The sequence below is a fragment of the Rattus norvegicus genome, chromosome 3 (assembly GCF_036323735.1).
Source record: "Rattus norvegicus strain BN/NHsdMcwi chromosome 3, GRCr8, whole genome shotgun sequence".
Classification (NCBI taxonomy): Eukaryota; Metazoa; Chordata; class Mammalia; order Rodentia; family Muridae; genus Rattus; species Rattus norvegicus.
The window spans coordinates 126,077,717-126,189,792 of record NC_086021.1 but is presented as its reverse complement, the minus strand read 5'-3'; the positions used below and the strand labels follow the sequence as shown (position 1 = coordinate 126,189,792).

At 50.3% G+C, this 112,076-nt stretch overlaps 4 protein-coding genes and 2 long non-coding RNA genes across 16 annotated transcripts; 3 read left to right on the top strand and 3 right to left on the bottom strand.

The window, feature by feature from the left end:
- Window positions 1-4,598: 4,598 nt before the first annotated feature.
- Inafm2 (InaF motif containing 2) lies at window positions 4,599-7,669 on the bottom strand. Its single transcript, XM_017592194.3, has one exon. It carries the CDS (start codon window positions 7,276-7,278, stop codon window positions 6,823-6,825), a length of 456 nt encoding a protein of 151 aa, XP_017447683.2. The 5' UTR covers window positions 7,279-7,669; the 3' UTR covers window positions 4,599-6,822.
- Window positions 7,670-21,375: 13,706 nt separating this feature from the next.
- On the bottom strand, window positions 21,376-31,474 carry LOC102548045 (uncharacterized). Of its 2 annotated transcripts, none has more exons than XR_591624.4 (3): window positions 31,159-31,474; window positions 26,498-26,623; window positions 21,376-26,023 (listed from the first exon to the last, which is right to left on the bottom strand). It is a non-coding gene; the product is annotated as an uncharacterized LOC102548045 (long non-coding RNA). The 2 variants fall into 2 exon arrangements; XR_591623.4 differs by having other exon boundaries at window positions 21,376-23,167.
- Window positions 31,475-31,489: 15 nt separating this feature from the next.
- On the top strand, window positions 31,490-54,868 carry Plcb2 (phospholipase C, beta 2). Of its 8 annotated transcripts, none has more exons than XM_063284733.1 (32): window positions 31,490-31,753; window positions 34,712-34,789; window positions 35,364-35,432; window positions 35,987-36,127; window positions 36,259-36,338; window positions 36,446-36,499; window positions 36,599-36,674; window positions 39,840-39,940; window positions 40,092-40,258; window positions 40,350-40,496; window positions 40,635-40,792; window positions 41,000-41,082; window positions 41,339-41,423; window positions 42,122-42,284; window positions 42,350-42,474; window positions 42,558-42,654; window positions 44,082-44,166; window positions 44,277-44,401; window positions 44,939-45,093; window positions 45,623-45,787; window positions 46,250-46,349; window positions 47,005-47,109; window positions 47,245-47,339; window positions 47,450-47,537; window positions 47,895-47,939; window positions 48,061-48,271; window positions 48,352-48,514; window positions 48,712-48,788; window positions 48,878-48,973; window positions 49,426-49,483; window positions 50,022-50,108; window positions 50,500-54,868. In XM_063284733.1, exons 1-32 carry the CDS (start codon window positions 31,670-31,672, stop codon window positions 50,701-50,703), a joined length of 3,567 nt encoding a protein of 1,188 aa, XP_063140803.1. In that variant the 5' UTR covers window positions 31,490-31,669; the 3' UTR covers window positions 50,704-54,868. The 8 variants fall into 8 exon arrangements, 5 of the variants coding, with proteins under 5 accessions (XP_063140803.1, XP_038961925.1, NP_445930.1 ...); NM_053478.2 differs by having other exon boundaries at window positions 31,572-31,753; window positions 47,465-47,537; window positions 50,500-51,057; XM_063284734.1 differs by lacking the exon at window positions 31,490-31,753 and adding an exon at window positions 33,318-33,347.
- A 1,033-nt stretch (window positions 54,869-55,901) lies between these two features.
- On the top strand, window positions 55,902-60,724 carry Ankrd63 (ankyrin repeat domain 63). The gene has a single exon (NM_001399655.1). The coding sequence runs from the start codon at window positions 56,419-56,421 to the stop codon at window positions 57,589-57,591; it is 1,173 nt and encodes a 390-aa protein (NP_001386584.1). The 5' UTR covers window positions 55,902-56,418; the 3' UTR covers window positions 57,592-60,724.
- A 748-nt stretch (window positions 60,725-61,472) lies between these two features.
- Pak6 (p21 (RAC1) activated kinase 6) lies at window positions 61,473-97,217 on the bottom strand. Of its 2 annotated transcripts, NM_001106498.1 has the most exons (11): window positions 96,776-97,217; window positions 95,883-95,965; window positions 81,893-81,998; window positions 70,325-70,533; window positions 68,914-69,567; window positions 65,786-66,283; window positions 65,515-65,648; window positions 65,098-65,224; window positions 64,878-65,003; window positions 64,178-64,312; window positions 62,899-63,113 (listed from the first exon to the last, which is right to left on the bottom strand). In NM_001106498.1, the coding sequence occupies exons 4-11, from the start codon at window positions 70,526-70,528 to the stop codon at window positions 62,946-62,948; spliced, it is 2,046 nt and encodes a 681-aa protein (NP_001099968.1). In that variant the 5' UTR covers window positions 70,529-70,533; window positions 81,893-81,998; window positions 95,883-95,965; window positions 96,776-97,217; the 3' UTR covers window positions 62,899-62,945. The 2 variants fall into 2 exon arrangements, with proteins under 2 accessions (XP_038960475.1, NP_001099968.1); XM_039104547.2 differs by lacking the exons at window positions 95,883-95,965; window positions 96,776-97,217 and adding an exon at window positions 82,418-84,357 and having other exon boundaries at window positions 61,473-63,113.
- Window positions 97,218-102,348: 5,131 nt separating this feature from the next.
- Window positions 102,349-110,494, top strand: LOC120101639 (uncharacterized). 2 transcript variants are annotated; one of them, XR_005502385.2, is made up of 4 exons: window positions 102,349-102,545; window positions 107,783-107,882; window positions 108,113-108,206; window positions 109,347-110,494. It is a non-coding gene; the product is annotated as an uncharacterized LOC120101639 (long non-coding RNA). The 2 variants fall into 2 exon arrangements; XR_005502384.2 differs by having other exon boundaries at window positions 102,352-102,545; window positions 108,113-110,494.
- Window positions 110,495-112,076: the final 1,582 nt, after the last annotated feature.

Here is a 112,076-nt window from a genome sequence, read left to right as displayed (position 1 = left end):
CACAGCTGACCTTAGCTGACAGGACGCTTCTTCCCTTCTGTTTAAAACAGAAACAGTCTCACAAATCCACAGCATGGCTTTTGTCCCACTGCTTTCCCCTAGAAGCCACCCCCACCCCAGGGAGCTTCCTCTGTGTCTCCCAGAATGAAGTTCTGTCAAATGAGCAAATGACCGAGTTCCTTCTGGCCAGCCTTAGCTGTTTAAAACAAGGTACAAGTTTGGAAGGTGTGACCACTAGTGAACTCCAGACCTGAATCCAAGGTCAGAGACAAGAATTACAGGAAGAGATGGCACTGGTCCTTAAAAACACCAAGAAATGGCAACATTTTCCCTTATGACCGAGGATGGGGCCAGCGGGGCTTGCCAAGAGGATAGAGATAAACAAAGTCACTACCACTTCGCACTGTCATTTATCAGTGGCCACAGAGCCCCACCAGCATCTCCTTCTGAGTCAGAAGCCTTTTCTGGGCTACAGAGTTAGGACAGATGGGTGGCTGTAGCTGCCTCACGGAGGCAGAACTGGAGGCTGGGAAAGGTGAAGAGGAGAGAGCCAGCAGATAGCCCAGGCTGTGGCTGCTTTCTCTCAAGTCTGCTGCACCTACGTCACGGCTCTCATTAAGCATCCACTTGACGCCAGGGAGGTGAAATAACGCAGACCTGGCACCAGAAAGAACAAATGTGGCACTCGCTGCTCCTTTTAAGGACTGGCTGGAGAAGCAGCAGGCCCCAGGGCAGGAGGTGAGGCAAACACACCAGCACCTTTGAGGCAGAGGGAGGAGGCTCTCAAGCCTACCTCCATCTTAACAAGCTCTCCAGGGCGCACTGTCAAAAACAATGGACAGTGCAGGCTTTTTCCTTTTTCTTACAAACTCTGGAGACAGTGTTTTCTCTCCTCTGCACAGGGCAAATGGCTCTACTGAAGCAAGGGGGCCAAAAGTCGCCACGATAACAGAGATTCCCCAAACTACAGAAGCTAGAGGCAAAGGCAGGGCCAGCGGCTCTCCAACGTCAGTGTGCATTAGAATCCCCTGGAACGCTGATTTTTTTGGTTTTGTGAGACGGGGGTCACTGGCCATGCTGGAACTCACTCCATAGACCAGGCTGACAGCAAACTTTGAGATCTATCTGCCTCTGTCTGCATTAAAAGTGACACCACCACCACACAGCTGGAAAGCTGATTTAAAACAGAAGGCCTGCCTCCACTTCCTGAGCCAGCTGCCCAGCTGGTCTGGGATGTGGCCCACAGTGTCACAGTTCTCCCAATTTCCCAGGTGATGCTGATGCTGTCGGACGGGAGTTAGCGTCCTGTTTACTGGCTTTCCCTTCACATTTCTTTCCATGCATCATTTCCCCCCAAAGGGATGCACATGCCCTTGAGGATATATTACCTCATGTGTATGCACAGTCCCTTTATTCCCAAGGTCTTAAAGCCCTTTCACATCCACTACCTCGTTGGCTCTCATGACATGCCATTTGGTCGGCAGAACAGGAGGCTGAGCCTTTATCAATGCTACGGACGAGGTGTCATGTTTCTTACCTCCCTGTTCAGGATTCCTTCTGAGAATATCCTGCCTCCACATCTAGGTCCTGATCATGCATGAGCCAACTGTGGCTCGGAGATGGGCGCCTGTAACTTTTTTTTTTTTTTTTTTTGGTTCTTTTTTTTTTCGGAGCTGGGAACCAAACCCAGGGCCTTGCGCTTCCTAGGCAAGTGCTCTACCACTGAGCTAAATCCCCAACCCCGCCTGTAACTTTTTTAAATATAGAATTTATTCTGTATAGGTATGGTGGTTTTGCCTATGTGGACATTGGTGCACCACGTTTATGACTGGTGTCTGCAGAGGCCGTAAGAGAAGGAGGACTCCTTGGTCATCAGCCACCATGTGGGTGCTGGGTATTGAACTTGGGTCTCTGGAAGAGCAGCAAGGGCCCTTAACCGATGAATCATCTCTGCAGCCCTGCTTCTGTAACGTGGCACTGCCCCGCAGGCACCTAAGGGGACAGGTGGCCTCTAGGACACAAATAGGAAAAGCTCGGAATGGCTATGAGCACTTAGGGAGCAGAAGAAGAGATATTTAAAAAGAAACCATTTCTGATTAACACGATTGCTTTTTTTTTTTTTTTTGGACAAGTTTCTTTTGAGTTTTGAAGTCCACTTGGCTCAATAAATACCAAATTAATGGTAATGGTTTGTGGAAAATATTCCTAAGGATATTAAACAGAATCTTACTGCTGGTATAAAATCTGATGGCTGAAATTAGGGAAATGGGGCTGTTTAGGCAATCGAGAGAGCATGACAGCCACGGGCAAAGTGTGTGGTGGCTTTCTGGTCCCCTTCTTGTAGCTTAACCAAGGCTTCCAGAACTGACTAGAACCGCAAGAACTGGTCGGTGAAGGAGCTTCTGACTGACCAGGTGACTCGAGTGTGAGAGGGAGCACTGGAAGCCCTGTTTGTTGTGACTGTGGACTTCTTAACAGAGTCAGGGTGTGTGGCAGAGGCAGGCTTTGTTTATTTTTTTTTGATGAGCCATTGGAAGGAACAAAAAATCGTAACACAGGCTCTCTGCAGCAGAAAACCACAGGCTATGTTTGTGAGGGAAACAGATGTGACCAAGAGACCGTCAACAGTGCAGCTATTTTTGTAGCTCTGCATTAGTGCTGGGGCAGACAGGACAATGAATGGGTCGAAAGCCTATACTGCACCCACATGATGACAGCCATGGCTCCCAGACAAAGCCAGAGGGCCAAAGCCAGGCCTGTCAACATGGACAGAAGGAACCATTCCGCCGGGTCAGTGTGGCTATCGTTTGAATGAGAGTATGGGCTATGTCCCATGCGGGTTCTGAGTGGGCCGTGACAGGGACACCATGATGGCATGCCAATTACTTCCAGTGTGTTGATCGTCAGACTCTGAGGGCCCAGTGTGTTGTGCCAGGCATCGAGTTGGCGTTGGTCATGAGAAATGAGCAAAGCGACTGTACTCCTTTCCTCCCCAGAGGGAGGCCAATTAAACAGTACAGCTGTGGCCCTTTTGTTGTTGAACTGCAATTGCAGAAATACCTCCATTTTCTGCAGACAGGAAAGGGAGGGCAGTTATTACCCTTTTAAATAGCTGCAGTGGCCCTAAAGCCACCAACCTTTCAGCCTCCTTACAGCAGCAAGTAGGAACAAGTCCATGTTCTGCCTTCAGCATTTCAAACCAGGATATAAATACTTGACTACAGAACACACCAGCGTAGAATTCCCCAGTGAACACTGGAAAACAAGGTAGACGCAAAAGCTCCCAACCGTGGTACTGTACTGTGTAGAAATATACAGCTGTCAGAGGGGAAATAGCGCTTCAGAGAAACAATTCTTTGTACCTGATCATCCACGGAGGAGAGAGGAAGATACAAGCTTAACCAAAGGGCTTCTGGACCCAGTACCTTCAAAACTTCATCTTTTTTTTTTTTTTAAACTCAGGCTGCTAAATCGTGAATGGTGGTAACACTCAGTATAAGCAAACACCAAGGGATCGTCCCAGTGCAGTGCAGTTAGAGGGAGATACGAACCCACTTCGTACAGACCTTCCAGGCTTAAAAGCACAAACAGTTTTTTTCCTTCCCAGCATCTGCAAAGAACGCTGTTGCAAGCTGGTTCCCATCCCATCGGGCCCTGTTCTCATCAGCCAGCAGGCTCTCCGTGTACCGACTGCTGGCTTTGGCCAGTGGGGTAAGCTATGTGCAGCTGTAGAAGCCACATGTCCCCATCTGCAGAAAGGAGGGGCTGTGCCCAAAAGCCAACAAACTCTCTCTCTCCTGCTCTGCTGTACCAAGCCCTCTCACAGAAAGCCTTTGTGTAGGCAGAGGAGGGAAATAAAGGAAGGCGGACCTTTTCCTTGCCTCGCTGCCGACTACAAGGTGAAGTAAAAGCACAGTGGCTACCCACTAACTGCTCTGGAGAAGTGCAGGCCACAGGGGGCTCCACCAACACTGGCTTCTCTTTCGGATTTGTACTGAGCTCCATTGTCTGGTAATGAGCTGAGTGCAATTTCGTACCATGTATTTTTGCAGCATAACGAATCCCTTATATTTATACTTTTCACCCACAGATCTTTTTTGTTTGCTTTAAGGGTAGGAAAAAACCCTTACCTTTAAAGCAACCTACAGTCTCAGCAGCTTGGCTCCAGGGGTGACAGGCTCTGATCAGGCAGTGCATATGCAAGGCTTTGTCTTTCCCAGTGTCAGTACCTCCTGAGTTAGCAAAAGGCCAAAGGTTTAGGGTGAGAATGTGATGCCAGCAGGCAACCATATCTTCACCTCAGACAGCTAAATGCTTGTGACTAACACAGTATTCACACTCACTAGTCCTTTAGCTAAGTATCCACTTAAGGATCCTGTAGAGTAGAACTTTTTGTGGCAAAAGCTGGCACCCTTTTCTGACCAGTGGCTCCCTGATTAAGATGGACCCTGCTACCCTCTCTGATGTCCAGTCGCAGGCACTGAGAACAGCAAGGCAATTGCCTTTTCCTTGCAAACCTATCCATCACAGTTTCCGCACCTGAGACCACCTCTGCTCCTCCTCCACCGAGTCAGTGAGAAATGATCCATTACACAGACTTAGGCAGAGTTCTTAGAATGTATTTTTGTTCACCTGAAAAATAAAACTTTTAAAAAATATACAGGACTTTTAAAGTACAGGTATATCTTGAATGGCTGAATTATAAATAATGTCTCTGGTCATGTTCACAGCTAGGGCTGGAGAAAATGTCCCAATTCCAGTGAAGGCTTATAGAGTCAGGAGGCCAGCTGGACCACAAGTGGTCTTGCTGAACTCTTTGATCCAAAGTGGATTTAAACAGTCCATAAAGCAGGGTCAGGAGGGGAAGAGGAATGGACTCCCAGACACTCTCCCACGAGTCCAGAGGATTCTTGGAATAAGAGATCAATTTACAAATTATTAAAATATAGGACTAAAAATTCACACCATGAATATAAATGACAGGCTATTATTGAAGATACAAAGTGGCATTTTATGTTTCTTCCCCCCAGTCTCTCATCAAAAATTTAAAAAGTCCCCATGGGCTTCCTAATGACTTAAGTCCTCATCAGCTGTGAAGAAATCTCCAAGCCCAGACACCTTGGGGTGTTGGCAGCCTGCTGGGAGGCTGCCAGCTTAGTTGCTATTTTCTTGCCCAGGACAGGACATGGCTTAAATCAAGACTGTTGTCCTGTAAACCTGAATCAGAGCTAACTACAAGGTAGGCCAGAAAAGTGGATAGACAGTTTCAGGACTAAGGTGGGCAAGGTTCCTGTTTTGTTTCTTTTTTAAATAGCTTATTTCCCAAAAAGGAAACACTAGGGGGTTTGATCTCTGTCACTACCCACACTCTATTGCCTAAAAGCAAGTGGCAGGAGGGAATGGAATCTAAACAAAGAATAATTCCTGCTGCCCTGGAGCTGTGTGTTTCTGTGTGTGTGTGTGTCACCACCTCTAGAAAATTGTTGGCTGCATTTAAGTGGAAGCTTATAAGGAATGAGAAAGACAAGCTGCCAATTCAACCTTCCCATAGCCGGTCTCTTTACTCGCTATCTAAGCACACTCCTGAGCCTGAAGTCTACCTTCTGCTCTTTCTTACCCAATAAAGCAACTCAGAACCACATCAAAGCTCTGGTTTTGCAACTGATTTGTTCCTAACAGCAAGCTGCTGTGTTGGGCTCAGAAAATAGGAAATGCAAAAATGAGTAAGACAAGATCTAGAAGAGCAAGAAATTAAATAAGACAAGATCTGGAACCGATAAGATAGTTGAGGAGTCGGGAAAGGAATGGGAGAAAACACTTGCCAATCAGTATACTTAAAAAGGCTTGCTCTTCCTAAAGGAGTTCTGTGAGGGGAAGGGACCAATCTAAACACAGCAGCCTTACTCTTTCTCTCCATTGCCCCTGGCACGGATCCAGAGATTCAAGCTACAACAGGAAGCCACTTTGGTGGGAGCACTAGGATGGGAACCGGAGGGGGATCAGCACAGTCCCCACTCTCCCTAAACAGTTTCTATTGCTAAGGTTTTTCCACTGTCATGGTAGCAGTCTAAGAATGATTATACTCTTGTGTAAGAACGTCAGAAACTTATCTTTCTGAAACAGGAGGAGAACAGGTGAAAGAGTGGGTGATGGAAAAGAAAAATAAAAGCTGTGTTTGTGCCCTCAGGCTAAGTGCAATTTGAAGGCCAGCAAATAGCCCTTGCTGGACCCCACCATTCAGTAGCTACACAGGGTGTGGGGAGATACATAGTCCTATGTGATTATAGCGTCTAGTGCATATGTCAACAACTATATACAGGGATCTATAAATTAAACGCATGTCTGGCCACTGCAACTAGGTTGACGTACCTGAGCTCCGCTACTTTTGGTGCTCTCTTCTTCGGGAGAGCCTCAGCTTACTAAAAAAGAGCCCCTACACAATTCCCTACCTTCCCCTGAGTCTTGGGGAGGGGGCGCCCGAGTCACCCCCTGCGTTTAGGAAACACCAGAGCTAGCAGCGCAGAAAGGTTGGGTGCTAGGCTCTCCCCACCATCCCCCCAGTTCCCCTTATGGCTCAGGGCCCTCGGCGCTGCACGGTGCTGGGAAGATCAAACCCGGAGTCCCCGGCGAATCGTGGTCCCTTGGCTGAAGATCCGGTTGTGCATTACCGGCTCCCGAGGCAAGCTGGCTATCGTTGAGGTGTGTGGGGGCGTACGCTCGCGTTGGGGTCACTCCGGCGGGCTCCGGAGCCGGTCCTGCTGCAAAGTCCCGCTTGGGGGGTTGGGGGACGATGATTCCCGACCGTCCCCAACACGGAGAGATTCAACGACTCCGGGACTCTTCGGCCGCTTCCTCTTCGTCTTCGTCCGGCCCCCGCGGCCGCTGGAGTGGCCCGGCCAGGGGGCTGTCTACAGCAGGCTCCGGGGGCGCCGGCCTCGCCGCCTGCAGCGGGGGCGCGTCGCGTGGCGCCTCGCGGCGGGACGACCTGGTGGTGTTGGGCCCGGCCGCCCCCGAAGTCCCAGACGGGCCGGTGGTGTTGGAGCCGCTGGGGGGCGGGCCGACGGCTCCCCCCGAGGTCCCGGCGCCCACCGGCTGCCAGATGAGACTGTAGTAGACGGCCAGTACGATGGCGGCCAGCGACACGGAGAGCACGTAGGCGAACACCGTGGCTAGCCGGACCCACTTCTTGTTGGTCTTGGCCGCCATCTTCGCCTTCTTGTCCCCGGTGTAGGTGGCCGGCTTGCCCCGCTCGGCCGGGGCCGCGTCGCGCTCCTTCATGGGGGGGCCCCGGCCTTTGCCCCGGTGCTCCACGGCCCCGGCTGGAGGGGGCCTGGCGGCCTGCGAGGACTGGGCAGGGGGCGTCTCGGCGCCCTGGCTTCCCGGCGGCCCCGCGCTCCGCCGCTGCTCCTCACGCCGCCCGCCCGCAGCCCGCCACCGCGTCGCTACCGCCGCCGGGGCCTGGGCCTGTCACCGCCGCCAGCGCCGCCGCCGCCGTCGGCCCGCCAGCTGCTTCCCGGCCGCCGCCACAGCCACAGCCGCCCGACTCCGCGTCCCCATCCGCTGCCGCCGCCTGCCCGGCCGCCGGCCGCCTGGTCTCCAGTGGCCGCGCGGACCGCGCGCTCGGCTCCAGCCCGGCTCCCCCGCCGGGCGCGCCGGTGCAGGGGGCGGGGCCGCGCGCTGCCGGGGGGCTGCCCCTTAAAAGGGCGATGTAGGGGCCCGGAAGTGCAGAGCTGGGAGGCGGCTGCGGCGAGGCGTCATGGGCCCCGTGGGGGACGCCCAGTTAAGAGAGAGTTAAGGGAGGCTGGGCCTTAAAGGGGCGACAGGCGCTTCTTTAAAGGGGGAAAGGCACTTTGAGGGAGGGAGTGCAGAATGGGGAGGTGGCAGGGAGGGGCAGGCTCCTTGGAGAGCTGTCAACTCCGGCGTCTCCTCACATGGCCCCAGACTAGGAGGTAGTAGGTGGGAGAACTAAACAGGCCCACGTACACCAGGTCTCCGAAGTGTGGCTAACACTAAGCTGGTGCTCTCGCGTAGGAGAGGATAATGTCCCAGACCCCTTCACCCCAGAGCCTGGTTTGGGTCTGGAAACCTGGCGCTCTCACACCGAAACCGCGGTCTGTCGCGCTTCTTCTATTGGGCTAGATTCTAAGACCACTCGAATCTTGCCTGATTGGGTCTTCTTAGGACCCCCGAGTCAGGCTACGGCGAGCCTCAGGGGCAGACCCAAAGGTTGAGTTTCTTCCTAGACTCGCCTGCCACCTTAATCTCAAATCCCACAACAGGTCTCAGGTCCTACTTTCTGGTCTTCTGACTGGATTTGAATTGTACCCTAGGGGCTGCACTGAACTGGTGAAGGACATCTCCCAGCGTTTTCATTCATTGAGCCTCTTCAGTCCTAGGATCTAGAGAATTGTCTTTTCCCATTGAGGCTTGTTCCTAGTGGGCTTCAGACTTTGTTTACTCTTAGGGCTCTTTGGATGCCAGCAACCCCTCCGTACCACCTTTTCTATGCCTTCACCCTCTTCTCCTTTGCTTCTTTCCTCCCTGATTTCTCTTTGTAATTCACTGGCGATTGATTTCTGGGTCCCTCCTGCTTGTGTTCCCAAAGCAGCCTGGATATCTCAGCGGATGTGCCCTGTGTGGGAGAGAGGACTGTTGTTCCTGATGTAGTTGGGGTGGGGTGTGGCCTCTGCAAGGGCCTGGCTGGCTTCTACCCCTGTCCTCCAACCCCCAAGCAGGACTCCCTCTGCCCGGTCCACTTCTCCCTTTCCAGGAGCCTTTGACTTGCCTTTCCTTATAAGCCCTTCCCCAAATTTTCCATCCCTAAGCACAGAAGCAGCTACAGAATGCAGTGTGCTAGTGGGCTGCTGGAACCACATTTCTAATCCGGTGCGGGTTGGACGCTCAGGTGGGGCTGCGCCTCTAGCAATGGCCCACCCAATGCTATTTCAAGGGAATCCGTGACTTTTTAATTTCTGAGAAATTACAAGGACATTGGGAGTTTAGTGTTTATTGGCTCCTGTGGATTGATAGGCCATGTGTGTCTATGTGCGTATGTATGAGACACACACACACACACACACACACACATACACACACACACACACACACACGCGGTGGGGTACTGTTTCCAGGGCAGCCAGAGCAGGTCTTGAAGGTGGCCTGTAGCATTAAAGTTCCAAGAATTGCTATCAAATCTTGCTTTCTCTTTTCTCAGTTGTTCTCCGACCTTCCTGGCAGAGTTGATCATAGCACCATCCCAAGGTAAAGATCTTACAACTTAAGATCTCATATAAGAAACACCCGGAGCCCCTTTGACTCCCTTTCTGGAATGCACTCCATATTGCCTCTTCATATTTCTGCTGCAAATTACACTTCCTTTTTCTTGCTTGCTTCCCAGCAGAGTTGGAAAACAACGTGTCACTCCTTTTTTATTCTAAACAATGATGTACTTGAAGCCCTTATTCAATTCCTCTCCCTATTCTTCCCCAAATGAAACAGTGCCAGATTCTTTAACCTGTCGTCAATAAGCACTATTTATTATCTGGATTTACATAGTGTCTTTTACCCCTGGAACTCAAAATGCTTTCAGATATAATTGAGCCTGATCTCCCTGGTGCCTGAGCCATTAAGAAACCATTAGCGTATTCCTGTTGCCGGCAACTAAATGGCCCCCTAGTGGCCTTAAAGTGAATATGCTTTTCTAAGTGCCTCTCTCCCACCAAGGTTAGGCAGGAACTCAAGAATCAAGGCAAGTTTGGGGACAGAATGGATCCAAAAGGCCATCTTTGGTGAACCCTCAACCACCCTAGGGCCTCTTGTGCAACACTCCTGCGGGGCGCTGTGCCGCGTCAACTAAATGACTGTCTCTGCGACGAGCCTCGTTGTCTGATCCCCGAAGAAACCCTTTTGGCCTCTGGAAAAGTTTGAAGCAGTCAAAGCAGCAGCACAGCCTGTAGTCTCAGTATGTGCCAGGCACTACATCTACAGTCATAATTGTCTGCCATATATCAGGTCGTTAATATCTATCTCCGTCCGTTTTGTAAGAAGAAACTGCTTCAAAAGGGTTAAGGTGCTTATCTCAGGTCACTTGACTAGACTTCAGTTAACACCCAAGTCTCACTGACTCCAGGACTTAGATGCTTGATTCTGGCTCTACTCTGCTTGGAAGCACAGCCAAACCTTGTCTCTCTAGTGGATTCTGTGTGGCACCAGCCCTATGACCATGGGAGGGAGATGCTGTGCCAGGAGTGTTGGCTATGGATGGCTCCCTGCTGCTACTGTTCCTGGGAACTGTCCCCAGCCAGGGAGGGAAGCTGCCTCTTTCTTTACTGGACCATTAAGGAGAATGAAACGGCAATGAAACCCATCCAGAGATCTGCAGGGCCCTTCTGGGAAAAACAGGAGGCGCCTTGCGTCCTGAAGGAGTTGCAGATGTGGACACCCCGTACTGGCAGAGACAGATGTCCAGTATAGGTTAGTGGGTGGGACGGGCTGAACCAGCCTGTGAAGAAGGATTTAGGATGCTGACAAAGACTTTGGGAGATTGGAGAAACACCAGAATAAAACAGAATACCAGAACTGCCATAGAAGAAGGGTTAAAAAAAACCCCAAGAGTTGGGGTGCTACTGTGGATATTCTATGTGTGCCCAGACTATTTAAGTCTGGCCAGAAGGCTCAGACAAACTTAGGTATCAAATCAGTGAGGGATGGCTGGTGGGAAGGATACCCGTATTGTACCAGGAAGCTTCTCGGTCTGAGCTGTCCTCCGGAGGCCAGCAAGAGTTCCTCCTAGAACTGGCCCCATGAAGTATCAGAAGCCAGTTGTCAAGATTGCTAACATGAGTTAGCATCCAGTGGGGCCAGGCGCTCACAGTGGCCCACTGTGCCTCAACTGTGCCCGAAGTTCTCAAGCACTTTACTTCAGGTTTCCAGAGCTACTCTTCATAGCACAAGCATGTAGTCCTAGCTACCTGAGGGGCTGAGGTAGGGAAACCACTTCATGCTGGGAGTTCAAGACCAATCTCAGCAACATGAGACAGACATGAAAAACATTGAGGTCAACAAAACAATTTTGTAGGACTAGAGAGATGACTTAGCGGTTGAGAGCATTGAATGGTCTGCTTTTCCAGAGGACATGAGTTCAATCCCCAGCACCCACATGGCGCCTCACAACTGTCTGTAACTCTAAGGTCTGACATCCTCACATAGGCATACATATAGGCAAAACACCATTGCACATAAACAAACTTTTTCTTTGTGTGGGTTATAATTATCGATAAATTGACACATTAGAAAGGAGGCAGGAATTTATAAACTATTAATTCGTTAGGACATTTCAGTCCCGTTGCATGTGAATAAAAGACATGTTTTTATGAAAATCAATATATTTCTTTAAAAAAATCTTTTTAAAGTAACTTGGTTACTTTTAAAGTAAGTTAGACTTACCAAGTCTCCAAGATGGATTACAGGTGTCTGTGGTGGGCCTGGAACTTGCTATGTAGATGAGGCCAGGCTTCCATGCACAGGGCTCTGCCTGCCTCTGCCTCCCCGGTGTTGTGATTTAAGGCATGTGTCACTACGCCTGGCCACTTTCACATTTTTACAACTCTCTTGAACGTTGCTTTATAGAAGACAGCTGGAGGCTTACTTTCGCTGGCACTGTGTTCCTTCGGTCAAAATATATAAAGAAAATCTGGCATCATGTAGATATGTGGTTGGAAAATAGAAGAGTATTTTAGTAGTCTTTCGGATCATCGTGGCTATTTTTTGTACTACACCAAATCTCAACAAGTGCTAAGTGGAAGTTGCAATGCAGACTATAAAACGTTATTACTAGCCGGGAGGGGGTGGCAGCGGCGCAGGCCTTCAATCTTAACCCTGAGGAGGTAGAGACAGGCGGCTCTCAGAGTTCAAGATGGGTTAAGTCTACAGAGTGAATTCCAGGACAGCCAGAGCTACAAAGAAAAACCATGTCTCAAAACAAACAAACAAAAACCAAAAACAGAAAAAAGCACAAAAACAACAAACCAAACCAACCAACCAACCAACCAACCAACCAGAAAAAGCCATACCCCATTATTACTCTATCAATGAACTTTCCATACTTCCTTGATTAAAGTCACCGTCTACCTTGCTCTTGGGAAGGCGTTTTTATCTACGTATGATTTTGTAACATCCTGTTTTAGCTATTAGGAAAATATTGACTTAGTGGCATGCATAATTCCAAATATTAATACATTTAGTGGTGCAATATAACAATTGTACTTGGGAATACCAGAAACAGTTTAAGCAAACCCTGGGAAATCAATCAAGTTCATAATATAGCGGACACAGGTTATTCCAAATTCTATTTTTACTTGAGAGGTCAGACTTTTATCATTGGCACCAGATGTCAGTTTTCCTTAAAGTGACAGGGACACCTGGTTCACATTTGAGAAAACGCCTGCCAAGTTGTCAAGCCTGTGTGACAATGGCTTTATGTCGTTATTCTTCAAGTGAGGATAATGTCCCACAGCAAAGGTGGCTGGCTCAGGTCACAGCCCAGTCACTCAAGAGGTTTCCCCAAAGGACAGTCACACTTCTGTGTGCAGTAGAGTGCTTTACAGTCCTCTGCCACTGAGAATGCTGGAAGGAGCTGTGCCTAGGTGTCGTTTGTGATTTAGTATAGTGTAGCACGGTTTTTGCTTGTGAACATGTTCTTCAGTGAACCTGGGGCTTGCTCCCTTTTCTTTCCTTCCTCTCTTAAACTCACAGTCCCCGTGTTGCTGCTTCCTTCACACTACTTGTTTGTACCACTGGTGCAAACGTCAGAGCCATTTAAAAGGCAGAACAGACACCTTAGTATCGTGAAAATAATTTTGACTTTGTGAAGTCTCTGAAAAGGTCTGCAAACTTTTTTTTAAAAGATTTATTTATTTCTTATAGATGAGTACACTGTAGCTGTCTTCAGACACACCAGAAGAGGGCATCAGATCCCATTACAGATGGTTGTGAGCCACCATGTGGTTGCTGGGATTTGAACTCAGGACCTCTGGAAGAGCAGTCAGTGCTCTTAACCACTGAGCCATCCCTCCAGCCCCAGGTCTGCGAAGTTAATATAAGATTGGAAACTTTGAAACTTCCACAGGAAAACACTTCCAGATGTAGGACTAGGCAAAGACCTTCTGAATGGGCCTCCAGGAGCTCCGATAACCAGTCTGAACTGACATCTTGGATCCATTCCATCGCTGAAAGGGCTTCTTCATAGAAAAAGAAACGGATGCCAGTGTGAAGGGACAGTGTGTGTGTATGTGTGTGGGGGTGTTAGTGTGTGTAGGGGTTACCAGCTATATGCATCTGACAGGGGACTAATATCCAGATTATATGCAGAATTCAGAGGCTGGAGTCATAGCTCAATAGTTAAGAGCACTGACTACTTTCCCAGAGGATCCAGTTTCGGTTCCCAGTATCCACATGGCCCCTCACAGCTACCTGTCTCAGGGCTTCTGAGAGCACCAGGCATGCCTGTGGTGCAGAGACACACATGCAGACAAAACACTCATACATTTTTAAATAAGATTTTAAAAAAGAATTTAAAAGGTTAAACACCAAGGTAACAAATAACCCAACCAATAAATGAGTGAATGGACTGAACACTGAGTTCTCAAAAGGAAAAAGTATAAATAGCCAATAAACACATGAAAGGGGGCAGGGAGGGCTGGAGAGATGGCTCAGTGGCTAAGAACATTTGCTCTTGCAGTAGACCTGAGTTTCATCTCCATGGATTTACAGTTGTAACTCCAGTTCCAGGGGATCCAGCATTCTCTTCTAGCCTCTGTGGACATCAGGCACATACACAGTGCACATATAGACACTCAGCCAAACATTCATATACATAAAATAAAAATAAATCTTTAAAGATAAATAAATAATTTAAAAATTATTGAAATATAAAAAATAAAACAATAGGAGAGGGTGTTTATCCTTATCCATCAGGCAAAAGCAAGCCAAATAACACCCTCATTTACCCAGTTAGGATAACCATCATCAAGAAAGAGAATATCAAGCTGGCGTGCTGGTACGCACTTCTAGTCCCAGCACTCAGGAGCAGAGGCAGGTGGATTTCTGTGAGTACCGGGATAGCTAGGGCTACACACAGAGACCCTGTCTTAGAAGAAGAAGAAGAAGAAGAAGAAGAAGAAGAAGAAGAAGAAGAAGAAGAAGAAGAAGAGGAGGAGGAGGAGGAGGAGGAGGAGGAGGAGGAGGAGGAGGAGGAGGAGGAGGAGGAGGAGGAGGAGGAGAAAGAGAAGGAGAAGAAGAAGAAGGAGAAGAAGAAGGAGAAGGAGGAGGAGGAAAGGAAGAAGGGGGAGGGGGGGTGAAAGGAGGAGGAAGTTATGGACCTAACTTGAGATCATAAGCCAAACCTAAAGACCAATTTCACACAAGAACTTGTATTAGGGTTCTCTAAAGGAACAGAACTGATAAAATGGATTGTCTTACAGGATTTGGTCCAGGGAGTCCAAGCAGCAATGGCTGCCTCATGTTGTAGAGGCTGTGAATCTAGTTCAGTCTACAGGCTAGAATCCTTGCAGTCATGATCTGTCTCTGATGGTCTAAAGGAGTCCTGAGGGAGCTGCTGGTATTCAGTCACGTTGAAATGCCGGAGATGCTGGTTCTAAAGTTGGTGAAGGACTGGTGCAGCAGCAGGATAGATGGATTTGCCAGCAAGAGTGAGAGCAAGCAGGCAAGAAGCAGTGCTTCCTTCTCCACGGTCTCTTATGTGGGCTGCCATCAGCAGGTGTGGCCCAGATTTAGAGTGGGTCTTCCTACTCCAAATGATCTGATTTAGAGCATCCCCGAACCACAAGCCCAACAGCTTGGTTTTAGTTAATACCAGATGTAGTCAAGTTAACAACCAAAATTACCCATCACAGGGATCTAGATTTTTAAAAAAGAAAGGAAAGTGGAAGAGGAGGAAGGAGACCAACAGGAGAGGAGAGACGGAGCAAGAGAGGACAATGGAGGCTAAACACCATCAAAGTATAGTAACGACATGTGTGAAAATGTCACCTTAAAATCCATTTTTTGGTACCATCAAAGTATGCTAACAGGGCCATGGTGACGGCTGAGCAGGTAAAGCTGCTGCTACTTGAAGACCTGAGATGATCCCTGGAAGGAGAGGAGAGAACCCAGTCCCACCAGTTACTAATACACACACACACACACACACACACACACACACACACACACACACACACACACACACGTGTGCACACATGCACAAGATAAGCTGTAAAGTGCACTAAAGATGCACTAGTAAGACAAAGTGCGAAAGACAAGAGATCAATGGCAGCTGTGCCAATAAAAAGCTACGTATGTGGCCAGTTTCTAAACCTAATTCTATTTTCATATCTGTTACATTCAAACTACTGTGGAAGTTGGAATAGGAATAGCTCCCATAGGCTCATATACTTGAATACTTGGTCACCAGGGAATGACCCTACTTGAGAAGATTTAGGAAGTGTGGCTTTATTGGAATAGGTTGAAGGAAGGTTTGGGAATGGGCTCTGGGACTTTTAAAGACCAAGTCCAGTGTCTCTCTCTTCCCCATGCTTGTGGATCCGATGTAGAACTCTCAGCTACTTTTTTTTTTTTATTAACTTGAGTATTTCTTATATACATTTCAAGTGTTATTCCCTTTCCCGGTTTCCGGGCAAACATCCCCCTCCCCCCTCCCCTTCCTTATGGGTGTTCCCCTCCCAACCCTCCCCCCATTGCCGCCCTCCCCCCATAGTCTAGTTCACTGGGGGTTCAGTCTTAGCAGGACCCAGGGCTTCCCCTTCCACTGGTGCTCTTACTAGGATATTCATTGCTACCTATGGGGTCAGAGTCCAGGGTCAGTTCATGTATAGTCTTTAGGTAGTGGCTTAGTCCCTGGAAGCTCTGGTTGCTTGACATTGTTGTACTTTTGGGGTCTCGAGCCCCTTCAAGCTCTTCCAGTTCTTTCTCTGATTCCTTCAACGGGGGACCTATTCTCAGTTCAGTGGTTTGCTGCTGGCATTCGCCTCTGTATTTGCTGTATTCTGGCTGTGTCATCTACATCCGGCTCCTGTCGGTCTGCACTTCTTTGCTTCATCCATCTTGTCTAATTGGGTGGCTGTATATGTATGGGCCACATGTGGGGCAGGCTCTGAATGGGTGTTCCTTCAGTCTCCGTTTTAATCTTTGCCTCTCCCTTCCCTGCCAAGGGTATTCTTTTTCCTCATTTAAAGAAGGAGTGAAGCATTCACATTTTGATCATCCGTCTTGAGTTTCGTTTGTTCTAGGCATCTAGGGTAATTCAAGCATTTGGGCTAATAGCCACTTATCAATGAGTGCATACCATGTATGTCTTTCTGTGATTGGGTTAGCTCACTCAGGATGATATTTTCCAGTTCCAACCATTTGCCTACGAATTTCATAAACTCGTTGTTTTTGATAGCTGAGTAATATTCCATTGTGTAGATGTACCACATTTTCTGTATCCATTCCTCTGTTGAAGGGCATCTGGGTTCTTTCCATTTTCTGGCTATTATAAATAAGGCTGCGATGAACATAGTGGAGCACGTGTCTCTTTTATATGTTGAGGCATCTTTTGGGTATATGCCCAAGAGAGGTATAGCTGGATCCTCAGGCAGTTCAATGTCCAATTTTCTGAGGAACCTCCAGACTGATTTCCAGAATGGTTTTACCAGTCTGCAATCCCACCAACAATGGAGGAGTGTTCCTCTTTCTCCACATCCTCGCCAGCATCTGCTGTCACCTGAGTTTTTGATCTTAGCCATTCTCACTGGTGTGAGGTGAAATCTCAGGGTTGTTTTGATTTGCATTTCCCTTATGACTAAAGATGTTGAACATTTCTTTAGGTGTTTCTCAGCCATTCGGCATTCCTCAGCTGTGAATTCTTTGTTTAGCTCTGAACCCCATTTTTTAATAGGGTTATTTGTTTCCCTGCGGTCTAACTTCTTGAGTTCTTTGTATATTTTGGATATAAGGCCTCTATCTGTTGTAGGATTGGTAAAGATCTTTTCCCAATCTGTTGGTTGCCGTTTTGTCCTAACCACAGTGTCCTTTGCCTTACAGAAGCTTTGCAGTTTTATGAGATCCCATTTGTCGATTCTTGATCTTAGAGCATAAGCCATTGGTGTTTTGTTCAGGAAATTTTTTCCAGTGCCCATGTGTTCCAGATGCTTCCCTAGTTTTTCTTCTATTAGTTTGAGTGTGTCTGGTTTGATGTGGAGGTCCTTGATCCACTTGGACTTAAGCTTTGTACAGGGTGATAAGGATGGATCGATCTGCATTCTTCTACATGTTGCCCTCCAGTTGAACCAGCACCATTTGCTGAAAATGCTATCTTTTTTCCATTGGATGGTTTTGGCTCCTTTGTCAAAAATCAAGTGACCATAGGTGTGTGGGTTCATTTCTGGGTCTTCAATTCTATTCCATTGATCTGTCTGTCTCTGTACCAATACCATGCAGTTTTTATCACTATTGCTCTGTAATACTGCTTGAGTTCAGGGATAGTGATTCCCCCTGAAGTCCTTTTATTGTTGAGGATAGCTTTAGCTATCCTGGGTTTTTTGTTATTCCAGATGAATTTTCAAATTGTTCTGTCTAACTCTTTGAAGAATTGGATTGGTATTTTGATGGGGATTGCATTGAATCTGTAGATTGCTTTTCGTAAAATGGCCATTTTTACTATATTAATCCTGCCAATCCATGAGCATGGGAGATCTTTCCATCTTCTGAGGTCTTCTTCAATTTCTTTCCTCAGTGTCTTGAAGTTCTTATTGTACAGATCTTTTACTTGCTTGGTTAAAGTCACACCGAGGTACTTTATATTATTTGGGTCTATTATGAGGGGTGTCATTTCCCTAATTTCTTTCTCGGCTTGTTTCTCTTTTGTATAGAGGAAGGCAACTGATTTATTTGAGTTAATTTTATACCCAGCCACTTTGCTGAAGTTGTTTATCAGCTTTAGTAGTTCTCTGGTGGAACTTTTGGGATCACTTAAATATACTATCATGTCATCTGCAAATAGTGATATTTTGACCTCTTCTTTTCCGATCTGTATCCCCTTGATCTCCTTTTGTTGTCTGATTGCTCTGGCTAGAACTTCAAGAACTATATTGAATAAGTAGGGAGAGAGTGGGCAGCCTTGTCTAGTCCCTGATTTTAGTGGGATTGCTTCAAGTTTCTCTCCATTTAGTTTAATGTTAGCAACTGGTTTGCTGTATATGGCTTGTACTATGTTTAGGTATGGGCCTTGAATTCCTATTCTTTCCAGGACTTTTATCATGAAGGGGTGTTGAATTTTGTCAAATGCTTTCTCAGCATCTAATGAAATGATCATGTGGTTCTGTTCTTTCAGTTTGTTTATATAATGGATCACGTTGATGGTTTTCCGTATATTAAACCATCCCTGCATGCCTGGGATGAAGCCTACTTGATCATGGTGGATGATTGTTTTGATGTGCTCTTGAATTCGGTTTGCCAGAATTTTATTGAGTATTTTTGCGTCGATACTCATAAGGGAAATTGGTCTGAAGTTCTCTTTCTATGTTGTGTCTTTGTGTGGTTTAGGTATAAGAGTAATTGTGGCTTCGTAGAAGGAATTCGTTAGGGCTCCATCTGTTTCAATTTTGTGGAATAGTTTGGATAATATTGGTATGAGGTCTTCTATGAAGGTTTGATAGAATTCTGCACTAAACCCGTCTGGACCTGGGCTCTTTTTGGTTGGGAGACCTTTAATGACTGCTTCTATTTCCTTAGGAGTTATGGGGTTGTTTAACTGGTTTATCTGTTCCTGATTTAACTTCGATACCTGGTATCTGTCTAGGAAATTGTCCATTTCCTGAAGATTTTCAAGTTTTGTTGAATATAGGTTTTTATAGTAAGATCTGATGATTTTTTGAATTTCCTCTGAATCTGTAGTTATGTCTCCCTTTTCATTTCTGATTTTGTTAATTTGGACGCACTCTCTGTGTCCTCTCGTTAGTCTGGCTAAGGGTTTATCTATCTTGTTGATTTTCTCAAAGAACCAACTTTTGGTTCTGTTGATTCTTTCTATGGTCCTTTTTGTTTCTACTTGGTTGATTTCAGCTCTGAGTTTGATTATTTCCTGCCTTCTACTCCTCCTGGGTGTATTTGCTTCTTTTTGTTCTAGAGCTTTTAGGTGTGCTGTCAAGCTGCTGACATATGCTCTTTCCTGTTTCTTTCTGCAGGCACTCAGCGCTATGAGTTTTCCTCTTAGCACAGCTTTCATTGTGTCCCATAAGTTTGGGTATGTTGTACCTTCATTTTCATTAAATTCTAAAAAGTTTTTAATTTCTTTCTTTATTTCTTCCTTGACCAGGTTATCATTGAGTAGAGCATTGTTCAATTTCCACGTATATGTGGGCATTCTTCCCTTATTGTTATTGAAGACCAGTTTTAGGCCGTGGTGGTCCGATAGCACGCATGGGATTATTTCTATCTTTCTGTACCTGTTGAGGCCCGTTTTTTGACCAATTATATGGTCAGTTTTGGAGAAAGTACCATGAGGAGGTGAGAAGAAGGTATATCCTTTTGCTTTAGGATAGAATGTTCTATAAATATCCGTTAAGTCCATTTGGCTTATGACTTCTCTTAGTCTGTCGACATCACTGTTTAATTTCTGTTTCCATGATCTGTCCATTGATGAGAGTGGGGTGTTGAAATCTCCCACTATTATTGTGTGAGGTGCAATGTGTGTTTTGAGCTTTAGTAAGGTTTCTTTTACGTATGTAGGTGCCCTTGTATTTGGGGCATAGATATTTAGGATTGAGAGTTCATCTTGGTGGATTTTTCCTTTGATGAATATGAAGTGTCCTTCCTTATCTTTTTTGATGACTTTTAGTTGGAAATTGATTTTATTTGATATTAGAATGGCTACTCCAGCTTGCTTCTTCTGACCATTTGCTTGGAAAGTTGTTTTCCAGCCTTTCACTCTGAGGTAGTGTTTGTCTTTGTCTCTGAGGTGTGTTTCCTGTAGGCAGCAGAATGCAGGGTCCTCGTTGCGTATCCAGTTTGTTAATCTATGTCTTTTTATTGGGGAGTTGAGGCCATTGATATTGAGAGATATTAAGGAATAGTGGTTATTGCTTCCCGTTATATTCATATTTGGATGTGAGGTTATGTTTGTGTGCTTTCATTCTCTTTGTTTTGTTGCCAAGACGATTAGTTTCTTGCTTCTTCTACGGTATAGCTTGCCTCCTTATGTTGGGCTTTACCATTTATTATCCTTTGTAGTGCTGGATTTGTAGAAAGATATTGTGTAAATTTGGTTTTGTCATGGAATATCTTGGTTTCTCCATCAATGTTAATTGAGAGTTTTGCTGGATACAGTAACCTGGGCTGGCATTTGTGTTCTCTTAGGGTCTGTATGACATCAGTCCAGGATCTTCTGGCCTTCATAGTTTCTGGCGAGAAGTCTGGTGTGATTCTGATAGGTCTGCCTTTATATGTTACTTGACCTTTTTCCCTTACTGCTTTTAATATTCTTTCTTTATTTTGTGCGTTTGGTGTTTTGACAATTATGTGACGGGAGGTGTTTCTTTTCTGGTCCAATCTATTTGGAGTTCTGTAGGCTTCTTGTATGTCTATGGGTATCTCTTTTTTTAGGTTAGGGAAGTTTTCTTCTATGATTTTGTTGAAGATATTTACTGGTCCTTTGAGCTGGGAGTCTTCACTCTCTTCTATACCTATTATCCTTAGGTTTGATCTTCTCATTGAGTCCTGGATTTCCTGTATGTTTTGGACCAGTAGCTTTTTCTGCTTCACATTATCTTTGACAGTTGAGTCAATGATTTCTATGGAATCTTCTGCTCCTGAGATTCTCTCTTCCATCTCTTGTATTCTGTTGATGAAGCTTGTATCTACAGCTCCTTGTCTCTTCTTTTGGTTTTCTATATCCAGGGTTGTTTCCATGTGTTCTTTCTTGATTGCTTCTATTTCCATTTTTAATTCCTTCAACTGTTTGATTGTGTTTTCCTGGAATTCTTTCAGGGATTTTTGTGTCTCCTCTCTATGGGCTTCTACTTGTTTATTTATGTTTTCCTGGAATTCTTTCAGGGATTTTTGTGTCTCCTCTCTATGGGCTTCTACTTGTTTATTTATGTTTTCCTGGAATTCTTTCAGGCATTTTTGCGATTCCTCTCTGTAGGCTTCTACTTGTTCTCTAAGGGAGTTCTTCACGTCTTTCTTGAAGTCCTCCAGCATCATGATCAAAAATGATTTTGAAACTAGATCTTGCTTTTCTGGTGTGTTTGGATATTCCATGTTTGTTTTGATGGGAGAATTGGGCTCCGATGGTGCCATGTAGTCTTGGTTTCTGTTGCTTGGGTTCCTGCGCTTGCCTCTCGCCATCAGATTATCTCTAGTGTTACTTTGTTCTGCTATTTCTGACAGTGGCTAGACTGTCCTATAAGCCTGTGTGTCAGGAGTGCTGTAGACCTGTTTTCCTCTCTTTCAGTCAGTTATGAGGACAGAGTGTTCTGCTTTCGGGCGTGTAGTTTTTCCTCTCTACAGGTCTTCAGCTGTTCCTGTGGGCCTGTGTCTTGAGTTCACCAGGCAGCTTTCTTGCAGTAGAAAAGTTGGTCTTACCTGTGGTCCCGAGGCTCAAGTTCGCTCGTGGGGTGCTGCCCACGGGCTCTCTGCAGCGGCAGCAACCAGGAAGACCTGTGCCGCCCCTTCCGGGAACTTCAGTGCACCAGGGTTCCAGATGGTCTTTGGCTTTTTCCTCTGGCGTCCGAGATGTGTGTGCAGAGAGCAGTCTCTTCTGGTTTCCCAGGCTTGTCTGCCTCTCTGAAGGTTTAGCTCTCCCTCCCACGGGATTTGGGTGCAGAGAGAACTCTCAGCTACTTGTCCAGCACCATGTCTGCTTGCCTGCCGCTATAAAAGTAACTTTTATTTTCCTGAAGTAATTGTCTTCCCCAAGGCCTACTGCATCCATCTGCTAACTTAGGCTTAGTCCTGGAAGCTTCTAGTCTCCTACACTCTTATCTAGGCCTATAATGTTTTCAGCCTCTGAGACTTACTGCTGAGTAAGCTTGCCCTGTCCAGCTCTTTCTGAACTCTGGCTGACTGGTTCAGCTCAGCCGTCGGGGTTCCTCTCCACACTGACTTGACTCAATCTGGCTTCTTTCTTTTGGCCTCTCCTGAATTGCTCTGCTTGGCTTCATACTAACTGACAGTATGTTCTAATCTTCTGGCTCCTTCTCATTCTCTAGCTTGTTCTGTCTTCACCTGTCTCTGTAAAACTTTCCTGGTAAAGCCACCTCCTCCCTCCTTCCTTTCTCTGCACCATTCTCTTAAGTAACATCCCTTTCCTCTGTCTTCTCATGAGAGTTGGGAAGATCCTATTCTGTCAAATCTTCCTCTGATTCGTCAGTTTGTCTGTCCACTCAATCAGACATCACTTTCAAACACAGGCGCTTCCTTCTACAAACTGACTTTACCTTCGTTGTGGGGATTAAATGTGTATACTAGGGCACATCTTATTCCAGCAGAGGGATTAAAGGCGTGTGCTAAAGGTGAACCACACCACAACTAGAAACAGGGTTTTTTTTCCTTCTTCAGTAAATAATACAATCTCAGGGTTCACAGTGTGCTCCCTGTGTTTTACAGAGACAGGTAAAGACAGAACAAGTCAAAGAATGAGAACAGGTCAGCAGATTAGCTATCCTGTGCATGCCACCATGCTCCCATCAGGATAACAATGGACTAAACCACAGAGACTGTGAGCCAGCCCCGATTAAATGCTCCCTCTCTGGAAGATTGTTGTGGTCACGGTGCCTTTCCACAGCAATACAGCACTGACTGAAACATTGGCTTAGAGGTCCCCTTTCCAAGAGGAAGGCTCTCCCAAAGCACTCTGACAATGCTATCATGATTTCCCCACTTCTTCGGAGGTACCCATCACTGTTTGAACACTGAATACTTGAATACTGGGGCAAGCAGGAAAGCTAAATGCTAGACACAGCATCCAAGTAATGCTGCTACCTGACAGGAGATTACATCATCATCACGGCCATCCAGTATAGAGGCCTACCCTGAGTGTCTGTTCAGGCACAGGAGCCGCAGCAAATGCAGATGAAGAGCAAGGAAGTCTAGGGATTGGGGAGGCGTCCATCTGTGGAGACAGGTATGAAATGGGAAAGTGCGTAATGTTAATGTCCGCTCAGAAGAACCCACCACAAAGGAGATATTCAACAACCAAGTAGATAGAATGACCTCCATGTCTGACTCAGCAGTCATATGAACAGCCCTGTTGGCCTAGATGGAGGTTATGTACAGGCTTGTAAGCGATGGTAGGGGTGGTCCACCAGAATGGACTCCCATACTGTTGGCACCAGGATCCGGCTTTACAGTTCACCTCTGAACCCAGCGATGATGGTGACATCACTCATAGTCGATAGGGACCTATGCATCTGTTGCCACGACAATGCCATACACTCCCAGCATCCATTTGGTTTACCTCCCACTTTACCAGCGAGCGGTGATGTCACATCGCAGCCTAAATAAAAGACAGACCCTTTCTGACCTTTGCCCCTTCTTCTCTCTTTTCCCCCTTTGTCTCTGCCGCCCGCCCCCTTTGTTCCCTTCCCTCACTATAAACCTCTCGTGCATGGAGCTGCATTGGCCTGGTGTGGTCTGTCTGGATGGGAGCCACAATGCTGTCACAACACACAGCAAAACAGACTTATCTACTACCTTCCAGAACCAAATGGCCATGAGGTAACAAGTTGATTGTTGCACCTGTTTTGCTCTAGAAGCACTGGTGTGTCACTTGACTCAAACTGGAATGTTTTCTGGATATGGGGTTGGCTTTCCACCTGAAATTCAGATCACTTCTGGGATGCTTAGAAAGCATTCACTTGGGGTTGGGGATTTAGCTCAGTGGTAGAGCGCTTGCCTAGCAAGTGCAAGGCCCTGGGTTCGGTCCCCAGCTCCAAAAAAAAAAAAAAAAAGGAAAAAAAAAAGAAATTATTCACTTGCTGACAAGGGGTCTCACAGAATGGTGCTCTATAGCAAAAGAAGGTGGATGATCACAGAGTCTTCTGGCCTCTTGGACAACTCACTCCTCTGAGGCTACAGATTGCACAGAGCTGAGACAAGAATGGGCCAGCCTCTCTGGAGTGCAGTTAAAGTGCTAAGAAGATGGGCCTCTGCAATCCAGAGGATGTGTACACCCTAATTAATATCTATTATATGCTACCATGGCCCAGCATAAAATCTTAAGAAACCAGAGATGGAAATAAGACTGACGTCATTTACCTACCATTCCCTGTGTTCCTTCAGTTCTAAGTAGGAACCCCCAGGGTTCAGAACTTGGCTTCAGAGTGAGGAAGAGTTCCCCCAAAGGAATAGAATAGCACCCCTATAAAATGTGCTGCTTTCTATCCAGAATCCTTGTAGAAATCAATCAGTAAGCAAGATCAGGAGTCACTTACTGGCAGGTGTAACTGACCCTTGTGCTTTGGAAGAAAGGACTACCATTGTGTGGGGTTGTGGTTTGTTTTGGTTTGGTTATTAGAGATAGGGTTTCTCTCTGTAGCTCTGGCTGCCCTGAACTTGCTCTATAGATCAGGCTGGCCTCGAACTTACAGAGATCAGAGGCATGTGCACCACTTCCAGCAGACTGCCATCATGTAACAGAGTAAGGAAACTGTACTTGGCATCCGGGGGATCCACCGTGCTGCCTCTTGGTATGCCCTTGCCTGATTTTGATGCAAGCTAGGTATATGCATGGTTGGAAAGGTAACCCATCTAGACAGGCAGCAGTCACACTGAAGGTAAAAACTCGAAATGGACAATAGAGGACAGAGATGGGAAAGAAATATCTGTTGTGACACTAAGGTTGACTGTGGTGGTGGGACCATTAGCTCATCCATTTAAATGTTGTAAGTTTCCCAGAGGAAAATGCCAGCACTGTGAAGGAGTTAGTCCTTGTAGAAGGGACTTACTCTGAGAAGGGAGACGCTGCAGGTGGACCCTTGGTCTTGTCTTTAGGACTAAGTTCTCGGGAGTGTTGGCTGCTAGGGGCTGGTGACTGAGTTTCCCCTAGAGACTTCCTTCAGCTGCCAAACAGAACTGCCTTACCCAGCTTCAAGACCCATCTCAAAGGTACAGAACTCTTTATTCAGTAGAGGGTCGCTTCGCACGGACATCCCAGCCCCAGAGCCCCCTGTTTAAGTTACTATTCCATTGCTGTGAAGAGACACCATAACCAAGGCAACTCTTACAAAGGAAATCATTTAATTGGGGACTTTCTTACAGTTTTAGAGGTTTAGTCCATTATCATCATGGTGGGAGCATGGTGCTAGAGCAGTAGCTGAGAGTTTTACTACATGATCCACAGATTGGCAGGAAGAGAGAAGGGGGAGAGAGAGAGAGAGAGAGAGAGAGAGAGAGAGAGAGAGAGAGAGAGAGAGAGAGAGAGAGAGAGAGAGAGAGAGAGAGAGAGAGAGAAACAGGCTTTGAAACCTAAACCCAACTCCAGGGACATACTTCCTCTAACAAGGCCACACCCACTCCAGCAGGGCCACACCCACTCCAACAAGGCCACACCCACTCCAGCAAGGACACACCTACTCCAACAAGGACATACCTCCAGATCCTTCCAAACAGTTCAGCAACTGAGGACTAAGCATGCAAATATACAGACCCATGAGGGCAATCTCATTCAAACCACCACTGTCTATGGAGGCATTCTGGGTTGTGGCCATATCATTGATAATTTCTTTCTCAGTTTTGTCCTGATATACTCCCACTTTAGAAGTGTTTTCTCTGAAAGGAGACCCTCCCCATACACTCCCAGCCCCAAGGTCATCTCTATTTCTGGCATCTGGGACCCAGAGAATAAGAGCCGCCCTTATGCAGGTAGAGCTTCTGGATGCCGGTGCTTTCTCTCCTGCTCCAACAACATGTTGCATGTCTCCTGCACCCTGGCTGATATCTAGCAAATGCTCTCCAGTTCACGCACTCCCTGCAATGAAGCAACGCAGACAGAAATACACAAGTATTATCTCAGATGTGGCCTAATGATACAGAGAGGGAGAATGGGGCACTAGTTCGAGGGCACTGGCTGCTCCTGGTACCAAAGAGTGAAGATCTGAAGACGGTCCAAACTGCCTAACTGCCTTGTCCTCTCCTCACTCTCACTCTGGATCCTGATTCCAAGGGTCTGGGTGCAGCAGGGAACGTGTCTGTTGGCAGGCGGTTCTGATGGAATTGCAAGATGAGGGACTGCGAGGCTCACAGGCATCCCAGCCCAGCAACTCAAGAGTGTCCGCTTTTATTGGCAGCTCTGTCTTTTGACTCAGATGGAGCTGGCTGTCAGCAAAATCCCTGTTTTATTCACACATGAGTCTGCTAAGCCGACACTTCCCCCATCCCGTCCCTGTACAGCCGGTGTCTTGGAGCCAAGCCTGGATCCCTCAATGAAGCCCTTTCATCTTACCTTGTGGGTTTGGGCTGTTGCTCCAGCAGAGAAGGTTGCATTTGGTCCCAATTCTCTCCAAATATTCCCATAATGACTAGCTTCCTGCTAGTCACACAACCAAGAGGCCGTGGTTTCCCTAGGGCCCTAATTTAAAAAAAAAAAAAGCTGGAGGTGGACCAAATTAGGAATAAAGACAGAAGCAATCGATCCCACCTAGGACACTTCATATGTGTGATGCACTGTGCTTCACAGACAGACATCAACTAACTTATTCTCATCGTCCATAGGAAAACAGGCCCCTTTTACAGATATATAAACAGAGGCAGAAAAGCTAAGTGACCATGTCTAAAAAATACATGCTGAGTCAAGTGTCAGGTTTTTTCTGTCATCTGTCCCTCTCACTCCTAAGGTGACCATCTCTCAGAGACAGGGTTGGCCCTCCTGATGGGAGTGGGATTTTTAGAACTAGACGGATTGGGACATGACTAGGCTTATTAGATCACTGAGCTGTCCTTTTGCTGGGACCTGGGACTATCACCTAGGTTCCTTGAGCATAGACCAGATTAAGTTTGATCCAAAATGACACCTCAAAAGGAAACTTACAGCCAGGAGTGGTGGCACACACTTTATCCTAGCACGGAGCAGCCAGAGGCAGGTGGATCTCTGTGAGTTCAGGGCCAACCTGATCTATATAGTGAGTTCCAGGGTGGCCAGGGCCTTACAGCGGAGATATCCTGTCTCAAAACCAAAACCAAAAACATATCTGAGGCTCTTTCTGTTCCTTTCCACGGGGACATTCCAGGTGGTTCTCCTGTATTGCAGAGGGCTGGGCGGGGAGGACAAGCAAACATGTAACTCCTGGGATTCCAGAGAACTTTTAGTTACTCATTTATTTGTTTTTGAGGCAGAATCTTATGTAGCCAAGGCTGCCTTCAAACTTGTGATCCTCCTGCTTCAGTTTCTTGAGTGTTAGGACTACACGCATATGCCATTATTCCTGGCTACAGAGAACTCTCTTTTTATTTAATTTAATATAATTTAATTTTTTTTATTTTAATTTTTGAGTGAGAGCCTCACTCTGTGGCCCAAGCTGGCTACCAATTTGTGGCAATCTCCCTGCCTTGTGAATTCTGGGATTATAGGCAATGAACGGTTCCAGTTTCAGATGAGGCTTGAAGCTTCTTGGTTGCTTTAGTTCCTTGGCACCGTTTCCATCTTTTGCCTCTGCCTCCACTCACACTCAGCCCCCAGCACTGCAGTGGGCAGCTAATGGAGTTGCAGCTGATGCACAGCTGGACAGTGATTGCCCTGGGTCCTCATCCTCATATCTGTCCTATCCGCTGTGGGGGTTGAGCTGAGACACACACGGAAAGCTGTGGTTTGTTAATAATTTGAGCCACAGTGCTGGTATCTGTGTGAGACAGCAGCTTGGAGACAGCCAATTTCAAGACCATAGTTGAAGCATCTCTAATTTGGTTTGCGCTGGGAAGGTGGGTCCAAGCATCATTGTTTGTGTGTGTGTGTGTGTGTGTGTGTGTGTGTGTGTGTGTGTAGCAACTCAGTGAAGACATATGTGGAAAGAATGTGTAAAATTATCCCTTGGTATACATGGGGCATTGGCTTCTGGGTCTCCGTATCCACCAGAATCCAAAGATACCCCTTATATAAGGCGGTATAGCTTTTGCATATCGCCTACCATACCTGCCACATTCTGTAAGTCATATGGAGATTCCCTTATGCCTGATATGCAAATGCCATGTAAATACTTATTATCCTGTATTATATAGAAAATACTGACAAGGAAAACATGTCTGCATATTCAGTTCAGATGCCATTTTTAGCCTCAAAAAAAAAAATCTGTGGTTGGTTGTCGCCACAGATGCAGAAGCCATGGGTTCAGAAGCTAACTCACTGAGAAGGAGTAAGAGGAGAATTGACAGAGATGCCTGTGGTTCCTGCACCGGAGAACCAGAGGCAGAAGGGGGTGTCCTAGGTCAGGCTGTGAGCTTGGGTGGCTGGGACCCAATCTTGGGAGGCAACTGCGGAACATCAGCTCTTTCCCCAAAGCTCCCGCATGTCAAACTCAATGTCACAGATGGCGTATCTACCAGCATCCTCCTAGAGTGGTTGCTTCTGGGTCCACCCCTTTCCCAAGCAAGCTCAGCAACATCCCTATGCTGTAGGATTATCCCCACTATACAGGTGAGAAAGATGAGGTGCAGAAAAGGGTTCGTATCACCAGATAGTCCTCCTTGGTAATTGGTTGGGCTCATAGAGTAGTGTGAGGGAAACAGGCTTCAGAGGATGCAACGATATCTCTCTATCTCAGGAGCAAGGTAGCCGTTGCCCGACCCCAGGCCCCACATACAGTGTGCCTCCCTGTTCCTGAATCCCACTGCATCAAGTAGGAAAATTATCTACCTGGTCCGTAATTCTGCCACCTGAGGATATGAACTTTTCTGGTGAGCAGATGGGAAATCCAGTCACTCCATGGGTCCAGTGCCATGAGTGAGCAGGGGAAGCTGGGACTGGGACCCTCTCCCCCTGCACCCCTGCAGAGACAGCCAGTTAGTAGAAGCCCCTCCCAGTCTGCAGCCCACAGCTCCCACCTGTCAAACTCAGCGCCAAATGACCCAGATCTACCAGGGACCTCCTGGAGTGGCTGATTCCTGAGTCCGCCTCTTTCCCCAGCAGACTCAGCTTTCCAAGGAGCCCAGCAGGGGGCGTTCTTACCCTTCCACTGTCCACCCTGGGGGTTAGATTGGCCGACTGCCAGGAAGCCTTCCAACCAGCAATGCCCAAGAGGCAGTCCAAGGCCAGCTTCCCAAATGTATTCCTGAGACTTCCCTCCTTCAGCCATGGCCACTCTGATATTATTTACATCATGCCCCCCCTCCCCTTTGTCAACTTGATATTTTTAAAACTTAAACTCCAGCGTTCTGGCAATCTTCAGTTTGTTCCCCAAAGAGCTGCCACTAGAGACATGCGCCACCATGCTGGACAATGTGTATGTATTTTTAAAAGAGGAAACCCCTCTTTAGGAAAGGTCTTTCAAATAGTTCGCCACTCTTTTGGCTGGCATCCAGATTTAGCAAAAGAATACTACTGATGTTACAGCCGGAGCCGGTCCAGAAGATGCCATCAATGGGTAAGGTGTAAAGCCTTTCTTCTGTGGGCTTAGGGCCAGAGACTGAAGGAGCAAAGAGTCCAGAAATCTTTGAAGGAGGAACTGAGACATCCCTTCTAGGCTCTCTTCCAGGCCTACGGCTGCAGGCAAGACAGGAAGGAGGAACTTGGATATGGGGACCAGATCCAGATCCGTTGCAGGTGACAGGTGTAGGGCTTTGGGAAGGGGCAGGGATTTCCCTTGCAAAATTCATTCAAACGGAGGTGGAACCTGATCCCAGGGAGACAGCCAGTTGTGCAGGGGCTCCCAGGAGGCTCCTGGGAAGGTCCAAGGATAGAGGGAGGGAGCGGGGAGAGACGTTGAGGGAGGGGTTTGAACCTTCAGTGAAGACCTCCAGTGCACAGCTGCTGTCTCACAGAGGGGAGGCCCTCTGCTGCTAGACTCCACTTGAGTGTTCTTCACGCACAGATCCTGGAGGAGATGGTTCTGAGAGGCAGAAGGAACCCTGCGCTAGCCCCTGTTCGGGGTGTTGCGTCCCTTACGACAGTCCATATCTGTCCCAGAGGTTCAGTTCCAGCCCAGATAGAGCCCAGTCACTTCCTCTTACCTAATGCACTTGGGAGCTTGGGAGCTGTTTCCCTGTGTTTCATTCAGATCTTGCTCTGACTCTGCCCCTTTGGTCTTAGAATTGTTTTTCTGGGGACAATTTCTAAGCTAGCTTCCTCTGAGGAGTTCACTACTTTTATTGCGGGGGAGGGGCTTGTAGCCTAGGCTTGAACTCCTGATGCCTGTCCCTCCACCTTCAAGTGCCACAGCCCTGTAGTTTTTACCTTTTGATTCTCACCAATGCTAACCAATCTGTTCATCTAACCCGTTCTTCCTTGCCACCCCCCCAGCCTCCCCTCCCCCGCACATACACACTCTCCTGTATTGGCTTCTAACTACAGGGGTAGTTCCAGGGCATGGGGAGGGCTTCGTAGTTGTCAGAGGTGGCACAGAGACCCCTAGCGGGACCTACTGCAGAAAGCCAAGGCCTCAGAGGGGAAGGAAATCATGGGTTAAGCTTCTAGCCTCTCCAGCGGGGCTAAGTCATTTGATAAGAGTGCATTAGGTAAGAGGAAGTGACTGGGCTCTATCTGGGCTGGAACTGAACCTCTGGGACAGATATGGACTGTCCCTTCTGCTTCTCAGAACCATCTCCTCCAGGATCTGTGCGTGAAGAACACTCAAGTGGAGTCTAGCAGCAGAGGGCCTCCCCTCTGTGAGGCGGCAGCTGTGCACTGGAGGTCTTCACTGAAGGTTCAAAGACCCAAAGAAGTGTCATGGGTGAGAGGCAGGCATATTGCCTCACCTGGCTCTCATTTTCATGGGGAGGAAGCATTGAGAAAGAGGAGCTGGGTGTTCGAGTAATTTTGCTTATTCAAAACACTCAGTGCCAGCTGTGGCCTGGCCCATCCCTGGCTCCCACCTCTGAGAATGAGCCCACCCTCTGAGGACAGAACCCCTGCTCTCTGGAGGACCGGTTTCCTAAGAGAGCTATTTGTGTTCTCACCTCAGCCCGAGGCTCAGTAACGGCATCTCCCACTGTCCTTCATGATATATCACTTTCGTCCAGCCACTGGGGTAAATCTGAGCAAAGACGACTACCTTTGTGACAGGGATCCTAGTTCCAACACTTCCAAAACTCATAGCCTGCCCCTCCATTCACAGCAGCCCAGAGAGGGAAGCCCAGAGCAGGAAGTGCTGAGGCAGGGGGTGGGGAGGGACTCCCAGGAGGGGAGCCCAGCCCCTTGGGCAGAAACAGCCGTAGCAGCCCCCACTTCGGGTGGGGGCGGAGGCTGATTTACAAGGCAGATCAACTGGGCCTCTGCCTGAAGCTCTGAGTCCTGCTACCGGCTACTGCCACCCTGTAGGCTATAAGAGTACCCCGACTTCCGGACCAGTTCTGGGCGGGTGCCATGTGAGCCCAGCCTAGCTTCCCCTCCAGTTCACCCTCCTTCCTTCTCTCCTCCTGTCCACTGGAGAGGTTTGCCCAACCTCTGCAAAGAGGGACAATTGACATCATGTCTTTGCTCAACCCTGTCCTGTTGCCCCCTAAGGTGAAGGCATATCTGAGCCAAGGGGAGCGCTTCATCAAGTGGGACGATGTGAGTAGGGCTGGGCTCCCCCCGGGGACTGGACGGCGGGGGCAGGGCTGCTTGGGAGCTTTGCAGAACTGGAGGGTTGGTTTAGTCTTCCCAGCACCCAAGCGCCTACGTGGCTTGACCAGGCAGCTGTCACAAGAGTCTAGATAAACAAGTCTGGGGTGAGGATAGGTGCTCCTGGCTGCTGTAGGGAAGCCTCTGTGTTTAGGAATGAAGGGGGTGGGTTGTGTGTGTGGTGGAGGTGGTCAGTATCAGAAAAAGTAATCTCTTTGGACCTGATTCACCCCTTTCAAAACCCCCGAAGATGATAAAGGTTTGTTTCTAGTAACTTCAGTGTTGGTAGGGAAATGCATACCCCTCTCCTCCCTCCTCAGCTGAGATCAGTAAAAGAGATCAGTCAGGTTCCCTTCCCAGCACAGACACCCCAAGTTTGCTCTGGCACAAGGCCTATTAACCAGCCCCACCACCTAGTCCACAGAACAAGATGTATCCTGTCCCAGAGAAGCCATGTTCTCTCTCAAGCTACTACTGTGGGAACAGTCACAAAAGTTGAAAACTGGAGGCTCAAGGTCTGGGGTCTGAGAAGGAACTTACTGACTTCTGCTTCCCTGTGGTGGCTCAACTCAGTTCAGTCTTCTAACCTGCTAACCTGTCTGCAGGGGAGGGGAGACCATTTGTATCCCAACCCAGAGTCTGCTCCATCCTAAGTAGTCTCTGGCCTTTCTGGGCCCTGAACACAGCCACTAACCACAGAATCTTTTCGTCTAAGGAGAATTATGAGGTCTGTCCTTCAGAGGGGGATAGACCCCTTTAAGAGAGCTCTAGACTGGCCTTGGGAAGGCCTGGCGCTTCCAACAGTGCGTATGCAAGGAGGAGAGTCTATGCTAGGTTAAGGCATCTAGCTGTCAAAACTGGGGGAATGAGGCTCTGGATGAAGTGCTTTCTGTCTCCTTAGAAGTGCTTTGGTTGGTGTGGCATGGTGGTGACATGCAGGTGATGTGGCCTTAGAGCCTATGGAAGGAGGGAAATGACTCACAGTGAAAAGTGAAGTGACTCTCTCAGTTCCTCTGGGAAGTGCGTATAACCTGAGGGGGTCATCAGGGATAAGGCTATATAACTAACTCTTTGTCCAACCTGTGTGTCTGGCTGACCAATGCCCTTCCCCAACCCAGAGTACTATGTAGTCCCTGGGCTCTGGCTTGCATGAGCAAGAACGTACCAAGTCTGGTCACAGGACACATGACCAGGTTCTGCTCTCTCAGGTTGCTTTGGGCAGAGTTAGTAGAGTTAGTAGATGACAATGTCACGCTATATTGATAGCTGTGACATAGAGGATATAACCAAATGTGACTCTGTTTAGTCCCCAACAGCCCCCTTCAGAACATACTAAGAGGGGAAAACTCCCCTAGCTACAGAAAGAAAGTCAGCAAGCTACCAGACCTGCCTTCACCCTTGGGAAATAGACCAGTGGTCCCCCACAAAAGCCAGTCCTGTTCCAGAAACAAATTAGAAGTGAAACTCTAACCTTGCTTCAACTTGCAATTTGCCTTTCTCCTTCCAGGACTAGGTGGGGGGCGACTGCGGACTCCCGAGAAAGGTGGGATTCTCAGCTCTTTCTCTTCCAGGGCCTTCTAGTGAGGCACGGGAATGATGAGAGTTCCTTCTTGAATACACGCTGTCAACAGCTGGCTTGGAGTCCCTAAGCCTGACAGAACTTAAGGCTTATTCTTTCTCTGGTGATCTTTTTGATGATTTGGGGGAGATGCTTCTCCACGTATTGGGGCTCACTTGCTTGAAATCTCCCAGTACCTCTATTCAGGGGGTCGCTCACAACTGCGTTTTCAGCTCCTTATTACCAGTCTTTCTCTCTGCAGCCTTGGGCCCTTTTTGCCCATCCCTCACGCATGAGTCTGATCTGGGCACAGCAAATACTCACATTTTGCTGCCCAAGCAACTGTTCAATCAGAGGTAGTCCACCAGGCACCTTCTGGGTTTCATAGGCTCCTGTCTATGCTGAGACTCCTGTCTATGCCAGCACTGACCATCCCTTGGGAGAAAGGATTCAGAGCTCACCACAGAGCTATTCTCCAAAATCAGCTTTCTTACCAAATCTTTCCCCATACTCTAACCACCTCTAATGTGGGAACCGTTCTTGTACCATTTCCTTGGTAGATCCCGTATTTGTTCTGGTGTGTCCACAGCAATAATCATGCATTGTTGGAAACTTCAGTTGTAATACCTTGTTTATATATGCAAAGGCTATTAAAATAAACAATGGCCTATGCGCCATGTGTGGACTAGGGATTTAGATCAGTTTGCTCATTTGTTTATGCATTCATTCAGCAAACTCCAAGGTTAACCACTAAGCACCGAGTTTAAGGTCTGGGTGGTTCACAGCACTCAGGGTTCTTGAGTTCATAGGAGTTTCCCAGGTGTGTTTCTGCATCTGGGAACCCGCTCCTGACCACGCACCCCACTTATTAATACCAGCACACTTCAGAAAAACCCTTTTGAGACGGTTCAGGCTGAAGAGATTTGACTTCTTCACTTTGGAGGTGTGAAAGCCCTGGTGTCTCTTTGGCTCACTTGGATGGCAGGGGCAGCCTGTGCTCATGGTTGAACGGAAGGAATCTGAGGCTCAGGACTGACAGTAGATTGTACAGGGCCTTGGTTGTGCAGATCAGGACTTGGGGCCTCGCTCCCACTGTGCCAAGCTTTCCAGATGGTAGCAAGGAGTCTTGGAGAGATATTCATCCTTTGGTGGAGTCACGACCCCTGAGAACATGAAGAGGCAGAGGCATTGCTGGGGTCCAGAAATCCCACCTCTCTTCCTCAGAGAACGAAGGGGAATGCCTTTTTGTGATTTCTAGGAAGGGGATGGATTCTATCTGAATCCTTGGCCTGGGCCAGGAAAGTTGGCCTGAGACCTTAGAGCAGCTAGCTGACCCCTTCTTTCCCCAGGAAACCTCAATAGCCTCCCCTGTTATCCTTCGGGTGGATCCCAAGGGCTATTACTTATACTGGACACATCAAAGTAAGGTAAGACACTACCCAACATGGCCCTCAACTCCAACTGCTTCAATGAACTCTGCTAGACCCCTGGTGGTACAGGATGGAGACATGGATGCAGGAGATGCAGGGAGTGTAGCTCCTGGGGCCCTCTGGGCAGGGAGGGAAGATGCAGTCACCTCATGACTGCCCAGGGCTCACCTAGTCCTGAGTTAGTATCCCTTGGAGAGAGTGGGCGAAGTTAAGTTGCTGAGCTGAAGGGCAATGATCTCCGATGGCTCCAGCTCATTTCAGAGTTCAGGGCTCAGAGGACAGGCATGGCCACTCAGAGAAACAGAAGGAGGCATGGGCATGGGGTTGGGGGACTCCAGGATAAAAGACAGGCTGCAGGTTGCAGCTCTCATTCCAAGGAAGGGATGAAGTATACTTTTCCCTATGTAGAGAGAAGCAGAAAGTGAGGGGAGGGATCCAGGAAGCTGGGAGCAGTCTTGGCATCTAGAGAAGGCAGCAGCTAGGATGTGAGGGGATAGGGGAAAGCTCTGTCCCTCTGTGTCATTATTCTCCACTTGACCTTCCCCCAACCCCCACTGGGAACTGCTAACAGGAGATGGAATTTCTGGATGTCACGAGCATCCGAGACACTCGCTTTGGGAAGTTTGCCAAGATACCCAAGGTAAGTGCACCCAGAAGCAGCCACGAGTTGCAGAGGGCAAGGAGTGAGTCTCTATTGGGGGTGGGGAGCCCAGATGAGTGGGTTCTGGGCAGCTCAGGCCAAGGTGCTGATCAACTTGCCTGATTCTGAGGCTGGGAATTCCGGCCCCTAAGTACAGCAGACTGTCTGGAAAGTGTCTTCTGCCCCTTGCTCCCCACTTCTTGATAATGATTTGTCTACATTTGCCTAAAACTTGTGAGAAGATTGAAGGTACTGACAGTTGGAAGCAGGACTCCCTGAGTTAGGAGCTAAGAGTCTGTCTTCAACGGATGTTCCCAGATTCCTAGGTCCCACTGCCTTAGCTAAGCTCTTGGCCTCTCCTTGCCAAAGCAGGTGCTGGAGTCGGGGGGTTGGGGGGCTGAGGCCTGTGCTTCCCTGGTTCGTAGGTTCCATGGCCATTCTGCCTCAGTGGCCTGCAGTTCAAGTGGCTGAGGAGAAGATACAGGAAAAGACATGTTGGGCAAGACTGAGGGCATACCTCTGACTCTCCCTGTGTCACTCTTTCTTTCCTACAGAGCCAGAAACTCCGGGAGGTATTCAACATGGACTTTCCAGACAACCACTTCCTGCTGAAAACATTCACAGTGGTATCCGGCCCGGACATGGTGGGCCTCACCTTCCACAATTTTGTCTCTTACAAGGAGAACGTAGGCAAGGTGCCTTGGCAACACCTGGCTAGAGTGCAGACCCTTGGGAGAGCCTGACCTTCTTGAGAGTCAGAGGCCTGGACCCAGGGGCTCAGGTGCATGTGACCAGGAGTTTGACTTCTGGGCTCTGTGTTCTGTAGGATTGGGCTGAGGATGTACTGGCTCTGGCCAAACACCCAATGACAGCCAATGCTTCTCGAAGCACATTCCTAGACAAGATGTAAGTGTCTGTTTCCCCACTCCCTGCCTCCTCCTCCCCTCCCTGCCTGAGCTCAAGGGGCTGGCTTACCAGTCTCCAGACTGATGGGCTACTGACCATCCCTCCAGCCTGGTGAAGCTTAAAATGCAGCTGAGCCCTGAAGGGAAGATCCCTGTGAAGAAGTGAGTCTCTTGAGCTTCCCCTAAGGCCACCCAGCCCCCAAGCCTTCCCTCTTTAGGCCTGACTCCTCTGCTGCCTGGTACCTTTCTCTGCTCCCTCAGTTTTTTCCAGATGTTTCCTGCCGATCGCAAACGTGTAGAAGCTGCCCTCAGTGCCTGTCACCTTGCAAAAGGCAAGGTGAGTGAGTCCTTTTCCACCCCCAGGCAGCTCTGCTAATTCTCATTGCCACCAGAGCAAACATGGCCGGCCTGGGAGAGTGATGGACGAGAGCAGAAATGGCACCGCTATCCCATCAGTAGCTCCCAAAGCCAATCAAACTCTGGTTACTGACACTAGGCATAAAGGTGGGACCAGGGCAAGGGAATGCAGCACAGGACTCAGAGTGGGAAGATTTGCATCCAACAGTGCTGGAGGCCATGCTGGGGAGGACAGCAGCAGCCAGGACAAGTCAACAAGCCTTCCTAGCTGAGTGGGCATAGGAGTTCTATGTTTTCATTGTGGGGGATCAAGATAGGGACATCAGGGACAGGAGGCAGACCATAGGGTCTGACAGCTCCAGGGAAGGACGCTGCAGGGGTGTGGGGAGAGGGGCAGAGCCAAGAGTGGAAGCTGCCAGGGCACAGACTTTGGCTCAATTCAGAAACACATTTTCCACTTCTTTTTAATTAAACAATTAATTTTTAATTACAAATCAGAAGCAGGATCACCCCATGAGATGTATTCTGTGATTTACCAAAAAAAGAGCTTTCTAGGTAGATGCGGCCCAGAGCCAAGATCCAAGCCTGGTTTGGGGGTGGTATTGGATCTCAAGTCATTTCCCACCTTGGCCAGTGCCCTTGTGTAATTACAAGGTCTCACCCCATGAAATGTTTCTCCTGGTAAGAATTTAGGACACCAGAAATGAGCAAAGCTAAGACTCTAAGCAGCCATCCTAATAAACTGCACAAGGAGTTCTCCGTAGCACTGGTGACCCCGAGTGCAGCCACATACACTGGATCCAGGCATGAAGCAGGGAGAAGGTGAACTGGGCTTCTGAGGTGGTCCTCACAGTTCACACTGCCTGCCCGCTGCCTGCCCGCTTCTAGTAACATCCGCCCACTTTCTCTCCTGGGCTCCATCCCTAGCTATGTCCTTATTTGTCTGCTCAAACAGTAAAAACCACTGACCAGCTTCAGAGGCAGAGCTGTGCTAAGGAAGACGTAGCCATGCTCTCCTGTTCAGACCCTTGTCCCCCTACTAAGACTCGAGTTGATCTTCCAGTGTGATCCTGAAGGGCGTTTAACGTTTTGTTTTCTGGAGGAATAAAATGAAAAGCACAGTGTCCTGTACACTGTTGGTCTGATTTCTGTTTCTACTTCTATAAATTCATGTGCTCTGGACTCATACAACCCATGGTCTTTCACGTTGAGCTTTATTCACTCAACATTGTATTTTCCAGATTCATCCATGTGGTAGCATCAGTACTGTGTGTGTGTGTGTGTGTGTGTGTGTGTGTGTGTGTGTGTGTACATATGTATGGAGGATATTATATAGCAGTTATCAAATTCCATGTTGATATTTGGTTTCTCTCCATGTTTTGACTATAATGCTTATACAAGCATTTTGTCATGATTTTGCTGTCAGTCTTCGTGGCTATATATATCCAGGTGGAATTGTTCATATGACTATATGGTAAATCTATGTTCACTCTATGTCATTTTGAGGAGCTGACAAACTGTTCTCCCAAGTGGCTGCCACATTCTACTCTCCCGCCAGCATGCACAAGGGTTCCCGTGCTCCTAAGGCCCATTAACACTGCTACTGTCTGTTGTTTATGTTGTCCTGGCGGGGATGAAATGGTATCTCATCTTGACTTTAGTTTGTATTTGCTTAATAACTAATAAGTTCTTCTCATGTTTTATTGATCATTTCTATATCTCCTTTACAGAAACATCATTCAAATTCATTCTTTCATTTCTTTTGTTTTTTTGTACGCATGTGTGTTTGTGGTTTATGTATGCGTTTGTTCATGTGCGGAGGCTGGAGGTTGATGTCAGGGGTCTTCCTCAATTGCTCTCCATCTTATTTTTGAAAGGTTTATTTGTTTTTTAATTACATGATTGTGTGTGTCTGTGAGTGGTTATGTGCGTATGAGTACAGCTGTCCTCAGGGGCAGAGGCATCAGATCCCCTAGACTGGAATTGCAGGCAGTTGTGAGATGTCTGTTGTGGGTGTTGGGAATTGAACTCAGATCCTCTGCGAGATCAACACTGGCTTGCTCTTAACTGCTGAGCTCTCTCCAGCTTCCATCAGTGTTGGAAGGGCTCTCACAGACCCTGGAGCTCACGTGCGGTGTGCATGACTGGCTATGAGCTTCAGAGATCTTGTCTGTCCATTCCTAACACTGGGACTACAGACACACACCACTGAGACCAGCATTTATGTGGGTGCTGGGGATCTGAACTCAGGTCTTCATGCTTGCACAGTGGGGACTTGAACAACCAAGTCCTCCCTCCAACCTTTGGGATATCTTTTTGTTGTTGAATGAACACTTAATGGATATTTGATTTGTAAATGTTTTATCTTATTCTGTAGATTGTCTATCCTCCATCCCTCGCTTCCTTCCTCTTTCCCTCCATTCTTCCTTAGCTCAGGTTAGCCTTCAGTTTCTTGATGATGTCCTTATAAACATACATTTGTTGTTTGTTGGTTTTTCAAGGCAATATTTCTCTGTGTGATCTTGGCTGCCCTGGAACTCCCTTTGTAGGCCAGGCTGGCCTCAAACTCAGAGATCCACCTGCCTCTGCCTCTCAAGTGCTAGGATTAAAGGTGTGCTCCACCACCACCCAGCAAGCACGCATATTTTAAATTTTGATCAAGTCTGATTTTGTGTGTTTGTTTTTCCCAATTACTTGTGTTTTGTTTGGTGTGTGTGCACGCGTGTTTGCATGCACATGTGCGTTCGTGTATGTGCACTCACTGGGCTTCGTGCATGTCAGGCCCCATCGTATTTCTCCCTCCAGTTCCCTCAGGCTTTGGCTCTCACAGTCCAGGGCTCTACTGTTGGGTACACATTTGTCTACATTCAAACCATTTCTTTAGAATGTTTTCTTTCACTTATGAAGGAAAAAAAAGTAACAGCCCGGGACCCTGTCAGGCAAGCAGCACCCCTGCTTATGACCTTTTGTCCTCTTCATTCTGCTCAAGACAACCTTGAGATTTGTGTGCCCAGTGTGTCTGCTGCCTGTCTGCCTTGAGAAACTCCTCTCTGATCAGTCCCCCTTCCCCAGAGCTGGGTGTAGGTCATGGTGAGTCTTATCTGAGCAGGTGAGATGAAGGATAACAAGGTGATGGTTCTTCCAGAATGATGCTATCAATCCCGAGGACTTCCCAGAATCTGTGTACAAGAGCTTCCTCATGAGCCTCTGTCCTCGGCCAGAAATTGATGAGATCTTCACTTCTTAGTGAGTTCCTTGGGTTGGGCGTGAATTGCTGGTAAGGGCAGTGATTCTTCTACCCATCCTTTTGGGAGTAACAGGGTTGTACAAGAGAAGAGGGTAGTCCAAGCCTCCAGGGCAAAGGACACACACCTGAGCTCTTCTCTCTGGCCTATAGTCATGCTAAAGCCAAACCCTACATGACCAAGGAGCACCTGACCAAATTCATCAATCAGAAGCAACGAGACCCTCGACTCAATTCCTTGCTGTTCCCACCAGCCCGGCCTGAGCAGGTGCAGGCGCTCATTGACAAGTACGAGCCCAGCGGCATCAATGTGCAGAGGGGTAAGGACCAAGGGAACCTGCTTCATGTAGTCCTGTCTGATCTTGGGCGCTGAGTTGCAGCCAGGACTGCTTGTTGTCCACTGTCTCACAGGCCAACTGTCACCAGAGGGCATGGTCTGGTTTCTCTGTGGACCAGAGAACAGTGTCCTGGCCCATGATACTCTGCGGATCCACCAAGACATGACACAGCCTCTGAATCACTACTTCATCAACTCCTCACACAACACCTACCTGACAGGTGGGTCCTGATGCTGAGCTGCACCCTTCACAGATGCTTCTCAACTACTGCTTACCTTGCCAATAGGACAGACTAGAGGTAGTGAGGGGCCTGGCCTGGCTGTGAGTGACATCCTTCTCCTTATCTCCATTGGTTCAGCTGGCCAGTTTTCAGGCCCTTCCTCGGCTGAGATGTACCGCCAGGTGCTGCTATCTGGCTGCCGTTGTGTAGAATTAGATTGTTGGAAAGGAAAGCCCCCCGACGAAGAACCCATCATCACCCACGGCTTCACTATGACCACAGATATCTTGTTCAAGGTGGGTCTTGGGGTGTGGAAGCTGGTTACCGTGGCCATCAGAATGGGCCTGAGGCGTTTTCTGTTAGGGAAGTGAAGCTGAAGGGGAGAAGCATCTGGAATACCTCAAGCTGTTGGGAGGCTATGGTGGCTATCTAGTTTTATGTGTATGCTGAGACTAAATAGTAGGGAGGAACTACCCTCTTTACAGGGTTCCTTTCTCTTTTAGGAAGCAGTCGAAGCCATTGCAGAAAGTGCCTTTAAGACCTCCCCATATCCTGTCATCCTGTCATTTGAAAACCACGTGGACTCGTGTGTATCCTGGCCTATTTGGCACCATTCTCTACCTCTGCCCTAGCCTCTTGCCTGAACTTCCTCCCACCCCCACATATACTGTCCCCAGCCTCTAGGCATTTGTTTGGTCTCCTTAGAACCTCAGCTTCTCCTTCCTCTGTCCCTACCTGCCACTTCCTGGTACTCCTGATCTGGGTTATCAGGGCACTGAAGATGGGAAGAGGTGAGTGCTAGGCAACTAACCCCTACCTGTACTTTTGTCCGCTGCTAACAGACCCCGCCAACAGGCTAAGATGGCCGAGTACTGCCGGACCATGTTTGGAGAGACCTTGCTCACAGAGCCCCTGGAAAACTTTCCTGTGAGTGCTCAGTCTTGTAGGGCATCTGGAACCAGGTTAGCGGGACAAAGAGAGTTGAATGTACTTGATAGATTGTGAGTCTGGGGTCCTGTTATCCACCATGTGTCAGAGAGTATGCTAGAATTAGGGGTCTACCAGTGTCAGAAACTTGGTTGAAGGTTAGGCATGGTGGCACTTACATTTGAGAGGTTGTTGGCAGGAATATTTCAAGCTACATGCCAATCTGAGCTGCACACTGAGACCCTATCTAAAACAAACAAACAAACAAAACAAAACAAAACAAAACAACAAACCCAAACACCACAATTGCTGGCCCAGGCCTCTGACCCTCTTCATGAGGAGACAGAGAAGTGTCCAGGCCAATTACAGCCAGCTATGAGTTGCTATGGGAGGCAGTGCTCGGGTCTTAGAGGATGAAGGAAGGCTTTTTGGAGGGGTGTGATGGATAAGGTGAAGTCTGGAAGATGACAGAGGTTCAGTGAGCTTGTGAAAAAAGCGGTCTAGTCAGAAGGAATGTGGGAAAGAGACATTCTTGCCAAGCAATGGGTAATTTCAGTCAAATGGGAATTCAAGACACAAGGGACAGTGGTTGGAGGTGAGGCAACAACATAGGCCCACACCACAGGGACACACCACAGACACACCTCAGGGACACACCAGAGGGGAAGCAATGGTACCCACCTCTTCCCTGTCTACAGCTGAAACCTGGCATGCCTCTGCCTAGCCCTGAGGACCTCCGGGGCAAGATCCTCATTAAGAATAAGAAGAACCAGTTTTCTGGGCCAGCATCCCCCAACAAGAAGCCTGATGGGGTGTCTGAGGGCGGCTTCCCATCTAGTGTCCCTGTAGAAGAGGACACGGGTGAGTGAGTAACAGGAGTGGGGTGGGGATGGGGGAGAGCCAGGGCTGACAAAACTGTGTGGCAGGGTGGACTGCTGAGGACCGGACTGAGGTGGAGGAGGGAGAGGAGGAGGAGGAGGTGGAAGAAGAGGAAGAGGAGGAGTCAGGAAACCTGGATGAAGAAGAAATTAAGAAGATGCAGTCTGATGAGGTGTGTGTGGACTGGCCGCTGTGTACTCTCTCTGCATGGCCATGTGCTACTGTGCGGTCTCTGTATTCTCCTTTCTCCTCTAGGGCACAGCAGGCTTGGAGGTGACAGCTTATGAGGAAATGTCCAGCCTTGTCAATTACATCCAGCCCACCAAGTTTATCTCCTTCGAGTTCTCTGCACGTATGTACGTTAGTACAGGGTGGTCGGGGAGAGAAGGCAGGCTAGGTTCTCTGCACGTATGTATGTTAGTACAGGGTGGTTGGGGTGAGAGGGCAGGCTGGGTTCAGGAGCAGGCTGTACTGGTTCAAGAGTGGCTTTGTGAGTGGAATGAAAGGAAGGGACCTGCTCCCTCTTGCACGAAGCGCCTTATCTATAAATACCCAGCTTAGGAGTCAGGCAAAGGGCTTGTTTAAGTGGCAGTGGCTCCCAGCATTGGACTAAAGAACTTGGCAGCAAACGGAACGTTCTGGTGTGTGTCAGTGACCGGCAGGTATGACAGGCCACCTCAGCCAGGCCTGTCTGGAGCTTCTGCAGTTTCCTAAGGTTGTGCAGCTCCCAGGACTGAACTCTCTCAAGTGCTGCCCCAAGTCTAGGTGCCTCAGACCTGGGGGAAGAGTTCCTGGGAGAGCATACCTTTAATCCTAGCATTCAGAGCCAGAGGCAGGCTGAGCTTTGTGAATTAGAAGCCATCCTGGTCTGCATAGCAAGTTCCAGGACAGCCAGGACTCTACATAGAGAGGCCCCATCTAAAGAAGGGGATGGGGAGGGAAGAGAGTTTCCATGAGTGGAAGGCAGAGCAATCTCCAGAGGCTCACGTACCTCATCGGATCCTTCCATTTTTGTGTGTCGCCATGACATTTGCCCTGATCTTTTCAAGATGCCCTTAAGTGCATTTCCCACCCTCTGTGCGTCTCCCCAACATGAGCACCTCTCTGAGCATTCTCGTGCAGGTGGATCTCTGTAACACTCACACCCCATATCTGAATTCTCAACCTGGTCTGCTCCCTAGGCACACCCAGGATATGTTTGGAGGGTATGGGGTACTACCCTTACTATACAGCTCCTCTCTGCACTTGCTGACTGCTTGCACATTTCACTCCCTGTAAACATCACTGCCTGGGTAACCGTAAGGTTTCACCAGCCAAGGTCCCCCAGCTGGGTCTTGAAGGAAGGCCTGGGGTCCTGCAAACAGCCTTGGCCAACACTATGCTCAGGTACAGCTATAACAAACAAAATGTGAGCTTTGTGTGTCCCAGGGGCATACATATGGTCTCTTTCAACTACATGCCTCAGCTGTTCTCTCACCAGGTGTGTGTACCACATGTTCCTGATACCCTGGCCTCAGCCTCATATGTCTGCCACACCCTACATGCCTATCCATGGCTATAGCGGTCACTCTTTCCCACCATGATACAGGTTCCCTCCTGCATGCCCACCCTGGTGTCCCTTTACCCCAGCACATTTATAGTCTCAAATCTGGCTCCTCAGATCTCAACAGACTCCTGGGTTGGAAGCACCTCTTTGTGGAGGAAAGTGCCCCCAAAGGAAGGCAGGGCTGAGAGAGGGGCGCCCTGATGTGGACTCCCCTCCCTTTCTCCCTTGCACAGAGAAGAACAGGAGTTACCTTGTCTCTTCCTTCACGGAGCTCAAGGCCTACGAGCTGCTCTCCAAGGCCTCCATGCAGTTTGTGGAGTATCCTTGAGGCTTTGCCAGACAAGGCCCCTGGTGGGATGGGGCTTGTGGGAGGGTCTGGGGTCCTGCTGGTGCAGGTGGCCTTGGCTAGCTCCTATACCCAACAACAGCTATAATAAACGCCAGATGAGCCGCGTGTACCCCAAGGGCACGCGCATGGACTCTTCCAACTACATGCCCCAGATGTTCTGGAATGCCGGATGTCAGATGGTTGCCCTCAATTTCCAGACAATGGGTAAGGGCACTTCCTAAATCATTCCAGACCCCCACCCCCGCCCCAGAACCTTCCTCTGGGCCCTGCCTATCCTATCTTTACTCCTCCCTAGATAAAGTTCTTTGATGCCTACTGGGTGCAGTGTTTGCATAGGTTCTGGGAGCATACCCTGGTGGCGAGAGCACTTTGGGGAGGGGCACATTCCCTCATACCTGTTGAGCTGTTCACATATGGGAACAAACATACGACACAAAGGCTGGCATGGGTTCTGGCTGCTCTGCTTGGATGTCACATCTGTGCCAGCTATCCCAGATCCTCTGTGAATTTGCATCCTGGTCATACCATTACTCCTTGCTGACTCTAGGTTGAAAGGCCCTTCCTGAAAGTCTAGGTACGGCCAAGGGACTGGGATGGGACATGAGAAACTCTCACCTTCATGATCTACCCAAATTCCCCCATTCCTGAGACAAAAAACATAAGGCTGGTGGAAAGTATTGAAAAGAGACTGTGAATGGATCCAGGATACACCATCCTCACTGCATCCTCTTGTCCCCCCAGATCTGCCCATGCAGCAGAACATGGCACTGTTTGAGTTCAACGGGCAGAGTGGCTACCTCCTAAAGCACGAGTTCATGCGCAGGCAGGACAAGCAGTTCAACCCCTTCTCGGTGGACCGCATTGATGTGGTGGTTGCCACTACCCTTTCCATTACGGCAAGGCCCAGGGTTGACAAGTGTCTGGGAGGGCTGGGTTCTTGAGAAGGAAGGCCAAGAAGCCCACCCCTCTACCTCAACCCCCTTTCCTGATATCTTGAAGACTTCAGCCCCAGCCAGTTCCTGCAGTAGCAAGTTGCCTTGGAAACTGCCTCCTCCTCAGCACTGGAGTCTGCCTCTTGGTCCCCATGGAAACCAAGGGGAAGGGCTGAGACTCTAGTGGGGGAGGGGAGAGAAAGAGAGTCTGAGCCATGCTGGTTCTAGACCGGGGGGTGGGGGGGGTAAACAATTGTTGCTCCTTTCTTGTCTGGGTGGCCTGCCTCTCCCAAGTCCTGGAAGCACTCAGGTCCTTAGAGCTTGCCTGTAAATCTTGAGTCACACCGCTGCTATTTGATGGCCAATGCTGAAAGGGGACCTTCACGATACCCACAGTAGATGCTTGGCCTTATGGGGACAGAAGCCCCACAGGCTTAGGAATCAACTGGGGTGGGATATCTAATGTTGGTCTCCCCTGGGTTCTCACCCTTAGGTCATCTCTGGGCAGTTCCTGTCAGAGCGCAGTGTGCGCACCTATGTGGAAGTAGAACTGTTTGGCCTCCCAGGGGACCCCAAGAGGCGCTATCGTACCAAGCTGTCACCTACTGCTAACTCCATCAATCCTGTCTGGAAGGAGGAACCCTTCATTTTTGAGAAGGTGCTAGGGATGGGGCTGGCACTGGTGTCTGTCCCTAGTGCTTGGCCTGTCCCGGTATGCCTTCCTAACGTTCAGAAGTCCCAAACTCATGTTCACTAGGTTTGCTTGTGTGGGGGGGCGGGGTGGGAGAACTCGTACATTAGGATTAGGGATCGAAACATGAACTCTCAGCCCAGAAGCTAGGGGAGGATGGGGTTCTTTATCTCCTTGGACACTGGTTGGCAGCTGCCAAGGGCTGTTCGCATGGGCCCACTGTCCTGGGCTGTACATCTGAGTCCACTTTCCCATGTGAGCCTGGTTCAAACTGGAAGATGCCTGTATGTGTCACAGGGCATTGCTTCTGCCTAACCTTACCAAATCTAGCAGTGCCTGGCAGGGTCTCCTCCTGGCATTGAGTGAGACTTCAGGAGTCAAGGGGAGGGGCCTGTCCACTCCTCAGACTGCTGTCCTAAACTACTGTAGATCTTGGTGCCTGAGCTGGCCTCCCTCAGGATAGCTGTAATGGAAGAAGGCGGCAAATTTATTGGACATCGCATCATCCCCATCAATGCCTTACATTCCGGTAAGGAGTCGGGGGTCTTCACTGCTTGCAGAGAGTCTGAGACCAAGACCAGCATCCTGGCTGGGGGCGGGAATGGCATTCAGGCAGGGTCTCTGAGGTCTCAGCGTCCTCCCTCATGTTATCAGCTGATCTAAGGAGTGGGACAGAAATAGACTTTGTACAGGAACCTGACTGGTGCCCATGATCTTCCGGAGTCAGTGTTACAGATTCCTGAGCAGCTGGCATTTCTGGGCACTTAGAATGTGTGAGAGGAGCTGGAGAGATGGCTCAGCGGGTAGAGACACTCGCTGCTAAGCCTAATGATCCGAGTTTGACCCTAGACACCACATGGTGAAAGAGAGAGAACCAGTTCCCACAAGGTGTCCTCTGACCTCTGCGTGTGCGTTCAAGCACATGCAGAGTAGATGAATTAAAATGTAATAAAAAGGTGTGAAGGGCTTATAACACATTCTCATAATAAACACACACAGCAGATATTTGAGGCATTAACCTAGGGTTAACCTAGCCTGCCCAAAGCCACACGGTAGGGAAGCGCAGCATTAGAGTTATAACCCTGGCCTTTGGCTCTCAGTCAGAAGTCCTAAGGGCTTGTTTGTGCTGTGGTACTGAGCAGGAGTGGGCTCTGGCTTACCATCCACCTCACCATGTTCCACAGGATACCACCATCTGTGCCTGCGCAGTGAGAGCAACATGCCTCTCACCATGCCTGCTCTCTTCGTCTTCCTGGAGATGAAGGACTATGTACCTGACACGTGGGCAGGTAGGACCTGTGCCTGGCCCCAAGCTCTCTGTTCATTAAGCCGATAACTGAAGTGGAGTTAGAGAGGGTGGTAGGTGGATCCTTTTAGACTTTAAACTCCATACACATGCACTGGTCATAACCTGTGCTTCCCAGATCTTACTGTGGCTCTTGCCAACCCCATCAAGTACTTCAGTGCCCATGATAAGAAGTCTGTGAAGCTCAAAGAAGTGACAGGAAGTCTGCCTGAGGTCTGTGTTGCCAGGACCACTGCCAGAACCCTCCACAAACTGTGGAATGAGTGGGGAGGGGCAGAGTCCCCTATTCAGGGAGTGTCCTGTTAGAGCCACCGTTCTAACAGGCCACCCTCATACAGAAGCTCTTCTCTGGGATTCCTGTTGCCAGCCAGTCCAACGGGGCTCCAGTCTCCGCAGGCAATGGGTCAACAGGTAGGTAGTTTTGGGTCCACCTACCTAGTGGATAGCCCTGCACCTCTCCCACCACACCCATAGTCCCCCAAAGACTAACACTTTCATTCGGGAGGGAAGATCTGAATCTGAAGCCTCCACACTAAGAGAGGGGGAGTTGGGGGCTGAGGATTTAGCTCAGTGGTAGAGCGCTTACCTAGGAAGCACAAGGCCCTGGGTTCGGTCCCCAGCTCCGAAAAAAAAAAAAAAAAAAAAAAAAAAAAAAAAAAAAAAAGAACCAAGAGAGGGGGAGTTGCAGAGGGCTTAAACTACAACCCCGCAGGAACCAAACTGAGGTGCCTCCAAGGCACCTGACAGTCCAGCCCTGTGCTCTTACAGCGCCTGGGACCAAGGCCAAGGAGGAAGCTACGAAGGAAGTGGCAGGTAAGGCCTGCTGGGCCATGTGCTCACAGGGCAGGATCTGGAGGGGAGAGCCTGGGACTCTCAGGCCTGCAGCACAGGGAGGATGCTCCGGGTGGCACACACCTTGGCCATGCCTCTGCAGAGCCACAGACCACTAGCTTGGAAGAGCTGCGGGAGCTGAAGGGCGTGGTGAAGCTGCAGCGGAGACATGAGAAGGAGCTTCGAGAGCTGGAGCGGCGTGGAGCCCGGCGCTGGGAGGAGCTGCTGCAGCGTGGCGCTGCACAGCTAGCGGAGCTCCAGGACCCAGCAGCAAGCTGCAAGCTCCGCCCGGGCAAGGGCTCCCGCAAGAAGAGGTAAGGGCTTCGGTGGTGTCCTGTCTTCCCCAAGAGTAGTGGTACCTGGCTCAGGTTCTGTTCCCTCGTGGCTTCCACAGGATCGTGCCCTGTGAGGAGACCATCGTGGTGCCTAGGGAGGTCCTCGAGGGACCGGACCCCCGCGTGCAGGATCTGAAGGACAGGCTGGAGCAGGAGCTGCAGCAGCAAGGCGAGGAGCAGTACCGCTCTGTCCTCAAGCGTAAGGAGCAGCACGTGACCGAGGTGAGGGACACAGCGGCTGCAGCAACCAACTCCACCTCTTCTGCCCAGCCAAGGGCTTCTCACTTAACTCGTCCTTCCTTCCTTCCTTCCTTCCTTCCTTCCTTCCTTCCTTCCTTCCTTCCTTCCTTCCTTCCTTCCTTCCTCCCTCCCTCCCTCCCTCCCTTCCTTCCTTCCTTCCATCCTTCCTTCCTTCCCAGCAAATCGCCAAGATGATGGAGCTGGCCAGAGAGAAACAGGCTGCTGAACTCAAGAGCTTCAAGGAGACCTCGGAAACGTAAAGTTGCCCCTCTTGACTACTTACTTGCCCCTACCTGCGGCCAAAGGCTGCGAACCACAGAATATCTACCCCTTGTCTGTCCGCAGTGACACCAAAGAGATGAAGAAAAAACTGGAGGCCAAAAGGCTGGAGCGGATCCAAGCCATGACCAAAGTCACCACAGACAAGGTGGCCCAGGAGAGGTAAACCCTGCAGGGGAGGGAGCCCCATCTGAGCAGACGGAACTCCAGCTGGACGAGGGTCAACCCTACAACGGCTCCTAACTTGATTCCCATCGATCTGCCTCTGTCTTGGCCCTTTACAAGTTGGTCCCATCACTGTATCTCTCCCTTGAGCAAAACACAGATGCTAACACTGCTTAAGGAGAGAGGAGCAATAGAAGGAAAATGATGCACAGAGAAGGAGATGGAGCCTAGGGGTAGCATCATGTCCCCTTAGATGTCTGCACTCTCCACAGTGCCCACCCGGGATGTTTTCATAAGGAAGTGGACCCAGAGCTCCCCCAAACCCCTTCCCCATCTTCCATGCTGGTCTCTCCGTTCCTTCCTGCTTCAGAGATGGAGCGCTTACTTGTTTTACCCTTAGGGTAATTTATCGACCCTGTCTCTTTATAAAACTCCAATCCTATCAACAGGCTCAAGAGAGAAATTAACAACTCCCACATCCAGGAGGTGGTGCAGGCTGTCAAGCAGGTACGCTGGCTGGTCCTTCCCAGTCATTCTCTCCGTAGGTGTGTGTGGGGATGAGTGTCCTCCCTTGGAGCCCTGATAGCAGGCTGTTCAGAGTGTCCGTGCAGCTAGGAAAGGGAGGAAGTATCCCAAGGGTCTGGCCTGTGGGTGGAGACTGCCAGCCCGAAGGGAACTGCCTGGGGAACATGAGGTCAAGGGAGGATGTGATTGGATGGGGTGGGAGAGGAAGGCTTCCTGAGGCGCCATGGAATGGAAAGAGGAAGGGAAACACTGCTGAGAATAGGCCTAAAGCTCCTTCCCTGGGCATTGCTGACCACAGTAACAGGCCTTCCACCTACTGTGGCCTGACCCTGTGTCAGGCCCTATGACAAGCGCTTCCTGTGGACCAGACATGTGATCCTTCACAATCCTGAGCCAAGTCCGATTACCTCATTTTACACATTGCAAAAGCTGCCCAGAGGTTAAGGAATTTGCTCCAAGTCTCACTGCTGGTATGTTGCTTGTCTCTCTATCTGATTCTCTGTCTCTCACCTGTACCCAGATGACAGAGACCCTGGAGCGTCACCAGGAGAAGCTGGAAGAGAAGCAGACAGCCTGCCTGGAGCAGATCCAGGCAATGGAAAAGCAGGTGAGGTGACCTCTGTCCTGGCCCCAGTGGAGCTAAATGGGCTCTTGGGTGAAAAGGGGTTCAACCCCAGGGGCTCCACGCAAGAGGTCAGGTGTCACCAGTGGGTCAGAGGCAGGTTCTCAGGGTGTCCCAAGGCTCCTTCGAATGAGGCATCTCTACAGATTTGTTTGCTTGATATTTCTCCTAGAAAGTTCTTTGATGAGCCTCATTCTCTCAATTCCTAACCCAGTCCCTGGGAAGTCCTGAATAGAATGGGCACAGTATTAGTATTCTAAAGTCTGGGTGGTGGGGGTGGGGGGTGGGGGAGTGGGGGGCTGGGGGGGTGGGGGGTGGGGGGAGGGCAGGCAAGGCCCCCTCCTGAGCCAGGTAATGGTCCCTGCTGTCCCCACAGTTCCAGGAGAAGGCGCTGGCAGAGTATGAGGCCAAGATGAAGGGCCTGGAGGCTGAAGTAAAGGAGTCAATGCGGGCTTGCTTCAAGGCCTGCTTCCCCACGGAAGCAGAAGAGAAGCCTGAGAGGCCCTGTGAGGCCTCTGAGGAGTCGTGTCCACAGGAGCCACTTGTGAACAAGACAGACACTCAGGAGAGCCGCCTCTGAATGCCAGCATCTCACTCCGACATTTTAGCAAGGATATCCACGCCTTTCTCCTCGGGAGAAAAGGACCTTATTACTCTGGGGCTGTGGGAGCCTGGGGCTGCCTTGGCTGCCGCAGCCCCGCTTCTCAGCCACATAAGGCAGAAATGGGAGACCATTGGGGCAAGAGCCCCATGGAACCCGAGTCTTTTCTAAGCTGGCTTCTTCTGTCGTCCCACCTGTAGTGCCATATACTTATTGAAGGCAAAGGAATATGGACCAAGAGAGAGGAAATTGGGTCCTGGTCTCCCCTCTGCCTTTCCTAACATACATGCAGGGGCTCTCCACTTGGAGCTCCGTTCCCTTTCCTGGATGCTTGGCTTTGCTCCCTGGAACCTTCACTCTGTGGGTGTGGCTCCAGCAGAACCAAGGCCTCTTCCCTTGTTGCATGACTTGAGGCAGTCTTCTAGCTGCATCTTCTAGGGCTGCCTTGAGTACAGTGTTGCCAACTCCTTAAGGCAGAGCCTGGTACTGCCTCAAGGCTCTCTGGGAAGGGCTACTTTCAGAGTGGCAGCAAAGGCCCCTGCCGTAGCCTCCTACCTATGGGGACAGAAGGCTGCACGGGGAAGCTTTCTCAGCTGCCCCTCAACTGATCGAGTATTGGGGGTGTGGGGGCTATGCCTGATGGCAAAGGGTGCTCTCTCTCCAACTCTGAAACTGGCTCACCCTGTTTTCTCCGTCTGCACTTCCTAGCAGCTGTGCCACCAGTTTTCCGTGGGGCTTGAGTTCATCATTTATTTTCTTTTTTTCTTTTTTGGTTCTTTTTTTCGGAGCTGGGGACCGAACCCAGGGCCTTGCGCTTCCTAGGTAAGCGCTCTACCACTGAGCTAAATCCCCAACCCCCATCATTTATTTTCTTTACTGACTTTATCTGGTTTATTTCTTTTTCTCCTTCCTACCAAAGAACCCAAACCAGACTCTCCCACCTTAGCCTGGCTGCTGTTCTCCAGTTAGGAAAAGACAATGGGAAGGTCTTTCCCCTCTGAATGAAGCTGCTTGAATGGTGTGTGGAAAATGGGTCCCTTGGGAGCTGCAGGAAGGGTGAAGGCCCTTCTGGGGCCCTGTCAAGTGGCCCTGCCTCTCTCTGGCTTCCCTGTCTGCTGATACTGATGCCATAACCCTTAAAAGATGATGTTTCGGGGCTGGGGATTTAGCTCAGTGGTAGAGCCCTTACCTAGGAAGCGCAAGGCCCTGGGTTCGGTCCCCAGCTCTGAAAAAAAAGAACCAAAAAAAAAAAAAAAAGATGATGTTTCTCTTCTCTAACCCCCCACAGATGTGCCCCTTCCTTGTGTCCCCTGACCAGGGATAATCCCAGTACAAAAGTGCACCCTACACTCTTGGTAATTCCAAACCTTTGAGTTGTCTGGGCCTCTTCAGGAACACCTAGAGTGACCACACACAGGGACCTGCCCCTGCAATAAACTTTCTGGAGGCATAGCTTGCAGGCCACACCTACAGCTCTGTCTCAAATCCCAAATGGGCTGGCAGGGTGGGGTGATGCTGGGAAGAGGTTGTTTTCTTATCACAGAGTGACAACAGATGCCATTAACTGTGAACACCTGTGCCTTTGGAAACTGAACAGGGATACTTTCCCCCATCCCTCTCAGGGCCTGACCTCAGGGGTTCCTACCTGTCCCTGGCCGCAGAGTAAAGCTAAGACCTTCCATTCACACATCTGAAAGCCTTTGTCAGCCAGTCTCCCTGTCCTAGCCACACTGGATACCATCAGGGTGGGACATCCACACCCCCAGGCAGTGCCCTAACCTCAACCCATTCCCAGAAATCCTATTCTGCTCTGCCTTCTTACCTTCTGTGGAGATGAGAACCCAGACTGAGGGGAACTCACTGAAGCAGGTACATGGGCCTCAGGTAGAGCCAGCAGAGTCCTGGACAATAGCCACAGTCAATACCCACAAACCCACAAGAGAAGCCACCTTCAGTTCTCTTGCCAGGCCAGGATGCAGCCGGGCAAACGGGAAGGAGTTGCAATCCTGCCTCCCGAAGGGTCACTGAGTGGCTTCTCAGGCAGTCTGAATACCTACCTGCTTTCTTTCAGTCTGATGCCCAAAAGGGCTGGTTCTAGGCCCTGGAGATGGGTTAATCTGTGGTCACGGGGGAAGTACAGAGGAAGAATTGATGTCCTCCCCTGGGCCCTGGACACCTGGGTTCCATCCCTGTTGTGCCATAAGGCCAGGTTCCCTCTTGCTCATGATTTGCATCTCCATTTGACATGGAGAAGGGTCCTCACCCCTTAGGAGTCCCATGGTTGACTCAGTACCAGATCCTCTGCTGACTCACCCCACCCCCCCTTGCACACACACACACACCCCTCCCAGCTCCCTGCAGCTCCAAGGCACGTGCCACTAGGCTCAAGCCTGAGGAGCTAGCAAGTGCAATGTGACAGAGTGAGGGGGCTGGTGACACTTGAAGAGGAAAGGAGGGGGCGGGGAGGGGCAGTTACAGACAGACAGACTTGCAAACTGAGGCACCTCTGGGAGGAAGCCCTTTTGCCAGCCTGGGGCCTGCAGGGGGAGAAGCTGGGTAGGTGGGAGGGGAGGAGTGTGAAGTGCCTTCCTGCCCCCTGCCTGCACAGCTCCTTCTCCTGTCAGCTTTCAGCTCCCTAAGCGACAGCTTCTAATTCCGGCTGTTGGAGCCTCTGTGCTCCACAGCGAAGTCTCAGCTTTTTTTTTTTTCTCCCCCCAGCCTTTGCTGTTTCTTTTCTGTTCAGAACACAGTGAGCCCAGGGAAGAAAGTCAGAGCAAAGGCTCTAGGTTCTGAGACCTGGGAGGGAACTCAGCCCAGACCAGAGTGAGGCTCTGAAGAAGACTTGGCCAATTTTTCCCACACACAAATACATTGTTTCCCTCTACCACAGGCAGTAGGGGCACAGGCAAAGCTGAGCTGGTTCAGGGAGGCTCTTGAGAGGAGGGGCTTGGCCAATGAGCTCTTCTGGGGTTTGGGTGCTTTTCTTCTTGGCGGTACACAGCCTAACCTTCCTCTTGATCCCGAAGGAAGAAGAGAAGAAAGCATCTTCTCTCATGGTGCAGACAGAGAAGATGGAGTCCTGAGAAATAAAAGCCTTTCTTCTGCTGAAGAAGGAGGGAGAGCACCCTATTCCTTTCCTTGGGGCGGAGAGTGCTCCCTGGTCCTTTGATGGGATGGACTTTGAGGGCCCTCTAAATGAGGTGGTGCTTTTCCAACACTGGCTCCTGATCCCTTGTGGTGCAGGCTGAGTTTCTCTCTCTGCTTCCTCTTACAGATAGGAATGTGCAGGCCTGGGGTGACACTGCCAGTCCACAACACAGGCTGAGACCTCGCTCCCATGCCAAGAATTGTGTGTGGGGCTAGCTTCACCTACTGTGCACTTAGTAATATGCCTCACAGGACAAAGGGGAGTGTGGGTTCCTGTTGTAGGGTCTAGCTTGAATCCACTCCTAGGCCATCCTGGAGCCTAGGTGTTCCAGAAGACATGGATGCTCTCCCGCACCCCGCCCCCACTGTCCAGCAAGAGCACTCCTCACAGAATCCTCAGGAGTGTCCTGCAAAGCCACCTACTCTTCCCAGACTGAACACCCCCTCAATTTTTCACTGAGCTTCCTTTCTCTTACAGCATAGGACCCCTGAACACAGCCCTTGACCTGTGCCTGTTGGGTGCCTTTGTCCCTGTAACCCTCTGTCTGGACCATCTTCCTTGTTTCTTAGCAGCCAATGTCACTCGTCCTTAAGGACTAATTCTGCTGCCTTCAGAAGACCTCAGTTCCCACTCTTTCCCAGTATTCATCTGTCCTTCCACTGGCTGTCTGAGTTTTGTATTTAGCAAATGTTTTCAGTCCTGGGTCAATTCTCCTTCATTCAGAATTGTTTGTACATCTTCCCTTAACATCGCTGGAAAAACAATGGTAGGGTTCTCATGTAGCCCAGGCTGGCCTCAACCTCACTATGTAGGTGAGGATGATCTTGGAACTTCTGATCCCCCTGCCTCCATCTCTCAAGTGCTGGGGCTGTTAAGTCCTGGTTTCATGCTGGGAATCAAACCAATGGTTTTGTGTATATTGGGCAAATACTCTACCAGCTTCGAAAAGTCCCCAGCCCTTCACTTATTCTACAAATAAATTCCATTCCAACTATTGTCAAGCCCTCTAGACATGGGAGCTTGTGGGACACTCATTGTAAGACTCAGCGAAGGCCTTCAGTATTACTCCTCCTTAGCACCTATGAGTTGTCCAAAGGAAGATGTCCAGTGAGTTTTCCACACATCTGACTGGAAAAAAAAATGGATCCCCGGTTCTTTCTTTAGGGGGTCAGGTAGAGAGCTCTGTGGCCTAGAGATGGTTTTTGTGCTCAAGAGAATCCAGCCTTCTGGGGGAATTCTTGCTTGTGTCTTTTGCCCTTTCCTAGACTTTAGCCCTAGCTCATCCTTGAGGGGACAGTACCTGGGGAGTCCTGATGCCTGCACACTCTCAGATCCTAAGGCACCTGCCCTGGGTCACAGCGGCCAGTGTCTAGTCAGCTTGCTCCACAGCGACCGACCGACCGTGGAGCTGGCACGCGGGCGCGCTGTCAGGTTTGGAGACGTCTGAGATTGGAGAATGCACCCCCGCCCTGCTCTGAGTGAGCGTGTGCGGGAGGCACAATTGTGTGTGACTGTGATTCGCTGCACTTTAGATGGCAGTTATCAGCCAGACTGAGCGCCCTCAGTCCGGAGCACAAATGCCTCATACCCCAAATTACTCCACCTCTGTCTCTGGCCCACCTCAAGTTCGTGCATTGTCCAGTTCTGTCCTCGTGGGGTCCCAGTCCCTTTAACCTAGAACCGATGGTAGGAGCTCCCGCCAGTTTCTAAGCAGCCGACGCTACCGATTCTGGCGGAGGCGGGGGGGCGGGGAAAGAAGACTGAGATTTTAGGATTGGCCCCGCCGGGTGCATGTGGCCCCCGGCGAGCAGCCTCCGCCCCCGCCCCGCAACCGCCGCCGCATTCCCAGGGGAGCGCGGAGGAGGAGCCGCTCCCCAACTTCGTGGCCCACGAAGGGGTGGGGGGTCAGGGGCGGTCTCCCTCGCCCTGTCCGTCTCTGCCCTGAAGGTGCAGCCTGCTTCCAGAGCAGCCATTGCCATGGAGACCCCCGAAGCTATAAAGCCAGGTATCTAGGCGTCGGGTACCTCACGAGCCGCTGAGCCCCCTAAGTAAAAAAGCAAGCCTCCCGGCCCCCGCAAGAGAGGAGGAGGTGGGGAGAGGCTCCGGGAGCTGGAAGAGCAGCGCTCCCCGCCGAGGCTGGAGGCAGGCGCGCCAGGCGGGAGCCACCCGCTCAGCAGGGGAGCAGGGGCTGCCCGGGGTACCGGTGAGTGGCGCTGCTCCAAGCCACGAGGGACCAAGGGGCGTCGGATACAGGGAAGAGGGCCCAAGAGTTGAGGAGGCCGAGCTTGAGCGGGAGTCAGAAGCAACAAATAGCCACCTCCGGGCGGGGGCCAGGGAGGAAAAGCAAGACGTCCCGGGAGCAGCGAGGCAGCGGAGAGGCAGGGAGACCCGAGCGGGAACTGCAGGAGACTCGGCTACAGCCACCTACGCACCGCGCGGGAAGAGCGGTACGGGTGTCCGGGCCGGGGCCTTAGCCCCGTGGGGTGAGGGAACAGGGGCGCCCCCGTGCGGAGCTTTTGGACTTCCCGGGCGCGGCGGCCGGAGCCATGCTCAAGCCCAAGGACCTGTGCCCCCGAGCGGGTACGCGCACCTTCCTTGAGGCCATGCAGGCGGGCAAAGTCCACTTGGCCCGCTTCGTGCTGGACGCGCTGGACCGCAGCATCATCGACTGCCGCGCCGAGCAGGGCCGGACGCCGCTCATGGTGGCCGTGGGGCTGCCGGACCCCGCGATGCGCTCGCGTTTCGTGCGACTGCTGTTGGAGCAGGGTGCGGCCGTGAACCTGCGGGACGAGCGCGGCCGCACTGCACTCAGCCTGGCCTGCGAGCGAGGCCACTTAGACGCCGTGCAGCTGCTGGTGCAGTACAGCGGCGATCCGGAGGCGACGGACTCGGCGGGCAACAGCCCGGTGATGTGGGCGGCGGCGTGCGGCCACGGGGCGGTGCTGGAGTTCTTGGTGCGCTCTTTCCGCCGCCTGGGCTTACGCCTTGACCGCACCAACCGTGCGGGCCTCACCGCTCTGCAGCTCGCTGCCTCCCGCGGCCACGGGACCTGTGTGCAAGCCCTCACCGGGCCTTGGGGTCGGGCAGCCGCTGCGGCAGCGGCCCGGGGCTCCAACTCCGACAGTCCCCCTGGCCACTCTGCCCCGGTGCCCAGCCCAGAGCGTCGACGTCCCAGCCCCCGTCGTCTGCCGCGTCCTCTTTTGGCACGGTTTGCGCGAGCTGCCGGCGGCCACGGTCACGGTCACGGCCATGGCCACGGCCACGGAGGTGAGCTTGCCTCTGCTGGCAAGGGCTCGGGCCGTCATAGGGCACAAGGCAGCGAGAGGCCAGAGTTGGGCCGGAGCATGAGCCTAGCTCTGGGTACCATGACGGAGGAGGAGACAGCACGCCTTAGGGCAGGAGCTCTGATGGTTCGACCAAACTCACCCCAGTCTTCGGGGAGTGGGCGGTGGCGTTCACATGAGGTGCTGGAGGGAGCGCCACTAGCCTTAATGCAAGCCCCGGTCGGCCTTAGTCCTCATCCCGAGGGTGGCCCCGGCTCTGGCCGCCTGGGTTTGCGCCGACGTTCCACAGCCCCAGACATCCCCAGCCTGGTCGGGGAGGCTTCAGGGCCTGAGAGTGGTCCAGAATTAGAGAACAATGCTCTGCCTTTCTCAGTGCCTGGGCCAAAGCCTTGGCAGGCGGGCACAGAGGCTGTGGTACTTCAGGCTCAGCGGTAAGGAGCACGAAGGTCGAGCCCTGTAAAAGTCCACTGTCTCTAGTTACTGAGATATCTCCCTTTGCTCCAAGTCCTTCCTTTCTCTGCAATTTGCTGACCCCCCCTCCCAGTCCCCACTGCTAAAGGGAGACCTCCTGTAGACCTCTACCAGTTGTAGAGATCCCATCTTTTTGTGTGCTCATTGGTATTTCCTATGTAAATCTCCCACCTTCCTCCAACGTGGCTTTCTTGTCCTGGGGAAAAAGGAGGTGTGAACGGCTGCTTCTGTAGGCTTCAGCTTTCTAGCCAGAAAGGTGGACGGTTCAATCCCAATCCCAGCCCTGAGGTTCAGCTGCCTAGTCTCGGTTCCTGCAGGACCCCCTGCCTATTTCTAACTTTCCCTAACACCTTGGCAGCCAGGGTGGCAGTAGAACCGGCTCTGGAGAACAAGGACCCAGGCGACTGTGCCTGCTGATGCTGACCATAATAGTTGACCAACTACCGAAGTCTCCCTTCCCTATAAGGTTGGAGAAAGGGAGGAAACGAGGTAGCCCCATAAGCTTTTTGGACAAGAGTGCTGATTATGAAGCAATCCAGTGGTTAAGGTTTTCTGAGGCAGAAATTCCTCATTCAAGGCAAAGATATTTTGGAACTTAATATCCCCTTTAGGTATTTACTAGCTTTCCCTACTGGGAAATAAACTTCCTTTGACTCTGTCTCAGTCAGACTCAGGATTCAACTTCATTGGCATCGTAGGCTTGCTACTGTAAGCCCCTACTAACTCTTGGCTTCTGGGGCAGCTTGACCCCCAAAAGGATTGCAGTTGAATTTCATCTCTGAGGTTCAATGCTTCCCTCATCTTGGCCCAGCCTTAATTAAATTTCCACTTCGTCCCGGAGGCCTGAAATGGAAAGGACATAGCACCCCACCTCCTCCTTCCTCCCAGCTCCCCCATTCCGCACGTGGGTGCTCCAGGAGGGTGGAACAGCTAGGAAGGACTTGCTTAATTGTATTTCTCCCAACCCTCAAAAGAACTCGTGTTTTGAGCCTTTGTGTATGAAGCAGAAAGCAGCAGGTCTGATCGGAGGCTTAAGAAACTGACAACGTCTCTTTAAATAGCACCTCCGCAAGGGGGATAATTGACTAGAGTGTTTGCAACGTTAAACGGCGGCGGGCGCGGGAGTCGAGAGCCCACACGAACCGCAGGTCCCGGTCTAAATTACATCAAACTCCCGAGAAAGCATAGGAAGGGGCTGCTAAATGTCTCCTGCTTCTTGCTGGGCTGTTAATGGAGGGCAGGGCAGATGATGGATGCTAGATCGAGACCAAGGACCCCTGCCTGGGCTCCACCGCGTGGGATGCAGGCCCAGCCCAGCTTCCAGCTTTTATTACTGGGCAGATTAGTGAGTCAGAGGCAACTGTGGAGAAGTAGTTAGCCCCCCTCCCCGCGAAGTCTTTTGTCCTCTCCCTCTCCGCCCCTGCCCTCCAACACTGTACCGCCCCAGAGAGGGGGCGAAGAAAGGAGTTTGGCAGGTTGTATGCTCTACGACCCCAGTGTCAGTGCTAGCTCCTGGTGGAAGATCTGTACCAGCCAGGTGGGGTAAAAACTCCTGCTTCAAGGCAGAGAAAGTTTTCTGGCCGTAATAGTAACTCGGGTTTTTGTTTGTGAACCCGGAAGAGTGAGCATGTAACCCCGCACTTGCCTGCGATAAAGTCTTTTAAGACGTTGATCCTTGTGGAAGATCATCTTTGTGGAAAGGTTTCTCACCAGTCACTCCGAGGGATCTGCCAAGAGAGAATGCTGGTGCTCAGAAACTGGGTCTGCGGTAGAAGGGTAGGAAGTCGGAAACCAGTTTTTGCCGGGGCCACAGAGCTCGGCAGTTCCTGTTCTTCCTCCCTTGCGTCCGAGGCCGCGCGCCAGCCCACAATTAGGACCGTAATCCTTGCTGCCCCCTGGTGGCACCTCTGCACTCTCCTCGCTGCGCCCTGGGAGCTCAGACTTGGCTTTCATCGGGAGATCATCGATGTGTAACTTCTCCCTCTGTGTGCTTTTTACCCATGAAGCGTGTTCCTCTCGTAAAATGTTAAATCCGGATACTTGAAGTCGCTTCACTTCAATGAAGTGAGGAACAGTGAACAAGGAAAGTCAGCACTGAGTGTAGTAAGAAGTGCTCAGAAGCCCACCAAGAACCCCAAGTCATTTTGCAAGCTAAGGGTACTGTTGGAAGATCTCCTGCTATCTTTAGAACAGCTGGAGCTGCCAACCCTTGTTGCTTCTGAACCTTGACCTGACCATGTGTGTTGTCTTAGGACAGTTGCTATCCATTCTGGGGTGATCTCTCTGCCACCCCACCCCTCCTGGACACACACAGATAGACGTTCCCAGCCTTTGCCCCCCATACCCATACACACACACCTGCCTTTTCTCACCCTGAGGGTCAGAAGTGCAGTATACCACAGTGTCTGAAAAGTCAGAGGAGGTCCGGACTGGGACACCCCAAGTGAGTAGTGCTTTTTCTCTGACCCTTCCTCACTCACATTCCATTTTCAACAATGTTTACTTTTAGTGATGTTTTTAATGGTGTAAGGATACTTTTTTTTTTTTTTGGCTTACAAGCACCCTGAAATCTGGTTCACACATTATGTCCAGGGGTGCTGTCAACCATTCAGTGTCACTGATGTGTACCCTGTGGGAGCGTCACCTTGGTGAGTCTCTGTTGGGTAAATGCTTACTCCTGTCTATTCTGTGGAGTTGCTGGAAGACGGATGGTCGGAAGTGACATTTCTGATACACTGTAGATCTTTCCCATCTCAACTGAGTTGTGGGCCTTGTTGTCTGCCCTTAGCCTCAGCTAAGCCTTAGCAGGCTCTGTATAGAACTCCAGCACACTTTACTCTCTCCAGACCTCCTGTTAGCTCTAGGTATACTGAGGCTGCGGTCCTCCCTGTCCCCTCCCGGTGTAGAAGTGACTTTGCTGCATACTCTGCTTTTCCTATCATTGTCATCATTGTGAAGAGTCGCCCCAGCCACTGGCACTTAGAGCTGGTTGGTTTTGGTATGGTGTAAAGGGCATCGGCACATGCGTGTGGAGCAATGTGCCGAAAAAGACCAGCAGGGGTAGGAGCAGCTAATAAACCCAGTGTTGTTCTGTTTGGAGAACTGGCCTCTCTTTACCTTCCTGCTCACTGCTGCCTCTTGGCTTCCTTTGAAAAGACAGAAGCATACACTTGATTTGGTGGCATGCCCTACCTTCATCAGCCTTGACCATGGCCGTTCTACAGCTAGAGAGTCATAGGGGCTGCTTCCGGGCCGGGACCGGGGCCAGGTCTGGGTATGGCTCCTTGCTCCAAGTTAAGTGGTTTCAGTGAGCATTGTGTTGGGTATAAAGCTCAGAAGAGGAAGATTGGAATCACTGTCAGAGTAAAAGTTAAAAGGCCACTTTTCCCACTCCCCAACCCCAGGGGAGTTTCTGGCTACTTTTCTGCTCTTTTGAAATTTCAGTCTTTCAGTTTTAAGAAATCAACATGGGCTGCTTTCTCATAGGTAGAAATTTCAAGAAACTTTCTATGGGCAGCCTGAAGACCAGCAGAAGGGAGAAACCAAAGTTGAGAGAGGTCAGCCTCTCTGGCCACAGGTTGCCAGAGCCCTCCCATAGCCTCCACCCAGTGGTTCCTCAGAAGGCTCGGGCTAACCAGAGGGCTTCTTTCCCCTTTGCTTCCATCCCTAGGGCCTTCCATTTCTGTCTCCTCCTTCCTCTGCCCTCATTGCAGGTGTCCAAGCCAAAGAAGCTGTGTGTTTTGTGGATTCAAGTAACTACAGAGGAGCCCACCAGGCACCCACTCCAAGGGCATCCAGCTCCAAGAAAGCCTGGCTCCAGTCCCAGAGAATGAAAAACTCAAAGGTTCGAACATTTAGTTTAATTTAAAACAGGCACAAGTGCAAACAAGTCACAAAAATTTCTAGGGAAGGATGCTTTTGTTTTTTAAAACTCTGACCCTTTAAAAAAAAAAGACCTTGCAATTTTCTTTTGCCCTAATGCAGGTCATCAGGGAGCAGAGGAGTCTAAAAAATATTATCTGGATAGGGTCCAGACACTGGAGTTCTTCCTTGGCATTCCCTGTCTCACAACAGCCAGGAAGATGGGAAGGGAGGAAGGTTAGGGAGGCAGGTAAGTATCTGCAGGGCAGCTGGGGCAGCAGGCTCACACAAGGAGGTGCACATCCCTTGGCATGAGGGACCTCCTCCCTGGAGGTGGTTCACCTTTCTGTCCCAGCCCAGGGTTCTGAAGAGGAGGGGTCCCTGATCTGGCTACTGAGAAGTTGCTGACAGGTAAAACAAAGTTTATTCCCTTACTATTCCTGCCTTAGTATGGGAGAAACTCAGAAACTTCGAGGGCCCCCAGCATGTGTTAGACTTGACATACACACACCCCTTCACTGTTTTAGGTAAGAACATGGGACTTGAGAAGCAGAAAGCCAGGTCCAAAGTGGAGCTTGGTAGAAAAGAGGTGGGCAGCTCTTCTGAGGCTCTCTGTGGGTAACTGGAAGGACCTGGGCTTTTGGGGAAAGTTTACACACACACACACACACACACACACACACACACACACACACACACACACACACACAGCAGAGAGAGAGAGAGAGAGAGAGAGAGAGAGAGAGAGAGAGAGAGAGAGAGAGAGAGAATGAGAATGAGAATATGTTCTCTACATCCTGGAAAATGGAACCACATTTACTGCCAATCCCACTCTCTCAGAAGATTCCCCCTTGCTGCTCCCGTGGCCCACACACAGGCGATTCACAGTCCTGTAGAGGCTTTCTAGGGAGAGGCAGTGCCAGGGGACAGACAGGAAACAGGTGCAAGTGGGGCTTCCCGAAGTCAGACCAAAGGAGGAAGAAGGATTTGGGCAGTGAAATCCTTCCCCATGGCCCTCTGGGACTCCAGGGTTTGAAGCTTTAGCTGAGAATAGCAAGTGTCTGTGTGAAGGAGGAGCATGCACCCTCTTGGTGGCCCTGGTCACTGTGGACACTGCCTTTAAAAATCTGCAGCAGCCTGTCAGCTTTGCTGGCTCGGGGCCAGGAGCACCACTCTCCATGTTTCTTAGAAACATCCCTGTGCAAATAACAAAGGGCCAAACCTGCAGAAGGGGTCACTGTCATCCCAAAGGCAACTGGGACTCTGGGGAGTGAGGCTGAGGGGGCAGGTCCGGCCTAGCCCAGTGGGCAAAAGGGCAAGAGGGAAGGGATGGAACTTCACATTCAATCTTTGGAGAGAATACTGAGAGAACATGGCAGATCAGCCCTGCCACTGGAATGGCTGCCCAGCGTCCTTGGCCTGTGGACAGAGGTGGCAGGTGCACCCTGGGCGTGGGCTCAGCAGGTGGAGGTCTGCTTGCGGTAGAGCTGTATCAGAGGCACCAGACACTCGGGCAGCCCCGTCTGCAGCAGAAAGGGGTGATCCAGGAGCTCCTGGGCTGTGGCTCTCTCTTGGGGTTCCCGTACCAGCATTCGTTCCAGGAAGTCTCGCAGCACTGGAGAGACCTGTGGAATAGAACAGTGAGGGGAAGCCGTGGCTTGCAGTCATTTCTCTGTGGTCTGACTGCTGGGGCCCCCCACTATGTCACACCTCATCTTCTCTGCTTTCTTACTTCCTGGTTCCTCCCAGGTTCACTGATCGTCGGAGTATCAGGCAGAAGGAGGCCATTTCACCTGTTCTGAGAGTGGCAGAGCAATGAATGGGATGAGGATGTCTGGAAGTCTGGGTAGCTGGGTTCCGTACAGGGCCCATTCCCCCTGCCTGCTTCTCGGGGTTCTGGGCATTAGGCGCTGCAGCTCTGCGAAAGGGGCATGGAACTGGCATCCGCGATCCAGTTCCTGATCTGCCAGGCTGCCTTGGGATGCTACAGAAGGCTGCCTCCTGGGGCACTTAACTAACGGGTGCTCTTTGAGACCGGCTCATCAGCTTCTCAGGGCAGTCTCCATGGCCCAAGCTGTCTTAGAGCCTATTAGAAACTTGTGCTTCAATCCTCCGGGACATTTTTAGATTTGGCCACCAGGTGGCAGTACCATTAGGTGTCTGTCCTGTGCCTATCCGGCAGCAGGTGGATGGATTTGACAGGGGAGAGTTAATTATAATAAGTGTATATACTGGTTCTGAGGTGCAAACAGTGGCTCAGCTATAGTCGGGAAGTGTCATACAAGAGGAAAAACCCATTGATGTGATGGCACTATGGTATGGGGCCCCAGACAGGTAAGATGGAAGGATTTGTACTCTGGAGACAGCTAGGGCTCCTCATAGGTATAGGTGGGTTCCTGTCAAGAGCCTGCTGAGGAGTGGCTCTCCTGCTGCAGATGCAGGTGGGAACCTGTTGGCATGAACCTGGGAGTTGGTACATACATGTGACTTTGTACCCAGCACAGGTTTTATGGACCAAAAGTATATATACATACATGTATGTGTGTGTGTGTGTGTGTGTGTGTGTGTGTGTGTGTGTGTGTGTGTACCCTTCTGATTCCATGGTACCCACGTCCCTGTCCTCTTGTCTCACAAGAAATGGGCTTGGGGGTATGAGGTTGGGGAGTTCACACCTAACACAGTAACTGACCTTGTAAGAGTTCTTTAGCTTGGGTGGGGGGCTGTCCCGGAGCCTCTTCATGGCTTGCACTGGGGAGTCGCTGAAGTAAGGGGGTTCTCCATCCACCATCTCAATCACCATGATGCCCAGAGACCAGATATCCACCTGCAGGAGAATAGCCCTGACTCTACTGCTGGGGTCTGGCTCTTGGTGGCAGTGTGTTGGACGGAGCATCTTGTTTCCTTCCAGGTGTCCTGGAGAGGCTGCCCCCGACCCCCGACCCCAGTCAGATGCCCTATGCTTAGCCCCCTTTGTCTGAGTGGCCAGGGGTCATAGAAACCACCACCCATGCAGAACACTGGGCACTGTTTCCTTGAACTGAAGAGAGGAGAGTGTGGCAGAGCCTGCCCCATAGTGAAGTCCAGGTGAGGGTAACTCCGTTAAAACAGGGAGGAAGGTTCGGGTGTAGTGGGCCTTTAACCCCAGCATTTAGAAGATGGGGGGAGCAGGCATATTCCTGTGAGTTAAGGCCAGTTTGATCTAAGTAGTGAGTATAGGAAATCCAGGACATATTGAGACCCTGTCTCAAAAAGGAAGCAGGGGACAGATACTGATTAAGTGAGGACCTCAGAACTGGGGTAATTAGTGGTGGAAATATTTAATACGTGCAAGATAGAGGAGTTACATGGTCTTCTAAATCAGGGGGCCTTGGGGTGGAGGGAATAGTTACCTCAGTAGCGTACAGGGATCTGGAGATCACCTCAGGAGCCATCCAGTATGGAGTTCCTACGAGAGACTTTCTCTTGGGGACATCTTTGCTGATCTGAGCACAGAACCCAAAGTCTGAGAGCTTCACCTGGAGTTGGAAAGGAAGTAGGTAGAGACCGGGAAGAGAAGTGACGCCAGAGAGGATGGGGTGGGCAGCTGAGCTGTGAAAAGGGAGGACCTACCCTGCCATCAAGGGTCAGCAGGATGGAATCACTCTTGATGTCTCGGTGGATGACACCCTGGGCGTGCAGGTAAGCCAAGGCCTGAAGCACAGCTTCACACACAGTAGCAATCTGTTCCTCATTGAGTCTGGACAGGGAAGGCAAGCCACCCATGGGAGAGCCATGAGGTCAGGGTGGCTGGGTTGGATAGACAGGAGTCCCAGGCAAAGGGATCTACAACTCCTAGGCTCATACTCTGCAGGCTGTAACCCTGGAGTACACTTTCTCTTGCCCATTTTTCTAAGACCATGGAGTCTCAGTTGCCCCAAATAGGCAGGAGTCTAAAATGATTAGTTCTACTGGCCAGAGGCCACTGATCTCCACATCAAAGCAGTGTTGGGGTGGTCTTCCCTCAGCCCAGCCCTTTCAACTGCCCACCTGACTTGGGAGATGATGTCTGTGAGGGCCCCGCCCTGCAGGAACTCCATCAGCACCCACAGCTCCTCTCCTACCAGGTAACTCTTGTACATCTCCACCACATTGAGGTGCTGGTAGTCACGCATGATCACCACCTGAGGGCAGAGAGAGACTAGAGTACCTGACACAGTATCCCATGGTCAGGCTCCCCTTCCCCCTGCTATGTCGGCCCCACGTGCTGAGCCTCATTGAACACTTTTACTGCCTGGCTGGCATTCCATCAGGTTCCCACCTCATTAAAGAGCAGTTCCCTGCGTTGCTGCTTTCTGAGGTCCATCATCTTGACTGCTACCTGGCGACCTGAATGCTTCTCCCGGGCCAGACACACAATGCCCGTGGAGCCCTCCCCAATCTTCACATAGCTGTCCAGCAGCAGCCGAGGGTCACCCTGGTCCACCACCATCCTGAGCGCAGCTTTGAACTGCTCATGTGTTACGATGCCTGTGTCTTCGCCACCCAGGGCCCCCTTGGCCACTGTGGGGTCCTGGGGCAGGTATAGATTGCTGGTGCTGATCTGGGCATGCCGGGTGCGGGGGGAGCCTGCTGGAGAAGACCGGCCTGGAAGTGGACCAGTGGCTGGGGCTGTGCGGAGGGACTTCTGGGGACTGCTGGTATCTGAGGTGGTCAGAGGACTGAAGGTCCCCGTGGGCTGATCTGAGGGCAAGGACTGGGCCTTGGCTACCAGGTTTGAAGAGGAATCTTTTTGTGGTGGTCGGAAAGCAGAATTGAGCTGTGAAGACAAGGAGAGACAATACCGGGTGAGTTAAAGAACATTTGAGATAAGCTTCCTAGAGGCAGGGTTGGCTGCTGTGGCCTGGTCCCTAGCAGGATCACCCAGGACTTCAGATTAAGTGGGGGAAGCAAACAATGAAGCTGAACCTTACCAGAGCAGCAGATGTGTCCCTAACCTCCCAGGCGACAGGCTCAAGAGCATCTCTTTATACCCACTCTATGGTTCCAGGGAAGACAAAGACAGCAAGTCCCCTGGGTGTCCTCCAGCTGGGTATTTCTTCTTGGTCAATTGACAAGCAACCTCAGGGAGACAAATTTCTCAGAGAGGATGGGTCAGAGACTTCTGGTGTGAGTGGAAGAGGCCCTGGGTAGCTGTGACTGACTCCCAGAACCAAGACAGGGAAGAAGCCATGGCTGCCATGTGTCTTGTGAGGCTGTGTAGCTAGGAGATTAGGCTCTTAGCTGAAGAACCCTTGGAGAAGGAAGTGGGGACCTAGCCTTAGAGCCTCAGTTGTGGGGTGAGGCAGAGGAAAGACTGCCCATCCCCGAAAGCTGGTGAAGCCCTCTCCCATCTGAGTTCAAGTCTTCCTGTGCTGGAGCAAAAGGAGCCCACCCCTCACCACCCCTTTATGGGTCTTGTATCTTTAAAAGGCACATGGAGAGGGACTCTCTAGGGACTACACAGAAGGCTGCCTAGGGTTCCCCTAATCTACCCCAGGGGCTGATGTCTGCACTCACTAGGGTTTGGACATGGCCACAGCACTGAACTCATTCAAGGCAATCTCCTGAAACTACCAGGGCCTGTCTAGGAGTCTGCAAGTACACAGTGATAGCTGCCATGTCTTTAAGAGCCCCAGCCAGAAGAGCGTTTATCTGGAAAGTCGACTTCAAATTAAACTACTCCCCTGAGTCAGAACCATGCTGTCTCTGAGCCCATGACAACCACCAAGTACTTCCACTGTGGGAGTGCCCTGGCATACAGAATGGCCCATGAGGGGCTGGAGAGATGGCTCAGTGGTTAAGAGCACCCGACTACTCTTCCAGAGGTCCTGAGTTCAATTCCCAGCAACCACATGGTGGCTCACAACCATCTGTAAAGAGGTCCGATGCCCTCTTCTGTTGTATCAGAATGGCCCATGAGGGTTCTCAGTACCCATCCAGTGTCACTCATGGGGATGGACATCACGGTGACTGGCAGTTCAAACAAATGATGTCAGTGCCCTGTTCAGCATAGCACCTCTTTCCTTTGGAGCCCTGAAGCTTGCCCAAGCAGACAGAGGGGTCAATTGACCCTCACCTTCCTAGTGCTATGCCCTGCCCAAGTCACAGCCTTGCAGAGACCCCCTAATGTCACAGATATGTGAGGGACAGGAGCATATGAAGCCCAAAGGCCTCCTCAGTGCCTCAGCTGGAAGTGACCTGGAGCACTTGTTGGCTCAGGTCATTCTCCAGTTCAGGTTAGACCACAATCATACCATCACCACAGCAAAGGATCCAGCTTGCTTTCAATGCCCTCCCTGTTCAAGGGGAGGCCCCACCACTGTCAGCAGCTGTTTCTTAGGCGTACGTAGCTTCCCTCAAGCTCATCCTGTCTTTCAGGGGCTAGATGATAACTATCCCATGACTGCAAAACTCCGTAGAGAAGATCTAGGAGGCTGGAAGGCCTGAGACAGGATGACCTGACCTTCCCTGCTTGCTCCTGTGATCCACTGGAGACCCTAGCATTAGCTCACTCTGAGTGGGTCATCTGCCAAATGGGAAATGGCAGTCCTGTCACTGCAGATAGAATGGGCAGGCAGGCAAGGAGGAAAACATACTAATCTGCCTGCCAAGAAATGCCACCCAGACTCCCTCCTCTCTTTGTCTCAGGAAAGAACCCTCGTCTCTGTCCTGCTACTCCAAGTTCTGGTGCAAAGTCAGTCCTCGTGATTCTCATAGCACGCACCCTCTGGAAAGTTGTACCCCTCCAGGGACATTAAGGAATTAAGCACACACTACTGTAGAAGTGAGAACTGAAGCCTGATTCTTCTTTGACCCTTTGGTTTTCTCATGACACCTTGGGGAAGAAAGAACTATGGAGAGAAAGGGAAAAGGAGAAAGAAGAGGCGGTCATTGTAGGCAGTGAGCGATACCCAGAATCTCCTGCAGTTCTCAGGAAGCAGAGGGCTTCAGAACTGTCCCCAAAGAGGGAGGCAGAGAGACCCTGCCCTTTCCAGGTAAGGGCACACATCCCTAGTTGGGCCTTGAGGTTCTGTCCTGAGATTTTGGTTAAAGGTGCTTTTAAAGGAGGGTCTGTCTCTCAGCGTGGACTGCCAGGCCTCAGAGAACAGAAATGTCAGCCACAGTGTCCTCTTCTCTCTACCTGAAATGACTTGAGTTACAGCTTGTGACTAACACATGGAAGCCTTTGGAAGACATGAATTCGGATGGTGAATTCAGGCTCTATCCATTAGCCTAGACCACTCTAGTCGGCCATTTTGTTTTCCCACATTCTTATCCTCATTCAGTGAGTGGGGAGGGCCCCTCTAGGCTTGGGATCTCTAATACTTATTGGCCTACAGATGTCTGCTAGATGTGCTTTCTTGTCCTCCTTAGAGTGACCCCAGGAGGAAGCCCCAGGTCATATACCTTGTTCTGTGGCAGAGGGACCGGCTTGCTGCTGCTTGCAGAGCCTGTGGCGGGAGTGGACAGGAACATGCTGCGGAAGAGCCGGTGCTTGAGGCTGCTTTCCTGGGTCTTAGGGCTGGGGCTGCCTTCTCCACCTGGTCTGCCAATGGCTGAGCCCACCAGGCAAGATTGTGGTCGAGCCTCTTCCGAGCTATGCTTGGTAACCTTCACCCCACGCCTCCCTGTGGCCATAGGGGGTGAGGTACCAGGTGGGGAACTCTGTAGGCAGGCACCCAGCTGCAGGCAGCGTTGGGAGGCACCCTGGAACTCAGCGGGGCCCAGCGACTGTGCCTTGGCAGCCATGCCATTGGGCAGGGCCTGTGGGCTCTGTGGTTCTGGCCATGGCGTTTGCCTGTGACCTGCTGGTGTGCCCCCATTACAGCTGAGGTAGACGCCATGGGGATCAGTGCGCTCAGACTGAGGACTTTGGAGGTACATATCCGGGTCAGCCGCCCACTGATCATCTCCTAGCAGCCCCAGGGACTGTGCCCGCCGCCGGCTGGTGGGGCTGCGTCCACGCAGAGTGTTGGAGCTGATAGCTGACAACTTCTGAATGTCATTGAGCAGCCCGGAGATGTAGCCCTCTGTGGGCACTGAGCTGCCCCGTACTACCGTCTGTAGAGGAAGACAGAAGAGTATGAAGAAACGGCCCCTTCGTGGCAGGGGGTGGCTCAGAGCCTCCCAGGGGACCCTGGGGAGTAATCCCACCCACACACCTCCGCTATCACCATCCATCTGTTAGGATTTGAGATAATCGGCTGTGTTCACAGTGGGTCAGGCCCATGCTGTGCTGTCTGTTTATAAGGAGGCAGGGAGAAGCAGGACAGATGGGTAGGGTAGCCACAGGGTTAGGGTCCAACATGAAAGTGTGTGGCCAGCTGTGCCTAGGGAGCTGGCGAACTCAGAAGAGGCACTTCAGACTCTAGATCTTCCAGTGGTCTTCAGAGCAATGTGTGAGAAAACCAGTTCTGGGGCTTTGCCCCCCACCCTACCTCCCATACTCTATGACAAGTCTCCTGACCTCAACTACCAACCAACTCTTAGATCTCCCCATGTGACTCCTGATCTGTGAGAGCTACCCCTGGTTTGAGGGGTATTTTTTCCAATCCAGGGCCTCACACTGTGGCCAAGGCTAGCCCTCCAACTCCTAGCAATATGACTGCTTCAGCCTGTCAAGCGCTGGGCTTATAATTGAGAGCCCCAACACCCGGCTTAAAATTCTCTCCAGGTGGGAAGACTGATTAGCAGAGAACTGAGACAGGAGACTTGATTCTGATACCCAAGTGAGCCCTCCTGGTGCCTCTGGGGTCTCACAGACTGCTTCCTATGGAGTAGGAGAGACGGAACATGGCTATAAGTCTGTCCCCCTTACCTTCATGGGCTGCAACTGCACCCGTGTGATTCGAGAAGGATCCACCACAGGCTTGGGCCGCCTCAGAGTATCCAGGATGTTCTGCCATTGTGGGGGCAGGCCCACGAACTTGCCTTCCTTGGGGTCAAATGAGGTGTGAACACGGTGCTGGAAGTTCTGTGGGGCTGATATCTCAGGGCGTTTCTTCTTCTTCTTTCGGAACATGGTGCCTGTAAGAGGAGGGTTAGCTGAGCTGGTCCCAGGGATCCTGGGTGGCTCAGTGGGCACTGAGTATCGGGCTCAGTCCTCTGTGTGTCTCTCAACATAACACTCTGTCCCTGAGGCTTCTTTTACTCTCTTCTGGACTCCCTCAGGGAAATGGATGGCTCCCAGCAGAACAGTTATAGAAACAACAAAGATTTCTTAGTCAATCAATCAATCAGTCAGTCAATCAATCAATAGCCAACATAGATTACAAGCCAGAAAAAGAGGTGTCCACCTTATTGCTTGTGCCAAGTTGCCTGCCAAGGAGTGCTTTTATAAAGCCAAAAGCCCTTTGCAAGCATCAATCCACATTGAAAAATTACAAAAAGAGAGCAGGGGGATAGGAAGCCAGCAGACTTGTTGCCTGAAGCTGGCATGGTTAGCCAAATAATTCAAGAAAAGGAAACTCTGACCCAATCTCGCTTAAGAACACACACGTGAGCTGGGCCCTCATGTTATGGATTATATGGCTGTAATCCCAGCTCTTGGGAAGTTGTGGCAGGGGGATTGTTGTGAGTTTGAGGCTAGCTTGAACTATATTGCAAGACCCTATCTAAGCTGCAACATCCCTCCCCGACAAATGACCATAGATGTGAAAGGCCTAGACAAAACTAGTAAACTGAGTCAATGACTTGTTAAAAGTTTCATCACGGTCAACTCTTGTTTGTTGCTGACTGACTAACAGAAAACCTATTAAATCAACATTAGCAAGAAGCCAAACAGCCACTCTGCAGCATTGATGCCCAGGCTGGGTGGATATCATGTGACTTGACAATGCCAACAGGGTCCTTCTCATGAACATGCACTTTGCCTTACTTCTGAAAAGGGCTGAGCCAGGAAGTCAGCCTTGTGTAGGGCCAGAGTAGTTGCCTTATAGGTCATGTTCTCCCCCCAACCCCCTAAAGAAGGTAGAGTCCCGCATAGCCACTTTCTGTGGATTTTAATCTGATCCCAGGACACCTCAAAAAATGTCTCTTGTAGTCAAATCTGCATCCCTCACCTTGCTGATCTGGAGTTAGCATGAGGCTCTGCTGAACCCTGCCAATGGAAATGATGTAGACTTGAAACAGGTAATATGACTAAATCTGAAGGCGGGGGCGGGGGGTGGTGACCTGGAGGGTAGCAGGACTTCCAAAGGGTTGTCCTGGTCTCTCTTAGGGAGTCCCAGGCTTGACTAAACATACTGATAAACCACACTTGAGTGCCTTTGAATATGAAGTAGCTCAAAACACTTCAGAAATGAAACGGACCAATACGTCTTTGACTCTGAACAGGGTCTTACTGTGTTTCCCAGAGGGTTATCCCTCTGCCTCTGCCTCTGGAGTAGCTGGGACTCCAAATGCACTTACAGAGCTCACACTGTTTCTCCTTGTGAAGGTTTGGATTACTCTTCCAATTGAACAGTTGCCGCGCAGGGCCATTGCAGTCTCCAACTGTTCTCATTCTAGAGACGGTAGTTCCCCCATCACTCTGGTAGGTTCTGGAGAGATTGCAGGCAATAGTACCACCAAGAAAAGGTGGAAGGACCACCACTTCCTCGCCAGGAACTTGCCATATGGCGAGTGGAATCCATGGCACACCCCTAGAAGATCAGCAGACTCTAATATTCCCTAGGGGCAGAGTTGTGGCTCCAGAACCCCTGTAGACTGAAGACTTTACATTGAAACGCATCTTGAGTTGCAGAGAGTCTCTGCCCTAAATAGGAGTGACTTGGAACGGTTACCCAAGCAACTCGAGCCTCTGCACTCCTTACCTATCTGTCTAGTGGTGTTTGTGGAAGACAACTCACGAGGTTGGGGTGGGGGGAACAAGCGACAGATTGCTGGTCATTTCTCTAGCTGTGTTCTCTCTCACCTTGTGCCTCTGCTTGGGGTCTTCAGACACTGACACTTGGGTAGATTTGGGTCTGGGAGTGATGCCAACGTTCTTTCCCCTCTCATTTACTTCTCTAGGGGTCATGACTAAAACTCTAGGTTCTGGGCCTCTCTGGACCACTTAGGCCTCTGCCTCTTGCTTTGGTCAGCATGGCCAGTCTCCACAGCCTCTCAAGCAGACCCTCTCCCTGGATTGTTGTTAGCAGGCTCTGTGGGCTAGTTTTATGTTAACTTGACATAAGCTCGAGTTATCTGAAGGGAGGGAACCTTGATTGAGGAAGGGCCTCCATGAGACCTGGTTGTCGGGCATTTTCTTAATGATTGAGAGGAGGACCCAGCTCATCTGTGGGTGGTCCCATCCCTGGGCTGGTGGTCCTGGGTTCTGTAAGAGAGCAGGCTGAGTTTGCAATGAGGAGTAAGTCAGTAAGTAACACTCCTTCATTACCCCTGCATCAGCTTCTGTCCTGACTTCCCTCAGTGATGGACTGCTAGCTGGAATTGTAAGCCGAATTAACCCTTTCCTCCCCAACTTGCTTTTGGTTATGCTGTTTTACCACAGCAATAGAAACCCTAACTAAGACACAGATCCACATGCTTCCTCTGTAACTGGGAAACCTAGAGTATTTACACCCAGAGACACAAAAGAAGTGCCCAAGGCCTTCCCTCAAGAACCCTGATTTCTTCAACTCCTCCATGCCCACCAGGAGATCAGCTCTTGGCTCTTGCACAGGGATTCTAGAGGAGGAAAGGCATCAGCGTCAAGTGGTTATCAGTGGTTCTAATACCTTCCAGACCCACCCTAACAGCTATTCCTTGACAAGCTCTCCCCAGAGGCAGAGATCTGAGAAGAAAGACCATCAGCCAAGGGATCACAGAGGTTAGAGACTAACAGAAGTAGTCAGTGGAGCTTCGGGTAGAGGAGATCAGATCAAGATTTAAGAAATCGGCTGACCATTTAAACAATGGGAAATCTGTAACCTAAAGGAAGGCCACCAGGGCTCATCCAAAACACAGTCAGGCCAACTGTGCTTGGGACAGCATATTTATGAAAGTGGAAAAGTCAGAAGAATCTGCAACCACCAAATTAATTTAGAAAGTTCTTAATTCAAGGTCAACATAAGTAAAAGTTAATTGAATTTCAATATAAAATGAAATAAAGTGGGGTTGGGGATTTAGCTCAGTGGTAGAGCGCTTGCCTAGCAAGCACAAGGCCCTGGGTTCGGTCCTCAGCTCCAGAAAAGAACAAAAACAAAAACAAACAAAATGAAATAAAGTGGTGCATGGTAGCTCGCACCTGTAATGCAGGTGAGAGGATCAGGCATTCAAGGCCAGCATGCATTGTATGAGTTTGAGGCCAGCCTGGGCTAGAGAGCCTGTCTAGGAGGAGGAAGAGGAGGAGGAAGAGGGAGAGGAGGAGGAGGAGGCAGAGGAGGAAGAGGAGGAAGAGGAGGAAGGAGGAGGAGGGAGAGGAGATGGAGGAAGAGAAGGAGGAGGAAGAAGAGGAGGTGGAAGAGGAGGAAGAAGAAGAGGAGGAGGAAGAGGAGGAAGAAGAAGAGGAGGAAGAGGAAGAGGAAGAGGAGGAGGAGGAGGACTGGAAAGATGGCTCAGTGGTTAAGAGTAATTACTGCTCTTACAGAAGACCTGAGCTTGGTTCCCAGCACCCACATGGCAGCTCACAGCAGCCTGGAATTTCAGTTCCAGCTGATCTGACGCCTCTGCAGGCTGATATACAACGCACACACATGCACATGCACAACAAAATAAAGATAAATTTTAAAAGAGAGGAATGAAATGGCACTATTTATCATCTACCATTAAAAATAGCAAACACCCAGGAATAAATGTCTTCATATTGAAAGCCGTAAACCATTATTAGTGATATTAAAGAATGTTCATCTGCTGAGGAGTTCACACTGTGAAGATGTCAGTTACTCCCAAGTCAACCTACAGACTTATTTCAGGCTCAGCATATTTCTTGTGGCAGAAACTGACACACTGATTCTAAAATGTGCAGGGAAACAGAGAACCAGGAATAGCTGCAGCAATCTGAGAGAGCAAAGTTGGAGGACTACACTAAATATATACCGAGGTTTACCATAAAGCTCCCAGAATTAATATACTGTAGAAACAGCACAAGGACCGACAAACAGAGCAATGGGACAGAAGCATGAAGCCAGAAATAGACCCACTCAGATAAGGTCACTTGATTTATGGCAAGGGTGACATTGCAATGTGGTAGCAATGGACGGTCTTTTCTGTAGCTGAAGCAATTAAATGTCTGTGGGCGGGGATGAACCTGAAGAGATGAGCTCTTGGCATACCCTCAAATTAACTGGTGACAAATCATAGTAACCCACATGTGAAAGGGAAACTCATAAAGCTGGTAGCAGGAGTGTGTGTGTGTGTGTGTGTGTGTGTGTGTGTGTGTGTGTGTCCATTCCCCCAATATGTGAAGACTATATTGGGCCCAAGTTTGATGGTTTCTTCTGGAATTTCCGACATGCTGTGTCCCAAACCTGTCTGTGTTCATGGATCCCAAACCAGAGGCAAATTAAAACATCAAGGTTTTCTTTGTTTAAACAGGAATAGGGGATCATTACTTGAAGTTTCACCTCTGCCATTTGTCAGTGCAGTAGGAAGGAAATAGATGAAAATAACTGGTGAGTTTAACTGCTAGGGTAATGGGGGATTTCCTCAGATGCCACCTCCCTAGTCTTCTAAGGAAAACAACCAGTTTTTTAGATAGGGTTCTTAGGACATATGGAGCTTTTCTCTGGCTACATTGTGTCTTTGTGTCTTTTACCCTTTTCCACTCTTGTTCTATCCTTTCAACTCCCTCACACTACATAAGAGAGAAAAAGGAGGGGTTGGGGATTTAGCTCAGTGGTAGAGTGCTTGCCTAGCAAGCACAAGGCCCTGGGTTCGGTCCCCAGCTCCGAAAAAAAGAAAAAAGAAAAAAAAAGAGAGAGAGAAAAAGGGATAAAGAGGAAAAGAGAGAGATCGCTGAATAAAGTCGGGGGTCAGAAAGGGGGCGACGTTATCGTTATTGTTAGACTACTTCCCGCCGATCGGGGGCATCGAATTCCTTGGGGAACGTTTGATCTTTGCTGTCAGGATATCTAATTTCTTCTTGTTGTTTTAGTTTCTTCCTTTTGAACAACTACTTAACAAATCACAACTACAAACAACCAACATCAGCCCACCAAGAACCCACCTATTGGGACCCTAGCATTTATACACTCCCTGTGAAGTCCCCAGAATTCCAAACACCACACAATCTCAGAAACTGTCGCTGGCAAGATCAGGCGCCTTGGAGAGCTCGAGGCAAATCAGTCAGCTGCTGTGCACAATCGGAAGTAGCCCACACCCCACACTTAGGATTAAAACAAAAGCATACTCTTATAATATTTCTGTGGTTTTTAAAGAAACCAGAATTCCAAAATTGTCATTACAGATATAGCCCAGGCTGGCCCTTCCATTGATCCTTCTGCTTCACACTCCCAAGTGCTGGAATTTCAGGAGCGGATCAGCACACCCAGATAAAAACTTTTTTTTTCTTCTTTTTTTCGGAGCTGGGGACTGAACCCAGGGCCTTGCACTTGCTAGGCAAGCGCTCTACCACTGAGCTAAATCCCCAACCCCCCAGATAAAAACTTTTATCTATTTTGTAATGGTTTGGCTTATTTTACATCTGCGTATGGGCATGTGAGTGCAGGTACCAGCAGAGGCCAGAAGTGGGTGTAAGACCCTTCGCAAGTGGAGTTACAGACACTTGTGTGCCACCCAACTGACCTGGGTGCCAGGAGCCAAATTGCTGGAGCAGTTCATGCTCTTAACCACTGAGCCGTCTCTCCAGACCTCACAATATTTTTAAATAGAAGAGTGAGCCAAGGTAGCCAGTGTTGCCCAGGCTCCATGAGTGAGGCAGGACATCCATGTCCTCTGCCGAGGACAGCTGCTTAGTCAAGGCCTCCAGCTTGGCATTTCTAGGGCCTCCTTCTCACATACTTCTGAGAACACAGAGGGCAGTTGCTGCATTTGCCACCATGGCGGGGGGCATTCCATCAAATCAGGCTACACCAGTCTTTAAATGTCACCACTCTATTCATCCAGAGAAGAGCTAGCACCAAAGAGGAGCAAGGCAGGAGTCTCTGCTCAAACCATACTTTTCCTTCTGCCCAGCCTGAGAAAGAGACTGTGGCCTCAGATCTATGTAGAAATGGGCAGACACAAGGTGGCTGGCCTCTCCCCTGTCGGGTTCCAGCTCCAACCCAGAAGTAGGATGCTGACCGAGGATCAGACCTCAGGCTCGGCATGCACTGTGGTTTGAGGTGTGCTTTCAATATTACCTTCCAGCTCTCTGACCCATGACTGGATCAGAGCAGGGTGCCCAGTGCTGGGAAGGCTGACTCCAGCCAATACCAGTTAGAGACGGAGGTTCCTCTGGCAGGGAGCCTATCAGAAAGAATGTAGCAGTCCCTGGCAGAAGCTTTCTGGGTGAAGTGTTACCATACGCAGTGAACCCAGGAGGAGCACTGGTCTGACAGTTCAGGGAGCCACAGGCCTGGGATCACTGAAAGAGGGATCAGAGTCCAAGGAGATTTGAAGATTCAGAAGAATCAGAAAAGGCCAGAGCTGTTGTTGAGTATCTGTTAGACCTTTTCTGAGGGCTAGCAGCTCTGCAAGGGAGTAATCATCTCTCATCATCTAGATGATGAGACTCAGGAGGGCAGAGCCTGCCCCAGATCACAGAAACAGGAAATGTTTGTGTATGTGTGTGGGGTGGGGGTGGGGACTAAACCCAGATCAGATTCTATGAGCCCTGCTCTACGCCTATGCCCACCCATGCATGGTGAGCAGTGTCGTATCTACGCCTACCTACGCATGGTGAACAGTGCCATTCCTATGCCCACCTGTGCAGTGAGCAATGCCTTCCCTGTGCCCACTGATGCACTATGTGCAATGCTGTGTTAACGATCTTCTTCTTGGAAGTCTTCACCAGTAGAAAACAGGGTCTAGCTAATGGCCCAATGAAAACCAATGGAAGTCTAAAGTGGGAGGGACAGGACCTTCTCTCTCCACCTGACCTAGGGCTTGTCTGAGCCCAGGTAAGCAGGGCTATCCTGACTTGTAGGCTGTCCCTTACCGTATATGGAACCAGAACATTTTGTACTCTGTAAGGTGTAGGCGAAATGTTTTTTAAAAGGTTTCACTAGGGACTGGGGATGACTGGGGTCTGGCATATATTAAAAATAAAGCCCCTGGGGTGGCAACCATTGACTTGGCTCACTGGGAAGTGGGCAGGGTTCCATGTTTGATGACATCATTCTATAGGGACAAGGGAAAACAGTTCAAGCATCCACTTGGAAGATGAGTGGGTAGCTCTCAAACTGCTGCTCCTGGAGGAGACAAGACAACACATAGCCAGCTCCTCACAGATCCAGAACAGAGCTATAGAGGGCCAAGACAGACAGAAACCTCACAGCAGAGCCCTTGGGGTATATACATCTGTTGTACTGTGCTATTCTATTTGGGAATCACCTTTGGGTCCAATCTTGAATCAATATCAGGTGTTTGTTCTCCTAACCTGCCACTCCTGCCTTCACCAGGAGTGAGTGTCCAATGTGGTCACCCACCTCACCCTGCCATTCCTGCCTTCACCAGAAGTGAGGGTCCAGTGTGGTTACCCACCTCACCCTGCCACACCTGGCTTTCGATGACTTTAGGTTTCTGCACTTAAAATTCCTTCAGGGAAGGGACCACAGGAGAACAAACGTGAATGGAGAGGGGTGTAAAGCTCCTGGGAAGGGGACTGGAGTAGGTTAGATTAAGTTACTTACACAAGCAAGTTCTGGGATACTGGAAGGAGGCTGGGAGTCCCAGGTCAGTGAAGGACCCCCAGCCCAGGTGACAGTAACATAGCGGGGAGTAATGGCCCAGTTTCCTCACAAGAAGGCTCAGGTCATGCTTCTCGGAGTTCATATCTAGGGCCCTCAGGCTCGGCAGGAATCTTGGAATCTGTGGCCTTGACCTAATCTTTAGGTCCCAGCCTTTGTATCCACTGCTGACAAGAGAAGAAATTCTTTCCCTCTGGGCAGCTTCTTTAGGTACACCAGAAGAGAAGAACAGCCTGTTCTTACGAAGGGGGCAGTTAGAGTGATTTTTAACAAGAATCCCTCAGGTTTGAAGTGCCAAGCTCTAGGTGAGCACCCCGAATTCAAGATCTGTATCTGTTGGTCTGAGAGGAGCTCTCTTTGCTTTCCATCATGGAGGTGAAGAATGAGATGGCCACAAGGACCAAATTACTTGCCCAAGGATAGCAGCAAGGAAAAACCAGGTCTGTTTAGACCTGAGGCAAATTTAGCTACGGTCAATTGTCAGGACCCCAACCCCACCCAAGTGGTGTTTCCACTTGAGGAAGGGCCTTCTTACTTCAAAATCAGACTGCAAGACAGAGGCAACCTTCCTGGATTCTGCAGAGCTTAGAATTTTTTTTTTTTCCGCTATTGAGGCCCCACGTGGCCTATAGAAGGAGGAGGGCCTTGTTCCATGTCATCCCACCCCTCTAGGAGGAATGGCAGTCCTCATCAGCCCCTGATTAGAAATTCCTGGGAACAGAAGACGGTTTCAATTGTCTTGTTGGCCAGGAAGATTTTCTTTAGCCTTTACTCTCTGGGGTTTGCCTAAATATCAAATTATATCATTTACTGTGCACCTGCTTCACTCCCAGCTCTGCACACACATACCATAGTACACAAGACTTCACTTTTGGGAAAGGTAAGCTTGCTTCTTCCAAATAGATGCTGGTTATCCTGCCCCAGAGGAAGAGATGCCCACTCCATGAAGCCTCTGACCTACACTTCTGCTTTTACCCAGATTTCTATCCCCGTGGTGTTCCCAAGAGGAGTCCAGCCGCACTCTGCTTAAATAAGTTCAGCAACAGGGAGCTCCTGTCCCTGCCCCGGGCCTGTCTGGTCCCCTCATTGCTCAGCATCCACAGGGTCCAGGCCTATCTTTTGTTTGTCTGTATATGCCCTGAGAGTCAGAAAAGGTGGCACCCCAGCTTCCTATTTTGATTTCCCAAACCACACTAGGAGGAAGTTTCAGAGTGAGAAGTTAGACTCAAGCTATGGCCCTCTGCTGGCTTTGAAGAGCTCCAAAGGGCCATGGTGCTGAGGTGTAGAAGGCCCCAGAAAGCAGGACACAGGGTAACAGAGTACACCACTCGTGTAACCCAGGGAGAAGAAGTGGGTCTAAATCTTCCTACCATTCCCACACTATAGGCCGCAGAGAGACTCCTAGGGGAGAGATAATGGCTGTTTAAAAGAACACGATGATGAAGCTCATTCAGTAGCTAATGTCAACACTTCTGCTGAAGGAGAGGTTGAAGAGCCAGGCTAGCCAGCTCGGGACAGTCGTTATTGATGTGGGCCTTGTCTGGGCCCAGGTCCAGACTATTCTAACAGTGCTGTGGTCCAGCAGCTGCTCACACTAGCACAGCTCTCTGACCTCTGTGTGCTGTACCTAGAGTCTCGGTCTTGTCCCATCCTGCTTCTGGTGCAAGTGCAAGACAGCACAGGGTTGTCCTGGGCATGAGGTTCTAAGTTGGACAGTGGCTCTAAGAAGGATGAAGGAGGACGTTCCTTCAGGGTGCTCCAGGCCACGGCCCTTCTTACTATCAGATCTCAGTGACTTTCCTGTAGAAGCCCTGGTCTTCGGTACCTTTCCAGAAGAACTTCAGCAGTGATTCCCCAACCACAAGACTGTTTTATATTTCTGTAGCCCTTGCTTTCCAGATCTGTTTTGTCGACCTCCCTGCTTTGTGCTCAGGGAGGTAGGTGAAGCCTGCTTTGTCAGAGTCTCCCTACATAGTCTTGACTGTTCTGGGGCTCACTATGTGGACCAGGCTGGCCTTGAACTCACAGAGCTCTTCCTGCCTCTGCTCCCTAGTTATGAAGCCATCCTGGATGGTTTTGATTCTCGTATTTGTGGTTTGTAAAGCTATCCTGGGCTCTGTGTTACAGATGGAGAAACCAAGGTTCTGAAAAAAGCCGTTCTCCTTGTGGAGATGTGGGATACAAAGTCTCTCTGACTCCAAGCCACTCCACCAGGAGAAGTACGAGAGATGTCAAACAGCCTGCCCTGTCATGCATCTACTTAAGAGTTGAGACGGGGGGGGGGGGGGGGGGGGGGGGGGGGCTGGGGATTTAGCTCAGTGGTAGAGCGCTTGCCTAGGAAGCGTAAGGCCCTGGGTTCGGTCCCCAGCTCCGAAAAAAAGACCAAAAAAAAAAAAAAAAAAAAAAAAGCCAAAGGCTCCTGGTGTCCCAAAAGTACCCCAGGTAACACTATGCTCAGGTCAGGCCATGAACATTCGAGAACGAATGTGAACACACAGATGCTGCTGTTCTTGTCTGTGAAGCTCAGTCTTCTTCTAGATATGGTCCCTTCCCTCCCTCGTGTTAGAGGTGGTGAGTTAGGGCCTCCTATTATTATCCTTCCTTAGTCTCTCTCTCTCTCTCTCTCTCTCTCTCTCTCTCTCTCTCTCTCTCTCTCTCTCTCTCTCTCTCTCTGCCTTGGGTTAATGCCCTCCAAAATATCTTACTGAGTGGACCACATTGTTCTCAAAACTCAAAAGTCCCCAGCTCAAGGTAGCATAAACCCTTCTAGCTGAAGGCTGGTGAGGTACCTTCTTGGGCTGTTGAACATTAACCATTCCAGTTTCACACCTGAGCTGTCCCATGCGGACAGCTCTATCCTTGACACTTGACGCTGAACCCCACTTTACAGACATTGAAACTTTTAGGAGGAAAAACAACTGCTTAATTAATCATCAGCAAAGTGGGGGTCTGAACCCACTGCCATTTGGTTCCCAATGCCTTCCCAGCCCAGCCCAGTTCAATATACGCCGAGCCGTGCAAAATAATCCGACCTGGAACGGGGACCACTCCCCACCTTCACACAGGAAAGAGCCAAAAAGAACTTTAAAAGCATTAGAATATGGCAAAAATGCAGACTACAACTCACATCCCAGGAACTCTGGTGCCTTAGCCCCTGGTGATTCCACAGCAGACCCCACATGGAGAGCTACTCTCAGGGTGTGGAATGAGCTGGAGCCTGTTAGCAGGGCTTCCTGCACCGATTAGCACAAGCCTCGTGCATGCATTCCGTGAACCTGAGCTGTAGGACACTGTCTTGTTCAGCGGGTTATCAAACCTCATGACATCAGAGACTGGGCCCAAGACTGGGCGGGCCATTTGACTCCCTGCTGGCCTACCATGTGCTGGAAGAGGTTGCAAATGACTTATCTGACACACGCTATGGATTGAGAAATCGCACCTCCACCGGGCCACAGCCACTGTCTAACAGTACCTGGAGCAATCAGCCCCCTGCCCTCCCATACCCCTCCCACCTTACCCCTAGGAAGGTCTGGGGCAGGAGGCCCCTCACTCACCTTCTGTGGCCTTCTCGTCTCTCCTTTCTCCCTTCTGCGGTCAGCTCTCTAGAGCATGGAGGTGAGGGAAGATCCCAGGACCTTACAGGGCCAGTCCTCTGCCGACCTAGGGAGAAACACACTGTGATCAATGTAATTAAGTGTCCCCGCGGATTCTGCGACTGGCTGGAGTCCAGGACGTTGGGAACCGCACCCCGCCCGCCTAGCGACTGAGCGAACTCGGGTGCCTGCTGAGCCGCAGAGAGTGGAGCTGAAGAGGGTGGGGGAGGGGGCGCAGCGCCGCTTCGGAGGTCGCCCTTGTCCCCGCGCGCTCGGTCCCGTGCGGCGCTCACGCCGAGGTGTGTCGCCGAGCCCGTGTGCCGGAGCCCAAAGGCCCCTAGGACCTGCCGTGTGCCATCCCCGAACTTCGGGGATTGAGAACCCGGGGCAGGGGCCTCGTGCGCGCGACCAGCCGGTCCCCTAGGGAGTCGTAATCCCCGCTCGGGTCCCGGGATCCCCGGTCCGCCCGGGGCCCCGGGCACCCACCTGCCAAGCGGGAAGCCGCGGAGAGCCCCGAGAGGCCGCGGGAGCCGGGCCCGCCCTCCGCGGGAGGGACCTCGGCGCGGGCACGGCAAGGAGGGGCGGCAGCACGTCGGTGCGACGCCCGCTTCACCTGGCGCGGAGTTGGACTGCAGGGTGTGGCTTCAGGTGGGACGCCGAGAGCGCGGGAGCTCCGGAGAGATCGCGAGGGGCGCTCCCGAATCAACCTAAGGGGAGGCTGCATGCCCACCGCCTTCTCTCCATTAGCTCAGCCCCAATCCCGCCGACCACCGCTTACCAGCGGCGACCTCCCCCACGGCGCCAAGCCAGGACTTGGATTATCTACTAATCGGCTGTTGTGCAATCGGCTCGTTAAATTGCTCGCAAATGCTTGTTTTGGAGCCCCGGGCCCACTCTCCAAGATGTGCCCACTCGCACATCTCTCAGGGCCGGATCCGGAGCCCTGAAATCCCGCATCTTGGCTTGCTTGCCGAGTCTGGACAAGTTCCCCAGCTCTGCGACTGTCCTGGGGTGGCCTCTTTATGCAGGCAGGAGAGCAGGATATAAAGGGATCCCGCTTTCTTTGTCATCCTGGCTTAGTCCTGAGAACTTTATGTGGCTTTAAGATTACAAGAAAGGGACTTTGGGGAGAGCTCGGTTCCAGCAGCCTGGCACGCGGAAACAGAGTGATAAGTTCCTACAGGAGCCTCTACCTGACTTGGAGGAGCAGTGGCCACCTGCCACCTGCCACCTGTGCCTCCTCCCCAAACAAGGAATGGAAAAGACCTTCGCTGTCCTTCCCTTGGGCTCCCGGACAGAACCGTACTTGCTAAGTGCTAAAGGAATTCTGGCTTAGAAATATGTGACATTTGGCACCCAAGGGACTGCTTCCTATGGGGGGCTACGTGTCACAGACATCCCTGTGGACACAGGGATGGACACGGAACAGGACTCCTTCTTTTGCCACCATTGCTGGTATCTCAAACTTCGGCTTTTAAGGGACATCATGCTCGCCTGCTGCTGATGTTTACTCTTTAGCCTCATGGGTGATATTTCTGATTAAGTCATTCGCATTGTGGGCTGGGTAGCTTACCTAGAGTTTATGATATGGCTTCCACTAACCAGCATGAAGGGGATCCATGGGAACTTGCCAGACCCACAAAGGCCTGTGCCCTGTCTGGTTGCCCCTCAGACTCCCATGCCCCCTGCTGTACTGGAGAAGGCCAGACTCAGGTGCAGTGCACTGAAGGGTGGGATAGAAGCTTCCGAGGCTGATCACAGGTTCTAGTCACCCACTCTTGTCTACCATATCTGGTACCCATACATGTGCGGTTTGTGGCTCTTTGCTCCCTACTTTGCCACATCTTTCCTAAGTGGATTCGCTTTCCTTTGGACCTTGTAAGCGAACCCTAACATCTGTGGCCAGCCGGGAAGCTGCCAGAGCCCCTTGCAGTGATACAAATGGCTTCCCCACAGATCTCTGGGGCCAAGGTACTTGTCTGATGCTGGCTGTAGCAAGAAGGTTGTGCAGCGTGGAGGGAAGAACGAGATTGGTTGTTGTGTGTTTGAAATGAACTACAAGCGAAGGCTGGAAAGAAACACAGCGTTGAATGAATCTAGAACCAACACCCTAAATTGCTTTTTACTGATCCACAAGTGTACATGCGAATTACTATCTTTTAATAAAATCCCTTTATATGCCAAGACCATGGCTCTAAGCATTAATTTTGAATTGCTGAACTACAATAAAATAGGAATACTAGAATATTATCAGAAATCAATTGGCATCTAATTTGAATCAAGAATTACATACCCCAGGGGTTGGGGATTTAGCTCAGTGGTAGAGCGCTTGCCTCGCAAGTGCAAGGCCCTGGGTTCGGTCCCCAGCTCCGGAAAAAAAAAAAAAAAGAAAAAAAAAAAAAGAATTACATATCCCAGGGTAGATATCAGCCAAGTCTCCTCCTTTCCTTTCAGGGAGTAAGTTTAGAAAGCCCTAGGTTCCCCCTCCACCCTTAGATGTTGAACTAGGGACTGGGGCCTCAAGAAAGGCAGGGGCTCCCAAGCAAGATGGATGAAGTTAACCAAACCTGCTATCAGTAAGAAAAGTCCCCATGCTCCGTACAGGACCATACTGGGGGGGCATCTCAGTCAAATGGTCTAACACATATCAAGCCGCATTTTTACACTTCCCACTGCCTCTACACAAGTTCAGCCGCACTAGGTTGGATGATGCCCAGTTGGGATGACTAGAATTTGCAGGGTGGATTGAGGGGCTGATTCCCCTGTGTCTCTTTCTCTGCTCCTCTGCTCCATGCCCAGCTCAACCCTGCCTCAGAGGAGAAAGCAGGACCACAGTGTGGAAACTCCTAGCAACAGATGAAAAGTGTTGCCTCCTGTGTACAGGAAGCTCACTCTAGGCCTCTTTTCCCCATTGTGGTGCCAAGGATGTGGGGTACCAGGCATACACTCCTCTGAGGAGACATGGTCTCTGGCATGGGTCTGCTGCTGAGGGAGTTCATGTGTTATTGTCCACGCAACAGGCAGGAGCTTTGGAGAAAGCACTGGTAACACCAGGAAAAAGGGCTCTTGGAATATTGGCCAGTCAGCCAGCCAGCACAATCTTCAAGTGCCTCAGGGTGGCACATGGGGTGGGGTGAGCACTTCCCAGTTCTCTCTCAGTCAGTGGCTGTCAGGCCTGTTGTAACATCTGACCAGGCACAGCTAGGGCTGTGAGCCCAGGTTAGGGCCAAAGAGGAAAGATATGGATCAACTTGTGGTTTAGAAATACAAACACATTATCCTTCCCGGCATAATCCTTTCTGCTCAGGACTTGAAACACTTCCTAGGGACTGGAGCTTGCTAACAAGCTCTCTACGAGTTTCCTATCTCTGGATGCCTCTGCTCCCTAACAGTAGTAATCAGACCTGCCAATTATTGAAGGCTTCCTGGGCGGCGCCCTGAGTGTAGCTCTTAGCATACACTGTCTTATTTAGTCTGCACGATAACCCTGGAAATACAATATTACTATTATTACTTTACAGGTGATGAAACTGAGGCACACCATGGCTAAGAAAGGACTCATAATCCCTTCGTAAAGCAAATGTATGGGTCCTCCCCACCCCACCCCCACACTTAACCTATTCAAATGTTTCGATCAAATCACCAGCGTGAGAAGGTTACTAAAAGGCAGGGTCTTACACCTAAAGGCCCTGTAACTAGCCTAGTGGTTAACCCCAGTCAGCCCTGGGAGGCGTAGGCAGGTGGATCTCTGTGAGGTGGAGGCCAGCCTGGTCTGCATAGCAAGTTCTAAGACAGCCAGGACTACAAAGAGAAACTGTCTCCAAAACCAAACCAAACCAACCAAACAAACAAACACCACCAAGTAACTCCTGGCTCGGAGGGAAACATTCTAAAGAGCAACGCCTCTGCCCTCCCTTCCAGCTATCAGTTTATGAGGTAGTAGACCACAAGGAATTATGATTTTCTGCTTGAATTCCTTTCTAAGGAAAAGGCTAAGCGGAAGCCCTGGTGCCAGCCAGAGCTTGCCTCCCAGGGAGGGACTTCGTACAGATCTGACAGCCCATCCACCCACCTAGCAGGATGTTGCTGAGACAGAAATGGGCTTCTAAAGTGCAGAACCGCACACTGACAATAAGGACCGGTTACTTAGTTACACACTCTTACTGCTCTCTATTCAAAACCAAACCCCTCGGCACTCCTGAAGATGGACTTAGGGGGTCACTGGATCCCTCATCCGTTCCTCTTCCCGGTGTGGCCTTATTGTATACATCTTTTCCCCCCTACTCCCACTCCCCACTGCTCTCTTCTTTAATTGGCACTGTATCAGTGAGGTGGCTGCACCTGGCTTGCTGGGGCTGCAGAGCACAGGCTTCTACCCTAAAACCCTATAACATGGCATGAGTTAGAGTCAGTGCCCTACACAAGAGGCCCCAGAGTAGGCCTATCTCTAGCCCCCTGATGTCATTATGAAAAGACAACCACTAATAAACCAGAAAATGGGTCTTACTGAACATCAAACCTTCCAGCATCTTAACCTTGGACTTCTGAGCTCTCAGAGTCAGGAGGAAGAGCCTTGTATAGAAGGTGTGTGGTCAGTGGATTCTGCACAGCACCCAGTGTTGTAAGCCGGCTGCTGAGTGAAGAAGCCACATGTATATGACACAGGTGAAGGTGCTCAGAAGTCCCTGAGACAAGGACAGTCTGAAAAGGTGGCGGTGGGAAGAGGGAACCTTACACCACTACTCAGGAAGGGTGAGTCCTGTACAGTGGATATGTCTAACCAGAATCTGAAGAGGACAAGGGAGCCTCCATATGTGCAAAGCATAGGTGGTCACTGAACCACTGCAAGGAACCAAGTCCTAGGTTTCACTACTCATGAGTCAACAACGTGCCTGCAGACCCTGCTTCACGCTATCTGTCCATCGCAGACCACAATGGACTTGATGAGTCCCACATTCAGAGACTACTGGGGAGGCAGGCATTGACACTGCACATTGTAGGGGGGAGAAGGGGTCCTATGGAGACTGGGCTCTAAAGGGAACTCTCAGTCCTCTCTTCTAGAATGTTCCACACTTATCTCTTTCTGCTCTGGGATTGGTTCTAACTATTGCCCTTCCTGTGCAACCCATCCATGCATTTGCTGGTGGGACGAGAGCACAGTGCTTAGCTCTAAGGGTCTGGCAGCATTCGTGGGGAGAGCTAACTTTGTCAGACCTTTGGGTCCTCCTGTAGGAGAAGGAAGAGTCTAGCTCTAGAAACCACCAATTCCTGCAGAACCAGAGCTCCTTGCCCTGTCTGGGTGTTCGCCATGACCTCAGCTTCGGTTTCTTGATGTGGATAGTGAGAGAACTTTGCTCCCTTCCCTTGAGAGAATAATGAAATGATGAGGTCTAAGCATTGGGGTGCAGGGGTCCTTAGGACCAGTACCTCCAAACCGAGTGAACACACCTGATGAAAGATCAGGAAGACCACACACACACACACACACACACACACACACACACACACACACACACAGTCACACACCACACATACACATACACACACAGTCACACACCACACATACACACACACAGACACTCACAAACCACACATACACACACACAGACATTCACACACTACACATACACACACACACACAGACATTCACACACCACACATACACACACACAGACATTCACACTCCACACATACACACACAGACATTCACACCCCACACATACACACACACAGACACACACCACACATACATACACACACACACATTCACACACCACACATACACACACACAGACATTCACACCCCACACATACACACAGACACACACCACACATACATACACACACACATTCACACACCACACATACACACACACAGACACTCACACACACACACACTCACACACCACACATACACATACACAGACACTCACAAACCACACATACACACACACAGACAATCACACACCACACATACACACACACACAGACACAGACATTCACACACCACACATACACACACACACACACATTCACACACCACACATACACACACAGACATTCACACCCCACACATACACACACACAGACACACACCACACATACATACACACAGACACACATTCACACACCACACATACACACACACAGACATTCACATACCACACATACACACACACACAGACACTCACAAACCACACATACACACACACATAGACATTTACACACCACACATACACACACACAGACACTCACACACCACACATACACACACACAGACACTCACACACCACACACACACACACACACACACACACACACACACACACACACACAGTGTATCCAAAATACACCTTCCATAAAGATCAGTCAAGCCCATTGAGGTTTGACACAGAGCAGAATCCCAGGATTCTTCCAGAAGATAGACGGCCAACTACTCAACCAATCCATAGAGTAGGTCCATCTACTCTATGGCCCAGGGGGGGGAAAATTAGCTCTGCCTAGCATCCAGTTATTGTTGGGAAAAGTCTAAGGGTGCCCACTTGATGGGACCATCCATCCATTTGCTGATGGGACAAGAACTCAGGCATACTGGGCTTACCCATAACACACTTTCTCTCTCTCTCTCTCTCTCTCTCTCTCTCTCTCTCTCTCTCTCTCCCCCCTCTGTCTTCCCCCCTCTCTCTCCCTCCTTTTTCCCAAATTCTGGCCTTTTCTAGAATGTTCTCCAAACAAGAACTGGCAGTGAGAGTTCAGTTCAACTAGCCAGACCTTCCCAAGGGACCTGGTAACCTGAGAGAAGCCATTCAGGAACACTGGCCTCTCTGCAGACCATGGCACCCTACCCGGGTGTGTGGACTATGAGCTAAGCCATCCCAGGAAGGCCTGGGGAGCAAAGCTATCTCTACAGCAAGGACACTTGCTTTAGAGCCATGATGAATTCATTTAATATCTTCTTGCTACAGTTGCTTTGCAGGCACTACTATTAATGGCCTCCAAAGTTTCCTCCAAAATTTCTTTCAAGTGCTGCTTGCTGTCGCTTCAGCTCACTAGCTGCCATTGCTACAGGCTTAACTAACCGCTGGAAGGCCCCTTGAATAGAACCCCTTCATTATTCTTTCTCTCTGTTGGACCTGCCATTGCTAGCTCAGGTCTGAGGCTGGGGAAGGGCTATGCCTGTAGCCCTTGGGTCTGATTTTCAGGGAGCCACAGATGGTGATGGTATGGGGGTTGGGGAAACTCCTGTGCCTGGACAGATAAGGACCAAAGTTTCGGAGGGTGTATGATGTTACCCTCCCCAAGTACCACCCCCAATTCTTTGAAAATACTTAAGTGTAGTTGGATGGACATCATAGGGTCTGGGCTGTGCGGTGACTGGGAATCTCTGACCTTTAGGTTGATATCTGAAGGCATGGCTTATTTAACTGCCACTTGGCTGGTCTGTGCTTGACTGAACTGTCTGTTCTCCCTGGGTATTTCCTTTTCTGGTCAAAGCTCCTGTTTGCTTACTGGACCATTCCTATGAACACTGACAGGGTGGGTCCTGGTCACACCATTGCCATACCCACACCCTTGCCACAGCGACACCTGCGCCCCTGCTTGGCTGGTGGATGGTGGGGAGGGGTCCCCCGTATTGTTCTTTCATGCTTTATAGAGTCCCGAGTATCTACTTATCCTGCCCCATCTGCTGTGAATCTGGCTCCATTCTTCCCAAGGGCTAACACTTCTACCACCCCTCTCTTCTGGACATTGGGCACACCCTCTCCCAGCAAGTTCTACCCTAAAATCCTCTTGCCTGTCTTAGATCTGCTGACATGGGACCATGCTCTCCTTCCTGGGAACTGACCTCTGATGGTGAGGGCTGCACACTTACATTCCTTCTTCTGGGATAAAAAGATGACTCAGTGGGCCAAGGAATTGCTGTGCAAGCATGAGAGCCTGGATTCAAACACTCTCCCCTGCCAAGACCCACATAAAAGACCAGCTATGGTGCAGCACGGAGTGTATCCCCAGCTCTTGGGGCAAGCAGGAGACAGACCCTCCAGGGCTCACTGGCCAGGCTGTCTAGCTGACATAACAGGCCCCAGGTTCAGTAAGATGCCCTATCTCGAAAGGGGTGCTAGAGAGATGACTCAACACTTGACTTCTTTTGGCATTTCCAGAGGACACAAAGTTCAGTTCCCAGCACCCATATCAGGTGGCCCACAACTGCCTATAAGGACAGTTCCAGAGAACCTACCATCCTCTTCTGGACTGTACACACACATTGGCACCCACATCCATAGATGGCATCTACATCCACAGACACTCACATAGAAAATTTAATCTCTCTCTCTCTCTCTCTCTCTCTCTCTCTCTCTCTCTCTCTCTCAAAAAAAAAAAAGTAGGGTAGAGAAGTAATTGAGGAAGACAATGATGTCAGCCTCTGGCCTGAGCAAATCACCATGTAACACACAGATGGACGGATAGACGGGCAGATAGACACACGATGAGAAAGAGAGAGGAGAATATATACTGGGGGAGAGATAGCCGGAGATCTGCCTCCACACATGCCTTCTCTCCCCTCCCTTCTGCCCAGATTCTCTCATTTCCAGATATCTTATCATTGTCTGCTTCTTGGCCTAAGGCTTTCATCACAGCCTGCGATACTTCCTGGGACACAACAGAACTTGAGTCAGTCCATTTACAGATTAGTTAGCTCTGTTTATTGGCCAGTGGCCTAGTGCAGTGCCCAGGAATGATATCTGTCCTTGGGGAATACTTGGTTAATAAACACAGGCCAGACTGAAGCCTTGTGCTGAGCAGAATGCAGGGTGAGATGGCCAGCGCAGGCCCTGTTACAACATGCACAGGTGGCAGAGGAACCTGTCCAGCCTCCCACTGTCAGGCCAAGCCACCTCTCTCAAAACCATCAAGCTACCAGCTATACTCGCCTACTGTTGGTCAAGGGAGGCAGGGCTTCTACTTAGCGGAGTGACCTCAGGACCCCCCATTTTCTCTCTGGGCTGGTTTTCCTCTATACGTTAATGAGAGTTGGATTAAACATGGTCAGAAAACCCCTCCTCTGTCTTGAAGGTGCTGCAACATCTAAGAGGGCCAGCTCCCTTCTGGATAGCCCACTTGTACTTTGGCTGAATGGTCCCCTAGCTCCTCCCCGCTCAGTTCCTTCTTGTCCAATTCCACATGATGCCTTTGAAGCTGGAAAAAAGAAACGAAGCTGGAGAAGCTCCAGGCCAGAAAACCAAACTACAGAACCAGTACTCCCAGTTGTAACTCTGCTGATGCCTGAGCTTCTGGGAGTCCGGGTGCCATGTAGGCAGCCTTGAGCAAGGTGACTGGTTTGTTGCTATTTGCCCTGGGGGAAAGTAGCCTGGGTCCCTGCTGCACTGAGATCAGAGGCCAGAACACAGCTAACTTGAGGTTTCTGCCCATACTTTTCTGAGCACTCAGGGAAGCCTTTCCAAGCTTTGGGTATCCTGAAGTGAGAAGGAAGGACTCAGCCATGATGCTCCCTCCTTAGCCAAAGGCCTAGGGCCCTAGAATCCAGACAAAAATGCTGACCCAATCAGAGCATCCTCAGTACAGTGCTGCCCAAATCATGAGCAGAATGAGTGCCCCAGAGAAGTCCCAATTGTCCAAAAACGGTCCTCAGTGTCCCTCTGTCAATGCTTGGGCCTCTGCACTGTAACACCATACTGAGCTTTTATACACATTACTGACCAATGTGAGTGTTGCTTTGCTGGGGTTCAGGTCCTGTGACCTCTTGTCCGGAAAGAAAATTTCTCCCAGGGAACTTGTCTTGTTCTGGGTTTGCCTTGATTCTAGGTGAAATCAGAGAGGGCAGTGGCGGCAGTGATGGTGGTAGTGGTGGTGTTGGTGGTGGTGATGGTGGTGGTAGTGGTGGTAGTGGTGTTGGTGGTGGTGATGGTGGTGGTGGTGGTGGTGGTGGTGGTGGTGATGGTGGTGGTGGTGGTGGTGGTGATGGTGGTGGTGGTGGTGGTGGTGGTAGTGGTGTTGGTGGGGTGGTGGTGGTGGTGGTGGTGGTGGTGGTGGTGGTGGTTAACTTTTCTAAATTACTAGGACAGAAAACCACTTGGTAGGAAAAGTTTTAAAAGTGTCTGGGATTTCATCAGTGGTCCTCTCTACATGCAGCCTTTTCTTTTCTTTTCTTTTTCTTTTTTTTTTTTTTTTTTTCCGGAGCTGGGGACTGAACCCAGGACCTTGCGCTTGCTAGGTAAGCATGCTACCACTGAGCTAAATCCCCAACTACATGCAGCCTTTGTACGTCAGATGGGCATAGTGAGATCATGGCTCGTCAGGAACTGCAGCCTCCACTGTGAGAAAGGTGTCAGGCCCTCAGAGGAGTGGTACCAAGCAACACTTCACCTCCCCATCCCTTGCATGGGTACAGCGTACTCCAGATCCCTCAGGACCCTGAATGCTGGACCTCAGAAGGAACTGTTTTCCATGGCCTGGGGATCTTTAAAGAACCTGGGCACACAATTTGCTCGATGGGGCAAACGGATCTGATGTCGCTGTTCTCCCTGGCTTTCTTGGGGGTGGAGCTGTCAACGTTATATCTTCACTTCTCTCAGGAGAGGGTCTTCCACAGTCACCCAGCGAACCTTTCCTGCGTCCCCTAAATAAGATGGGCACCTTCTTTCCAGCACCTTTCTCCTCTGATGGTCTCAGCAGTTTCCAAAGCATCCTAGCCACCCCCTCAAAAGCCCTAGCTCACAGGTACTAATTACCCTTGTGGGTTGGGAGAGGAAACTGAGGTGGAGAGACATCATTAGAAGCATCAACGCAGGCCTGACACACACTCCTGCCTCTGTCGGTCGGTGACATGTCCCAGGTCTGGGACTTATTCCTGAGCATGCTTTGCCTGGACCTAGAGATAGGAGCTGCTTCCACATAGAGTTCCCTCATAACATGGGGACTTTGTGGGGGTGGGGTACCTTTCTATGAAGTTCTAATTTAGGGCTTGCTTGAATTCATAAATTATTTGGACTGGATGAATCATGGGTGACAACTTCAGAAATGAGACGGATCAAAGGCATAAGGAGAAGCCATCCAGTTATAACCTGGCCCCGTGGCTCAGCCTTGACCCCAAGCTCAGCCTCTCTCTCCATCCCTTTACTCTGTGCAGACTTCCCGAGGCGCAGAGATCTGTCCCGTTTATCTTTCCCACCCCCTCTTCCAGCCATCTGGATTTGGTACTTAGTAACCAGGCGATCACTAGCTACCAGCCAGCAAGCAAGAACAAGCACTGTCTGGATCTCACGACCTGCCAGGTAACACGGTCTGCTGGCAACTTAACCCCCAGTGCAACAGGGCTGAGAGGTATTTGGGTCACCAGGGTGTCACCCTCATGAGTGGATTGCTGTCCTTACACAGCGTAGATCAGAGTGGGTGCAGCTCTTTTGCCTTTCTGCCTTGTAACATCTCAGTCAGCACAGAGGCTTTACTAAATGTGAGCCTTTTGGCCTTGGACTCCCTGGCTTCTGAAACTGAGGTACAAATAAAGCTCCTTGGGGTGTAAATTAGGTAGCAGTACATTATTGCAGGATATTTGATCACATCGTGAACCCCAAGATCATGGACCAGAAAAAACTTGCGTTATAGCTCAGCCCTAGCACACACCTTTAATCCAAGAGCTAAGTAAGTCAACCCCAAGTCAAGAGGCAGAGCCAGTGACCAGCTGACAGAGAACCAGCTGACGGGGGATGGCGTAAGTAAACAGAAAGGAGGGTCTTTGAGTCGGAAGGTATTTAAGACAGAGTGGAGAAGGAGAAGGAGCTTTTCCCTCTAGGATATCAGTAGAGTAAAGACAGTGAGGTGCTTCTCTGGCTCTCCGAGCTAGCAGGCTTTCACTTCAGTGTCTTCATTTGGTAGACCGAATGGCTGGGATTTTGTGTTTAAAACAACAGCACGTACTATGTTGTAGTAGCATACACAGACTGAGACACCAGAAGAGACAAGCCTCCTCCTTCTCACTGGTCCCATTCTCGGCTTATTCCTTCCTGGAGTCAGAGTTTAAGTTATGATGGAGATAGAGTATATGTGGGGTTCAGGGGCTGGCAGTTTTCCAGGTCATGCATATAGCTCACACACACACACACAGGAGGGCCAACCTCGGCTAAGAAGTTCCCATTTCCTATGCTGTGCCCCATTTTCCTAGCTAGCCCACTTGTACCAGGAGACTCACAGAAATGAGCTCTTTTCTCAAGCTGCCTCCCTACCAAGGTTGGCTATAAACTATCTAGATGCCTGACAGTAAGGTTTGCAGGGCCCAGTGCTGTCCAGGTCTGACCACCTGCTCTACTGCTGGGTGTCCCCACTGACATCTGGATGGCAGCCACCAGGAAAGGCTCTCTGCTTCCAGCCACAGGTCTCTCAGAAGCTCCTTCTGCCTTCTGCAAGGGAGATATACTGCACTGGGGGAAACCTCTGGGCCTTGTGGGTAAGGAATAATACCATCTTCTAGTATTTCAGCCTATTCCTTGACTGGCTCTGCCAGTCCTCTGTACTCAGAATCTCCCACAGAGACAGATATGGTCAGAAACCAGCCTAAAGGCTTCACTGAACCCTCTTAAGACCGCAACAGACTTTCCATCTCCCGGTGGCCTGGCTTCTACCCTTGGCTTCCTCCTGGCCATGCCAGCTGCCTCCCTGAGGGACTACTGTTTGCTTGCACATTCTGAGCATCTGCCATCCTGCTCGCAGCTGGGCTCTGGCTTCTGCTCAGTTTTGCAGACCTGGAGGCTCCCAAGGTTAAGAATCACCTTCTGAGAGGAAGCAAGAAGCCCTTCCACAGCCTAGTCATTTTCCTCATCCTGGAGCCAGGTATAGAAAATACTAGAGTCTCCTCCTGACTGTGATCCTTTGTGTTCTCTCTCCCAGGACCAGGACAGGGAACTGTGCTGGTCATCCTGAGGAAAACTACATAGAGTAGGCTGGAGCCCCACTGGCCTGCACCTTACCTGTGCCTGGCAAATCTCAAATGCACTCAGTATATGTGGGTGGGGGAGGGGTCATCAGAAAGGTTATGCAGTTCCTATATGCCCTGCAGGGGCTCAGAGTTTCCACCCAAGTCAAATTCTTTTAGAAGGGTTTATTCTTGGGGCCAAGTCCCCTGGTACCTGCCATTAGCATTCCTAGGCTGATCACCAGGAAAAAAAAATGTGGGTAAAAATGCTCACAGAGGGGGACCCTTCATAACCCAAAGGCCAATCCCTGATCTTAACTAGGTGAGCTCCCAAGCCCACTCTGGGAACTCAGTTTATCAGAATCAATTTAGGGAAACACACCCCTGCCACCCCCACCTAAGAAATGCAAAATTCTCTGACCTTGGCGTTCTACACCAGAGGCTGCACTGCGTTAACCTTGTTCCCTGGAGCATGAACTTGAGTTCCTGGGGCCTGATGAAGCCACCAGCTCAGAGCCCTGAGCATAAGTGGGGAGCCCAAGCAAGACTAAAGGTAGCACTAGCTTGCTCCCCAGGCAGGCCCCTGGCCCTGTCTTCATGCTGACTTTCAGAGTCAGAGTCTGCCAGGTTAAGTTCAGGGAAAGGGCACAGGTAGGAAACAGGAACCCAGTAGGCAGAGGACGCACCATAAATATTTGTGGAATGACTACATGAGGGGCAGGTGAGAAGGGCTTCTTGGAAGGCGTCCTGGTGGCCCTAGCTGGGTCTGGCAGGAGCAGGAAGCAAACACAGGGACTGTAGAAACAAGCCCAGAGCCAGAAACTGGTTTCCACTGAGCTGTTTCAAAATCTACCTGAAGAGGGGGTGGCCAACAGTCAGGCAGCCTCTTTAGTCCAAGCGCTCACAGCTTTTTTTGTGAACATGGAGTTAGCTTCTATGGCTTAGGTGAGGAGTGGCCTCAATATATGGACACCCTGTCCCCGCTTAAGAATCCAGAGCCTGCTGCCACAGTGGAGACCTTACCTTGGCACTCCTTCTGGGCAGTGGGACCTCACCCTCTCCCTCTGCAGGTTGGTGCTTGTCTGGAGCCCAGAGCTTGCTGCTACCTTTAGGCAAAAAAAAAGAGAGAGAGAGAGAGAGAGAGAGAGAGAGAGAGAGAGAGAGAGAGAGAGAAAGAAAAAGAAAAACCCCAGTGATTTTCTCTTTCAGTCGCTTTTCTCCAGAAGGTCCCTGATTGGTATCATCTTGCCTCTGTGGGCACAACCTCCCTGCCTGCGGCAGCTTACTCACCGGTGTGCCTAACAGCCTGCCAGTTAGGAACCTAACAGTTGTGTGGGGGAGGTAGGGGGCACACACCCCTCTGCCTGACACACAATGGGCATGACTGAAAGGGGGTTTCGGGGTGGCCCCCAGCTGAGCCTCAGCCTGTAGCCTGTTCATTGAATGTGTCACACATAGGAAGGAGCTTAACAGCTCAGCCTGGAAGGGGGTGGGGGGTGATAAGATCCCCCTGAGTGTTCCCTGGGCACTCAGGGCTGTCAGGAAGACAAGCAATGGACCTGAAGTCCCACGCCTTATGAGTTTAGCTCTTAACACTTGGCCAGGCCTCAGGACCACTTCCTACCTTGGCATCTGGCCATGTCTCTGTCCTGTGGACCCAGGAAGGGCTTGGGCCTGCCTGAGCAGGCAACTGTTCTTCAGTCTACTCAGGCTATGCGTTTCATGTCTCTTCTCCCCAGCATGCATTCAAGACTAGGCTGGCCCAGCATCAATCAGAATCAACTGCTGTAAGCTCCCCATCCCAGCTCTCTGCTGACCAGCGGCTGTCCTTAGATCTGGCTGGGCGCACACACACACTGTGACACACCCTCACCCTCTCACACACGTGGGTCCACACCCAATACAGAGCCACCTACCTGCACAGGCCTGCCTATGCCAGTCCAGCCTTGCTCTCCAAATACCAATGACTCTGGAAGCCACACGTTTTACAGAAAGATCCCCTTGAGAGGTGAGCTCAAAGGCAACCCAGAAGGACTCCAGTCGGTGTGGACCAGACTCCCCTTCTCTCCCAGAACCTTCAGAGGACACACGGGCAGCCTGAACACCATGTCTGCTATTGTATTCTGCCAGCTGAGGTCTCTCCATGGGCACCTCTGGCTCCCTCCGTGCCTTCCATGTCCTTAGAGGGTAGTGGCAGCTTCCCGGCGAGTTCCATCTTCCTCCAAGCCGAGGTAGGGCGGGGAGAGTTAGAAGGGGCGGGCCTCAGGGACACCTCCAAGTTTTCAGCTCCCCAAATAATCAGATGCAAAGGAGGAAGGAAGAAAAGCCAGGGTGGGTGGGTGACTCAGTGACAGTGGGCCGGCTTAGTCACCTGGATGGCTGCTTGCTGCTCCTAGCATGTCAGGAACCGAGCTGTGCCCTCCCCCCACCTGCTGTGGTCCGCCGCTGCTGTCAGGAGGAGCTGGCGTGGAGCCCCCGGTTGTGTCCAGGCTGCGGAGCAAGCGACAGCCGCTCCCGCCTTCCTCTGGCCAATCGATCAGGGCCCGGCAGCCCCGGCCGCGGCGCACCCCTCCTCCACCGTGCGCCCCAGCTCACTTTGGGATTTCTCCATTAGATCCTCAGGCAGCGACCTGCTCCTGTAGGGCGCGAGCAGCTCCAACGTTGCCTGGCAATTTTGATATCGTCGGGGGTTGCCATGGGGAGGAGGGTGATGTCATTGACACACACACACAAAAAAAAAAAAACCCCACTGAATTTACAAATCAGCTGGGGCTGGAGCTATTTATAAAAAACACGTTTCTCACTGCTTTCCTTTGCTGAGGGGGAGGGAGAGGAAGGACTGAGGGGTGGGATTCAGGGGAGCCTACTATGGTTCACCTTACCGTTGTTCCCCAGAAGCCAGTCCTTCTTGGCTCACAGCCAAGCCTAACCCCCTTCCCATCCCCGCCCCAGGTTTGCAGCTGTGGGTCTCAGCCCTGGCAGGCGTGGCCACAGCTGGGCTGCGCGCTCTTGCTGGTTCTCATCTGGTTTTATCCTAAAGGGCAAAAAGGGTGAGGATGGAGGGTGGGGTACTCAGCCCTGTGGGTACCATCTTTCTGTTTTCCCTTGCTCCAGCACCGCCCCTCCCAGGACAGTTGCATCGACTGGAACCGAGACTTGGGCTCTGAGGATGCCCACCTGCCGTTTCCCTGGAGAGCACTTGCTGAGCTCGGCCCCTCCCTCCCTGTCTTGAGCCTCTGCCTCCTTCACAGGTCATTTTTTCTCATGTCCATCTGGGAAATGCCCAAATGCCCGTCTTGGCCAATTGTTTGTCTTTTCCCTGTTCCCACGAATAATTCCATTGAAACGCCCTCTTTCTGTGGCTTCTACTAAAATCTGCTGAAGGCTGACTTCAAACCTATGTAGCAGGTGCCCCATTGTGGGGAGTCCAGCCTACACTGCCCAACACATGTTCCTAGATCCACAAGTACTGACAGGAGAAAGCTAGACGTTTTTTATTCTAACTGTTCAAGGTGGGTACACATTATTTTTGAACATTCACTCTTAAAATTTGGCTAACACCCTGAGCTCTGAATTTTCAGTCTTGGACTCACATCTCAACTCCATTGTCCTCTAGCTGAGTGACTCTGGCATGCTGGCTAACCAACTGAATCTCAGTGTCATCATCTATAAAATGGAAACAATTTCACCTGCCTCCCAGGATTATGAGAATTCAGTGAACAAAGTTCCCTGGTCAGGGACTGCTCATCTGAGAGCTCGACAAACATCTGCATTCTTCTCCATTGGCCTGTGTCATTTATTGCTCATCTTTATCTACCTCATCACCAAGCTAATCTTCTAAAGCCAGGACTCCCAGTCACTGCCTGTGCAAAGGTCTCAGGCTGCGCACGGGGACAACTTCAGTGTCACACATCATGGACATCAGAATCAAAATACAAATGTCACTCAACGGCCAACAGGAAACATTTTCCCTTGAACTAGGTAGGCATTGGGAGAACTCTGTATTTCTTTTTTGTCCTTCAATATAACATCATGAGGAAAAGGTTATAAATGATCCTTGTAAGCTCTGAGAGCAGACAGAAGCAACTTAAGTCAGAAGCGAATCTACGGTGGAGCGTACCTGCAATTCCAGCACTGGAGGAAACTAAGAAGGAGGCTTACTGCTAGTTTGAGGCTAGCCTAGGCTATGTAAAGAGCTTTAGATACAGAGAATCTGATATCTCTCTCATCCTCCCATATATACCAGTATTGCTTATAATCAGAAAAAAAATGGAAGCTATGAAAAGGTTCACAAATAAGGGATTGACTAATATAGGATGGCACTTTCTCGTGCAACAAAATACCTGGATCCTGAGGAAGGACGGAGTTAGGCCAGCGAGATGGCTCAGTGGGTAAAAGTACTAGACACACAAACAAACCTGACAGCCTGAGTTAGAACACTGGATCCAATGGTAGAGGGAGAGAAGGTGTACATGGGTCCTGGCATTCATGCACATGCACACATGCATAAACGTGTAACAATAAAATAATTAAAATTTGTATCTGTTTCTCTGTGGGGGGGGTGGCGCTGACAACAGAGAGAGATGACATCACGTGCTTCGAGACAATAGCGATCTCATGCCACGTTCACGGAAAAGCACAGCTATTTCCATACTTGCTTTTAACCTTGCTGTTATTCTGAGAAAGGGGCTAGTGAATCTTCTACTTTTTAAAAATTGTAACTTTTGCATTATCTGAAATTTTTTTTTCTTTTTTTTTCGGAGCTGGGGACCGAACCCAGGGCCTTGCGCTTGCTAGGCAAGCGCTCTACCGCTGAACTAAATCCCCAACCTCCTGAAATATTTACTGAGCATATTTCTCTCCTTTTCAAAAGACTCAGTTAAAATAAGCAAGAAGGGGGTGGAGATATAGCTCAGTGGTTAAGAGCACCAGTCGCTCTTCCAAAGGACCTAGGTTTGATTCCCAGCACCACATGGCAGTTTGAACCACTTGAAACCCTAATTTTAGGGAATCTGGTGCCCTCTTTGGCCTCTGTGGGCACCACACACACACATGGTGCACAAACAAACGTGCGGGCAAACAAACATTCATACACATAAATGAAAACTACAAAAAGCGAGGGTTTAAAAACTGAAATCCAAGATGCCAAGCTAGCATGGAGGCGCAGAATCTTTAAAGAGCGCGCAAAGTGCATACAGCCGAACGTCCTGCCTCCACAGTTCCATTTTAAGGCAATGTGGGCTTGTGAAAAGTCCTTTTTCTTCTTTCAAATGTCCAGAAATATTTTAGGAGAGCAAGATTGAAGGAGTTAAGGAGGTGGGTTGTTTATTACACTACATTTGAAGGAATAATTGATCGGGATAACAATTACATCCACTCTCTTTAGAAAATATGACGTTTCTAAGTTCTTGTCGGTTTATAAGAAGTAACAGAAATTGCTGAAGAAACTGTCGCAGCCCGAGGCAACTCTGCCTTCTGCTATAATCCCAACAGCCACGGATAACAGCGGGTGCAGGAAGAGAGCAACACAAGCCCCTCCCCATCTCCTCCAAATCAGCCACGTTCTCCAAATACCCAGGAATGGAGGACAGAACAGAGAAGTCAGGGCAGCCTTGGGGGTTCTAAGCATCAGCACTGACCACTCTTCACACGTGCCCACACCTGGACAAAAGGTGCTCTGAAACACCTACTGCGGCCAGGCACGGAGACCAAGAGGATTCTGATTGGCTGACTCAGGTCACGTGCCCACTGACAAAGGGGAGGGGGATCCTGGAGACAGTGCTCTGCCAATCTACTAGATGTAGGCTGGAAATTTAGAGTGGTACCATTAAAGGAAAGGGAACTGTGTCCCAGGGTATCCCCCAAAGTACCTTCAACAACAAATACATCAGCCGGGAGTCGTTACAATATTTCCACCACTTTTTCTAATTAAAGTCAATTCCTGAGTATGAAAGTCAGCAATTGCTGACTCTTAAATTCCTCCTATCTTTCAGGACTTGTGAAAACGGATGGCCTGCAGACTGAGACCCACTCCTCTGCAAGGATGAGCGATGTGGTGAGGTAGCCATAAACTTGGGTCTATACACATGCACATGCACGTGTGTGTGTGTGTGTGTGTGTGTGTGTGTGTGCTCGAAGTGCGCATACAAATTTGTACACGTGTGCACACATCTGTACGTGCACGCACACATACACACACACACACACAGGCCATATAAAGGGAAGATCTGCGAGCCATAGGAAGAATTCCTGAAAAGGCTTGGCTGTCTGTTGCAAGTGAGAGTACTCAGTTATCTAAAGTCGTGGCCAGTGGCTCATCCCTCGCCCTTCTTATCTTTCTGGAATTATCTCTTTCATTCCAGTAGCCTGTGAGCTCTCTAGGACAGGATATAGCGGCTCCCTGTGCCATTTAGTTGGATGAGTGAGTGAACATCTGAAGAGGATCAGTGCTCTAGCCACTCTTCCTTAGAACACGTGATCCAGAGCTCAGATGGATTCCAGGAAGCCCCACCCCTCCTCCTAAAGGTGCTAACAGCCAACTGCAGCTCTGGGAAATAAGGTGACTCAGCAAAAACACAGAGGAAATTAGAGGCAGTCAGGACCAGAACTTAACTTTCCCTGCTCACAGGTTTGAGTGTCCCCCTCACTGCTGACAAGCACCATTGTAGAGGCAGCCCTGAGAGTGATGTTTCAGTAACTCTACTAAGGCAGGAGCAGTCCTGTCTTGTGGGCATGTTGGCTCCCAGTGATCTCGCAGTGTGAGTCAGCCAAGCCAGTGTCCTTACAACTTTAAAATAAAGTCTTTCACTTCACCGTCCTGTGTTTTTGTGAATGAACACATACTTAGAAACTCAATAGTAACCGGCCTTCCTTCATGGAGTCAGCTAGGCGGGGAAAAACTGCTTATCCTTGCCTTATCCCTTTATGGTTTTAAACTGTCATGTGTGGGTGCATTTGAAAAAGCCATGTCAATAACAAAACCTGAAGTTTTCATAAATTAATAATTCCAAAATTATTCTAAGGAATGTTTAGACACAAACTTTGAGGTTCTAGTGTGTCCAAAAATTTCCCCTTTATGACCCCAAATGGCTAGATCTTTCGGTGCTTCCCCAGACTCCCCACCCAGCTTACAGCCTCTTTGCTGACTGAGCCCAGCTTGTCTCTACCTGCCTACCCTGTCAGTGCCTGGAAGGAAGGAACGCACTGTCTGCCATACCCACCCCACCCCAGCCCAACCCAGTGCAAGCCTGAGAGGAGCAGCTTGATGGCTTGGCTACCTGAGCGGGTGTGGCCACTGGAGGTCCTGGTGTCCAGCGCCTCAGAGCTGGCCTACCCCTGGCCTTGAGGGGAGCTAGGCCAGAGGGAGAGGTCACAGGCATTCAAGGCTACTATATTCGTTCTAGGGTATTGTCCACAAAGGGGAGAATCATTACATCTATTCAACATGTTCCTAGAGGGAAGAGGACCCCAGGGTCCCATCATGAGATGATCTAAGTCTCTCGTGTGTGCCCTCCTTGCTCTGCTTCCCCTTTTCCTGTCAGATGCAGAAGTCGAAAAGGCCTGGTCTGATGGCGAGCCTGCCACCGTTCTGTGCTCTAGATGTGGGTGAATGTCTGCCAGAAGGGACCACCAGTGACCACCTGATACAGGCCACTGTGGGTTACACCCCTTCAGCCGTAACCTGAGGTGAGGTTGTTTCTCTTCCTGGAAGCAAAGAGGAGGAAGAGGAGCTGGGCTACATTCCTGGCTGCCAGTGGGCAGGAGCAAGGGAGGAGGAACCCGGAGGGACCTGAAGGAAGGTGGGGATAGTTCCCTGAGCAGCCTCCACACCCACAGCACTTGTTTTAGGGAGCTGGGGAATGAGAGAACAGACCCAGAGTGAGGAGCGCACTTTAATACAACCTTCCCTTCCTTCTCGCTTCTGGTCACAAGGCTATGGGGAGATGAGCGAGGGATCATGAGTCAAAATGTCACAGGGTCAGGAGGACCCTGGGAAGGGACTCCACTCCACAGAAGGTTCTGCTTAGAACAGGAATTTCCGAGTAGAAGACTCCCTATTTAGGAGATGGAATTATTTTTCCCAGGACGAGGTGTGTGGAACTGTGAGGCCTCTAACGGCTAGGCTTGGTTAGGGGAGTTTCTCTTTACCTTCTTCCTGTGTTGATTCCTGAGTGTAATTACACAGAGAAACCTGAAGCTCAGTGTCTGAAGAACTTGTCCCAAGTCAGAGAGGGGCTGGTAAGTGCAGGATCTGGGGTCAAGGTCCTGCTTTTAGAGACATTTCAGAGCAGAGGCACTCTTTCTCTAGATGACACAGCACAGGATTGTGTCATTTGTAAGGAACTGCCTGCCTGCCTCTGTGGCTGGAGGTTTCATGTCTGTGGGACAGGAAAGCCAGGAAGTTAGACCTCGGGTGGGAGTGGCTCTCAGTATTCTAGTTGTTTCGCAACTGGCAGTGGGCCCAGCAGCAACTTAGCTTATTGATGGCTAAGTGCTTCATCCGCTACAGAGGAGCCTGCATAGGAAGCCGTGACTGCAGGGAACAACCCCCCCCGCCCCCTCCCCCCCCACCCCCGCTGCTGTCAGAGAGAGGGAAGAGACTATAACCAAAACTGACTGGCATTTCAGTAGGAAAAGGATGAAAAAGAAAAGCCTTTTGTCAGTAGTGGGCACCCATCCAGATCGCGGCCAGGTGGCCTTAGAAGTGAATGAGGCTGGTCCAGGGAGGGGCGGGGCCAGCCCAGAGAGGTTAAGGGTACCGTGGAGCACCTCAGAAGCCAGCCAGAGGAGAGTTACAAACCCAAGTGCCAAGTCCAGAGTAGCTGGAAGCCAGGGAGACACAGGTACTGGTGTTCAGTGCTCCCCTACCAGCCTAGGAAGTGACAGATCTCGGTGCTCTAGCACCTTCCACCAACTTCTTAAAACCTCCCAGCTTCTGGGAGAGCAAGGGCCGCAGGGGGCCTGTGGAGGGCAGTTCCTGCAACACCATAAGAGCTGTAGCTGAAGGGAATTTTCTCTCCACACATACTATAGGTTACTCACCTCGCTAAGCCCTTATTAAACAGGAGCTCTTCTAAACCTCACAACACCTCAATGAAGTATTCCTCCCATTCAACAAACACCTAGTGAGTGCCTGCTAATCGCTGGAGATAACTCAGCCAACAGTTCCCATCCTATGGAATTTGCAAGCTGGGCAAAAACTATTATCCCATTTTAGAGATGGGGAAGCTTCCCAAGACTAACTCCCTCACTCAGGTAGCGACAGAGCAAAACTGAAAAGTCATGCTTTCCTCTCCCTGCCTTCCCTGCTTCCTAGCACTGTTCACATAGCAGACACCTCTGGTTGCCTTTCTAAACCAGCTCACCTCTCCTCTCTATGGTGAAGCCCATTAACATGCACCTTCTACTCATGCACCCAGGGAGAAGTCCCTTCCCAGCCCTGGGGATGAATGCGGATTAGATTAAAACTTCTTTAGTAACTTCCTTTTCTCCCATTATTGGCTTAGGCCCCAAATATTTAACATTCTGTCCAAGAGAGTCATGGGGAAACTGGATTTCTGCAACGGTTGTTTTGTTTTTGTCAACTCCGAATTGGCCAAACTGTGGTCGCCAACTGCTCTCATAAGGGGACCAGCCTGAGGCAAAAGTCAACATTTAATGTCAGGACAGGAGGGAGGCTGGAAGACACCTTAATACCACTTACCTGCTGAGCTTCTGGCTATGAGGTAGCCTGGTCTTTCTGGGTCCCCCCCCCCTTACAGACTACTTACAAGGCAGCTCCAACCGCTGCCCAGCTGTGGTGGCTCCTGGAGGCCCTGGGCACTGGTTTTTGCCCTTGAGTGTCATAAGACAGACTATGGTTCTGAGCATCCTAACACAGGCTCTGGTTCTGAATCTTTGGCTCTAGCTTGTGGCTTTCCTTGAGGTGTCGTTCTAAGATGTCTCCCCACCCCCACGCCCCAGCTGGAGAGAGGACTCAGCTGGAGAAGATACTTGCTGCCCTCGAGGGCCTCAGTTTGGTTCCCAGCACCCCACATGGAGACTCTGCCGGCTCCTGCGTGCCCACTGAGAACACAGGCATAGGGCACACGAACACACAGACGACACACCTGTAAGTCCTTCCTTCTTGTGTGTGTCATGAGGAGCACCTAGGCTGTAGGGAGCTCTCTGAGGTCAGAGGTCAGTTCTGTAGAGCCAGTTCTCTCCTACCACGTATACACTTAGGGATTGAGCTTGGTTGACAGGCTTTACCCGTGAGCCATCTCGCTGGTCCAAGCTGACTCTTTCTGATTTCTTTCTCTCATGTACTTCCTTGGCCATTCTGTTGTTGTATCCTGTTAATTCTGTCAGGAACTCCTTCCAGGGATTAAGCAGGCCTTCCATCTTTAAATCCCATCTTAAATGAAGAGCTGTGGTGGAACTTAGTGAATATTTATTGGATGATCCCCCACCCCCACATTCCAATATATCACTTGCTGCCCGGGAGGAGGTCCATGAACTGGTTTCGACAAGCAGTGAACTAGGCGTCAATGGCTGCAGCTGGAGGCCTGGGGGAGTATGCATGTGAGGCATCTCCCTTGTGGCTGGGATTCAACAACGGGGCAGCTCCAGCCATGCTTTGCTCTGGGCTGGATGCCCAGCAGGCAGATGAATCTCTGGCTTGCTGTTAGCCCCAGCAAAGTCCTGATCATCTCTCTCCTGCTCGCTCTCACAGCCCTGGAGGTAGGAAGCAGGGCCCTGGGGGACAGCAATGGCAGACTAGCCTGCCCTGACACACAGCTGTCAGCAGCAGGGCTACTTTTCCAGTTCCTGAGCCAAGCTCCCAGGACTTCCTATTGCCCCCCCAATCCCCCTTTTTCCTATGAAGCAACCAATGGCCTCGAATTCGTTGACCCAGAAAGGAATAGAGCCCAGCACAAAACCGAAAGCTTCCCAAAAGCCTAGGTCCAAGTGGGCTGGGACCCTACTCGAGAGCAGCAGACCCTGCTTCTTCTTCTTTTTTTAGTGTAATGTATTTTAATAGCAAACTTACAGGAGCAGCAAGAAGACAGACAACATTAAAAACATACTTGCATGTAGGACAACTCCATTAGAAAAGTACAGTGAATGGATGGGATCTACTATATGATAAAATGCTACAAACACCATTTAGTTGCCGTTCTATTTTTAAAATAAGAAATGTACTTATTTTTAAAAAATCTAAATGCAGATATTGTCCAGAAAATGTTAACAGGTTTATTTATAATTGTTATAAAGTTGAACTGTTGAAATGTGTTCACTGAAACATTTGCTTGCATTAGACGCTGCTTCTTTTTTTTTTTTTTTTTTAAAGATGTATTTATTTCATGTATATGAGTACGCTGGTGTCCTTGACACACCAGACCAGGGCATCGGATCCCATTGCAGATGGTTGTGAGCCACCATGTGGTTGCTGGGAATTGAACTCATGACCTTTGGAAGAGCAGCCAGTGCTCTTAACCATTGAGCCATCTCTCCAGCCCTAGACGCTGCTTCTTAACAGCAGATATCTCCCCTCCCGAGGAAGGGGAGAAGGAGCTAGTGTAGCAGGCTCTGCCTGGTGCATGGGGTTAGAGAGGGACTGAGGAAAATTCTCCTGCATGCTGCACACAGGGCAGAGGCCCCACTTGCAAACCAGTGGCCATTTGGATCCAAACAGACCTGTGGACCAGGATGGATCCGTCTTCCTAATTACCCGTGTGTTTCTTTTGATACCACCCCTCCCCCAACCTTCAGATTTCTGAGCATTTCCTTGACCTGACTCCATCACAGTCTAAGCTTAGATACACTGTAACTTTAATTATTCCAAACCTTATTTTTAATGGTGGTTCTTAAACACTTTAACCTCCCTGTTAGCCTACCACCCACCTGAGGTAGTGGGGAAGAAAGGATATGGGGGAGGGGGGAGGGGGGAAAGGGGAGGAAGTGGACCTGTTTAGAAAGGTTTTTTGGAGCAACTCCTGTCTGTTTTGTCTGTAAATTGGCAGTGCAGTTCACAGGTTAGCAGGCAGCAGGAGATCGATGAATTCACAAACACTTCACAGATACACCTGCAGTCCAGTTGGTAGAGTCAGGATAGCACACACGAATCAGCAGCGGTGGCATTGCCTAGCAGAGACCGCCAGGCCTCAGCCTCAGCTCAAGACAGCAGAAGGGACCCTGAGGGACACCAGAAGTTCTCAGCTGTGCCTCTTAGGGAAGCGAAGATCAGCAAAAGACTTGAGACCCACAAGCGTTACACAGCTGGCTGTACCAGCAAGTCAAGCTCTCTCCTCCAACCATCACGTGCCCTCCACGAGCCTCGCCTCAGCACATACCTCCCCTCAGCGTGAGCATCCAATCAGCCTGAGTCCGAGGAATCCGGACAAATGCAGCTCAACTATGCAGTGTAAGGTGGACCGGTACATGCGTGTCATTAGCAAAGAATCCTTCACGTGCTTGCTGTAGCAGAACATCCTCTCTCCTGTGTCTGCTTCAGTGAAACATTCCTTCAAGAGTTTGCCTTAGTCTTTCACCTGTGTCCACTTCAGGAAAACTCCTTCATGTCTTTACCCCAGCAAAACACCATCCAACACAATTGACTCTCCAAAGAACCCTCATGTTTCCACTTCAGTACGCTGAGTACTATGAACTGAGGCAAGTGGGCTGAGGGTGTGTCTAGGATGTAGAAGGCCCTAGTTCTGTCCCCAGGGCCTCAAAAAAGTACAGATGGAATGAGCAGCACCATGAATACACTGACAGCCCAGGACACTTGGCTTCAGGCTGTCTCCAGCGCTGAGGGGTAATATGGTCCATGACAGAGCCTGACCACTCTGCCTATCTACTCATGGAGCTGACAGACCCTACTCTTTCTCCAAGCTGAAGGTATGGAGTATTGAGGTTACCAGCCCCATGCTTTCCCACAGGACAACAGGCTGCTGCAGACATTCCCGGTGCTCCTGCTTTCAGGGAGGGAGTGGATCAGTGCGGGTCCTGGCTTACCCTGCAGGCCCAAGCCACAGAGAGGTAGGAGCCTGGTATAACATCTGGGCGGGGCACTGGAGGGCTAAGGCACGCCACAGACCACTGATGCCCTACAATCACCTGAGTAAGGAGCCTCACCTCAGGAAATGTCCTGGTTGCCTCCACTGATATGGAAGGGCACATCCTGACTGTGGGTGGCATCGTCAGGTAGCAGGCCGTATAGAAAGGCACTTGGCCTCCCTCCTTCACTAGCTCGATTTTCCTCATTGCAGATTCCTCCACTGAGAGTAGAGGGAGTTTCTAAGCTTCTATGGTGGACTAGGAACCAGCGGCCCTCTAGGATCCTTCCAGGCTCACAGTGGCTAGGTAGGAACCAGCAAAGCACCCATGCTATGGACTCAGTAACTGTTGGTTGTCCCACCACCCCGGTGAGCCAGCTACTGTGAGACTCCTACACTTGAGGCAGCTGGCTTCCATCACCGAGGAACTACCAGGTTCTCAGCACCACAGATGTGATTCTGCTGCAGCCCCTATTTGAAAGGTCACTTAATACATTTATTCATTCCCTTGGTTCTGTCCCTGTAGAGAACACTGGCTAATGCACCCTCCTTTCAGGTTTGCTTCAAGGACATTTCCACACCCCTATACCAAAACGGCCAACACCTGGACCAGGGCTCCTCACTTTAGGAAGCTTGACCATGCTCAGGTCATGTACACACGGCATAGCTGTTCTGCAGAAGGCAGTTTGGAGAATGTGTTCAGTGCAGAGCTCTGCCTCAGTTTCTCCTGGCTCTTCCAAAACATCTGTTCCCACCAGAGTCTCTTGAGCTTTCTCTGGACCATTTACGAGTGTTCTGCTATCCATGGGGAGCTTTGTCCCTGGCTCCCTTTACTGCTCCCCACAGCCCACACCAAATGATCCCTATCTGTGTCCACGGCACCTCTGTACTTTTGTGGCTCCAGTTTGCCATGTTGAAGCGCTGGCGGCCAAGAGCAGGTGTGTTCTTGAGATGAGATTCTACAGGGGGTTCATCTCTGGGTGCTTGCACTATGGCTGCTGCTGGCCTTTGGGTGCTTAAATTCCAGAGCATGTATTTTCTGGAAGATGTGACACCAAGTTCCAAAGCTCACCTGATTCTCCATATCCTACTGTTGGCAAGAGCATTTGTTCTAACCTTCAGGAATCCCAGTGAGCCAGGTGGTGGCTGCCCTGATGGCCCCTTGCCACCCTTGAGCTGGAGGAACAACTCCCCCAGCTGTTGTATTTTGCTTTCCTGCTGCTGGGATTGAAATCAGCACCTGATGTGTCTAGTCTTTGCTACTTTGTGGGTCTTTTCCCACCCTTTATCCCTTCTCCCACCCCTATTTCTTCCCCTAACACTAGTGAAGAAAGAAAGGATTTAGTGAAGAAAGAAAGGATAGAGTGGAGAGAGAGAGACAGAGACAGAGAGAAACAGAGAAAGAGATCCCTGAATCTAACTTCTTTCTTTTTGTTTCTTCTTTGAGCACCAACTAGCAAACAACAAACAACTCCTCTGTGATGTCTGTATATGCTTGGCCTGGGAGTGGCACTCTGAGGAGGTGAGGCCATATTGGAGTTGATGTGTTACTTCGAGTGTGGGCTTTGAGACCCTCTCTCAGCTACCCGGAAGTCAGTCTTCTGTTTGCCTTCAGAACAAGATATAGAACTCAGCTCCTCCTGCACCATGCCTGCCTGGACATTGCCGTGCTCCCGCCTTGATAATGATGGACTGAACTGAACCTGTAGGCCAGCCCCAGTTAAATGCTGTCTTTGTAAGAGTTGCCTTGGCCATGGTGTCTGTTCACAGCAGTGAATCCCTAACTAAGACAAATTCTGAATTAACAATCACTGACCCCACCTTTTGTGAAACCCTAACTAAGACACATACTGAATGAACAATCGCTGACCCCGCCTTTGGCATTTATATACCCTCTGAAGAGTTTCCAGAATTCCAAAATTAAGTTTACGCAATTGCGGAAACTATTTGCAGCTGGCAAAACCATGCTTGTGCTAGAGCATGAGGCAAATCATAGTCAGCTGCTTCAGACAATCCAAAGCAGCCCACCATTCCTATACCTGGGATTAATATTTATGTGATTTTAAAAGAAACTACATTTCCCCCCTTCTGTTGTAAGTCATTAGTTGTACTGTCTGTCGTCTGTGGCAGGAAGTTATAAACAGACATTTTTCAATGAAATCAGTACTTTCCAGGTCACAGCCAGAGGCCTCTCCTGCTCATTTCTAATCCTTTCATCAGCTTTGATGGTGTGGTGGTTTGAATAGGTTTGGCCTCCATAGATTCATGTGTTCCAATGCTTGGCCTTAGGGAGTGGCACTATTAAGAGGTATGGCCTTTGGAGGCAGTGTGTCTCTGTGAAGGTTTTGAGGTCTTCGATGCTCAGGCTTCCCCCAGTGTGGAGTAGAGCATCCTCTGGCTGCCTGTGGTGGACCGTCTCCTCTTGGCTGCCTTCAGATCAAGATGGAGCTCAGCTCCTTCTTTAGCACCATGCCTGCCTGTAGGCTGCCTGCACCATGCCTGCCTGAAGGCTGCCATGTTTCCTGCAGTAACAGACGGAACTTGTAAACTTCTGAGACCACGATCCAGCCCCAATTAAATGTCTTCTTTGTAAGAGCTGCCTTGGTCATAGTGTCTCTTCACAACAACACAACCCTAAGAGAGCCGGTATCCACAGCAGCTGCAAAAGCACACTTCTGCTAGAGCATGAGGCCAATCAGGGTCCACTGGTGTGGACAGTGCGAAGCAGCCTTGTAGCCCACACATGGGATTAAAACAAAAGCATGCTCTTATACTATTTCTGCGTTTTTAAAAGAAACGAAACTCCAGCATTCTCAGTGCAGTCTGACTCCTGTGTGCAAAGCAAGCACTGTGCTACTGAGTCACACCCTGCTCCCAATCTTCATAAAAATTAATCATTTCTCTCCATTATGCTAGTGATGGATCCTAGGGCTGCAAATGTTAGACAAACACTGACACCGAGCTATGTCTCCTGTTCCCAAAGTGCTTTTAAACACACCTCACTGAAGTGGGAGGAGGAGGTGCCAATCAAAGCCCTAGGAACTGCCCTTATCACTTCTGTTGCTTGGATACGGAGTGGAGGTATCAAACCCTCACAAACCCCTCCACCGCAAGACAAGCACTGGCCTCAGAGCGGCCCTCAGGAAGTCCGGTGTGATCTTCCCCCTCCCAGTCACTGTCCTTTCTTCGTTACCCATCTTGTAATAATCCACTCACTCTCTGAGACATGGTAATAAATATTGTACAAAGGAGTACATCTCCTTTTAAATTGTGTTACAATTGCTTTTGAAAAGTGCGTTATGTGTGTGACCCCGGAGCATGCAACCCTGGGTTCCATCTTCAGTGCCTCAGGAGACAGACTTGTGAACGGTGCGCTGTAAGAGGGTGGACAAAGGTGTGTGGTGGCGCACACTTTTTTTTTTCTTTTCTTTTTTTTCCGGAGCTGGGGACCGAACCCAGGGCCTTGCGCTTCCTAGGCAAGCGCTCTACCACTGAGCTAAATCCCCAACCCCGTGGCGCACACTTTTAATCCCAGCACTCAGGTGGCAGAGGCAGTAGTAGGGTCTCTGTGAGTGAAGGTTGGCCTGGTTTACATATTAAGTTCCAGGAGGGCCAGGGGTACATAGACTGTATGAAGACCAGACTCAGACAGACAGACAGACAGACAGACAGACACATGCAGGCACACAGGCACGCACACTAGGGTTTAGTAGGTAAGAGCATTTGCTGCCAATCCTATCTGAGTTCCATCCTCTGAACCCACATAGTAGGAGAGAACGGACTCCTGTAAGTTGTCCTCTGATCTCAGCAAGTGCACAGCATGCCTCTCTCTCTCTATCTCTCTCTCTCTCTCTCTCTCTCTCTCTCTCTCTCTAATACACACACACACACACACACACACACACACACAGATAGACAGAGATATAATAATGTAATAATAGAACCCTGCTAGCACAGTGGTTTATCCTGAGATAAAGGCTGTGGTGAAGCACTGAAGACCACTGCTGTGCACATGTGTGAGAGACCACTGCTGTGCACATGTGTGAGAGACCACTGCTGTGCACATGTGTGAGACACCACTGCTGTGCACATGTGTGAGACACCACTGCTGTGCACATGTGTGAGACACCACTGCTGTGCACATGTGTGAGACACCACTGCTGTGCACATGTGTGAG

Excerpts from the sequence above, each read along its gene's own strand:
- Inafm2 (XM_017592194.3), bottom strand. The coding sequence starts at position 7,278 with ATGAAGGAGCGCGACGCGGCCCCGGCCGAGCGGGGCAAGCCGGCCACC.
- Plcb2 (XM_063284733.1), top strand. The coding sequence starts at position 31,670 with ATGTCTTTGCTCAACCCTGTCCTGTTGCCCCCTAAGGTGAAGGCATAT. Across the intron at positions 39,941-40,091 it reads GATGAGATCTTCACTTCTTA|TCATGCTAAAGCCAAACCCT; the intron begins GTGAGTTCCTTG and ends TCTGGCCTATAG. Across the intron at positions 48,789-48,877 it reads TTCAAGGAGACCTCGGAAAC|TGACACCAAAGAGATGAAGA; the intron begins GTAAAGTTGCCC and ends GTCTGTCCGCAG.
- Ankrd63 (NM_001399655.1), top strand. The coding sequence starts at position 56,419 with ATGCTCAAGCCCAAGGACCTGTGCCCCCGAGCGGGTACGCGCACCTTC.
- Pak6 (NM_001106498.1), bottom strand. The coding sequence starts at position 70,528 with ATGTTCCGAAAGAAGAAGAAGAAACGCCCTGAGATATCAGCCCCACAG. Across the intron at positions 64,313-64,877 it reads GATCCCTGTACGCTACTGAG|GTGGATATCTGGTCTCTGGG; the intron begins GTAACTATTCCC and ends ATTCTCCTGCAG. Across the intron at positions 63,114-64,177 it reads AGCTAAAGAACTCTTACAAG|GTCTCTCCAGTGCTGCGAGA; the intron begins GTCAGTTACTGT and ends TCTATTCCACAG.